Below are 141,312 nucleotides of genomic sequence, written 5' to 3' on the forward strand. Positions count from 1 at the left end.
GTAGGAGAGTCAGGCGGGTGGGTTAACATCGATGGGCATCGTCCAGAATTCACTTTGGAAACATCTACTCTTCCTGGCCAAAAACAAGATAGGATGATCAAGTAATGATAGATGATAGATGTACTTGTGTGTCTATGTGTGTGTGTGTGTGTGTGTGTATGTTTCATCTGCAAACTGGTCCTGAGGGTCATTTTCAAAGAGGGACCCATCATTTGTGCATGACATGAAAGGCGGACCAAGCCTTCTGAGATGTGTAAGCTCCCAGATGGACAGCGAGTTTACACCATGCTCGTCTTAGTCTCACCTCCTTCCCTCGTGGAAGATGCAAAGTGATGTCAGGCAGTGTGAGGTGGGGTCAACCCGGGAAGGCTTCCTGGAGGAAGGGAGTGTTGAGCCAGCTCTTTTTTAGGAGGGGTGAGGCCCAGATGGGCAGGGAGAAGGGTGGAGGTGAAAATGGCACTCCCCTTGAACACTTGGCACCTTCCACACCATGCAGAGCCATGTCAAAGCCCAGCTGTTGGCACTCTGCCCTGGCTTCCTCCCCTCCCAGGTCTAGAACCGCCTCCTGAGTCAGCTCTGGGTTTCCTGCTAGGGGGTGGGTCCCCTTCCTGCTCTGGGAAGGGAGACCCCTTCCTGCTCTGGGAAGGGAGGCTTAGCTTTAGGACTCCAGGGTCCCCTCCTTCCCTCCTCTGGGGCAGGGACAATGCACAGCCCGAAAAGGACGGAGAGTGCAAGGTTCCGTGTCTGCTCTTCTCCACCAGGGAAGCATGACCTCAGCCCCGGGGATCAACCCCGGGCTCAACCCTCTCACCATAATCTCTCCCCCAAGGGAAAGTGCAGGCCGAGGAGGGAGCCCTGGGAGTGGGACCCCGACCCAGGCTGGAGGCAGGACCAGAGAGGGCTTGGGCTTCACCAGAGGCCTCAGAGCTGGGCCTGGGAGTGAGAGGTGAGCAGGGAGCGGCTGGTGGGAGAGGCCCAGTGAGCACAGGCGCTGGCAGGGCTCCTCCACCCCAAGCCCAGGGGAGTGGTCTGAATCCCTCCCACTCAGCTGACAGGGCAGGGCCAGGAGCGCGTGTAGGGACCTGGAACTGAAACTCAGCAGAGAGTACGCACCCCAGGGACCCTTGCCCAGGTGGGACCCCAGCAAGCCCCGAACTACCCTGGAGCCAGCCCTGCCCAGGGCCGTGCTTCCCAGAAAGGGGGCCAAGGCAGAAATCATAGAGCCCTGGCAGAGGGAGAGGGCTCTGGGGCCAGCCAGAGGGACACGTTCTCTGAGTGTCTGTTAGGTTTCAGGCCCTGAGCTTGGTTCCGGGAACAAAGTAGGGACCCTAACCAGGCCTGGCTTCTAACGGGCTGTGTGGCCTTAGCCAAGTCACTCAACTTCGCTGAGCCTCAGTTGCCTCAACTGTAACAAGGTATTCCTAACCTCCCCCCACACCTGGCTTGCTGAGAAGTTTAACTGACCTAAACCTTGTGCTGTAAGGTATGTGACACCCTGCAAACAGCAGGTGCTCAATAAAGTTGCTGTGTCAGCTGGCCCAAATCTGCCTCGACCTGTCTCTAGATGGGAATCCCAGAGCTCTCTGGGTACCCCCGGCAGGAACTGCCCTACCCCTCTCTGGCGCTCAGTTCCGTCCTCTCTGAAATAGGGTCACAGTGCCTGTGCTGGCTACTTCCTAGGATCAAATGAGAAAGACCTTGAACCCATTAAAAAGGCCTTCCCTGGGGCAGAGAAGGGACAGCACAAGCAATGATTTTCAAACTACAGGTCATGACCCATTTTGAGCCCAATGTAGCTGCTGCAGCCAGGATTTTTTTTCTTTGTGGACTAGAAAAAACAATATTGAGGGCTTCCCCGGGGGCGCAGTGGTTGAAAGTCCGCCTGCCGATGCAGGGGACACGGGTTCGTGCCCCGGTCCAGGAGGATCCCACATGCCGCGGAGTGGCTGGGCCCCTGAGCCATGGCCGCTGAGCCTGCGCGTCCGGAGCCTGTGCTCCGCAACGGGAGAGGCCACAATGGCTAGAGGCCCGCGTACCGCAAAAAAAAAAAAAAAAAAAAAAGTAAAACTATATTGAGAGCATCTCACGTGGTACAGATATGTTTTAGCTCATGAAATCTGTACTCCAGTTAAATTTTGATATCACGTGTGTTTACTGAGTTAGGATGTGAAATGTCTGTTTTTCTGTGGGTGAGGAAACATTGGAAAGCTACTGGGAATCATTAAGAACACAGGTCTGGGACTGGATGGATCTGGGTTTGAATCTTGACACTGCCCCTTACTCATGGAATGACATTGGGCAAGGCAGTCTAGCTCTCCGTGCCTCAGTTTCCTCACTTGTAAAGGGGGGATAAAAATCACCCAGACCTTTTTTAAAAAGGACTGTTGGGACAATTAAACAAAGTCCTTAGAATGGCCTGGCAGGTGGCTCAGTGAATATTAGTGATTGCCATCAGCCTCAGGCAGATGATAAAGTGAGGCCTCGGAGAGGTGGCCTCTGAAAGTGGGGAAGGGGTCTTCAGCCCCCCTCCACTGGAGAAGGTCATTCCAGCCCTGCACTCCCATTTCTCAGATGAGAAGACTGAGGCCCTGAACCAGGGAGATGAGCTGGAATCTCACCTCCCGCCTCCCAGGCTAGGCCTCTTAGCTGTGAGGCTGGTCTTTTAACTGCCTCTTAGGCTCGAAAGAGCACTTAACTCTGATTTTCTGATCTGTAACATAGGGCAGTAAATGACCAACCCCACAAGGTGGACTAAATGCAACTCCACATGCAAAGTGCTTCCACAGCGCCTGACGCAGAGTCAGTCTCAGCAAGTGTTAGCTATTTTCACTCCCAATATATTGCTCAATTTTTTTAAAGGCAGGTTCTAAAACAATGTCTACAGTAAGAGTTCATTGTGTAAAAGAAAAAGAAAAAAAGAAACTGTGTGATCTGTGTGTAATTCCCAGGAATTGATCATTTCTACATGGTGGGGTGATCCATACGTCTTTGCTTTTAGTTTGTTGTATCTAAAATGTCTAGTTCCTAATTTTTCTAACAGCTAATGTGTATCTTTTTGTGAAGAAATAAAGAGGGGCTTCCCTGGTGCCACAGTGGTAAAGAATCCGCCTGCCAGTGCAGGCGACACAGGTTTGATCCCTGGTCCGGGAAGATCCCACATGCCATGGAACAACTGAACCCATGTGCCACAACTACTGAGCCTGTGCTCTAGAGCCCACGAGGCACAACTACCGAAGCCCGCATGCCTACAGCCTACGCTCCACAACAAGAGAAGCCACCGCAATGAGAAGCCTGCACAAGGCAACGAAGAGTAGCCACTGCTCGCTGCAACTAGAGAAAACCCGCGCACGGCAATGAAGACCCAACACAGCCAAAAATAAATAAATAAATAAATTAATTAATTAATTAATTTAATTTAATTTTTAAAAAGAAGTAAAGAAATTATTTTTATTAACCTATAGAATAACTACTACCCAACTCAGCTGACTCATGTGACATGCCGCCTTCCACCGAAAACCACCAGGTGTGTCATTGTGGTTTGGGGCACCAGAGCCCTGAGAAGCGGCCCGCTTCCCATTTTCTTTTTCTCATTTGTTCATTGTTTTCTTTTTCTCGTTTGTTTGTCATGACAGCTGATGACTTACTGGTGGCATTCTGTGTAACAAGCACATGGCCAAAGATTGCAGCTTTCATACATGGAGGGAGGGAGGGCAGGTGGCAGAGGCATGCAGTAGTTCAGCAGGCCATAAGTCCTGGCATCTCCTGTGTACAAACTGGGGTTGCCAGTGGAGAGGGATAAAGGTTGGGGACAGATACTTTCCAGGACTTGGATGCGAAACCATGGAGGGGACCCGTGGATGGGGGTAGTGGGCAGTGAAGCAGGAGGGGTGGGAAAAAGCAGTGCGGGTTCAGAGGCTGCTTCCCAGCTGACTGGCCCTCTTCCAGGGCCTTCCCACGAGGTCATCTTACTCTAAGCGGCAGTGTGTGTGTGTGTGTGTGTGTGTGTGTGTATGTGTATGTGCCTGTGCATGTGTTGGGGGTGCTAAAGGCAGCAGGGAGGAGGTGATATTTGGCCAAGAAAGGGATATGGAGTTTGAGGAAGAGTCCATTTTGTCCATTGAGTGTGGAGAAAGTTGGACCCAAAATGGACCCTTTAAAACAGGCATGTGCTTTGGTGAGGCTCTAGTGTGGAGGGTTACCACAGGTATCCAGAAATTACCCCCTTCCCAGCACCCTGGTGGCCCGTCCTTCCGTTATAGCACATTTGCTCTGCACTGTCATGGCCCACTGCAGTGCTGTCTCGCCCCCCGCAGGGCCATGCCCCTTGAGGCCTGGCACAGGGTCTGCTTCCATCTCAGGCTAGCCCAGCTCCGGGCACATGGCCTGGCAAGTCACAGGTGCTCATCACAGGCCAAATGAGAGCCTGACTCTGAAGATGAATGAGGTCTGGGTGGCAAGTGACTCACTCAAGCCTGAGGCTGGGGAGACCCGGCTTCTGGTTTCTCCTTGAGCTCGCCCATGACCCGAGCCTGGGCGGTTCATGGAACATGTGTCTGGCTTCCGTCCCGTCCGCTCAGTGGGGTTAGTGGAACCCACCTCCATCTCTTTCCTGCTTGGAAGAGGAAGAATTGGGAAGAGGGTTTCTACAGAGCTGAGGGGAAGAGAGAGGACATGGGACACATTCCAAATGGACACAACATGCAAAAGGAAGGCCGCCGGCACAAGCCTGGTCACTTTGGGGAAATCAGCAGCAGCTGGGAGGCCAGACAGTAAGGAGAGGCTGGCTGGGGCCTGGGATGCCAGGTTCAATGGTTTGGCTTGAATCCGTAAGCAGGAGGCGGCCAGGAACCATATCTGAGAAAATAGGACCAGACTCAGTGAAGAATGCTAAGACACTGTTGTTTGGGAGGAACAAAGAGCTCAGTTTATTGTACCAGGAAAAAGGGGTCTAAATGGCTGCCAGGACAGTCCTTGGAGGACACTCTTCCAGAGGAAATTTCTCCCCACTTCCTGAATCTCTGCAGGCAATAGAGATGTAAATGTCAACAGTGCCTCCTGCTGGAAAGCCCCAGCATTACAACATCTCTGTCCTGGAGGTAAGAAATAGCAAGGAAGGGGGATATGTTCTAGAATGTTCGAGCTGGAATAATACAGGCCAGTAACTATTACTGCTGCTGCTGTTTTTCTGGATTGCTGATTGTGTCCCAGGTGCTGTGCTAAGTACACCTCTTATATTATCTCATTTAACCTTCACAACAAACCTATGAGATAGGAATTATAATTCACCCCATTTTTCGAATGAGGAAACTGAGGCAGAAAGGATAAATTACTCTTTCTGAGGTCTCAAGTTAGTCTGTAGCAAGATTAGCTTTCTAGCCCAGGTCTCTCTGACTCAAAAACCTATGGTTTTATTATCTACATTCTCGGCATGCCTGTCAAGTCCAAGGGTGATAGAGAGATTTTCCCTTTGTATCACCTCCACTTGGCTGGTAAAACCCTGGGTTGAGAAGGATTCTGAGTGTCATGATGAATCAATGATGTCCGCCAGGGATGCTGCAAGGGATGTGGCAGAGTGTATGTCAAGTATGTTTTCATCTCTGATATAGTCTAACCTACCATGTAGAGTGATTTTTTTCAGTACTCCCAAGAAAGGGGTTAGGGCTCAATCTTATTTATTTATATATTTATTTATTTAATTTTTGACTGCATTGGGTCTTAGCTGCAGTACGCGGGATCTTCGTTGCGATATGTGGATCCTCTGCTGTGGCACGTGGGCTCCTTGTTGTGGCGTGCAGGTTTCTTTCTAGTTGCAGTGCATGGGCTCTCTAGTTGTGGCACACGGGCTCCAGAGTGCATGGGCTCTGTAGCTGCAGCACTTGGGCTCTCTAATTGTGGCCTGCGTGCTCAGTAATTGCGGCCCACGTGCTCAGTAGTTGCGGCACGCGGGCTTAGCTGCCCTGAGGCATGTGGGATCTTAGTTCCCCAGCCAGGGATCTAACCCGCATCCCCTCCATTGGAAAGCGGATTCTTAACCACTGGACCACCAGGGAAGTCCCAGGGCTCAATCTTCTGACCTCTATCTTCGCTCATTTACTCAGTGACCTAAAAGGCATCTCAAACTTATCATGTCCAAATATGAGAACTTGATGTACACCTCCGAGCCATCCTCCCACCACCTTCCCCATCTAAGCACCAGGCATCACTGGTCTCTGTTTGCTCAAGCCAGAAGCTCTGGTATCACCCTTGACCTCTCTCCTTTTCACACCCCATAACCAATCTTTCAACAAATCTCATTGGTTCTACCTTTGAAATATATCCAGAATCCAACTGCTGCTCATCACCTCCACAGCTCCCAGCACCATCATCTGCCCTGGACTGGCATAGCAGCCACCTAACCAGTCTTGCTACACACACCCACCCTTACCCTCTACACTCTAGTCTACACTGCAGATGAAATCCATAGGCCTTCCTGGTTTTCAAACTACTTTTACATAAGTTACACACACACACAGTAAAAAAGGACAGGGAATTATCTCCCCCACTCGACAGATGAGAAAAACTGAGAACAGTGATGTAATTGACCCAAAGACACACAATGGGGAAGCTGCAGACCAGGCTCCTACCACTATCCTGTACACTGCCTTGGCGCTCCCAGACGTGCCGCTCCAACTCCCAGAGCTTCCTATGGGCACATCTGAGGGTAACCCTCCCCAGAGGGTGCAGGAGGTCCAGTAAGGAGAATGTCAAGGAAGTTGGGAGAAATGGCCTTCTCTCTACCTTGGAGTGCTTCCAGAAAGCTCTCCGTCCAACACAACTTCTCACAGTCAGGGTCACTTTCTTTTAGTGTGTGGTTCCCCCTGGTGCTCACGCTTGTGAAATGCAGTTGATTTTCTAAGAAAGCTTTTGCGGGATCCAGTGCGCTTGAAGGGTGGAGGTCCTACCTGGGGCTCTTCTGAGTGCCCTCTCAGAGGAGTTCCCTCCCAGATAGCCTTCTGTTCCTTAGAGACCAGAGTGTGTGTCCAAGTGGGTGAGGGCCATGCTGCTCCTTTCAAAGCTTACCCGTCCACACCTTCTCATGGGAGTCCAAATTGGTACAACTTTTCTGAAAGCAGTCGTAAAAAAATAAAAATTAAAAAAATAAGATTTAAAAACAGGTTTTAAATGACATGCTCATTATATAATGCTAAGTGAAAAACTAGTACCAAAATGTGTATAAAAATACCTATCTATGTACACATAAATCAAAGATAGACACACAAATGACAGCAGTGAGTCTCTTTAGGGAATGAGATTGTGTTTTTAAAATTTTCTTTATAATTTTCTACACCTAGCGCATTTTACTTTTCTACAGTAAAATTTTACAAAAGAAAAAATAATGCCTGGTGTCCTGCCCCTGTTGCCTGCTGCAAGCTGGTCGGAATTCGGTGAAGAATGGGCAAGTTGAAGATTTGTCCACTAGTGGGCACATATGTGTATTCTAATGGGAACTTCTGGACACCATGCCTTATCCATGCATTTCAGAGTCCTGGCAGCGAGCAGAGAGGGAGGAAGGGGTTCCTTGGGGACCCAGAAACCTTAGGTCCCAGAAACAAAGAAACAGGGAACCCAAAAGAAAGATTATAACCAAGATTCTCAGGCAGCAAGAGAAATACAGGTTGCAGAGAGATTGTGTATACGAACATGCCCTGGATCAGAGAGGTAACTTGTATGCTCAAGGTCACACAGCAGACGTTGACAGAGTGGGTTTAGTGTTCAGGCCACCTAATTCCAATTCCTGGGTTCTTTCCCCACACCAGCAAGCCGGAACTTTCAGAAAACTCCCGTACAAATGCAAATTAGCACAACAGTAAGAAAACACTATTGGCAAAAAAAATTTAAGTTTGACGAGATCAAAGGTTGAGAAGAATGTTGGGGAGAGGAGAATCTCATGTATACTACAGATAGGAAATAAATTGGTTCAGTCCTGTGAAGAGCAATTTGCAATATCTGTTAAATTATGACATGTACACACCCTGTGACCCAGTAGATCTACATCTCTGTTATCTACCCCAGGGAACATCTGCCCAAGCTTGCATGGTGTACAAAGGTGAACGTGGAGGCTGTTTGTCATCGTGAAAAAGTAAAAACGTTCTAAATATCCATCAAATGGAGATCAGTTAAATAAAATATGGCATATCCAGACTGTGAAATACTTTGAGCAATGAAGAAAAAAAAAGGTTTCTATGTACCAATGTGGAAAGTTCTCTACGAAGTTTTGTTGAGTGAAAAATGCCAGAAGCAGGTTGTAAAATGATAGAGTAGGACAATTTATAGAAAACAATGTATATAAAAACGACGCACAAAGACACACATATATTTTCTATGGGTTCAGGAAAAATCACCCCCAAACTGATCATAGCAGTTACCTTGGGTGTGTATGGCAGGTGGGGAGCGGAGGAGAAAGGACAGAGGGTTATGTGTTAAAAGGAAAACGTATTCATCTATTGCGTGTGTAATTAAAAATTCATTATTAAAAATAAACAGATACGAGAGAAAGAAAGAATAAAAGGGAGGAGGGAGACCCCAGGAGGAGATAGCACACAGTAGGTCGGCAAGGGGGCAGATGGAAGAAGCCCGTGGGAGCCGAGGCTCCGGTGCAGAGATGTGCGGATCTGGGGCCTCAGGTGCCCACCTGGCCGCCTCCACTTTCCCAGAAGGAGGGGCGGGCCGCTGGGTCTCTGCATGCGCAGCCTCGGTCCCTGCACGCCCGCCGGCCTGCACACCTGGGAACCGCTGCTGAGTGCCTGGGGGCTTTCCCAGGCCTGTAAGGAGCGATAAAGGCAGGTTTGGAATGAGCCTGGCTGTTCTTACAGGAAAGGGACAGGGTGTTCTCGGATGAAAGCGATCCTGCCCCTTCTTCCCCACTCCCTCTGCGCCCCCGCCCGGGCCCATCGAATGGGGCAGCGCCAGACTTGGAGTCCTCTCACCTCAGGGCCAGAATGTTCCAGCGCCCCTCAGCCCGAAGCAGGAGAGGTTGAGGCCAGAAGGGAAGGAGGAGGGGCTTAGACAAAGATTAAGGGTTGAGCCAAGATGGGTAACCACGGCCTCTTTCCAGGCTGCCATGAGCTCCTTGGTTCAAATGCCAGCCCCACCTCCCTCTACCTGTGTACCCTTAGGAACGCTTACCCCCTCTTTATTTGAGATATAATCCACCTACTATAAAATTCACCCTTTTAAAGTGTACAATGTTTAATATATTCAGAAAGTCATCGCAACCATCACCAATTCCAGAACATTTTAATCACCTGAAGAAAAAACACCCATAGCCACTAGCAGCCACTCCCCCATTCTCCTGCCTCCCCCCAGCCCCTGGCAACCACTAATATACTTAATGTCTCTATAGATTTGCCTATTCTGGACATTTCATATAAATGGGATACACAGGGACTTCCCTGGAGGTCCAGTGGTTAAAGACTTAGCCTTCCAATGCAGGGGGTGTGGGTTCAATCCCTGGTTGGGGAGCTAAGATCCCACATGCCTTGTGGCCAAAAAAACAAAAAAAACATAAAATGGAAGCAATATTGTAACAAGTTCAATAAAGACTTTAAAAATGGTCCACATTTAAAAAAAACGGGATATACATGTGGAATACAACATGTGGCCTTTTGTGTCTGGCTTCTTTCACTTAGCATAATGTTTTCAAAGTTCACCCATGTTGTAGTATGTATCAATACATACTTCCTTTTATTACTGGATAGCATTCCGTTGTATGAATATACCACATTTTGTTCATCCTTTCATCAGTTGATGGAAAGTTGGGCTGCTTCCAGTTTTGGGGCTACTATGAAGAATGCTGTTCTGAACATTCATGTACAGTTTTTGAGTGGACATGTTTTCAGTTCTCTTGGGTATGTACCTAAGAGTGGAATTGCTGAGTCATATCATAACTGTATATGTAACCTTTTGAGGAACCACCAGAATGTGTTCTACAGCAGCTGTACCTTATTATATTCCCATTAGCTCAGTTTCTTAACCTTTCTGACCCTCAGTTTCCCATTGGCAAAGCATCAGTATTGATACTTACCTTTTAGACTGGCTGTAAGAGTTAGCTGAGATAAAGTAATGGAAGCAGTAGCACACAGCAGGTGCTCAATAAGTGGAATTATTATAATTAGAAAACCTATAGGATTCCGAGCCTGTTCCTTTTGATTCCCTTCAAATCTGACTGGGCATCTACTCCACATTATCCCCATTTATTTACCTACTTCTTGAATTTCCCTTCAATTAACTTTACTGTGGAGCAAAGTTCCTGCTGCCTGCGCTCTCTGTTTCTCTCTCTCTCTCTCTCTCTCTCTCTCTCTCTCTCTCTCTCTCTCTCTCTCATACACACACACACACACACACACACACACACACACACACACACACCATTTAATAAAGGACTAAGCCAAGCTAAGTGGAAAAGTAAAAATTCTCCCACCCTGCAACTTGTATGTTAGAGCTGGAATCAATTACTATGGTGGTTCTCAAAGTGTGGAACCCAGACTGGCAGCACCTGGGAACTTGTTAAAACGCAAATCCTCAGGCCCCACCTCAGAAACACTGAATCAGGGACTCTAGGGATGAGCCCCAGCAAGCTGTGGTTTAACAAACCCTCCAGGTGATTCTAATGCACACTAAAGTTCCCAAATTACAGATGACAAAACTGAGACCCAGAGAAAGGATGTAACTTGCTTAAGGCCACAGGGTGATAAAGACTGGAAGCTTTGGAATCATGTGGTCCTGGCTGCAAATTCCAGCTTCTCCATTTCCAATTGTGTGACCTTGGGCATGTCCCTTAGCCTCCCTTTACTTCAGTATCTGTCTTAGTCACTTCAGGCTGCTATAACAAAATACCACAGATTGGATGGCTTAAACAACATTTATTTCTCACAGCTCTGGAGGCTGGGAAATCCAAGATCAAGTGTCAGCCAATTCTATTCCTGCTGAGAGCGCTTTTCGTGGTTTGCAGATGGCAGAAGTCTTCTCCTCATATCCCCATATGGCCAGAGAAAAATGATCTCTCCTGTATCTCTTCTTCTTAGGCTGCTAATCCCATTCATGAGGGCTCCACCTTCATGACCTTATTACCTCCCAAAGGCACCATCTCAAAATTCCACCACTTTGGGGGTTAGGATTTCAAATATGAATTTTGGGTATAATCATCTGTAAAATGGGAACAGCATACACCTGCTCCCAGGGTGGCCACTATTCTGCATGAAAGGTAGAATGAGGGCTGGAGCTCAGGCCTCCAGATTTCCAGGCTGCTGCTTTTACCCCAAGGAAACTGGCTGCCAGCCCTGCACCATCCAATAAGAATGTTCCAGAGACCTTAAAATTTGAAATGTTGACGTGGAAAGGAAGGCTTTGTTTTATTCTGGGAGGCCTCAAAAGGAAGAGTCAGATGACTGGCGAAAATTACAAGGAGCTAGATGAACTTAAGGGAGAATTTCCCAACTGGAACTGTTCAGAAACAGAACTGACAGCCCTGAAAGGTAGTGAGGGTCCATCACTGGAGGATTCCGAGCAGCATCTGGATGCCTGTCTTTCCAGGGTAGGAAGTTGGTGTGGGTGATCTCTGAGGTCTCCTCATATGTAACCCTCTGTAGTGGCTATGGCCTGTTTGTCTCCTCTGCATCCATTCTTTGGGGAGTTGCCCATCTTCCACTCCACATGGTTGGAGGTGCTGTAAGTCAGGGTATTCCATTCATCCCTCGCACCCCAGGGCACAATACCTAGACTAGCCAGTTAGACTAGTCTATCCTCCCTGACCGCATTGATTGGTTCAGGGAATGGCATGTGACCCAAGCCAAGCCAATCAGAATCTTTTTCTGCGAGAGCCATCCCAAAGCCACATCCATTCTTGAATTTCCCAATCTGGTGAGCCTGCAGAACTCCTTTTTGGCTTAAGCCATTTTGGGGTTTTTGTCCCTACCACGGATAAAGGCTTCAGTAATACTACCATATAAAAATGGGCTTTCCTGTTCTCGTTTTGAGGCCTGCCTCCCCCCAACCCCCGACAGCATTGCATTAAAACAAGAGCAAGGAAAACAGCAGTCAAAACAACAGTAGTTTCAACCCATTTAAAATCTTTAGTCTCTTGAAAAAAAATGCCAAAACATATTCCAGTCCTAACACAGAACAAAAAGTTTTAAACTCCATTTTCTCCATCTCTCTCTTCATCTCATAGTCATGGTAGCTGTCTACTAAACTTGCTTCCTTCTTCTCCAAACACCTAAGCCCCAGTCGGCTCTTAGCTTTTTCCTCCTCACCTACCTTTTCCAATGTCCACTGATCCAACATTCCTGGCCCAGGAAGGAAAGAGGGAAGCTGTAATTCATCATACAGTAATGTTTTACACATTTTTCTCGGGGTCAATGGAAGAGGTGTGATTGTAAAATCCCATCTATGGAGGGAGGTATGACTGTGAAGTCATACTTTCAGAAGAGATACTGATGTCTTTCAATTATCAGTCATATGCCAAGTTCAGCGTAGTAAATATTTACAGAGTGATTACCATGTGCCAGCTAAGAGCCAGGAGTGGGGCTGAGTTGTCTTGGGCATCTGGAAATGTGTTGACTAAGCCCCAGACATTAAAAGTCTATTACTAAAAAAAAAAAAAAAAAAAAAAAAAAAAAAAAAAAGTCTATTACTCACTCGTCACTGAATACCTACTATGTGCCAGGCCTTGAGGATATATCCAGGAGGAGAGATATTAAAGGCAGAAAAATGATTTCTATGAAATGGTGATTAAGTACTGCCAAAGGAGACATATATAGGGATTGGGAACAAATCAGTGTCAGGGGTTAAGGAACGTTCCCTGAGAAAGTGACTCATGAGCTGAGACAGGAAGCAAGAATAGGAGTTGGCTAAAAGTCTAGAAGACTAGGGGAAAGATAAGCCTGGGAAGGGAATCCCGGAAACCGTGTTTGAAAGATGAGAGAGAGAGAGAGAAAGAACGAGAGTGAGACAGAGAGAGAGTGAGAGTGAGACAGAGAGCGAGAGTGAGACAGAGAGAGACGCCAGGAGGACTCTCTGTGTGGGTGCAGCACAGAGAACTGGAGGGAGGTTCAAAAGGTAGGTGGAGGCCCCGTTGTAAAAACCTTTGACTGCCACGTAAGAGATTATGAGTCTCACGCCATGGACCAGAGACTTCAATACGAGCCCCATGTGCCACTCAGGGCTTGGGATGTGGTTTGTTCTAAACATGGAAGAGCTCAGGTCTGGTTCTTCCACTCTGTGCTGTGTTGAAGCAGGCTCCTGCAGACTCAGGAGAGCCCATTGTGTGCACTTCTTCCCAACTTTGTGTTTAGGGCCTCAAATTGAAATTGCCCTTGGTGGAGATATCTATACGACAGAAACTGGCAAACGCTACCAAGCAGGGCCTCCCCCTGCCCCACAAGACCCAGGCATTAAACATTTACCAGCACCACTGCTTCCACCAGAGAGGAAGCGGGCACTGCAGCACTGGTGAGAGTTTAATGCTATGATCTTTGCAAATCAGGAAGGGATCAAGACTGGGACATTTTATTTTTGTCTGCCCTTAACCATCAGAAGGCTGAGTAGCAGAAGTTTTATACCCACAGGCTTTGAGGACAGCCAGACTGAGGTCCAAATCCCAGCCCTGTCACTAACTAGCTGTGTGACCTTGGGCAAGCAATGTTACCTCTCAGAGTTTCATCTGTTAAAAAAGATATTAATAGCCGGGCTGGGTCACAACTGACCAACGGTCACCAGGCCCGTCACTGAGACCCAGAGAATGAACAGAGCATTTACCCAGAGGCAGTGTGGCCTTGGAGTCAGACGGGCCTGGGTCTGAATCCAGCATCCAGCACCTGCATGAGCTCTCTGGGGTCTCAGAATGGCAGTTTCCTCATCTGAAACGAGGAAGCAATACCTCCTTTGAGAGTTGTGGAAGAACAGAAAATAACATATTTAATAAAGAAGAGCTATGATGATTTATAGAATAAAGTGACTTTTCTTATTGGAAAAGCAAGACATATTAATTAGAAACTAACTTGACTAATTTAGTTTAGGATTACTTACTTAAATTTGAAATTAAACATGAACAAAAAGAAGAAACCCTTTTAAAAATACCCTCATCACCGAGAGATAACAACCACTGACATATTGATGTATATCCTTCCAAAACGATCCACACCTATAGGCACACATTTCTTTAATGGGCCCATATTTCGGTACTTGCTTTTCTGCTGCTGAGTGTATTATAAACATCCCTGAGTCACTACATATGCCTTGGCAACATCGTTTTTAATGGCTGTAGACTATCCTGTGGGGCGGCTGGTTCCACTATTTGAAAGCGATTACTGTTCAGGTGACTGGTAACAAACACACCACAGGCTTTGGCACCAGAGGGACCAGCTTTCCCGGGAGCAAGCCCGTGAAGCTCTGGAGGTTGTCACTCCCTGCGTGAAGGATGTAGAGAATAACACGACAGACCCACCAGATTCTCGCGGCGGTTAAAGTAGATAATACGGGAAAGTGCTTGGCCTAGAACCTGGAACTTAGAACGTTCTCGGATACAGCCAATGGTGCCTGAGACTACGTTCTTAAACTGGCCCTGAACTCGACTGTCCTGTTAAAAGTCTCGTATTGGAATTCCTAACTGTGATTATTAATAATAAACAGTTTTCCTCTTCTCCCCTCCCTCCACACACGGATTTACTGATACCCCCTCACCTCCCACCCCCGGGATCGGGCAGAACAAAATGAAGTAGAGGCCCTGGGAGCTACCGGACGGTTTGAGCCCGGCAGCCGCAAGGGAAGCCCCGGGAGCTTCCCAGTCCTGGCCCCGAAGGGGCGGGCCCGCGGCCCGGCCTCCCATTGGCTGCCAGTCGCGTCACCTGCTTTGGATGGGCCTGGAGGAGGGACCTGGTCCTACCCTGGGCCACAGGAAGACCGGCATGACCGGGGCCCCGCGGTGGGCCTCGTTGCTCCTGTGCCTGATGCAGTCCACTTCAGGTAAAGGCACGGGGCCGCGGGGTGGGCGTGGGGCCGCGGGGTGCCCCATCCGGTGCGCACCCACCTTCCGACCCAGAGCTCCGGGGAGGGAGTGCCTTGGGCATCAGTCTGTGCGCCGCAACCCGTGCGAATTAGCAGAGCCCACCCAGCACCAGTTTTCTTTTTCCGAGGACTGAACAGACCCGGGTCTTTGAAATTCCTTTCCGGGAAGGAACTGATCCAGCTTCCTAATGCCAGTTCAGCCTCAGACGAACAGAAAAAAGGACAGTGGCCGTTCAAAAGTCAGCTGCATTTGTTTATAAAGTGGTTTTTAAGGTTTCCTAAAAGCCCTATCCGCTGCATTAATATCACAGACCCTGACTAGTAGGGGAAATTAAGCAGAAGCGCCCTGCCGTCGCCAGGGGTCCCCTCCCCTTCCTCCCGACTGCGGGTGTCAGAAGTTCCACCCAGGCCTGAGGGGAGGGAGTGCCAGCTTAGCCCGTGCTGTGCTGTCATTCTAACAAGCCACCTTTTCCCTGAGCTCTCACTGGTAAATAAGGTGACAGGATACAAAATACCTTGGGATAGGAACCAACCACCAAACCCCAACCAATCCAGGGAGAAGGACACCAAAATGCCCCCAGGATATGGCCCTAGTCTTAGACTAATAATTTAAGAGCTAGAAGGGCCCTTGGACATCATCTAATGCTAAGGTTAAACGCCAGCATTTGTTTGAGCAACTTCTTGGGCACCACGTTATTCTAGTTTAGCATCACAACCCAACTGTCCTAGAAGATAGGTATTATTTCCTCCCGTTTCAGAGGGGGAAACTGAGGCTCAGAGCAATTAAGGGGAATTACCCAAGAAGGAAGGCATTGGTGAGACACACAGAACAGAGAAGACAGGCTGAAGTGAGCATGGCCAACTTCGGCCGGGGGATGGGCAGCTGGTGCAGGGCGGTCCACCCACCCGGGTCAGCTCAGGGATGCCCCAGCCCCCGGAGCCTCCGCAGCAGTGTTACTGCAGCTGATGAGAGAGAGTGTACCTATGCAGGGAGGAGAGGAGGGGTTCCTCTGTACCCCTCTTTCACCCTCAAACTCAATAGTTTTGCTGTCTAGACCTAGCTATCCTTACACCCGAGGAATATTTAGTGTACGCAACACAAACTATGGTGTGAAGGTCTAGGGTGAAGCGCAGCGGGATCCAGGTTCTAATCCTGGCTCGCACACACACTGGCTGTGTAGTCTCAGGCAAATTACTCACCATCTGTATCGGAGCCTAGTGCCTTCCGTGGAAGGGAAGGACACCTACCCCACAGGGTGGTTTGTCCTGAGGACTGAATGAGGTTTTGTGTATAAAGTTTCACACCGATGCCCGGCACCCTTCGAAGGCTCATCAGGAGGTAACTACTCTAGCTGCTATTTCTCCACTGTGGCCAAGCTCAGAATTGAGGCCTGTCCTCCAATAAGACGATTGTAGACAGACTTTGGCCTTATGCCAGCCACCTGCTAGGAAGTCCAGAAGCTGGGGCAATGTCAGCATTGGCATCCTGGTGACGCAGTTCCAGCTAGAGGACACGGGGTGGGGTGGTCTGAAAGGCCAGGGGTGTGGAGCCGAGCTGAGCGCCACCAGCAGAAAGGACCCTCCCTCCCTGAGGCCGTTCTATGACCTGTATGGATTTCCATCATGACCCATGTGACACTTCAAGGCACTGCCTTCTCCACGGGACCATTAGCTCCTAAAGGGGAGGAGTGGAGCTGTAGTCCTCTCTGAACCCTCTGGCACGCAGTGATCAATAGATGTCTTTGACCAATCATGATCCATAGATGTGGGAAGAATAAGGCTGAACAGGCCCCACGAGAACCCAGGGGAGGAAGTGTGATCAAGAACTCACACTTTGCAGACGTAGAGAATGGACTTGAGGACACGGGGAGGGGGAAGGGTAAGCTGGGACAAAGTGAGAGAGTGGCGTGGAATATATACACTACCAAACGTAAGGTAGATAGCTAGTGGGAAGCAGCCGCATAGCACAGGGAGATGAGCTCGGTGCTTTGTGTCCGCCTAGGGGGCGGGAGGGAGACGCAAGAGGGAGGAGATATGGGGATATAGGTATATGTATAGCTGATTCACTTTGTTATAAAGCAGAAACTAACACACCACTGTAAAGCAATTATACTCCAATAAAGATGTTAAAAAAACCCCAAAAAACTCAGACTTTGGGGGTGGCTAGGCCTGGATTTGAATTCTGTTTCTACAACTTATTAGCTGAGGGGGCCTCAGTTTCCTCATCTGTAATGTGATGATCCTAATTAGTACCTACCTCCTAGGGATGCGGGGCGGATTGAAGGAGGAAGTGCAGGTAACGTGCTTTGCGTGGTGCCTGGCACGTAGTTAGGGCACATTAGCTGCTGTTATTATCATCTGCAGCATCACTACCACTTCTGAAAGATGTCAGGAAGTGACGTTTGAATCAAGTCTTTAAAAGATTCGATGGTGAATACCACACTGTCAAAGACACCTGGGTTCAAAGACACACAGGAGAATGAGGTGGTTTGAGAAGGGCGAGAAAGAAGACTGGCTGCAGCCTGGTGACGTATGTAGGTGAGCTGTCAGGAAGAGGTCAACGAGATGGCCCAGCCAGGCCAAGCTGGGCAGGGCTTCACATATCCTGATAAGGAGCATAGACTTTATTCTGAGGACAAGGGAAGGGCAGAAACTGGGCAGCTGTGTAATCAGATGCATATTTCAGAAGATGAGGGTTAGCAGGGAGGAGGTGCCAAGGAGGGAAGTAGGGGCCAGTGAGAGGTGGTCAGGGAAAGAATCACTGAGACAATGACATCTGAGTAAAGATGGGAAGGAAGCAGAGGAGTGAGCCAGATGGACAGCCGTGGGGAGAACAGTCTAGGCGGAGGGAACAGCTCGTGAAAAGGCCTAGAGGTGGGAGTGTGCCGGCATGCTCTAGGGACAGGAAAGGGCCAGAATGGCTGGAGAGGAGCCAGCAAGGGGAGTCATGGGTTGGATAGGGTAGGGTCTTGAGGGTGATTGTAAAGACTTTGGATTTTACCTTGAATGAAACAGAAGCCACTGGAGGTTTAAAGCAAAAGAGTGACGTGATGTGACTTTCATTTTAACCCTTGCTGCTATATGGAGAATGGATTGTGGGCACAAGGTTGGAAGCAGGGAGACCAGTTAGGAGACCTTAGGAATAATCCAAGTCATCACAGTATTCATTCATTCACTCAACAGATTTTTATTGTGTACCTACTATGTGCCAGGGACCATTGCAGGCAGGCTCTGGGGACATGGCTGAGAACAAGACAGCCTCTGCTCCTTGAGACCCTCAGGGCCGCTCCCTCCTGGAGTCCAGGAATCTATTAGATGGTCCTGTGCTGCGCTGTTTTGCCGGAACCCTCAGGTGCCAGGGTGGGCTTCCCATCGTGTCACAGATGGGCTGCTGAGGTCTAAGGAGGGGAAGGGGCTGCAGTACAGCCAGTCGGTGGCATGGCTGTGACTGGAATCCCACACCCCAGGTTCCCAGCCTACATCACATCCCCTATACTTAAGCCACCCCAGATAACTCCTGGTTCTTAAACTCGGTGAGCACCCGACTGCCCGCCCGCACTGCTCGGAATGGCTCCAGACTTCATGGCCTCTTTCTCCACCACAGGGAGGCCCCTTCTGGCCCCTCCCCAGAACGTGACGCTGCTCTCCTGGGACTTCAGTGTGTACCTGACGTGGCTCCCAGGACCTGGCAACCCCCAGAACATGACCTATTTTGTGGCCTATCAAAGGTGGAGGGGCGCCTCCGGGCTGGTGGGATGATAGGGGGAGACCGAGGAGGTGGGCAGGGGCTGGACGGGCTTGGTTCTCTGTGTCCACGGGGGACGGCCTGCAGCAGGTATTGGGAGAGGGCGTTTGATAAAGCTCTGGAGGTGGGGATGATGCTTAATGGAGAACAGCGCCCAGGTGAAAGACCTGCCGGGGGTGGGGGCAGGTCTTTGAGAAAAGTCAGAGCAGAGCTTGGATGGAGCTGTGAGGACCCAGTGAGGGAATTCTTGAGGGCCTGGATGAGGTGCTTGGCATTCCAGCAGATAAGGGAGGCAGGTGTATCTCTTGCAGAGCCGTGTTAGGCATCGCTAGATGATTACCCTTTTCCCCACGGAGCCTGCACGGAATCTTGGAGTCCTTCTCAACTTGGCAGCCCAGGCAGCCACTGCTGATGCAGAGGAGTTTGCAAATGAAAGCTGATTTGCCATCTTTGCACATAGATGGAAATCATCTGAAGTTCTTTAGTAAGAGAGTGAGCGAATGAAAGCAGATACTCAGGAGGATTAATCTAGAATTGGTGAGAAGGAGGAAGCAGAAAGGAGAAGAAACTGCCACGTACTCAGGACCCACTCTGTGCCAGGCTGAGTGCTAGGAGCCTTGCATGAGCATTTCCCTTCTTCCTCCCAGCATCACCAGGCAGACCCTGCATTTCCCCTGTTCTAGAGGCGAGGAAACAACTCAGGTGCTGTGACCTGCCCAAGGAAGCCAGTGATGGAACCAGAAGAAAAACCCAAGTCTGTCTGACCCCAAAGCTTGTGCTCTTCCTGTTCTATTACAGTCCCTCCATCTGTAGCATCCAGATGTGAGTGATGGGGGCCTGGCTTGGGAAAGGACAGACTGTGAGAGAGCTTTAAAAAGAAAGAATGGTATAGAACTGTATCAGGAGGCAGAAAATACCAATACCTAACATGGCCTGTGTGTTTGCTCTGTGTCTGCACTGTGTCCATACATGAAATGTATTTAATCTCACACCGCCCTACGAGGAAGGATTCAGTGACTCTGCTCTACAGTGGAGGTAACTGAAGCACTGAGAGTGTATTTTGCTCAAAGCCACACAGCTGGGCATAGCGGAGGTGGGATAAATTGATGAAAGAATTGAAAGCCTAACCTCTGGACCTATATGATATTTTCCTTTTCTTTTACGCTTTTGAAACACCTGCGAGGATTCCAAAACCATGATATTCTAATGGTATTTTTTCATTTATTAGCTGGAATTAATTTTACAAAGAGATGCTTCCTCTCATGTAGTGTTTGATATTCAGTGGTACTATTCATGTAGGCAAGACAGAATAAATGCTTGAATTGTTTTCCTTTAATTTACCAGTTTTCAAGATAACAAACTGGTTCCCTATCATGTCCCAAAGGTGATTGCCTTGTTTTTTTATTATCATTACGAACTCAAGTAGTTAAACATATGTGATGGTTTCAATTCATTGCAATTTATTCTACTCATTGAAGCTTGAATGGTCTCATCTTCAGTCCATGAATGTCTCTTCAGGTTGGCTCCTGAGTCCTTTGAATTTGACCCTAGTAATTCATGATATCTTTATTGCTATCTGTTGCGAAAAGATGTTCCAGACTCACTTGCACAATTCCTGACCTAAAACCTGAAATCAGCCACGTCTCCATTTGGTAAGAAATGGTTTTAAAGGACACAGTCTGTGTAGCCGTCTGATCACTACTGAACTATTGCTCTGAGATCTTTTCAGTGAACAGAATTAGGGTGATTCACGTAATAATCCCATCCCTATCCCTGGCTTCTACTGAGGTGGCTGATTAAATCCGTGAGTTGTACCCACGATCTCCTTATCAAATGATTTTCCAGCCACCACCTTGGTATTCTCTCCAGAACACGCTTTCTCCTTTTTTGCAATATGCATAGGCTGAGAATTTTCCAAATCTTCAATTTCTGGTTCCTTTTTGCTTAACAATTCCTTCTATCTCTCTCTCTCTCCTCTCTCATTTTACTATAAGGAGTAAGGAGAAACCAGGTCCCATCTTCAACACTTTGCTTAGAAATCTCCTCAGCTAAGTATCCAAGTTCATCACTTTCCACTTCTGATTTTCCATAAAACACTAGGACGTAATTCAGTCAAGTTCTTTGCCACTTTATAACAAGGATCAATTTTCTTCCAGTTTCCAGTAAGACATTCCTCCTTTCCAACTGGGATGACCCCAGAATCACCTTTAACATCTATATTCTGACGAACAGTCTTTTCAAGGCAATTTAGACTTTTTCTCACATGAACCTCAAAACTCTTTCAGCCTCTGTTACCCAGCTGCAAAGCTACTAACACAATTTTAGATATTGGTTACATTGGCACCTCACTTATGGTACCAAAATCTGTGTTCATTTACTAGGGCTGCCATAACAAAATATCACAGACTGGGGGCTTAAACAAGAGAAGTTTTTCTCTCAGAGTTCTGAAGGCTGGAAGTCCAAGATCAAGGTGTCAGCAGGTTTGCTCTCTCCTGAGGCCTCTCTCAGGAGATGGTCACCTTCTGTGTCCTCACCTGGCCTTTTCTCTGTGGGAGAACAGCCCTGGTGTCCCTTCCTCTTCTCATAAAGGCACTAGTCCTATTGGATAAGGGCCTCACCCTTAGGACCACATTTAATCTTAATTACCTCTTTAAAGGCCCCATCTCCAAATACAGTCACATGGGTGTTAGGGCTTCAACATATGAATTGGGTGGGGGATGTGTGTGCACAATTTAGTCAATAATGCTGATAAGCTGGATTTCACCAAATTTAAAATTTTGTTCTTTAAAAGAAAAAAAAAAGCCCAAAGAAAATGAAAAAGCCAGCCACTGAGAAAAATATATTCATAGTATAAACACTGACAAAGAACTTATATCCAAAATAAAGAACTCCTACATCTCAAAAATAAGAAGACAAATCACCCCCCAAATATTTGAATGGTCACTTCACAAAAGAAGATATATAAGTGGCCAATAAGCACATGAAAAGATGTTCAACATCATTAGTCATTAGAGAAGTACAAATTAAAGCTACAAGGAAATACTACTTCACACTCACTAGAATGGTTAAAGTTAAAAGGTCTGATGACACTAAGCACAGACGAACATGTGGAGTGACTCTCATGGAGATGGCCCTCCACATTCTGGGGTTTTGCAGCCACAGATTCAACCAACCATGGATCAAAAATATTTTTTTAAAAAATCCAGGGGCTTCCCTGGTGGCGCAGTGGTTGAGAGTCCACCTGCCGATGCAGGGGACACGGGTTCGTGCCCCGGTCCTGGAAGATCCCACGTGCCGCGGAGCGGCTGGGCCCGTGAGCCATGGCCGCTGGGCCTGCGCGTCCGGAGCCTGTGCTCCGCAACGGGAGAGGCCACAACAGTGAGAGGCCCGCGTAGCGCAAAAAAAAAAAAAAAAAAAAAAACCAGAAAGAAAAATAAATCCATAAAGTGCCAAAAGCTAAACTTGAATTTGCCATACACTAGCAGCTATTTACATAGCATTTGCATTGTATTTACAACTATTTACATCTCATTTACATTGTATTAAGTATCATAAGTAATCTAGAGATGATTTAAAGTACATGGGAGGATGTGCATACATTATATGCACATACGAGACCATTTTATATAAGGGACCTTAACATCCACAGGTTTCTGTATCTCCCGGGGGGCCTAGAACCAATCCCCTGTGGACACTGACTGTATATTGTTGATGGGAAATACAGTGGTACAATCACTTTGGAAAACAGCTTGACAGTTTCTTGTAAAGTTACACATTCAGTAACCGAGTTTCCCAGATTCTACTCCTAGATCTTTATCCATGAGACATGAAAACATATGTCCAAACAAAGACTTGTATACAAACTTTCATAGCAGCTTAATTCATAATTCCCTGTTATGGACTGAATTGTGTTCCCCCCCCTTAGTCACTTATATGTTAAAGCCCTAACACCCATGTGACTGTATTTGGAGATGGGGCCTTTAAAGAGGTAATTAAGATTAAATGTGGTCCTAAGGGTGAGGCCCTAATCCAATAGAACTAGTGCCTTTATGAGAAGAGGGACAGCAGGGCTGCTCACACACAGAGAAAAGCCCAGGTGAGGACACAGAGAGAAGGTAACCATCTCCTGAGAGAGGTCTCAGGAGAGAGCAAACCTGCAGACATCTTGATCTTGGACTTCCAGCCTCCAGAACTGTGAGAGAGACATTTCTGTGGTTTAAGCCCCCAAGCCTGGCATTTTGTCACTGCAGCCCTGGCAGACTAACACATCAGGTTTCTTTTCTCCCGGTGTCCTAAGAAATGTTTGCTTGACTCAAGGTCACGAAGATCCTCTTCTGTGCTTTCTTCTAGAAGTTTTCAAACTTTAGCATTTACATTTCAGTTCTCTTTTATTTTTATTTATTTATTTATTTGCGGTACGCGGGCCTCTCACTGTTGTGGCCTCTCCCGTTGCAGAGCACAGGCTCCGGACGCGCAGGCTCAGCGGCCATGGCTCACGGGCCTAGCTGCTCCACGGCATGTGGGATCTTCCCAGACCGGGGCACAAACTCGTGTCCCCTGCATCGGCAGGGGGACTCTCAACCACTGCGCCACCAGGGAAGCCCCCAGTTCTCTTTTATTTTTTGAAACTTTCTCTCTTTTCACTTTCTGTTTCTTTTAAGGCATTATCTGCTGTATTAATTTGCTCTTATCGTTCTTCTAATTTATTCTTCGTTTATGAAATGTGGTTGTTATTGTTTCTTATCTGACTCCTGTGTTCTGTTATCTCCTTTCTGAGTTTCTCTGATTCTGTTTTGTGTTGTTCTTCCATATCTTATATCATTTTAAAATGTCTTTTATAATCCATTTTGAAGTAGTAGTTTACAGTTTCAATCTGTTCATAGATATGTTCTTAGCCTGCGTTTTCTGACTCATTCAGTTGATCGCTTAGCTTATTAATTTCTATCCTTCCTTATTTTCTGTTATAAATATTTAAAGCTATACGCTTAACTACATCTCATAAATTTTTATTTGTGTTATATTTTTGATCATGCAGTTTTAGAGATTTACTAACTTCCATCATAATTCTTTCTTTGATCCATGAGTCATTTTATTTTATTTTCCAATATGTGATTTTTGAGTCTCCTGTCTTTTTGTTTGAAGTATAGTTGATTTACAATGATGTGTTAGTTTCAAGTGTACAGCACAGTGGTTCAGTTTTATATATATATATATATATATATATATATATATATATATTCCTTTTCAGATTCTTTTCCATTATAGGTTATTACAAGATATTGAATATAGTTCTCTATGCTATACAGTAGGACCTTACTGTTTATCTATTTTATATATGGTAGTGTGTATGTATTAATCCCAGACTCCTAATTTATCCCTCCCCAGTCTCCTTTCCCCTTTGGTAACCATAAATTTATTTTCTGTGCCTGTGAGTCTATTTCTGTTTTGTAAATAAGTTTGTATCATTTTTTTAAGATTCCACATATAAATGATATCATATGATATTTGTCTTTGTCTGACTTAATTCACTTAGTATGATAATCTCTAGGTCCATCCATGTTGCTGCAGATGGCATTATTTCATTCTTTTTTATGGCTGAGTAGTATTCCCGTATATATGTATACACACACGTACATACATACATACGATTCATCTGTTGATGGACATTAGGTTGCTTCCATGTCTTGGCTATTGTCAGTAGTGCTGCTATGAACACTGGGGTGCATGTATCTTTTCAAATTAGAGTTTTGGGCTTTTTCAGATATATGCCCAGGAGTGGGCTTACTGGATCATGTGGAACTCTATTTTTAGTTTTTTAAGGAACCTCCATACTGTTCTCCATAGTGATTGTACCAATTTACATTCCTACCAACAGTATAGGAGGGTCCCCTTTTCTCCACACCCTCTCCAGCATTTATTATTTGTAGACTTTTTGATGATGGCCATTCTGACTGGTGTGAGATGATACCTTGTTGTAGTTTTGATTTGCATCTCTCAATAATTAGAGATGTTGAGCGTCTTTTCATGTGCCTGTTGACCATCTGTATGTCTTCTTTGGAGAAATGTCTATTTTGGTCTTCTGCCCATTTTTGATTGTGTCATTTGTCTTTTTGATTGAGTTGTATAAGCTGTTTGTATATTTTGGAAATTAATCCCTTGTTGGTTGCATCATTTGCAAATATTTGATCCATGAGTCATTTTAAAACATTTTAAAATATTCAAACTTCCTTTAGTTCTCTTTTTGTTAATGATTTTTAACTGGATTATTTGCAGTCAGAGGAAATAGTTTGAGAGATACCTATTCTTTGAAATTTGAGAGTTGCTTTATTTTTGTTAATATTTTTGATAATATTTTGTTTAGGGTTCGTATGTGGCTCAACCAGTTTCTTGTTTGTTCTGTATATGTTCATTAGACGAACTTTGATAATTATGTTGTTCATTTTTTTAACATATGTACTAATAATTTTTCTTTATTCAACTGTTGATTACTGAGTGAGATATATTAAAAATTTCCCATCGTAATTGTGGATTTTCTTTTTCTTCCTGTAGTTTTATCTATTTTTGCTGAATATAGTTTGAAGCTATTTAATAGGCACATATAAGTTAGAATTTGTATATCTTCCTGGTAAGTGGAATCATTCACTACTGTGTAGTGGTTCTTTTCACCTTTACTAACGCTTTGGACTTTGAAGTTTCTATTTTGTCTCATATTAATATGCCTACACCAGTTCCTTTTTTTTTTTTTTTTTTTGCGTTATGTGGGCCTCTCACTGTCGTGGCCTCTCTCGTTGCAGAGCACAGGCTCCGGACGTGCTGGCTCAGCGGCCATGGCTTATGGGCCTAGCCGCTCCACGGCATGTGGGATCTTCCCGGACCAGGGCACGAACCCGTGTCCCCTGCATCGGCAGGTGGACTCTCAACCACTGCGCCACCAGGGAAGCCCCACCAGTTCCTTTTTTCGTTGATGTTTACCTAGTATAACTTCACCAAAAAACAAAACAGGGGAATTCTTCCCCCAGATCTGTTCTCTTTGCCTACCTGTATCTCAGCCTTTTCTGGTCACCTGTTGCTCAGTCTCCAAACCCAGGAAGAGTCCTCAATTCTCCTTTCCCTCACATTCCACATCCAATCCATGAGCAAGTCTCATCAGCTTTACCTCCAAAATGCATCCTACATCCAACGTTTTCTTGCCATCTCACCCGTCATTCTCTCTTGGACCACTGCTGCAGCCTCCTAGCTAGTTTATCAGAGTGATATTTTAAAAACATAAATTAGATGACCTCAGTTCCTCTCTTCAGAACCTTCTGATAGCTTCCTCTGACACTTGGAATAAAATCCGAACCCCTTGCCAAGATGGCAAGACCCTGCCTGCTCTGCCCACCCCCCTCCACCCTCACGTCCAGTCTGTCCACCCTCTCCCGGCCTTGTCCACTGGGCTTTGGCTGCCCTGGCCTTGTTTTTCTCTGGACAGATCAAGTCCCTTCCCATTGCAAGGCTTTTGCTTTTGCGTTTCCTTCCCCCAGGCCTTCTCTTGGCTCCCTTCTCAGCATCCTGGCCTCAGCTTCAGCACTGTCTTCCTGGCCTTTCCTGAGCTGCCTTCAGAGAGCAGTCACCCCTGCACTACCCTATGACCACTGCATTTACCAGCTCCTGGATTTCTCTTGTTGATGTGATGGTCTCTCATCCCCTCCCTCCACAGTGTAAGTTCCTGAGGGCAGGACCTATCTGTCATGAATTGCCGATTGCCCAAGAATAATGTCCAGCACGCAGGTCCCTCCTTTGGACCTCAGTGTTCTCAGGAGGTCATAGTCATGGACCTGTGTGTTCCCCTCTGACATCCACATAGCGCCTGGCACCGGGCCTGGTACACGGCAGGGGGTCCATAAATGCCTGAATGAATAAACGCGGGGAAAATGGTTACTAGCATGACGACCCTGTGGGGGAGCCATGACAGATGGGGACACTGAGGCTTAGGGACAGTGACCTGCGTTAAGGTCCCAGAGCTAGTGAGGGGCAGAGCCAGGGTTCCCCCCCTTGTCTATCATTCCAGAGCCCAAGCTCTTGACTGGACTGTTCTCATTCTGTCTCAGCCGATGGCTGGCTGGCTGGACAGATGGATGGATGGATGATCAGGTGGGATGGAGGGACGAGTGATTGCATGTTCTCTAAGTTTTCTCACCCCCAAGAGGCTGAATCCATGACCCACACCCTCCTGTCTCCTCCCTCAGCTCTGCAACCCCCAAACAGTGGCGGAGAGTAAAAATGTGTGCAGGAACCAAAGAGCTACAGTGTTCTCTGATGTGCCTGGAGAAACAAGACCTGTGCAATAAGTTCAAGGGGCGTGTGCGAGCGGTTTCTCCCAGAGCCAGGTCACCCTGGGTGGAGTCCAAGTCCATGGATTACTTTTTTGAAGGTAAGTGAAGGACCTGTGGGAGGCCGTCTGCTCAGGAGCCTGGCTCAGAGGCACTGCTATCCTGGCCATCTGTCTCCCACTTCCCCAAAACAGTGGGCAGCTCTCTGGGGCCACCTGCCACGGGCCCTGGCCCATGTCCAAGTAGCCTGACTTCGTGGCAGGGAGTTAGGGGAGTTCACCAGCCCCAGCAGTTCAGTTTGTACCTCCTCCTAATGAGGTTCATGATCTTCTTTTGAGCACAACCTTGGTCATGAACTACACAAAGCACTTTATATATTTATTCCTACTTTTTTAATGTTCAATCTCTCTCTTTAAGAAACAATTTTTAAAAATTCTGGTTGCAATAGTAATTTCTGTACACGGTAGAAATTTGGGGGGGAAAGGAGATGAAAATAGAGAGGAAAACATTCCCCATGCTTACAGCCTTCATAAATCACCAGTGTTAAACATTGAGTGAGGAGAGTGCTTTTCTTCCCCCAATGTATTTTATTTCTAATCCTCATAACAGACCTGTGGGGTTCATTTTCATCACCCCATTTTTTAAAAATAAATAAAGCAAGACTCACAGAAGTTAAGGAACTTGCCAGCTAGTAAGTGATGGACACGGGATGTGAAATGGCTCTTTCTGATCTGGGACAAGGTGCTCGATCAGGTCAGGAGTAAGGAGGGGAGGATAAATACTCAGACAATAGCCTCATGGAGCTGAGATCTGTAACTTATCACCCAGGCTTCTCAAAATGTTTGAGGACAAAATAGGGCTTGAAGGGGGATGAGGAAGGAATTTAATGAAGGATGGCAGGAGAAAATGGCAGAGAAGGAAGAAGAGATGATTTGGATGGGAGGAAGCTGGCTGGTTGGATGGACGAAAGGAGGAAAAGGATGGATGGGTAAGAAGAAAAGAAGTGTGGAGAGGATGGGGAAGAAGTGACGGATGAGTGGGAAGGAGGAGGCTAGATGGATGAGTAAATGCTTACCATGAAGAAGCCAGTATGGATGGAGAAGTGGAGGATAGGAACAAAAGGCAGACAGATGGATCAGTGGGTAGTGAGTACAGAAGGAAGCTGGCTGCCTGGGAAGGGAAGGAAGGGTAAAAGGGAAGGAGAGGCAAAGGAGAAAGGAAAAACAGGAAGGAAAGATGTATGGAAAGAAAAGAATGGATGGATAGGAAGGATGGAGGAGTAGAAAAGTAGGCTGATTGGCTAGATACAAGGAAGGAAGAAAGTATAAATGAACAGGAAGACAGGGTGGATAGGAAGGAAGAAATGTCAATTGGAAAGAAAGAAAGACAGGATGCTTAGGAAGAAGGAAGGATGGTTGAGAAGGATGCGTGGATGGGAAGGAAAAGAAGCATAGTTGGGAAGGATGGATGGATGGATAGAAAGGAAAAGAAAGATGGGAAGGCAGGCAGAAAGGCTGTCTGGCTAGAAGAATGATGGATGAACTACTGCAGAGGCTGGATGAATAGGAATAAGAATTAGAACAACAGAGGGAAAGATGCAGAAAGGAGGCTACTTTTTTTTTGGCCTCCTCCTCCCTGAATAATATTCTGATTCTCCTGCAGCACACCTCAAGCTTGAGTGACCCTTCCTTCCTATTTCTGCCCTCAGCTGTGGTGACCCTGGTCACTCTCTCTCTTGAGTTTTGGTAGTTTATGTATTTCATTTCCCCCTAAATTCTTCCAACTCCTTGAGGTCAAGATTTATGGAGGCCTCATCTCCCCACTCCCCTCAGCTCCCTGCCCAGGGCTTAATACATATCAGTGTCCCGTGGATATTTCCTGAACACATAAGTAGTGGCACCTTGTGGAAGCCACACATTTTCCCTGAGCACAAACACAGGACAGGGATGACCAGTGTGGCCAGAGCTCCTGCTGGCTGGTACTCAGGGAGGGCTGCATGGAAAAAGTGGCATTTCAGCTGGATCTTGAACGACGGTGTATTAATTTTCTCTTGTCACTTTATTTCAACTCACTGCCCCCACCATCTTCAAACCATCAGTCAAACCTAGATGACCTTGAACAGACTGTCATTAGAAATGGACATTAAAGACTCTGCCAGTGAGAGCTCAGAAGCAAGCGAGGAGCATCATAGAGAAAATCTAAATCTCCTTCAAGGGTTCTTAAATCATCACGAACAGACTGTTAGTAGAAGTATGGATACTAAAAGCACTGCCTCACAGAAGGAAGTGAGGAATATGTTATTGAAAATTTCAGGAAGGGGGAATGCCTCTTATATACTGGCAAAAAGATTAGCAAAATTGTGTCCTGTCAGTATGTGGAAAGCAGAACTTGTAAATGATGAATCTGGACATTTATCAAGGAGATTTGATAAATGTTGTGTTGAAGGCATGGCCTGGTTTATTCTTGGTAATCATAGCAAAATGCAAGGAGGAGAGAGAGAAATTGAGGAAAGAGCATAAACGAAAAGGAACCAGGACTTGAAGATTTGGGAAATTCTTAACCTATACAGATGGCAAAAGATACTAAAGAAATTGCTTCCAAGAGTGTGACGTAGAGAAACAGCCAAGTGTGCGGCTGTGCGATCATTTCCTAAAACCTCAGAAAGATCAAAGTGTTTAGTCCAGAAAAAGGCTCTTTGAAGAGATTTAAGGGTATGACACACAGTTCAGTTCCCCTCAGTCAAATCAAAGGGCCTCTAGAAAGCTGAAGTGTTATCCCTCAGCCAGCTCCGCTAAAGCCAAAAATAGAGAAGGGCTTATCTCAAAAAGATTTGTGGAACTGACTTCTGTCTAATGGAGTGGGTCCCCATGACATCCACAGGAGACCCATAAAATTCTTGAGAATTTTATATCAGCAGAAACACTGCCAGCTTGAACGGAAAGGGACAGAGAGGACAAGAAAAGAAAGAAGGCTACTGGTCCCCCAATTTCTACTGGAAGGAAGCAGACTGGTAAAACTACTTAGCTGCAAATACCTGCTACCTTTCATGAAAAGGAAGGATGATTCAGAGGGTGGAACCAAGAACCCAGAGAGCAGTGCTGAAAGCCAAGGAGAAGTAGTTCCCAAGCCTTAAAACCTAGTACAGTTTGTGTAGCTGGATTTCAAAACTGCTTCAGCCCAGTGACTCCTTTTTACCTCCTATTTCTCCCTGTTTGAACCAAAATGTCTATAACTATTATCCAGTGCCTATCCCACCACCTTATATCGGGAGCAGATAACTTGTACTTTATTTTCACTGGTCCACAAATGGATAGGAATTGTGTCCCAGGAGTTGTACTGAATGGATTGTACCCAAAGTCTCACCTGAACCTGATTTAGATACGTTAGATGATGAGATTTTAGAACTTGAGTTGATGCTGTAATGGGATGAGACCCTGGGGTACCTTGGGATGGGGAGAATGTATGTTGCATTGGAGAGGGACATGATTTTCAAGGAGTCAGAGGGAGGACCATGATAGACAGAATGACTCCCCCAAAGATATTCATGCTCTAATCCCTGAACTTCTGAATATGTTAGATGTTACTATTAAATGGCAAAAGGGATTTTAATTAAGTTTATGGGTGTTAAAGTAGTGAGATTATCTTGGATTATCCAAATGGGCTCAATCTAATCCCATGAACCCTTAAAAGCAGAGAGCTTTCTCCAGCTGGAGGCAGAAGAGGTGTAGAAGAAGGGAAAATCAGAGAGAGTTGAGGTGTGAGAAGGATTCAACATGGTGTTTCTGCTTTGAAGATGAAGGGGCAACGTGATTAGAAATGCAGGTGGCAGGACTTCCCTGGCAGTCCAGTAAAGACTCTGTGCTTCAACTGCAGGGGGTTCGGGTTCAATCCCTGGTCAGGGAACTAAGATCCCACATGCTGTGCAGCGCGGCCAAAATTAAAAAAAAAAAAAAAAAATGCAGGTGCCCTCAGGAGCTGAGAGAGGGTCCCAGCTAACAACAGCATAGAAATAAACCTCAGCCTCACAACCACAAGGAACTGAATTCTGCTGACAGCATGAATGAGCATGGAAGTGAATTCTCCCCCAAAATTCCAGATAAGAGCCAGGCCAGCTGACATCTTGATTTCCACCCAGAGTTGAGGACCCCATCAAGCCCACCCAGACTCTGACCTACAGAACTGAGAGATAATAAATCTGTGTTGATTTAAGCCACTAAGTTCATGGTCATATGTTACGGCAGCAGCTAAAACTAATACAAATGCACAGGATGCTGACAGACCAGTGACATGTGAAGGGCACCCAAGTGGAAGGGATGACATGAGTAAAGGGAGGTTAACTGTTTCTGGGCTGGGTGAGGAACAGGCCTGCCTGGAGGCTGGGGGATGGATGCCCTGTGACCCCCAGAAGGTCCTGATGGGTCCTGTTCTGTTTCTGCCAGTGGAGCCAGCCCCACCTGTCCTGGTATTCACCCGGACAGACGAGATCCTGAGTGTCAATGCTACGTACCAGCTGCCCCACTGCATGCCCCAACCAGATCTGAGCTATGAGGTGTATTTCTGGAAAGAGGGGACCGGGAATGAGGTGAGAAACCCCTTTCATGCCCCCAGGCTGGGTCCCCTTCCTCATTCTCCCACCAAACCCCAGTGCTCTTCACCCTCCAAGCCCTGAAAGCCTCCTCCAGGAAGCCTTCCCTGCATACCCCTCACTCCTGGCAGTCACCCCTTGACTCTGCACAGTGTGAGTGGCTGTGGCCCACCTCTGCCCCCCTCCCCCTAAGAGGCCAAGTTCAGGACATCCTTCCCCTGCACATTACAGGTAATAAACAGCAGTTTTCTACCTAATTTTTTTTTAAATTATGAAACCTTTTTTTTTTTTTAAATCTGACTGAAGTATGACAGGCTCCAAGAACCTACTTAGCCTACTTGTTAAGCCACCAGATTCATTAGAAAAAAAACCTAGAAAATACAGATAAATTCTAGGAAGAAAACCAAAAGTACACAGAGATGATCGCAAATAACTATATGGTGTATATCCAATTTCAGACTTGTTTCTGTGTATGCGTGTGCATATGTCTGTATATATTTATTTATGGCAGGGGTTGGCAAACTTTTTCTGTAATTGGCCAGATAGTAAATACTTTTGGCTTTGCAGGCCTTATCGTCTGTCACCTCTATTCAACTCCATCTGTAACACAAAAGGAGCCATAAGTAAATAGGTACATGAACAGGCATAGCTGTGTTCCAGGAAAACTCTATTTAAAACAAAAGATGGGGGCTTCCCTGGTGGTGCAGTGGTTGGGAGTCCGCCTGCCGATGCAGGGGACACCGGTTCGTGCCCCAGTCCGGGAAGATCCCACATGCCGCGGAGCGGCTGAGCCCGTGAGCCGTGGCCGCTGAGCCTGCGCGTCCGGAGCCTGTGCTCCGCGACGGGAGAGGCCGCGGCGGTGAGACGCCCGCGTACCACAAAAAAAAAAAAAAAGATGGGGCTGTAGTCTACGGACCCCCGTTCTTGTCCATTCTGTCTTTTACCGAACCAATGCTCCCACTCCTAACCTCCTGCACACTCTGGATCCCAGAGACACGTTGATAGATCTTCATCCGATGTGGTCCTCACCTTCAAGAACCTCACAGATATTCTCAACCAGCACTGTCCAGTAGAAACATAATGCAAGCCACATCGTGTCATTTAAGCGTTCCACATTAAATTAAGTAAAAAGAAACATGTGAATTTATTTTCATAGTAGGTTTTATTTCATCCAATAGAATGTTATCTTCTCAACATGTAGTTAATATAAAAATTACTGAGAAGCTTTATGTTCTTTCTTCGTGAAAGCCAGTGTGTGTTTTACACTTAGAGCACATCTCGGTTGGTACCAGCCACACTTCAAGGGCTCAAGCGCATGTGGCCAGTGGCTACTGTATTAGACAGGCAGCCCTAGAGTTTTCTGTGTCTGTAATGGCTGAGTGACCACCGCCCCCGCCCTAATTGATTGACACGCCCTGAGGGCAGGAAGCCTGAGGCCTCTGTCCCTGAAAGTGAGGGTCTGTGGGCCCTGGTGGGGTGTGCATGGGAGTGACCCTGAGTGGCAGGGCTGCTTTTGAACCCAGACCATCTCTACCTCGAAACTCCATGGAAGAGAAACCAGAGAGTGTGGGGACGTGCTCCCTGAATGCTTAAGCCTTAATGCAAGAAAAGGTGTAGGAGTCACCGCTGTGTCCTGCCAACCCCACCCTGTCCTGGCTGCATGGAGCCAGTGCCCCCCAGCAGGTCCACCCACCTCTGCTTCTCTCTCCAAACAGGCCAGTTTTCCAGCCACTCCCCATGGCCAGCCAGTCCAGATTTCTCTCCAACCAGACACCAGCGGACACCACTGCCTCAGCGCCAGAACTATATACACCTTTGGCTCCCCTAAATACAGCAAGTTCTCTGAGCCCACCTGCTTCTTCCTGGAGGCCCCAGGTGTGTGCAAAGTGGTACAGAAGTGGGGACTTCTCCCCTGGGCGTTAGGATCTTCATAATATGGTGGTTAAGAGCACAAGTCTAGAGACAGACTCACCTCGATTAAAATCCCAGCTCCACCCCACTCACTGTATCTTTGGGCAGCTTACATAACCTCTCTGAACCTTGCTTTCCACACCCTGTAGGACGGGTTTACTCTGATGAGGATTAAATAGGATAATGTACGTGAAGCCCACAGCACAGATGCCGTTGATAGACTGGAGCCCCTGCTTCTCTAGTTGTTATTATGTTTTTCTTCCTAGGATCCAACTGGGCACTCCTGGTACTGCTACCCCTTCTGCTGCCACTGCTGTTGGTCGTTGCCACGGGGCCTGTGATCTGGAATAGCTTCAGGGGGAACCCCTGGTTTCATCAGGCAAAGATGCCACAGGCCCTGGTATGGCAAATCTGGGGGTGTGCGACAGAGAGGGAGGGTTGTCGAAGAGCAGGGAAGTGGAGCTAGACTTAGAGATAGTTCAGCTAGAATATCAAGATGGCCCAGACTGTGAAACATCTATCTTCCTGTCTAAATTTTCACCATTAGTAATTCATTCCTTTGGCACCAAATTAAAATAGCAAATATGCTTCAGGAGAGATGCCCAGAGGGGAGGCGGGAGGGTGGCACCTAAAGGGGACATCTTAAAAGGGTCCCAGCACTTCATTCACAATCTAACCGAGGGTCAGTCTTGCCCAGGCAGACGCTGGAATTTCCCCACCGGTCTGCCAGCTCGCTTGCTTAGAACCTGGGGCCAGCTGGGACAGGGGAAGCCTGGAGAGGTCAGACTTGTTCAGATGAAGGCCTGGAAAGTGAGGCTGTGGTAGATGAGGCTCAGTGGGCACTCGGGTCCGGTGGGGGCTTTGAGGGGGGATTCTGAGAGTCCCTGCCACACGGGAGTGTTTCAACGTTCCTAGATATGGGGCCTGCAGGGAATTCCCACTAACTGAAGGACAACCTCTGTGTTAGATGGCTCTGCACCTTGCCCTATCCCTCTGCCCTCCCATTATGTGGTAAGTTACAGCGCTACCTCCTGTAGCTGGCACCTGAAACCTGGAGGCCTTCTCTGGCCTCTGGTGTCCGCTCTGCCCGTGCACATCACCAGCTGCATGTGGCAGAGAATTCACACCGCCACCACCCTCCATGCCTCACGCAATGGTGCTCTGAGGCCCGTGTCCCCGGCAGGGCTGAGTTCCAGCTGCCCTCGGGGTAACTTGCCTGATAACACCCCGCTATCGGCTGCTAGGCCTTGCTGACGCTTCCTGGGATCACTTCCCAAAGAAGCTACTTACATTTGAATCCTTGTCTCAGAGTCTATTTCCAGGGGAACCCAAATTAGAACGGTCACTCTTCCAGAAAGGCTGAATCTTCTGTTCTTCTCCCCCTTCCCCCGATCAGGACCTCTCTGGACACAGACACCCCGGGGCAACCTTTCAACCCAGTGGCCCAGAGTGCCTGCATGTCTTGATCCTCTGTCCCCAAAAGGAACAGACCAGAAGGGTCAGGCTGACCCCTAGAGTCAGGGCCCCAGCCACCGTCCAGGCAGGATCAGAGGACAGTGCTGAGGAGGAGGAGGCCGACGAGGAGAGCTCGGACGATGGTGTCAGCTTCCAGCCCTACACTGAACCACCCCCCTTCCTGGGGCAGGAACACCAGAGCCCGGGGCAGGCGGAGGCAGGAGGGCCTTGGACTCCTCTGGTCCAGGTCGAAGGCTCCTCTGCTTGCGATTCTTCAGACAGAAGCTGGGCCAGCACTGCGGGCTCCTCCACCTGGGACGAGGCTGGATCATCTGGTTACTTGGCCAAGAAGAGGCCAGGCCGAGGACCGGGTGGGAAGGAGTTCCAGAAGCCTCTCCCGCCACCCGAATTCTCCGAGGACTCGAGTTCCCTGGAAGAGCCCCCAGAAGACAGCCCGTCCTCCTGGGTCAGCTGGGGCTTACCGTCCCCAGGGCTGATTCTGGTTCCCAGGGAGCCCCCAGTTTCTCTTCAGACACTGACCTTCTGCTGGGACAGCAGCCCCGAGGAAGAAGAAGAGGGTGGGGGGGAATCAGAAAGTGAGGACAGCAGTGACGGCAGCTGCGGGGCTAAGAGCCTCCAGAGGATCGAGGCCAGAGGTAGGACACTGGGGCACTACTTGGCCAGGTGAGCTGAGGTCAGAGGTAGGACACTGGGGCACTACTTGGCCAGGTGAGCCGTCCCTCCCAGTCTGGTGCTCCTGAGCTTTCTGAGGACCCAGCATGCCACCAAGACTTGAAATCCTGAGAGCATCATCGCTGGGGCAGCAGCGGGTTCTTACGGCACCTCGGGGAACCCGGCTAGAGGTGTCCGCCAGGTTGAGCAGTCAGAAGCCACCCTGTCCTATGACCTGCGAGCTTTGGGCCGAGAGCCAAGAGGGGTGGAGACAGGGATGGGCGGAGGTTAGAGGTTGGTTGGGTGTCAGACCACACCACTGTCCCTGGGGTGACAGGCCAGTTGGAAAAGTCATCCCTGCACAACGTGAAACAGGCGAGGTCAGGTCACAGGGGACGTTGAAGGCTGACAGCACAAGGGCCCATCTGGATTTGGGGAGGGAAGAAATCCGGAGGCAGACCAAGTGTAGCAGGACTCAACGCCTCTCTCCAGCACCCGCTGGGCTCCCTCCTCCCCGAGGCTCGACATCCTGATTTATGGGTCCCCTAGGGTGGGCCCCTGTGAAGAAAAATCCAGTTGGCTGAGGGTGTTGGAGAGGAAGAGGAAAGGCTTGGTCCTTCAAATCCCAGTCTCTGAGTCAGGCATTGCACTGTTTCCATTATCAAAGAGGGCTGGGTCCAAATCCCAGCTCTGCCATTCCCCAGTTGTGTGGCCTTAGGGGAGGTGCCTTCCTTCTCTGTACCCGAGTCTCCTTTCCACAGCTACCACCTGGGGCACGGTGAGGGTTCCGACAGACACGTGTGATGCCTGCCACACCACTGGCACTCACCACGTGGTGGCTGGTAGGATTCTCCATCCACCCAGGCTCTGAGGGGACCGCTGGGCATCTCCCACCTGTGACCCCAAACTCAGAGTGACTGGAGTTCCCACCTTTGGTCTTCTCCTGCCTCCTGCCCTCGCTGACCCCTGCCTCCTGGTCAGGAAACAGTTCTCAGAAGCTGGAGCCCAGCCAAGGGTCCCTCTCCCTTTTCCCAGCAAAGAAAATACCAAATGGCCCACCTTCTAGGGGGTCTGATTAATTGGTGGTGGGGTAGCAACCCAGCAGGGAGTCGGACCCCTGGGCCCGTGATCCCCAACTTAGCACTTCAGACCCTTTAGGTGACCATTGTGGTTGTAAAGACATCCCATTTCCTCTTCCAGTTTTGAGAAACCACTGTCTTCTGGAAACAGGTGACTGTCCTTACCTGAGGGTAGTGATGGATGTTCTCAAACGACCGCTTTATTAACCTACACCCACCAGCGTATGGACGAGCAGAGCTGAGTCTTCACCCGTTAGACCAAGGTTTTGTCAGTTTTGTGGCCCTGCAGGGACCACAGGAATCAGAACAATCCTTGGCTCTGCCGTTTCACCTGCCAGGACTTAAGTTCCTCCATTTGTGTAAAAAGCATCTTCATAAGCATTTTATCCACGGGGCTGTGTTGTTTTGAAGCCAACGCAAGGGTAGAACATTAATGGAAGATCTGGAAAAGCTTCTCGAAGGCATCTGGTCCAGGGGTTCTCAAACTGTGTTCCCAAAAGGCCTTGGGCTTCACAGGAGGCGTCTCAATCTCGGGGGGAGCCGTGGGCTGTAGGATCCCCGCAGCGCAACCAGAGCAGCCTCCCTGGGCCCTGATTTTCGCCGGTGGCCCTCTACGTAAGATTGCGCTTAGGAGTTTCAACTGCTAAAGAAAACGTCAGCAAACCCCTTTTTAAATTGAACACCTGTCTTTCGTTTCAAACGAGGAAGCTAAAATGTTGACTTACTGTGTACGTCTCTGAGGGTGAGAATGTCGGTCTCTGGCCAGCTGGGCCAACCCCCATCCCCTTGGCCATGTAAACAGTACTGAGGTCTCGGCAAGGGTTTCCAAGGGGCACGAGGCTGGCAGGAGGCCTTCACCACTGCTGGGACTCACACACGTACATGCATTTCTGCAGGGGTTTCCCTGCAATGAGGCTTGTCTACATCCATGATTGAGCACAGAAGAGGAAGAACAAACTGGAACCATGGAGCTGGGGAGGGCTGTGGCTCACGGCCCGTTCCTAGGAGAATACCCAGACCAAGCCCAGTGTCCTTTCTGGAACCAGCCGAGCTGCTTCGTGGAAGTAAATTCCAAATAACTAAAAGCTATCCTCACTATTGTCTTAGGCTTGTGTGAAGGAACCACTTTCTCTCTGTTCTGAAACCTTGTGTGTTTTTTAAGCATTTTTTTAAAGTTTAATTTCTGACAGACGCTGAGCTTTCTATTAATTCTAAACTCCAGCTCCTTTATGGTCATTAAGTCATAAACAAAAAACTGGGCAGCTTTAGGAAAGAGCATGCTATTCAATATTATCATTTGTCAGGTGTGCTCAGCACTGAACTGTTTACAAAGCCCTTTCCTGTTCCCAGCAGGCAGGAACTGCATAGTGGGAACTCCAGGGCCACGCATGAAAGATGTCAGGGGCAGAGCGGTGTGATGCCTGGGTGAAAGCAACATTCCCGTTCTTTAGGGTAGTGAGGAGATTATATATTTTTCTAAGATATTTGTAGTTATTTCTAATTTTATTTTATGTTTATGTCATATTTAGATAATTTCCTAATGTTTGTTGGGGCCTACCCTAAACTGTTTTAAATAAAGAGCTCTATTTTTAGAGAAAAGGGCAAAATTGAATGGAAAAGCGTGTGCTCTCATTTCTCAAAGTTTCCTCACCACTCTTCTCGCCGTTAAGACTACAGGGTCTTGGGTTGGGTGCCCAGCAGCAGACCCAGAGGCGAGGATTGGGGGGTATAAAGCAGTGCGGCGATTCCAGAAAGCATCAATAGGGGAGTGGGAAGAGAGGGAGGGGAGGCAGCCAGTCCAGATGCATAATCAAACAGGTCATGGCTCTGGGCAACTAGGGTTCAGTCCTCCTAGGGAGCTTTGGGAGTTCAGTGTTGGACCCTCCAGATTTGTTCCCCTGCCAGGGACAGGAGCTGGGAGGCTTATCCAACTCCCATCAGTCCTGTGTAGAGAGCCACTCCCTCCCAGGGAGCTGCAGGTACTTGCAGTTGGAATCCATCAAGCTGAGTACATGAGAAGGGTGCTACAACGAAGCCAGAGGTGTACCTACCACCTGGCAGCTCACCCTATTGCAACAATGGTCCATGGAAGGATACAGAAAATCCTATGTGGCAGCCTTGCAACCCAAACTCATTCCAGTAGATCTCTACTGGGGAGGGTCTCCCAGGTCCCACCAATTCTCCCACAAGGTAACAGCTGAAGACGTAAAAAAAATAAAACAGCCTGTTATTTTACCAGCAAAACGGGTTTATTCAGGAACAGCAAAGAATTGCAATTTGGGACACGCAATCTATGGTGAACCACAGGCAAGTCCAGAGAACAAGGAGAGGAATGTTCCTTTATAGGAGAAAAGAGGTTAGTTGGGAGGGGCCATTATAAACACAGAGTCTATTGGAGGAAACTGGGAGTTTGAAGTGTACTGCTTTTCATTGGCTGAGTTACTACAGTCTCTTATTGGCTAGGCTGTTGCCAGGCAAAGAGAAATTCCTCCTCCTGATGGGTAGTAAAACAGTAACCCTCCTCCTGCTGGAGATGCAAAGGTATGTCTCTTTCTGTTGAGTCTGCAATTGACAGCGAGAGCTTGAGAGTTCTCCCTTCAGTCCTCCCAACTCCATCTGAAATGAGGTTTCCGTTCATTTTCACACTGCCCAGAACTGTGCTTGCGGACTGTCATCATTTACGAATGCCAGGGCAGGCTCTAGACCCAAGATGAGCTAATCCAACAAGTCCCTTTCCCTGGCATTCAGATGTTTTCTTGGCTGGCTTGGCCTGGAACAATTAAGTTCCAACCGGCTCTGACACTATTTCCCACTCCAAAGAACAGGAAAGCTCAGGGTACAAAGACGACAATGGGACCTCCACATGAGCCTCCAGGATGAGAAATGGACTGGATCCAGTCCATTCCTGAGGCCCAGCTGCAGCCCTGTCCTCGGCTTCCCTGCATCCTAGTTTTTTGTATTTTGGTTTTTTTGTTTGTTTGTTTGTTTTGGCGGTACGCGGGCCTCTCACTGTTGTGGCCTCTCCCGTTGCGGACCACAGGCTCCGGACGCGCAGGCTCAGTGGCCATGGCTCACGGGCCCAGCCGCTCCGCGGCATGTGGGATCTTCCCAGACCGGGACACTAACCCCTGTCCCCTGCATCGGTAGGCGGACTCTCAACCACTGCGCCAGCAGGGAAGCCCCCTGCATCCTAGTTTTAAGCCAACTTTCAGAGCCTTCTATTACTCATAACCAAATATCCTTGCCAATTCACATTTCATGCATATTGCGGCTTGTAGTCAGGTTGGGGCATCTGCCCCCTTGAATGGGTGTGCAGTAGGTCCTTTCCAGAAACCAGGGCAGAACTTCCTCTCCAGGTGATCCCCAAGGGCCTCCATCCTGCCCGCCTCACCTTTTGAGCTCCTCTTTGCCTGTTTGCTGCCACCTTCTGGACAGTGGTGGGATGGCAGGGCTGCCAATTGCACAGGTTCTTACGAGCGCGGTGCTCAGGGCCGCTGAGAATGGGCAGCGTTGGGGTAATGGATGCTACATCCTGAGAACTCCTTTAGGGAAGAGACTGTTTTCTTCCCGGTACCAGCATCTGGCACAGGGTGGAAACTTGATATTAAATAAGTGAACGAAGGAATGAATGAGTGAACTGGCATATGAATTGGAGTCAGTAAGGGGCTGGCTGTGGCTGACTTACATATAAAGCAGCCAGAGATCTTGCATTAGATTCTATCCCAGATCCCAGATCCTGTCACATGTGGATGACTGTCCTCCCTCAACCCAGCGTCTGCTCCAAGGGGGTATCAGTGCTGTTCAGTGAGTGAAATGGTGAGGGAGGGGGCAGAAGTGGGAGACTCATTCCTGTGTGCACAAAATTAGGCTAAAGCGATGGGAGTTTGAGGGGGTTAAAAAAAACACCAGAAGTTATACTTTATCTAAATGAGTGAGTCAGTTCCATGAATCAATTACTCAAGAGATACTGGTTGGCGCCAGGACCTATTCCAGCCCAGGGTACCCCACCCCTTGGCTTACGATGATATAGGATGCAGGCGTGTGACTGCAATTTATAAATTATCAACAGTCTGTCTTTCCCCTTACTGCCTCTTTAAGTGGGTTAGGAGAAAAAGGTGGGGATCCCAAGGCAAGAATGCCTCAGAGTACACTCTCCTGGTGGGAAAAACCATCAGCAAGGGGTGGGAGGCCCCTCTCCAGGAGCCGATCCCTCCAGGGTGAGTCCCATCCATTCTTGGGTGCTGCTAGACACATCCCACCCCACTCCAAGCCTTGGCTTCTCTGGACACTAAATGGATGTCGTGGAAGCCAGATTCCAACAGGGGCTCAGAATCCCCCACTCCAAATCCCATCTTTGAGTTCCAGGCCCTTTCATGGGATATGCCTCCTCTAAATAGCTCTAATCCAGCCTCAAAGCCTAAACTGCAGGATGCAATGCCCTTACTTCCCCCCCATCCTTGGAATTTGGCCTCAGAAACTACCACCAACTCAAACTTCTAAGGAGACATTTATGACCATAAGTGAGGTTATCTAGGGAACATCTACCACTGGTCAGAGTTTCTCACTGAATACCCCCCACAACCAAGAGCAGCCCATCCTAAAGGCAGCCACACCTTCGTAGGGAGAGCTATTTCCTTAAATCAAAAGAAATTTGCGGGACTTCCCTGGCGGTCAAGTGGTTAAGACTTCACCTTCCAATGAGGGGGTGCAGGTCTGATCCTTGGTCGGGGAGTTAGGTTCCCACATGCCTCGCAGCCAAAAAACCAAATCATAAAACAGAACCAGTATTGTAACAAATTCAATAAAGACTTTAAAAATGGTCCACGTCAAAAAATCTTTGAAAAAAAGAAAAGAAATTTGCCTCCTTAATATGTCCTCTTACTACCCACCCTGGTTTTCCTGTTTAGGGGTAGCTACACAAAAATGGGCTCGACCCTTCTCCATGCAGCAGCCCCTCCGATACTTGCAGATGGTGCTGGCGCCTCACGTCGCCCCCACCCAAGTCTCTTCTTTCCAGTCATAAATGTGAGCATAACTGAAGAAAAATATTGGACGATGCCAAGTGCACAGCAGACCAGAGCTCTAGAAGGATTTTTTAAATATTTCTTTTATATCGGGATATAGTTAATTTACAATGCTGTGTTATTTTCAGGTGTACAGCAAAGTGATTTAGCTATACACACACATATATCTATTCTTTTTCAGATTCCCCTCCCATACAGGTCACTACGGAGTATTGAATAGCATTCCCTGTGCTATACAGTAGGTCCCTGTTGATCATCTATTTTATATATAGTAGGGTGTATATGCCAGTCCCAACCTCCTAATTTATCCCTACCCCAACCTTTCCCCTTTTGTAACCATAAGTTTGTTTTCTAAGTCTGTGAGTCTGTTTTGTAAATAACATTATTTTTTTAGATTCCACATATAAGTGATAGCATATATTTGTCTTTGTCTGTCTGACTTACTTCACTTAGTATGATGATGTCTAGATCCATCCAGGTTGCTGCAAATGGCATTATTTCATTCATTTTTATAGCTGAGTAATATTCCATTGTATATATATACCACATCTTCTAGAAGGATTTTTTTGAGTGAATCTGTGGTGGGCTGGAGTTGTCACGAGCATCTTGCAGGAGGAGAAATCATCCCAGCTGGCTTTGAAGAAGAGGGACTCTGGCTGAGGGAGAAGAAATGGCGTCCCCAGAGACGGGTCCAGCCCAGATAAAGGCACTCCTTCAGTCTACTTGTCTTGTGTAGTCACCTTACTATTCCTTAGTATAAAATAATACATTTCCTGTAAGAACTTTAGAAAATGCAGATGAGCAAAGGAAGGAAAATAAAAATACCTTTAATTCTACTACCACCCAGAGATAATTCCATGAATATTTTCACATATATCCTTCAGACTTTTTTCTCTACGTGTGTATGTGTTTTAACGAGCCTGTACTGTACGTAGTTTGTTCCATGCTTCTTAGTTCCCCGACCAGTTCCCTTAGCGGTGAAAGCGCGGGGTCCTAACCACTGCTGGACCGCCAGGGAATTCCCCATGCTTCTTTTCATTTAACAAACTATGGTGACTCTTTACCAGGCCACGAAACAGTTTTCTCCAGGGTTATTTTGAAGGCTGTGTTCGCCTTGCATTGGATGGACTTACCATTATGCGTTTAGCCAAACCCCTACTGTCAGACACAGATGCTGTTCTCTTCTACTTTTATTCTTTTTACTATTAAAAATGATGTCTGGATGTTCCCAAGTTCTTTAATAATCCAGGTGTCAGGGGCTTCCCTGGTGGCGCAGTGGTTAAGAATCCGTCTGCCAATGCAGGGGACACAGGTTCAAGCCCTGGTCCAGGAAGATCTCACATGCTGCGGAGCAACTAAGCCCGTGTGCTACAACTACCGAGCCTGCGTGCCACAACTACTGAAGCCCGCGCGCCTAGAGCCCGTGCTCCAAAACAAGAGAAGCCACCACAATGAGAAGCCCGCTCACTGCAACAAAGAGTAACCCCCACTCGCCACAACTAGAGAAACCCCACACGCAGCAACGAAGACCGAATGCAGCCTAAATAAATAAATAAATAAAAATAATCCAGGTGTCTTCCTTGTCATTAATAGTCCCACAATCATAGTTCCTCATGACTATGGGGGGCCTAATTCTTTCATAGGTTCCTTCCTCCAGGTGCTTCTGAGAGTCCCCAAGGAAGACCTCATGTTCCACAGACCCAGACAAGCTGGCTTGCAGCTTGTCCTCTCGGCCAGCCAGCCCAGCTTGCTCCAGCGACTGCACCTCTCCCGACGGGCCCTTCTTGGCATTTTGTAACCTCTTTCTCTGGCCATGATCTCCCCACACCCCTTTGTCCCAAAAGTCATCAAAGGCCCCCCATCCATCATAGTCCATTCAGGAACACAGAAACCCACTGAGTCTTTCAAACCAAGAGACTTTCACAAAGGGGAACTGGTTACCCAGGTGACGGAAGAGCTGAGAATCCAATCCTGGATGGGAAGCAGCCCAGAAAGTCACCACAGCAGGAAGCTGCTCTGTCCTTTGAGCTAAAGGGGAAAATAGGAGGAGATGTTGTTATCAGAGCCCAGGCCACCTGACGGAGAAGTGGTGGCAGCTGCAGCTCCCGAGGAGACACAGCCATTGCAGGGATGCCAGTCAGAGCTGAGGAAGAAGGGGAGAAATACCCTGACTTCCCTCCTCCAGCTCCCCGGCAGTCCTCCAGTGCCTCCCATTGGCTGGACCTAACAGGAAACCATTGACAAAGGAGCCTGGGAAATGTAGTTTCCTGCAATTAATAGGAAAGGACTGGCACAATATCGTACCTTAATCCCCCCAAAGCACAGCTCAAATGTGGCCGTGCTGTCTAACTTTGCCAAAGACTCAGAGATGACAGAAAACAATTACAACACGGAAAAGAAAAACTTAAATACAGATCCCTGGATATCACGGCCTACTACATCCTAAAGCCAAGTCCTCTAGAGCCTCCCTGAGGGTCTGGCTGTCCTGCTATAGGACTCAGCCTGCTGTTGTGTGGCTGGGGCCGGCCAGACTCTCCCCAGAGGCCGAGATCTCTGATCATGTCTACCCTAACCAGAGTCCAGGCCCCTTCAGTCTTCTCTTGAGGCCCAGCAAGAAGAGGAAAATCATTTCCTAAACACCCATCCCAGTGGATCTCACGTTATCCCTGTAGATACACCTCCACATGGTAGAACAGCTTGGGCGAGCAGTTTGAGCCTTCATTGTCACAAACTGAAGGCCCATTCCTGAATGTTGCCCCCATCTCTAGCACAGCAGTAAGAGTCACTGAAATCTCTGTTCCATTTTTTCCTAACGTTTTGCAGTTCCCAGACCCCAAAGGTTCAGTGTAGGAGTGCCTGGACTTCTCACCCCCAGCAGCCTCTCTAGGAGGAGTGCCATCCCCCTTGACCCTCAAGCATCCAGCATGGCGGACCTGCTTTAATACGTGGCATAAGCAGGGGCAGCAGACACCCTATATCTCCTCCTGCCAGAACGAAGCCAAGGAGTCTAGCTCTTCCTCTGCCACCAGGAACATTCCGGAACATATTTTCTGCTCCTTCATCTGCTCCAGTTGTTTTCCTCAGGGTGAATTCCTGAGGATGGAATCAGTGAGGCAAAAGGTATTTGTAAGTTGCAGGCTTCTGATACCCAGTGCCAAGCTGCTCTCTGATAAGGCTGTATGTCGTGGATTATTTTTACGTTTTCTGCCTCTCAGTTCTCTAATAAGGACTGAAGAATCTTGGGATGAATCAGCCACCAGACCAGATAAACAAGCCAGCCTGTCACTGTTGCTGTTTTCTGCAACTAAGAAGGCAACTCCCTTGGATCCCGCCCAGAACCTGGAATTCCGAAGCAATGGGCCAGGTACCTTTGTACCCAGCTCTGCTTGGCTCAGGTCCCACCTCCCCCTCCTTTCCCCACACTCATGCCTGGGTGGAGCCAGCTGCCAGGGCGCCAAAGCTTCCCAGCCCTCCCTCTGTGCTCAGTCCAGAGTGGAGACCAAAAGAGGGCTGTGTGCCGGGTCCGATGAGGATGCTGCTGGTCATCCTGGCGGCGGGATCCCTAGTCGGTGAGTGCCAGTCACCCTGTGGTCAGACCTGACCCCCATCCAGGAGCCAATGATCAGAGTCGTCTCCCCCAGGACTGCATCCAGCCCCAGAACGACCAGTTTCAATTTCTTCTCTGCTGGGCTGACCTGGGTGCCGAGTTTCCCTGGAGAAGTAGATGCCAGCTCAGGTTACTGGGAAGGGTGAGAGGGTCCCTCAGACCCTGAGTTCTTCAGAGACTCAGCTGACCCTCAAGACTCTGGGGATACAGACACGTGTCTGAACTGGGGGTGTGGATCACCCCCCCCCCACTCCAGTGGATGGAGAATTAGCTTAAGGGAGTTAGACATCCCTGGATCCCTCAGATCTTTCTGGTAGAAACTGTACCTCTGTTCCTCTGCTTCTGGCTGGCACTGGCCTCACATGGGGAGGTGAGGGGGCGTCAGGAAGGACAAAGCTTGAGTCCAGCCATTGCCTCCTTCCACGCCCCTGAGGGGGCCTCTTCCAGCCCCTCGTGCCAGACCTGAAAGAGCATTTTCTCCCAGAGGGCCCAGGTCTGCTGCGTTAATAGGTCTTAAAAGACCAGAGCTCTTATGAAAACAGGACGAAAGGGCACAGTTTTCAAATCCAATAAAGTGGATTGTTTTGATGTATCATTATGGAGAACTTCCAGACCAATGCATGAGATCCTAGTTGTCTCTCTGCTCCCTGAGATGTTTAAAAAATTCAGGGAAATTTCTGAGGAAGTGAACGCATAGTCCTGACTGAAGAACGGAGAGGGCTGGCCTCTGCAAGGCCCCTTCTACCTTAAGTGCAGGATGGAGGCCATAAAGGGCCACAGCTGTGCCCTGCAGGTGCTGACCAGGTCCACAGCACTTCCAGCTGCCACCCGGGCTCTCCAGTCCGTCCTCCCCCTGGCATCAAACGGAACATTCACAGCACACTGGACTCATTGTGACCTAGGGAGACTTGATACATCTCCCAAGAGACCTCAGACATGTCCTTCCAGACCCTCACCCATTCCGGTTGGAAGACTTAGAGGCTCTTGGCCCTTTACGATGGGGGACACAGGGGAAGCAGCCCTTAGGAGGTTGTTAGGAGTCAGTAAGGTCACTCTAGAGCCCCAGGTGCCTTCACCCCCGGCATTCTTAGGCTGATTCCAGAACATGTTTGAACTGATTTTGTTTGTTTGTTTGTCCTTAGCTTCCCACCTAGTTGACATAGACTTGTTTTTTTCAAGCAAATGAGAAAACTTCCTTTGATCACATCTCCCAGGCTGTCAGTTTCTAGACAATACATATCTCCCCACGATTTCACAATGTAGACTTTCACCCAGGAAGTGCAGAACCGACGTGGGCTGAGGAACCGGTGACGGATTTGAGGAGGAAAAGGAATGAGTGGGCGAGAGGAGACAGAAGATCTTGTTAGCCCTCAACGCCTCCTCAAAGAGAGGGGCCAGCCAAGGTCCACCCACACGACTTCAGGAAGCCAACTTGAGTTCCCTCCTGAAACGTGGCGCCCACTTCCACCCAACCTGGGCCCTTCACCACCCGAGCATGTCCCAACCTCAGCCACTCACCTCCTGCAAACCCACATGCGCCCCCAGGACACTGACCCTAACCAGCAATCCTCCCACTGCAGACCCTAGCCAAGCCCACCCCCAGACACACCCTGGCCTTCTCTCAAATCCCACCCTCTCTCTTGCCTGCCCTTGACCTCACCACCTCGCCCAAAGCCGCCATTGAGCTCGGACTTCAAGTGCACTCCCTCCCTCAACTTAAGACCCAGCCCTGAACCCACGCCCCTCCCTCCAGAACAGACCCCAATTCTGCCCGGACTCGGGTCCAAACAAGGTACCAGCCACAACTTGAGTCTCGGCACACATCCATCACATTGGCTGGAGGCAGAAGGAACCCCCTGGTGCCCTAGGCCCCGTTCTGGGGGCTCCAGGAAGCCTGGAACACAAAGAGTTCTGCAGCTGCTGGGCCTGGTCAACCCAGAGTGAAAGAGGAATGTGGCCCTAGGTTTAACATGTGGATGCACAGCAGGGTTGGACTGTCCTAATATACTTCCCCTTCCCCACAAATGCCTCCCTTACAGAAATACTGTATGTAGACTTGGGGTGGAGGGGTGAATAACCCTCCACTCCCTCACACTCTGGACCTGCTGCTGCACACGGTCACGGGGGAGTGGAGGAAGGGAGGTACACACACATCATACCAAAGACACGTGTACCCTCAGACCTCAAGGCCTTGACTCAACCGGATCTGCACCTGTTTATTTCCCACCCCAGTCAACCTCTGAGCACGCGCAGAGCCAGCTGCCGACTCTGGCCGCCATTTTCGTGCGCTCTCTTCCTTTCCACAGACCGAGCTAGGAGGGCTGAGAGAAGAGATTTGTAAATCAAGGGCTCTCATTTACAGTGAAGATTGCTTTGGGGGCAATGCCCCCTCCCGGCTCCTCTTCTTGGGGCTCTGGCCTTTGCTGCCCCTTCCTTGCCCCACTGTATCCACCCCACAAGCAGCCTAACACTGTGATGGGCATTGCAGGCTGCATCTCTGAGCCTCAGTTTTTCTCATCCATTAAATGGGCATAATGATAGTACCTGCCTCATCAGGTTGTCAGGAAGATTTGATAAGGAGACTTAGCCCAGTGCCCGGCACTTTACGTGCATTTCAGACATGTCAGCTGCTGCTGTGGTCATTATTGTTTATCTTTAGGTAAGTCCAATTATTCCCATTTTAGAGCTGAAGAAATTGAAGTTCTAGCTGCTTAAACAGCTTCCCCAAGGTCATGCTGCCCATATGTAGCCTCAGTCAGAATCCACCTCCTACGAAATCCGTGTGGCAGGGGAAGGTGCCTTTGCCCTCCTCAGAAGGAATGTGGAGGGTGGGCAGGGATTGGTTCAAGCAGCAGAGAGGCAGGAATTCACAGACATCTTCTCCACCGTTGTCTGAAATTACTGACTCTAGGCAAGTTACTTCTTCGACAGTCAACATTTAGTTGAATACCTCTAAAATATTCCATTGGATGGGCTTCCCTGGTGGCGCAGTGGTTGAGAGTCCGCCTGCCGATGCAGGGGAGGCGGGTTCGAGCCCCGGTCCGGGAGGATCCCACATGCCGCGGAGCGGCTGGGCCCGTGAGCCACGACTACTGAGCCTGCGCGTCTGGAGCCTGTGCTCCGCAACAAGGGAGCCCGCGATGGTGAGAGGCCCGCGCACTGCGATGAAGAGTGGCCCCCGCTTGCCACGGCTAGGGGGAGCCCTCGCGCAGAAACGAAGACCCAACACAGCAAAAATAAAATAAATAAAAAAAAAAAAAAAAAAAAAAGTTCAGCATAGGATCACCGTACGACCCAGAAATCCCACTCCTAGCTGTATACCCAAGAGGACTGAAAACATGTGTCCACTTAAAAACTTGTGCACAAATGTTCACAGCAGCATTATTCAAAATAGCCAAAAAGTGGAAACAACCCAAATGTCCATCAACTGATGAGAAGATAAACAGAATGTGGTCTATCCACGCAGTGGAACATGATTCAGCCATAGAAGGAAATAAGTACCCAATTCATGCTGTAATATGCATGAGCCTTGAAAACACGATGTTCAGTGAAAGAAGCCAGACACAAAAGGCCACATACTGGAGGCCTCTTTACAGGAAATGTCCACACAGGCAAATCCACCGAGGAAGCAGATTATTGACTGCTGAGGCTGGGAGGAGGGGAGGGGTGGGAGTACTGCTCACGGATACAAGGTTTCTTTGTGGGCGATGAACACATCCTGGGACTAGATTAGCCGCAACAGTTGCACAATTTTGTGAATATATTAGGAAACCACAGAATTGTATGCTCTAAAGTGGTGCATTTCATGGAATGAGAATCATAGCTCAGTACCAAGGAAAAAAGAAGTGAAGGGGAGCGGGGCTGGTCAGTTAGCACATTCTCCGCTGCGTGAGTGCTGGCTCGCCCCTCAGGGGGCAGCTTACTACAGGGCTGGGGCAGAATCTTTGTGCCCCTCTGCTCACCCTTCTCTCACTTCCTGCAGCTCACTTCGCTGAGGACACCTCAGATCTTCTTCAGCACGTGAAATTCCAGTCCAGCAACTTCGAAAACATCCTGACGTGGGACAGCAGGCCGGAGAGTGCCCCAGACACCGTCTACAGTGTGCAGTATAAGACGTAGGCGTCCCTCCAACACAAGCCCTTTTGACTCTGCTCTGGAACCAACCCCTCCAAGAAAACCCTTCCTTCTTCCTATGTCCCCACGCCCCCCGCCCGGACTGGTGTCACACGGCGACCCTCCCCCAGACATAGCTTTGCTCCTTTATGTTTCTTCTGCAGGGGGAGGTTAGGATAATGGTTACAAGTACGGGCTCTGAGGACAGACGCCAGCTCTCTCCCTATAACTCCGGGCGGTTGGGTAACCTCACCAAGCCTCCATTTCCTCATCCATGAAGTAAAGTTAGCAATAGTACCTTCCTCATAGGGTTGTTAGGTGGGTTCCATGAGACATTCATCAGCACGTGTGCCTGGCAAACAACATGCTCCCAATCATTGCTTTACACTGGGTTAGACTGGGTCAACGAAAAGTCGTGCCCACCCCCTCCCGGGCCCCCACCCCGCCCCGTTCCCGCTCGTCTCCTCTCCCAGGCAGGAGAGGAGGGTACATGGGCTCAGGAGTCTGCAAACCTGGGTTCCATTCCTGGTCCTGCCACTTCATCCTGTGGCAAGGCACTTGCCCCCTCCGAGGCCCAGGTCCCTCATCTGTCGATGGGGCTAACAGTGCGCAGAAGGTGAACTCAGGCTGGCTGGGTTCACATCCTGGTTCCCTGCATGCATGCCTCAAACACCTGGGCAAATTTTACTTCCTTAACCCCCAGCTCCCCTACTTGAAAAGGAGGGAGAATAATGCATGAACCTCACAGCACCGTAGTGAGGATCACCCGCGTAAAGGGCCTGGGTACACGTGCTAAGTAAATATTCAATATCGTTATCATTATTAATAAACGACAGGCTTGGTTCCAAGCCTGTTCACGAAAGGTGTGCTCTGGCCCTTCCCTTGCCCACAGTTATGGAGAGACAGAGTGGCAGGCAAAGGAGGGCTGCCAGCGGATCACCCGGAAATCCTGCAACCTTACCATGGAGACAGGCAACCTTACGGATTTCTACTACGCCCGGGTCACCGCCATCGACGCGGGAGGCCAGTCCGCCACTAAGATGACCGACCGGTTCAGCTCACTGCAGCACAGTGAGTGCCAGCCCCTCATTGCAACGGGTGCGGGACGGGAAAAGGATGGCCTCTTAGGGCCCAGAAGGGCTCTGCCTCCCAGGGCCAGTTAGGGATGTGGCTTTTTAGGGAAGGCGCCCTCAACTGGACAGCACCCCCAGTGTGGTCTTTCATCTTGTTCCATCTCCATCCCCACCTCCCTAGTTCAGACCACCTTAATCTTGCCACTTGAGTGCAACCAAGGCCCCCCTAACTCGGTCCTCCTACTCCTGCCTTGACTCTTTTCCGATCCTTGGTCTTGGTCTCGGCTTCAACATCATCTCCTACGTGAGCATCCCCACCGCCAGCCTCAACAACCCCGTTTCACTAGGTCATCGTCTGCTATTCTCCGTCACCATGAACTGTTCGCTGGCTTCAGAGCTCAGATCACAGTCTGCAGTTACTGGTTTGCTGGCATTTACATCATCTGCCTGCCTTACTGAAAGGGAGCTCCATGAGGGCGTGTGTGGCAACGGAACCCCCTGTGTTCCCAGCCCTTAGCATAGCACCTGGCACGTAGGAGACGCTCAGTACGTAGTTGATGGAGGATTGAGTGGATGGATGGATGAGTTGCCAAACTCCTCACACGTTAAGTAGGTGATGTTCACTAACTGATTTAAAAGCCACAGGGTTTCTTAAGAAAATAAAAAATAAAGTTAAACAAGTTATTTTATATTGTTTCTTGGCTTGTTCAGTTAATGCATACTTATTGTAGAAAATTTGGAAAATATAGAAATACACAAAGAAAAATAAAAGTAGGCCCAACTAATCTGAACACTTAAACATAACCGCAGCTACTAGCAACTGTATCTACTCTTTTGTGATCTGGTTGGTTGGTTAGTTGTTTTTTATATGATGGTATCGTGAACATTTGCCCGTGTCATTAAATATTTCTCCACAACACGATATTTCACGGCTGCAAACATGATCCATTCTATGGAGGTACTCTAATTGACTTCCCTAATTCCTTTTTGGAGGACCCTTAACTCAGTTTTATAAACAACACTGAAACGAACATTCTTCTAGCTCAGATCTTTTTAATCCTGGAGGTCAATGGACCCTTGGGGACTTTCTATAAATTAGCTTCGGGGGAGTGAGGTTCATGAAACCCTGAAACTGAGTGCAAGATTTTTGTATATGTACACTTTGGGGGGAAAAGAACCATAGCATTCAAACCATAGCATTCAAATTCCCAAAGGGGTCTATAAACCAGTCAAGGTCGTTTGGTTATTTGGAAATTCCATCTTGAGAGAGGTTGAAGTTTAGGCCTGGCCTTTGAGGCTGAATCAGTAATATTGGGCACTGCAAACATTGTTTGGATATGTAGTTGAACCATCAGTCCCCAAAGCTGTCATTGCCAGTAGACTAGGGGGCAGGTGCTCCTGGAAGACTCAGGTAGGGATGTGTGGAGGCTGGGACAAGGGTATGATCAGCCTAGGGGTCCAGGGCCCCTCTCCCTGGGCTCTTCCCACTCACCCTTGGTCACCCCTTTGCCAGGCTTACACCCAAACACCAGTTGCTTCTCTTCTCACCTGTTCATTTAGCTGATGCTTTCAGAAGCATGGCTGGGGTTGGGGTGGGAGGGGGTGGAAAGCAGTCATTTCCCAAGGTCCAAGGCAGCCTCTCAGACACTCCTGGCTGATTCTAACTTTTCATTTCTTTTTTCTCTCTCCCTTTTTCCAGCTATCATCAAACCACCTGATGTGACTTGTATCCCCAAGGTGAGATCCATCCAGTTGATTGTCCATCCCACCTACACGCCCATCCACACGGGGAATGGCCACCGGTTAACCCTGGAGGAGATCTTCCAGGACCTGTTCTATCACTTAGATCTGCACATCAACCACACCTACCAAATGGTAAATGAAGGGTAAATATATGTGCCACCTTGGTCCTTCCCTGCCTCAGAAACCCATTTCCCTCTCTGTATTGCTTCAAGTAGAAAGGAGATGTGTTCTATAAATCAGCGTTTCCCAAAACATGTCTACAGCCTACCTCTTGTAGATGCACACACACAATAGCATGCTAAAGCCTCTGACAAGTACTGCAAAGTCAAGACTCCAGTTTCAATTCGCTTAATACAACTTCTCTCGCATGTTTTTGATCAGAGAAACTCCTTTTATTTTGCATTACATGTATTTTTTTCTTGCCTAATGCCTTCTAACATCGAGGGGAACAACTTCTATTAACATCCTCAGGTGTCCACTTTGGAAAATGCTGGAATCAATTTCTACTGCTGCAGTTCTTTCTGCTGGTTCTCCACTTTCCGTGGGAACTGGATACAGACAGTGTCCTAAGATCAGTAATACTGAAAGGTGGAAGGCAAAGGCATAAATTGTCAAATGTTATACATTTCTTTTTGTATTCAAAAAATAAAATATGTAGTGTTTCCCCGGCAGTGTGTGCCACTAATTCATAATTACATTGAATGACTATTCCTGCACTCAAGGAGCTTATAATCTAATGGGTGGGGAGAGAGTTAAAACAAGAATTCAAATTCATACAGCTATAGGTAGAGGGAAATAAGAGTGTTGTGTGGGACAGAATGGAGGCTGGGAGGGGAGAGAGGAGATGTCAGCTCAGAGAGATCTGGAAAGACCTCTAGAACAGAAAACTTTCTGGTGCTGATATCAATTTCTGAGGTGTACCAGGTAATATATGCTTATTGTATCATTTAATCTTCATCACAAAACCTATGAGGTAGTTGCTCTTATCTCCATTTTCTGAATGAGAAAACAGAGGTTCAGAGAGGTTAAGTCACTTCCTCAAGATTGTTCAGCAAATAATAGCACAGTCAAGATTCAAATCCAGCTTTGTTCCAAGCCCACATTCCTCCCCTCCCTGCTCCACTGGCCTACACTGTCCCACAGTGATCAGAGAGAGAAGCAGGAACACTTAGGATATTGTTGGAAAGCACAAAACTGCCCATTTGGGCTGAAGCGTAGGGACATGTAGAATAGTTTCTCAAAACATGGTCCCAAACCAATGGCATCAGAATCTCCTGCAGCCTTTGTTTAAAATGCAGGTTCTTGGGGACTTCCCTGGCGGTCCAGTGGTTAAGACTTCGCCTTCCAATGCAGGGGGTGCGAGTTCGATTCCTGGTTGGGGAGCTAAGATCCCACATGCCTCACGGCCAAAAAACAAACAAACAAAAAACCCATAAAATGCAGGTTCTTGGGCCCCCTTATAATCCGCTTCATCAAATTCTAGCGTTGCACCCCTGGGATCTGAATTTTAGTGAGCAACCCAGTGCTTCTTACTCACTCTGAAGTTTGAGAAACACTGATGGAGAGGAACAATGCTAACCCTAAGAAGACAGGCTGGGACCATGCCATAGAGGTCGGGAGGGCGGATGGGGGAATCTGTATTTATTTCAGTAGTCGGGGAGCGATGAGAGATTACAGAGCAGGGAGAGTCTTTATCACAACTAATTTTTGGCAAATATTTGAATTATTTGAATATTTGAATATTTTATTGTTATTGATTTATCACTTAATTCAGTCTGTGATCAGAGAACATATTCCGTATGATTTCAGTCCTTTATGGAGACTTGTTTTATGGCCCAGCATATGGGCTATCTTGGTGAATGTTCCACGTGCACTTGAAAAGAATATGTATTTTGCGGGTGTTTGGTGGAGTGCTCTATAAATATCAATGAGATAAAGGCGGCTAATAGTAGTATTCATAGCTTCTATGTCTTTCCTGATTTGGGGGAGGTCTGTTATTCTCTTAATTGCCGAGAGTATTACAATCTCCAGCTCTGATTGTGGATTTGTCTGTTTTCCCTTTTAATTCTGCGCATTTCTGAAGGTTTATTATCAGACACATACACATTTATGATTGTTATCGCCTCCTGGTGAATCGACCCTTTTATCATTAGGAAATGTCCCTTTTTATCACTACTAATACTTTTTTCTATTGAACTCTACCTTATCTGCTGTTAATATAGTTACTCTAGCCTTCTCATATTTATCATTTTCATTGTATATATTTTTACATCCATCTATTTTCAACCTACCTGTGCCTTTATATTTAAAGTGTATCTCTTGTAGACAGCATTCTGACAGTCTTTCCTTTTTTCAAATTTGAGATGTAATTCACATACCACAAACTTCACCCCTGTAAAGTGTAGGATTCAGTGGCTTTTAGTATATTGAAGAAGTTGTCCAACCGTCACCACTATTTAATTCTCTCTATTCTATTTTCAGGTTCTCTGACTCTTCTGTCATCTCCAATCTGTTGTTAAAACCATTCAGTGGGAATTTTTACTTTAGATATTGTATTTTTCAGTTCTAAATTCTCTAATTTTTATAGTTTCTAGTTTTTATAGTCTCTAGTATTTATAGTTTATGCTACTGAAAATTCCTAGTCATTCTGTCATTATGAGCACGTTTTCCTTCACTTCCTGAGCATAGTTATACTAGCCACTTTAACACTGTCTGATAATTCAAACATTTTGGTCATCTTGGGATAGGTCACCATTAACTGTCTTTTCTCCTGAATATGGATTACATTTTCTCTTTCTCTACATGTCTAAAAATTTTGGAACGCATCCTGGACATTGTGAATGATATGTTGAAAGGACTCTGGATTCTGTCATATTCCTCCAAAGAGTATTGATTTTTGTTTGTTTCTTTGTCTTAGTAGGCAGTGAATTTGGCTGAACTTCAAACTCCAAAATCTCAGTTCAGTAAAGTCCAGTTGAAACTTTAGCTGGGCTGCTTGGAGTCTACCCTGCTCATGCATACTTCAGGCACCAGCCAGGGATTTGGGCAACGTTTATACACAGAATTCAGGCTCTCTCTCTATGAACCTCTCCTACCTGTGATTTCTCCCTCACTTTCCAACTTTTGTGATTGCCCTGAACTCTGTCTTCTGGTTACTCAAACCAGTAAGATTACAGGGTTTTTAATCTAGGTTTCACCCACTCCACATGGTATAAATGGGGGCCTGCCTCCAGGCTACAGGACATTAAAAAAGAGAGAGAAACTCATTCAGTGCCATTCCCTTCCTCCTTTCTCTGGTATCTGCCTGCTTTTACTTACTTTCCGATGCCTGTAGGTAGTTTTTATTTTGGCCAGAGTTTATAGCTGTTATTTTATGGAAGGTTGGTCCAATAGAAGCGATAAATTACTGGGAGCAGGAAGAGGAGAGATCAAATGTAAAAATGAAAGAGTGATCAGGGTGGGAAGTCAGGGGGGCTATTGCAATGGTACTAGGCTGGAAACGAGAAGGGCCTGAACCAGGGGGGCGGCAGTGAACACCCGGGGAAGGAGGACTCTTGGGGCCTTGACAACTCTACTGGGGTTAATTTCAACCATATGAGTTCCACAAAACAATAAGCTGTTAAATCCATTCATGCACTTCTTCACCCACTTTCACCCCCTTCAAAAGAAAAAACAACAAATAACCCTAAACCTTGGCCGCCACGTGCCCGGAAAAGAGGAGGCATAGCTGAAACGCAAAGGACCAAAAAGAAAATTCTTAGCTTTTAAGCTCCCAAGAACATAGCTCCTGGCCCTTTAAAGAAAAGTTTATGGATTATTTCAGGGTAATCAGATACAAAGGATTTGACGGGGATTTGTCAAGAATGGTTTTAAGGTTTGAGCCTTGGACATTAGAACAAGAGAGACATTATGAACAGAATTAGGGAATCAAACACAGGTGCGGGTTTGGGGTTGGAGATGGGGCAGGACCCAGAGAGAGGAGATCAGGATGTTTGGACATGTCAAGTTAGAGGTGCCCACGGACTGCTGTCCAGCAGGACGCTGGCGGTGTGTGCCAGGAACTCCATAGCTCTTACTGAGGTCAGTTTGGGGGTTATCCGCACATTGGTGATCACCAGAGCCACGGGTCCAGAAAAGATCACTAAGTGAGAAAATATGTGGAAAGAGAAGAAAGAACGGGTGAAGAGTGAAACTTGCAGAACAACACCGAGGGGCTGAAACCAGTAAAAGAACAACCGGAGAGGTAGGAGGAGAACCAGAATGATGGAATGAGGCAGCCGAAGGAAGAGTTCAAGGTCAGAGAGGTTCGAGACATACAAGAGGGCAAGAACTGAGAAGAAGCTCTAGCGGAAGGATGGGCAGATGCAAAGGAGCAAGGGCTTACTTCAGAAGCAGAGTGTTTGCAGGAGCGACGGGCATTCAACATCACCAGAACCTAAAGGACCAAGCGGGCTCTAGGGAGGGAAGAGTGTACAAAGGGAGCAAGGACCTGTAATATGACCCGGGCCATCAAAGGATTTTCAACAGAGGAGCTTTGTAATTATGTTAATTGTTTAGAAAGATCACTGTGGCGCCAGGACAAATTTGGAAGTAGACAGGGACAAAACCAGAGACTGGTGACCAGTAAGGAGGCCACTGCAAGAGTCCAGGCCAAAGATATTGAGGCCCGGTTAAGGCAGAAGCAATGAGGAGACAAGAGAGGGATGGATATTCAAAGCGTTTTTGATATTTTATTTTTAAAAAGGGGGGAAGAGGAGAACTGGAAGAAGGAAGAATGGTGGGGCGTTGATGATGGTGGTGATGATAACAGCAGCTAGTATTTAGAGAGCGCATGCTGTGTACCAGACACCGTTCAAGGGAAAGTGCGCGAAGCTCGCATCTGATTGGATTTAGGGAGGAAGCGGAAGGTAGGGGAATGGAAACGGAGCACTGCAGGCTGACCTACCCGATTATGGTTTGGGCAGCTGGTGGTGCCATTTTACTAAGTGCAGTAACCCAGGCAGAGGCGTAGGCAGGCTCCACACAGAGGTTGGTGTGTAAGAGATGTTGTTCTGTGTTCTCTGTCAAATTCAGCACCTTGGAGGCAAGCAGAGAGAATTTGAGTTCTTTGGCCTGACCCCTGACACGGAGTTCCTTGGGACCATCGTGAGTTTAGTTCCAACCTGGTCCAAGAAGAGCATCCCCTACATGTACCGAGCGAAGACGCTGCCAGGTAAGTTCAGCTGAAGCCAGAGGGAACTGGGACTCCTGAATTCAAACCTTGACTCTGTGCTTTCCCCCCTGTAACCAAGGTGAGGCTTGACAGTGCTCTAGAAAACCGCAGAAGGATTACTAGTGTATTATTAAAGTCAATCTTTGTTTATTCGTAAACGAGTTAGCTGTTGGGTTGTCGTAGCAAATGTTTAATCTACACCCTCCAGCCTATGTCTGAATTTCCTCTCTCTGGCAAGCTGCGTGTGTATCCTGGCAAAGCAAATTCACCTTGATGTTAACTCAAGTGAGAGATCCCAGGAAATAATCTGCAGATGGGAGAGCAGAGAAGATAACAAAGATCTCTCAGTACCTTCTAAAGTCAAATAAAAATAACAATGATTATAATAGCATTTCTGCAGTGCCAACCAGGGACCAGACACTACGAAACACAGTTCTCGTGCTTCTGTGAAGCATCTTTGTTCCATTGAGGAAACTGAGGTTCAGAGTGGTTAAGTAACTTGCCCAAGATTGCACAGGTGGTGAGGAATGGAACTAGGCCTAATTCCAGAGAACATGTTCTCACCACTGCACTACCATAGAGAGAGTTTTGAGTCATTGACTCAGCGGGATGGTGTCCCATCCCACTCGACCCTAGCACATTGAAACTCGACTCTTGTCGTAAGCATCATGATGTTTTCATTAGTGCTTATTTTCATAGAGATAGAAATGTAATGCTCCAAGTTTAGAGGATGAAAAAAGCGATCGCATTGGACTGGATGGATTTGGAAAACAGTCTCCACCTTAGTCATCTTGTTTAGATTAATGATGTCAGTAGGTGATTTCTGTTCTGATGAATAGAAGCGAGGCAGCTGCTAGAGGCTGGGCCCGAGGGTATAACTGCAGCTTGGTAGAAACATCATAGGGTAGGTTCTGGTTCTCAGCTTTGATCAGAAACTCAGCTCATCGGTTTCCCCAAAAGCCCACAAGAGACTGAGTTCTCCACCTGAGTCCCAGTGCATTTGTTTTCATGGGAAGATATGCCTGGCGGAAGAACAGCCAGCACTGACCTCTTGCACGGGGCATGCCCTTCCCAGGGAAAGGGCCACATGAAGACCAGAATAGAACTTGGCAATAAGAGAACTAGAAAAAGGAAACCAACTTCACAGTCACTGAGTTGGGAGCGTGTATATGATTTGTGACTCTCCCCTGGACCTTCTAGATAACTGTCATTCATTCCTGACCCGCCCCTGCCCTCCTGCTTATTGACAACATGTGGGCCACTCCACCCATATCCTTCTGTTGGTTTGTCCTTACGTGATCTAGCTCATGATATATCATTTTTTTCTAAGACTGTAGCTGCTTTTAAATGAATCATACTTCATGGTGGCTATTTCTTGGTGACATATAGAAAGCACCTTATCCTTTATAATCAAGTATATTAATAACAATTCCTACCATTTATTAAGTACCTACTCTATTGCCAAACACTGTGTTAAATTCTTTCCATATATTATCCCATTGAACCCTTATAACAATCCTGCAAGTTGTATAGCATTATCCCCCTTTTACAGAGGAGGAGCTCTGGCTCAGACAGGTTAAGCAACTTGCCGGTGACCACACAGCTGGTCAGTGAACCTAGTTAAGTTCATCTGATCCTGAAGCCTGGGCTCTAATCACCACTTTGCAATTTTGTTTAGAGCCTATCCCCTCTACTGCACATTTATTCCTCTTACTTCCGTATCATAATGAAACGTCCTGCCCTTGACCGTGTATCCAGGGGTCTGTCTTATCCCCAGAGCCCAGAATCCCTCCTTTATCTACCTCTCAGAATGTGTTGAACCATCATCCCAGCATCTTTTTTTTTTTTTTTTTTTTTTTTCTGCGGTACGCGGGCCTCTCACTGCTGCGGCCTCTCCCGTCGTGGAGCACAGGCTCCGGACGTGCAGGCTCAGTGGCCATGGCTCACGGACCCAGCCGCTCCATGGCATGTGGGATCTTCCCGGACTGGAGCACGAACCCATGTCCCCTGCATCGGCAGGCGGACTCCCAACCACTGCACCACCAGGGAAGCCCCATCCCAGCATCTTGATGCTGGAAAGGGCTCTATGGGTTGGCCCACCCCATATCTTAATTTTACAGAGAGGAAACGGAGTCATCATTGTGTAGTGGCTGTGAGCATGAGCTTTGGAATTATACGTGTCAATCCTGGCTTCTCCACTGAGTAGCTGTGTGACCTTGTTCAAGTCATTTAACCTCTCTGAGACTCAGCTTCATTATCTGTAAGGAGCGAGCATCCACGGCCATCTGTTTGGTGGGATAACATTGGTAGAGCACCCCACACAGTGCATGGCATGTAGAAAGAGTTCAATCATCTCTGGCTACTGTTATTAATAAATGGAGGCCAGAGAGGGTCGTGCAGAAGATGAGGGTCTCATCAGTGGCTGAGCCAGACCTCTAACGCCCCACATTCCAGTGTTGCTTCCATTATTTCTTCCTACTTCCCTGTGAGTGAAATGGCAGAAATGTTCCAAGTCCCTGTCCTGTCCTGGTACAGGGAGCAACAGTTTTCCAGTTACATTAGACATGTCATGTAGAGACATTTGGGTCCTGTCTTCTCCCTGGTGGAAGTACATGTGACAGGGGAAGTGGGAAGCTGAAGTGGGAAGCTGACGAGAGAGGCCCAAGCCACAGGGGCTGGGGGAGGAGCGAGGAGTGGGCTAGAAGTAAAGGCTCCAGCAATTCCCAGGGTTCACAGTCATTGCCAAGGTCACTGGCAACTGACGATCAACTCCCCATGCTGAAGCCACACAGGGGCCAGGAACAGAAGGAGGGTGACTTGGAGAGTCAAGACCCCCAGGTAATACAAATCTCCAGTTTTAACAAAAACTCCAGCTACCTCTTCCTTACCAAGCCACTCACCAGTCCCACCTGAATTGGTGACAGGAAGTGTGTCATGCCAAGACCTGGCTGCACACACCCATCCCAAAGATGCAGGGCCATAGGGAAGAGGCTCAGCATAGAGCCCTTAGCCATCCTCTCCTTCCGTTTTCAAAAAGGTGGTGCCTCCCCAGGCTCCCTCCTGAGTGAGGTCTTCCCAGCTCAGATCTTGGTAGACAGGTGGGGAGGACAGACCCCTCCCATTGTCACATCTCCCCTCCCTTTGCCTCTTTCCCCTGCCCCCACCAGGAAGGCAGCACTGTCCTTAGACCCAGGCAAGAGGGACCCTTTTCTGAGCCCCGCACTTTACAGGGCCCCGCTCCAGCCCCCCTCTGGCCGTGGCCCTCCCCGCAAGATGAAGAGTCCTTAGGTCCACATGGGCATATCCCCATGGAACCTGTGAGCTCCGAAATTCCCTATACAGATGGCCAGAGCCTGTGTCCAGTCTCGGCAGATCTCCTCCTTGGGTCTTTTTTCCAGAGGGCAGACACTCTGTTGATGTTTAGGCCCTCGTCCCAAAGGGTGGCCAGCGGGTGGGTATTTGTAGGCGGCGTGGATGAGCTTGGCCATGAGCCCATATCCTTGGGCGTGAGGCCCCTGGCGTTGTGGGCGGGAGCCAGGCTGGGCCTGCGGGAGCTTCCCCCTGCACCTCCACCTTTCCGCACAGCACCCTGAGGCGTCCAAGAATCAAAAGTCAAGCCTTCCGGGTTGTTATGAAAAGTATATCTGTCAGGGTGGGAGCACAGAACGTATTTTATTTAACAATGTAAAAACATGATGAAATTCCGAATATTTAGACGTATGGTGTGTGGCCCTCCATTTGTGCCCTCGCCCTGGGCCCTGTAAGTACTGGGGGTAGGAGAGGCCTTCCCAAGCCTGGCCCAAGCCTGTGGCAGTACCCACAATGGTAGCCTCACCCTTCCTGTTCTGACCTCTTACTCACCTAGATCAGACGTGGACCTACTCCTTTTCCGGCGCCTTCCTGTTCTCCATGGGCTTCCTGGTCGCAGGGCTCTGCTACCTGAGCTACAGATACATCACCAAGCCGCCTCCGCCTCCCAGCTCCCTGGTGAGCAGGGGCCCCGGGGAGGATGGAGAGACCGAGGGGAGGGCACGGGCCCCGGGACCCCGGCTCTCCCTCATTTCTCCCTCCAACCTAAAGATGTGGCTGGCAACTCCCCCGGTGTGCGGAAGAGAGCTAGGGAGAAGGAAGACAAGGCATGGAATAGAAAACCCACGTGGCTTCAAGGGGGCGCACGCCCCGTCTGAACCGGCAGCCCAGGTACTGCCACCTGGATCGCAGGCCCACTGTTGCCACATCTTCACATTTTCTCCAGCGAAGTCAGAATTTCAGATTGTAATGTGAAATCTCCCATGTTTCAAATCTTGGCAACTAATTTTTTTAAACTAAACCCCTGCAAACCATACACGTCACATCGGCAGCCCAAGTCTGGCCACCAGAGCTGCATCTTCGTTAAAGCAGCCGTGCCCGCTGCAGAGCCTGCACAGTCTGGGGCTCGCAGAGACGGCTCACGCCCATCCGCCCCTCCAAGTCAAAGACCAGATGAGCCATTTCCTGTACGGTTCTCCGGGCCTCCCCTGTCCCCCATTCTTCCCCACCTTTCTCCCCGCGTGAGGCCCTTAGGGACCCAGAGCTCAGGAGCAGCTGAGCCAGCACCTGGAGAGCATTCCCCAAGGGCACCCCAAACCCGAGCCAGTTGCTTCCAGAGTGCCCGCCTCCTAGAGAAACCACAGCCTACCCGCTCTCCCTAGACAACCAGCCTCTGGAAGCGGCCCTCGGCTAACAGGCCGGGAGCCCTGTCCCTTCACAGAGGCTCCAGCACTTAGAGGAATCCCTGGGAAGGGATACAGGGCTCACACATCGTGGAAAAGCCCCCCGGTGCTCTACCCCTTCCCCTGCACCCCCAGCCCTGCGGAGAACCGCGGCACGCACGGCACCCTCGGGGAGCTTGAACACACCCTAACGGGCACACTGTTCTCCCTGCACAGGATGTCCAGCACGTACTGACCTTCCAGCCTCTGCAGTTCATCCAGGAGCACATCTTAAGCCCCGTCTTTGACCTCAGTGGCCCGAGCGGCCTGGCGCAGCCTGTCCAGTATTCCCAAGTCAAGGTCTCCGGGCCCATCGAGCCTCCAGGAGCCCCACCGCGACACAGCCTGTCTGAGGTCGCCTACCTTGGGCAGCCGGACCTCTCCATCCTCCGGCCCTCTGGCGGGCCACCTCTCCAGACACTCCCCCCACTGCCCTATGCCCCCCAGGCTGCCCCTGAGGGCGGGCCCCTGTCCTATGCACCTCAGGTAACCCCCCAAACTAAACCCCCCTCCTACACTCCCCAGGCCATCTCGGAGGCCCAGCCTCCTTCCTACACCCCTCAGGCCACTCCGGACAGCTGGCCTCCTTCCTATGGGATATGCGGGGAAGGCTCTGGCAGAGACCCCCCACCTATGACACTCTCTGGTCCCAAACACCTCGGAACCAAAGGTCAGCTCCAGAAAGAGGCACCAGCTGGAAGCTGCAGCCCAGGTGGCCTTTCTCTGCAGCAGGTGACCTCCTTAACTATGGAGGACCCCCAAGAAGTAAAATCCTTCCACCAGCATCCGGGGGTTCACACGGACAGAGAACCTGACTCTGATGTCGTACGCAGAGGAGAGCCAAGGACACGAAGCTATGTAAAGGGCCAGCTGCCCCTCCTCTCCTCTGTCCAGATCGAGGGTCACCCCGTGTCCCTCCCTTTGCAGACTCCTTCCCGCCCATGTTCCCCCACAGACAAGGGTCCGAGTCCCTGGGGCTTGCTGGAGTCCCTCGTGTGTCCCAGTGATGAGGGTCCAACAACCGAGACTGAGGCCCAGAGCCCAGGCCCTCGGGCCCCAGACCTGGAGTCGCCCATGGAGCTGGACTCTCTGTTCAGAGGCCTGGCCCTGACAGTGCAGTGGGAGACCTGAGCGGGAACAGGGTGGGCCTGGGGCTTCTTCCTGTCCCCACCCTCACCTCACATCCTTGGGCGTCACTCCTGCACCCAGCGGCGCTGCGCACTCTGCAGCCCAGCCCCGGGTGAATGCCCTTGAGGAACCAGCAGAAGGAGGATGCCGGACCCCTGCCGTGGCTGAGCTCCCTTTGGAGAAAAAGGCATGAGAAGGGCTCCAGCCAGAGAAGTTACAGAAGTGCCTCATATACAAACGAGCGAGTGCAAATGAGCACGTGCACGCCAAGTTCTGCAGGGCAGGACGGGCAGTCAGAGTGCAGGAGTTAACATGGGGAACCTCCCGGAGATCCAGGGCCCAGGATCCTAATACGCTGGCCGCAAAGTTCTCCATGAGCCTACCTCTCTTCATTCCCGGCCACTTGCATAATCTAGTTCAGCAGCGTGAGGCCTCTGCCTCCTCTGTGGTTCCCCAAAGGTGAGAAAAGGAGCCTGAAAAAGGACACCTCATAGCAGACTGGGCAGAACCAGAACAACCTGCACTTCTGCCAAGTCCAGAGGCAGCCTGATGGCAAGATTCCAGGGAGGGGTGCGGCCTGCGGCTCATCCCCAACCAGGGCTGCTGCCTGGAATTGCACCATTTCCGTTTCATTCCTCTGCTAGAGGCTTTATCCCAAGTGAAATGCAGGTGCACCAGGGAGGGAGAACACAGAAGCCTCCTCTGTCGGCAGGAGTTTCAGACCCTATCCTGGCAGCGGGGTTTGAAAGGAACATGGGGCCATGGGGCAACTGAAGGAGACACAACTACAAACTGTACCTACTTCACAACTTTGGAAACTCAGCCTTGGATTCAGCCCACCTGGGTTCAAATTCCGGACTTAGTACTTAAAAGCCATGTGACTTCAAGCAAATGAATCACTCAAAATCTCAGTTTCCTCATCTGTGTCATGGGGATAATAACACTGACCTCACAGGGTTGTGGCGAGGATGAAATTAAATAATGCCGGCAAAGTGTTTCATAGCGCCTGGCTCATGGGCAGTGCCCAATACACTGTAGTATTTCTTGTGATTTTTAAAAAATAGGACAGTACAGGAGTGACCCACTCCCCCAATTCAGCTTGATTTTGAATCAGGCGTTTTCTCATGGGCTTAAATTATCCTGATTTCCTCAGGATTGCTCCAGGCCAAGCTGAAGGAGCTGGACTGTCTAGGAGGGGGCGAGGGAAGGGATTGCAGGAAACAGGGTCCAGGGTCCTTGAGTTCATAGGTGGAAGCCGTTTTGGGCGTGGCAGCAGCATTCTCAGAGGACCTTCCTCCCCGACACCCCACCAGAGGCAGCACAGGGCTACCCTGTCCTCCTGCCCTGGCACAGGGTCCTTGTCCGAGCTTTCAGCACGCCGTCACATCCTTTGTATCATTGCATCTCACGTGACCCCTAGGATGAGGAAACCGAGGCCCAGAGAGGAGAAGGGCCTCCCCCCCACAGGCCCCCACTGAGGCCGTGACACAGCTGGAGCTCAAACCTAGCGATTTTTGTCTCCATCAAGAGAAGGAACTTTCCACACCAGTCTGGATTCTTGTAGGATGAGACTCCTGGGGCATCAGGAGGGGAGGCCCCCCATGGGGTCCCCGAGGGGCAAGCGCCCCCAACCCCATCCTGTCCCAAAGCCCTGTCTGAACATTTCTGAGAAACAGCATCAAAGTCCAGTTGCCCCGGTGAGACCCTTTCCGGAGCGTGCAATGCCCTCCCTCCTCTGTACCCAGTACGTGCCCCCTCCTCTTCACCCCTCCCCTCCCTGCGACACAGCACCCGGGAGCACTGTCCTTATCTGTTTGTAATTAATATTTAACATCTCTTCAGGGTCACTGGTTTAGACCCAATATCTCCATAGCAGAGGGAGGGACCGCCCTCTCCAACACCCCCACCCTTTCTCCTCCCGGCAGCTTCTACGTTGGCCCTAATGACTGCTCCCTTCCCCCAAACTACAAACAAGCCGGCTTCCTGTCACTCAGGGTGAACTTGGCCAAAGGTCGACTGTCTCACCTTGTTTAGTCGTGGAAAACAGCTTAACAGTTCGACTGTTCTCACCAGGTGAGAGGGCCAGGGTGTCAGAGGACTTTTTACTAAAAGCCATAAACACCTCTTCCAACTCACAAGCCACAAAGCTCTCTAAGCTCCTTGGGGCGACAGTCGTTCCTACAGTCCATGACTCTCTGGGTCCTGTGACCCTCCTCAGGCTGGCCCTGTCCCCACCAGGCTGCATACCCCCCCAGGTCTCTGGCCTCCCAGGCAGGCAGCTCAGGCTACCAGCTAGGGGACAGAGTGTCCAAGGCCCCGGAGCTGGGTTGGGACGCTGGCATTCCTGAGTGTCCTAGGCTTTGACTCCACCACCAGGACTCTCCACAGCCTTGCCCCACGCAGTCCAGAGAAAGGTGAGTCTGCGAGGTATCACCTGCCTCCAAGGCAGGCAGAACCCAGCCCAGGAGCAAACGAATAGTAGTCCAGCAGTGGCTGCACGAGGAGAAAGTCAGAGGAGGAGGAACTCGACCCCGCTGCTGGGAAGTTCCTGTCCTCGCTGGCTCGTTCTTCCATTCACCTGCCCTAATAGGCCGAATTACAGATATTTTACAAAGGAGGAAAATGTGGCTCAGAGGGGTTTCTTGCCCAAGATGGTTTCCTAAACTTGCCTCACCATGAGAATCCCCTGAGGAGCTTACTAAAAATACAGCTTCCTCAGCCCTAGCCCAGACCTGCTGAACCCATAGCGACTGGGGAATCCGGATTCTCAGTAAACTCCTTTGATTGATGATTCCTCTTAAGCAAGTGGAGGGAACCATGCTCTTATACCAATAGTTTTCCTATCTTGTGGCCTCAAATCATCCCCCTAGAGCCACCCCCATCTCCTCCCCTGTATGGGAGCTGGGGAGCTGCAACAAGGGGTGGTATTTCAACCTGGGATGCCTACAGATCCCTGGCCTCCCAAACCCCCAGCCCCAAGAACACACAGGGGTTGCCTGAATTTCCACCCAGAGAATAGGGCTATCGGGGACGAGGGCTCCTCCAGAGTCCTGGAGGGCAAGGCTGGATCCCTCTGTGCCCATCCGCAGTCTGAGTGTCAGCCTGGACAGAGGGACACAGCTCTGAGACCCCATCCCCACACCCTCAGGCCCTCAGCTGATTTTCCCTTCCCACTCTAAGGAGGAAGGGGCATAAGGAAAATGCGTTTTGACCTGCTAGTATGAGAAGAACAGTAACTGGAATTAACTGAAGTGTGAGAACAGCAGAGGGAGGGAAGGGAGACTAAAGCAGGGAGAAAGGAGGTAGTGGGAGAACGCATTGGACCAGACAGTTCTCCACTTGACCACCAGGTGGGGCCATCAGCCAAAAACAGTTTGGTTGCTGTCAGACAATGGTGTGGAGGTTCAGGGTGGTTGGCAGGTGGAATAGGGTTCAAATGATTGTCCGTAATATTCATAAGTCCAGGGAGGGCAACGAAAGGGAAAAGGAGGGGAGAAAGAATGAAATATTTAAGAAGTACTAGCCATGAGTTAAATACTATACCAGGCATTTCAGGCATTTTAACCTCATTTGAATATCATAAACATTCTGCAAGATAGGTATTCATCCGTTCATTTTTGACAAGCATACATGGGGAATTCCCTGGCGGCCCAGTGGTTAGGACTCCGCACTTCCACTGCAGGGGGCACACATGGGTTCCATCCCTGGTCAGGGCACTAAGATCCCACATGGCGTGACCAAAAAAAAAGAAAGAAAGAAAGAAAGAAAGAAAGGAAAAAAGCATATATCAAGGACCCAGTTGTATGCCAGGCACTGTTCCTGGGGCTAGGGATACAGTGAACAAGACAGGCAGGCAAGTTCCCTGTTGTCTTAGAGCTTGCATACAATTTGCAGATAAAGAAACGGCCCAGAAAGGAGGCCAAGATCCCCCCCATTAGTACAGGTGCCAGAGGTGGGGATTTTTTTTTTTTTTTAATATTTATTTACCTGGCTGCGCCAGGTCTTAGTTGCAGCACGCGGGATCTTCGTTGCAGCATTCAGGCTCTTGGTTGTGACATGCGGGATCTAGTTCTCTGACCAGGGATCGAACCCAGGCCCCCTGCATTGGGTGCGTAGATTCTTAACCACTGGACCACCAGGGAAGTCCTGAGGTTGGGATTTAAACCAAGGTTCCTATACCTCCAAGTCTGACCTCTGCTCAGCCTCATGGCCTGAGGGCTAGCTGTGCTCACATTAAGGCACATCAGGAGGAGGGAGGCCATCATTGGGTTAGGGTGCATGGAGTACATGGGAATCCCACACCCAGAAGGAGGGGCAGAGAAAGCTCTCAGCACACCTAGAGTCGTGCAGTTATTGGTGGAGCTCTCACTTAGCAAATGTTGCTGGGTGCCAGACATTGCACCACAGGCTCCACATTCCCTATTTGAATCTTTGCAATCAGACTGCAAAGCAGGCATCATTGAGCCCACTGCACAGGTGATAAAACCAAAATGGCTAAGTGACTTGCCCAAGGTCATAGAGCTAGTAGGCGGGGGCACCTCCATCAGGCTGCTTTGGGGAGAAGGGGTTATAGAACCAGTTTAAATGTCTGTCTCGTGCTGGATTGGAAGCCCACACCTCTTGGCTGTAAAACAGATTCACACTCACTCCTCACAATGAATGTATAAATGTGGGTCTTGGAAATCCCTTCCTATGTTGGGTCAGTATAAAATGGGAGAGAGGGCTTCCCTGGTGGCGCAGTGGTTACGAATCCACCTGCCAATGCAGGGGACACGGGTTCAAGCCCTGGTCCAGGAAGATCCCACATGCCACGCAACAACTAAGCCCGTGCGCCACAACTACTGAGCCTGCGCTCTTGAGTCCGTGAGCCACAACTACTGAGCCCGTGTGCCACAACTACTGCAGCCCGCGTGCCTAGAGCCCGTGCTCCGCAACAAGAGAAACGACTGCAATGAGAAGCCTGCGTACCACAACAAAGAGTAGCACCCCGCTCACCGCAACTAGAGAAAAGCCCGCGTGCAACAACAAAGACCCAATGCAGCCAAAAATAAATAAATTTATAAATTAAAAAAAAAAATGGGAGAGAGCCATCAAATGGTCTCCACCCAAAGATGCTCTTAATGCTGCATCCAGGAAGGAAGGGAGATGCGTAGGAAGGGGGTTTCAAATAGGGCAGGAGACTGAGAAGGGGGTTTCAAATAGGGCAGGAGACTGAGAATTTTTTTTTAATTATTATTATTATTTTTTTTTTTTTGCGGTACGCGGGCCTCTCACTGTTGTGGCCTCTCCCGTTGCGGAGCACAGGCTCCGGACGCGCAGGCTCAGCGGCCATGGCTCACGGGCCTAGCCGCTCCGCGGCATGTGGGATCTTCGCGGACGGGGGCACGAACCCGTGTCCCCTGCAACGGCAGGCGGACTCTCAACCACTGCGCCACCAGGGAGGCCCTATTTTAATATTTTTTATTGAAGTATATTTGATGTACAATATTACATAAGTTTCAGGTGTACAATATAGTGATTCACAACTTTAGAGGTTATAGTCCATTTATAGTTATTATAAAATATTGCATATTCCCTGTGTTATACAATAACAAATAAGCTTTGTAGCTTATTTATTTTATACACAGTAGTTTTTACCTCTTAATCCCCTACCTTTATCTTCCCCCTCCCCCCTTCTCTCTCCCCACTGGTAACCACTAGTTTGTTCTCTATATGTGTGAGTCTGTTTCTTTTTTGTTATATTCACTAGTTTGTTTTAATTTTTAGATTCCACATATAAGTGATATCATTCAGCATTTTTCTTTCTCTGTCTGACTTATTTCACTTAGCATAATGCCCTCCAAGTCCATCCAGGTTGCTGCAAATGGCAAAATTTCATTCTTTGTTACGGCTCAGTAGTATTCCATTGTATACATACACCACACCTTCTTTATCCATTCATCTGTTGATGGACACTTAGGTTGCTCCCATATCTTGGCAATTGTAAATAATGCTGCCATGAACACTGGGGTGCATGTATCTTTTCGAATTAATGTTTTCATTTTTAAAATATATTCCCAGGAGTGGAATTGCTGGGTCATATGGTAGTTCTATTGAATTTTTCAAGGAACCTCCATACAGTTTTCCATAGTGGCTGCACCAATTTGCATTCTTACCAGTAGTGCGTGAGGGTTCCATTTTAGGAGACTGAGATTCTGTCTGAAGAGCTCACTTGTGTATTCTCTCCCCAACACCCTCTCCTGAGGGGTCCCCAAGGCACTAGGAAGAATGACAGGCACAGTGCTGCTAGGCCCCCCCGAGGTCCCAGGAGGAGGCCAGGAGGGAAGCTGTGTCTCTGCACTGGGGTGCACAGCCTCCCCTAAACCTGCTCATCCCCCGAGACCTGGCTCAGGTGTATCTTCCTCATCACGTCCTGTTGTAACTGCCTGTGTCCCCGTCTAGATTAGGGCTTATTTCCTAACGTCAGGCATCTTATCTTCTCCCTTCTGCATCCTCAGTGCCCACCAGGTCTAGGTATGAATGAGCATGAGGGGAAAAAATTGAGATGGGAGCAGGGCGAGCAAAGGTGGGGAAGAAAGTTCCCACAGTGGCCACTCGGGACGCCTGAGAACTTTGGACAGTGAAGGAGGAAAAGGCTTCCCCTCCTGTCCTGCCTGTGCAACACCCCTGCACACAGCCTCGCACATACCCCACTGTGGCCGGGCGGGGCTGGTCAGCAGCTGCTGGAGGGGGCTGTGTAGAGAGATGAGAAGAAACCCACTTCCATTTTCGCCAGTGATAACTTATGAGCACTGAAGACTCATTTTTAGGTCACATCCCCTCCATGTCTTCACAAAGTCTGGGGGCCCAGCCTCACTATCTCCATTTTCAGAAGGGGAATCAGATGAGAGAAGCTGAGGGTCTTCCCCAAAGCACCTGTCACGGTGGTGGGCAGGGCGGGGGGAGGTAGAATTCAGATCAGAGCTCCCAGCAGCTGAGAAAACCTCCCCTGATCTGTTTTCCATACAACCAGGCCTGAGCTATGAGCTCCTTTCCACTGCAGTGGGGATGGAGCCGAGGGGAGGAGCTGTCTTTGGGTGGGGGTGGGGGTAGGGACAGCTCCACCTGTTGCTGCCGTCTTGGCAATGCTGGACCCAGGGAACGGCCCCTCCCTCTGTCGGCACCCCCCCCCCCATAGTTCTCATCCATTATCATCACACTGCTTCAGCGCTGCTATATTTAAGGCCCGTGCAGGCTCCAAGATCACATTCTTCTCCCGGTCCCCGCTGAGTCCAGGGCAAGAAGAAATCAAGGACCCTCTCATCCTCTGGAATCTTCTCCCCAGAGACACTAAGCGGGCACGGCTGCTTCTGTGAGTCACCTCCAGGGATCAGGGGTGGGGAGGGAGACCTCCAGATAATGAGACCCTCAGCTTTCCATTGGCAAGTGGAGTGTGTGTGTGTGTGTGTGTGTGTGTGTGTGTGTGTGTGTGTTGAGAAAGGATCCTGGGAGATTTGGAAAGCAAAAGTATACATGTGCTTAGGTATCACCCCAAGGGGAAATGAGAGGGGATTCTAGAAAAAATCTCTGCCCCATCACACTGTTCTGTGTGGCCCTGGGTCTTCTGAGCTGAGCCTTCTGTGATGTGAAAGCTACAAAACACACACACACACGCGCATACACATCACTTGGGGATGCCCTGAGAAGTGGAGGCTTTCCTGTAGGAAGCAGGCATCAGCAGGGACCGGGGTGGACCGGCAGGTCCAGCAAACCTAGAACAGTCCTGGCGGAGCCCTGCTTGGCCGGCCCAGCAGGCAGGGGATGAGCGCAAGCCCGGAGGGCCCGCACGGCAAGGCGGGGAGGACGTTCATCCAGGCTGGGCTCACTGGTACGAAACCGAGGCCAGCACTCCAGCCTCGGAAGCTGGTGGGAGCATTAAGAGCACATCCCAGGCTGGGCAGGCTGTGTCTCCGCTCCCGCCCACAGGACCCAGCTTTCTGCCATCAGGGCTCTGAGTCACTGTGGCTTGGTGCGCGTCTCTTCCACTCCTGAGGAATAGGAGAGGCCTCCTTGCCCCTTCTCACTGAGGGATGCTGTCAGGGGACCGGGCGGGGCAGGGCTGGGGGTGGGCGGCAGACAGACCGAGGCTTGGGAGGAAAGTGGAGTGGGTGGGGAAAGTCACACAGCAGGACCCCTGGCCCGCGGCTTTGCACCCTCCGGGGCGGGCACGGGGGACGATTTCCCTTTCTGGCCGACCACACCCTGCTGACCCCTCCGCAGCAGGCGCACGGCACTCTGGGGACAGGACTGGGAAGCTGCGATCTCCTCCTTGCTGCCTAATCCTTAGCCTCAGTCATCGCTTTAAAAAGAATCGATGGCTCATCCACTAAAGCCAGGGGTCTGGTTGCAGGCGGCCCTGGAGGTCAGGGATGAGCGCCAGGCCCGCCCTGCTGCGCCAATCAGGAACAGAGTATCTGAGGAAGGGAGCCAGCAGCCGATGCCAGGGAACGTTAACCCTCAGCTGCTGGGGCCGGGGCCATGTGTCCCAGGAAAGCCGGGGGCCTCCCTCCGCAGGGTGGTACCCAGTGGCTCTCTCCTTGGCTGTGAGGAGGAAGGGACAGAAAGGGCAGGCCAGTCATTCTCTGGGTGCAGGCAGACCCTCCTTCTCAGGAGGAAGCGCATGGGAAGCCCAAGGGGTGACTGTGCCGTTGTGATCAGCTGAGGTCACTGTAGGAGGCCAGAAGCCTCACGGGCAGCCCTTGGTCTCGGCGAACACTCCGCAGCAACCCAGTCTGCCTTGGGTGTCCTTTGTGGATGCCCAAAGTGAGCAAACTTTTAGGAGCCGGAAGGATCAAATCCCAATAAAATTGACCCTTGGCAGCCTGAGCCCCCTGACACCTCAGAACAGGCCCTTTTAGGCCAAGGATCTCTGATGAGGTCAGCGGGCCCACCTACCACATCATGGACTTAGAGAAATGGTCCCCCACGGGCAAGTTCACACCCAGGTCAGAACACAGTCCCGCACACACACTCCACCGTAGCCAACAGGCCCCGAGGGAGAGGCACAGACAGGGCAGAGCCGGACCTCATGGAAGCAGACAGGAGAGGGCTGAGGGGGTGGGCCCCCCTTCTTCTTCCGCCTTCATGGCCAGGGTCTACCTCAGGGCCTCCCAGGTCAGAGGCCTGGCCCCGAATTCCCACCCGGAGAAGGATGGGAAGCCACTCCAGGGCGTCCACCAGGCATCCTAGAGCTTCAGCGCCAGAGGGCCCTCAGAGGCCTGCTGGTGACACCGCACCCCCGATCTGGGAAGGAATTTAGTGCAAAGAACCCAGAGCTAGCTAGCTGGGGTCCCCCACTCTCCTCGCCTGCCTCTCCACGTCCTGGACATCAGAGTGCTCAATCCCTCACCGTCTGGGAAGCTGAGACCTGGAGAAGGGAGGGCCTTGCCCAGGTCATGCGGCGGGGGGTGGGGGATGGGGGCAGGTGCCGCTGGAAGCCGGGAGCCACTGGGGCAGCACGTGGAGTGGTGGACAAGCCAGGCTGAGAGCGCAAAGCCTGCCTCTGTCACCTGGGCGGGTCCCCCCGCATCGGGCCTGAGCTCCCCTGTCTGCCCACGGGAGAGAGAACCCCTACCGGCAAACCTCCAGAGATGCTGGCGGACCCCACGGGGAAGGGGCGGGTGGCCGCCTGGTGGAGTGACCGTGTACCTTGACTTGGCAGGTCGTCGCTCTTGCAGCCATGACTCTGCCTCAGAGCCCGGGAGGTACGGGGGAGCCCCGGGCACCCCAGGCCGTGGCGATGCACAGGCTGGAGCACCGCCACGAGGAAGAGCAGAAATCTGAGCAGCAGCACAGCCTGCGGATGGGCTCCTCCACGCGGAAGCGCACCTTCCGCAGCAGGTGGGAGCCTCGGGGACCCAGCCCAGCCCCTGCGCTTCCCCCAGGGCCCTCGGCCCGCCGGGGAGGCGCAGCTCTGCTCTCTGGAGGCCCCGGTCTGCGGGGGGAGGCGTAGCCCTGACCTCTGTGTACTTGAGTTTGAGGAGACAGGCACAGCCCTGCTTTCTGAGAGCCCGGTGTGAGGAACGAGGGTGCCTGCTAGTACCCCGAGGTAGGAGGATGGATCCCCCAGCCAGACCCCCAGCCAAACCTGCAGGAGCCATGACCTCTCTTTTCCCGGGGGCAGCGAGGAAGAGTATCGGTTCAGCGCGGCAGACTACGCCCTCGCAGCAGCCCTGGCTCTGACGGCCTCCTCAGAGACGTCGTGGTAAGTCAGGTGACCTTGCCAGAGAGCCCTGGGCCGGGAAGAGGTCGTCCTGTCCAGTCCTCTGCCTCCCCACTGGGCTCCCACACTCAGCTTAAAGAACCTGCCCGAAGTTACACATCTAGAGTAAGCGGCTAGTCAGAGGTTTAAGCCCGGGGCTGACTGACCACAAGGTCCTCTGCACCACCCTCTGGATGAGCCCTCAGGCAGTAGTGAGGGAGCGTCCCCGGGGGAGAGGCTGTTGGGGGTCTGTACTTCACCACCCGGCTTCCGTGGCGGGGAAGGAGGCGGGGCTGGGGAGAGGAGGAACAAGGAAAGCAGCCCACGTTTTGGACACGAGGCCCGAGATGGGAAGGCCTCTGAGCCTGAGAGCATCAGGAGGCCTGGGTCCTGGTCCTGGCTGGCCTGGAGCAGGTTACCCAGCCTCAGGTCCTTAACGGGGAGACTAAGACCTGTCCACCTGCTTGCAGTGAAAACAAGAGGAACGATGGCTTGTGAAAGAGCCTCGTGAACTGGATCAATCATATTCATTACGCACCTTCTAAAAGCCGGACCCACGCAGGGCATTCTGGAGGCAAGAGAGGATTAAAAGTTGCCCTTGTCCTCAAGAAGCTTTAAGTGTGGCCGGCAGTGCTGGGCGTGGGGAAGGCAAGGCCAGGGCGTCCCCACATCACCACCCCCAGGGTCTCCACCCCTGATGGCCTCCGTCACCGCAGGGAGGCCCAGCTGAGGCGCCAGACCAGCACCGTGCAGCTGGAGGAGAGAGGGCAGAAGCGGGTGGGCTTCGGCAATGAGTGGGAGAGGACGGAGGTCGCCTTCCTACGGACCCAGTGGCTGCTGCGCCAGAGGCGAGACCGGAAGGCGCTGAGATGGCAGGTGAGAGGGATGGGCTGGGGCCTCCAGGGCCCTGAAAACTGAGACCCATCACACGCCATCCAACTCAACCTACCCCCTTCTCAAGAAGAGCTGGACATCCCAGTGCCCCTACCCTCTGGCTGCGTGACCTTGGTCAAGCAATAATTCTAACTGAGCCTCGGTTTTCTCATTTGTAAAATGGGTGTATGTGGTACCAATGCTTGGTGTCGAGGTGGGAAGTAAATGAGATCAAGCTGGTAAAGTCACTTTCCCAGTGCCTAGAACACAGAAGACCCTCAGGGAATGCTACTCCTAACAAACGTCAGGGATCTGAAGCCACTTGCATACCCCCTCCCTGGGCAGGACAACAATAGCTGTAATACTTACATGGGTGTTATCAGTGCCTACGTTTTTCACATATTAACTCATTTAATCCTCACTGCAACCCCACAGGAGGGTGGGGGAATATTATTATCATCCCCATTTTACAGATAAGGAAATGGAGGACTGGCCTATGGTCTCACAGCTAGTAAGTAGCAGCGTTTGGCCTTGACCCCACGCCCTGCCCTCTGTGGCACGCTGCCTCTCAGCCGCTGGTTGGGGGGGTGCGCGGCTCTAGCCCACGTGGGCCCGACTCCAGAGCCTGGGTGTCGGGGGAAAGGTAACAGCAAAGACTGGGGAGAGGTGGTGCCCCGGCTCATAGAAGTCACAGGCCCCCTCCCACCTCCAGACAGAGAAGAAGGTCCGGGAGGCCAAGGAGCTGAGGGATCTGTGTTCCGGACGCGGGCCCTGGTTCTGGATCCCGCTGCGCTCCCACGCCGTCTGGGAGCACACCACGGTCCTACTGACCTGCACCGTCCAGGCCTCGCCTCCACCCCAGGTCACCTGGTAAGCCCCCGGGGGGCAGGAGAGAAGGGGTCCTTGCCCTGCCCCCATGCTCTGGGCCTCTGAGGGTTCCCTGAGTGTGAGTTCCTTACACCCAACACCTCCCTTCCAGGGACCCGGCCCCTCCCCTAGAAGTTCCTGCCGCCTTAGAAAAGCTGCAGACCCACAGACCCTGAGCTCTGCCCTCCCCAAACAGAGCAGCAGCTGCTGGGGAGGCTCAAGAGGGGTTATTCTTAGCTGCCTCCCAGCCAGCCTGGGGCTAGAAGTCTGGGCTGCCTGGGGAGCCAGCGCTTGTAAAAATATGGTTCTGGTGGCATGTGAAGGCAGCTGCTCTGAGCTGGACATCCCTGGGGCTGCAGGAAGATGGGGGGAGGCAGGGAGGGCGGGGGCCCTGTAGTGAGAAGGAGCTCAGGCCTCGCTCTCTCTCTGCCAACTTGGTGTGTGGTCTCAACTATGGCTCTTAACCTCTCTGGTCCTGCCTCCATATCCTGTTCTGTAAAATGGGTTGAAGACCTCCTGTCCGGCTTGCACGTGGCGAGGATTTAATGCCACGACAACGTGGAAGCCCTCAGAACTTGAAAGGTGCTGGGAAAGCAGGAGGTGCCGTTCCTGGGAGTGAACCCGTGACAGAACCACAGAGTCGAAGCCTTGCTGGTGGAGGCGGGCAGAGGCAGGAGCCTCCTGAATGGGCCTGGTGGAGGTGGGGGTGGAGAGTAGGAAAGTGATCATTCCAGTTGGCTTTTCTTTTCTTTTTTTTTTCCTTAAAGCATATATAATGCCTTGGAAGTCAGAGAGAGAAAAAGAGCTTAGGCCAAGAGCAATCAAGAAAAGTGTTCTGAGGGAGGTGGCCTTGGGGCTGGCCATTGCCAGGTGGCATTCATTCACATTCCTTGGGAACCAAGGCAGTCCGGTAGGAGGACTGCTCCCAACAGCCAGCCTGGGCTAAGTGGGGGTCAGCTGCTCAGCTGGCCTGGCCTGGCAGCTAAGCCCTGCCCTGCCCTGGCACTGAGGCCCACATCTAAGCCATGCCATGGGAGCCTCTTGGGAGGGAGTCTTGTTTCCACCCTTGCCAGCAAGGTTGCCACAACAAGGAGCTGAGCATTCTTTGTAAGTGGCAGAGGCCAAGGCCAGGCCCACCTCCAGCCAGAGGGACTCAGGTGGCCCCCGGGGCTCCTGGCTTTGGGATCTGGTTTCCCATCATCAGTCACCTCCGGCAGGGCCACACATCATCCTGGGATTGGCCTCCAGAGCTCTGCCCGGGCCCTGGTAGAGACCCAGCCCCCCGGTCAGCAGGAAGATACTGGCTGCCCAGGCTTGTCAGGCGAGTCCATTCATTCACCAATTATTGAGCACTTCCTGAATGCAGGGGCAACTTCAGGCGAGTTAGGCAAGGCCCAGGCTGGCTATGTTTATACTGCAGAAGTGGGCCCTGGCCACAATTCATTAATGTCAGAATCGCTCTCCCAGGCCAAGCCGCCTTCAAAAGTAAAATCTCACACCAAAATATGGGGAATTCCTGGCTGGCCAGTGGTTAGGACTCGGCGCTTTCACTGCCAGGGGCATAGGTTCGATCCCTGGTGGGGGAACTAAGATCCCACAAGCCGCATGGCCAAAAACTTAAAAATTAAAAAAATAAAGGGGGGAAGGGGGGAAAAAAACACACCAGAATATGTAGGGGAAAATAAACCTAGAAAAATAATAAAAATCTCACTCTTTTACGTGGGCCTCTCTGAGCCAGGCTCTGGGCTGGGTGCCTCGCCTTAGCTGTCTCACTTAATGCTGTTTTATGATTGGCTGCCATTCAGCCTCATCCTTCAAGGGCCTGCCGTACAGGCAGGAGACTGAAGCCCAGAGGAGGGCAAAATGAGACCTCAGGTCTCTGGCTGCCCAGGTTGTGCCCAGAGCTGCAGCTGCTGCTTTTTCTGGGAAAGGCAGAAAGCTGGCCAGGCTGAGTTGTCTGGAATGTTTCTGACAGCTGGCGGGTGGGGGGGCTGACCTTGGCCCCCAGGCCTGGGAGATGTGGAGAGATTGGGCATGCAGATTAGGCACCATCCTCCCCACAGGAGACTTAGTTGGGTTCCTTTCAGAAGAGGTCACAGCCTGGGGGCTGTGTAGTGGGGCGTGGGCACAGCACTGTTTGGTTGCCATGGAGACAAACGGGGGCGGGGGGGGGGTGCTGTCCAAGGAAGGTGATGTACTGAGGTTGGGGTGCCCTCTCTTGGCCAAGGCCTCCTCTTTGAACTCAACCACCACTGGGGCTGATTTTTCATGCAAAGTTCTCATGGACACAGAGGCCCAGAGAGGGGGACTGATTTGCCCAAGGTCACACAGCAAGCTAATTTTCACAGACATTCACTCGCCAACCCCAACTCCTCAGGGCTCCAGAACATACCCCAGTGGGCTGTGGACAGACACAAGGCCACCTCATTGTTCAGTGCCTGTGGCAGATAAAACCAGACCCCAGAGTTCACAGAAAACAAAAGGAAGTATCCAGGGTAGAGCGGGGCAGGGCGATCTGCAGGGCCATGCTCGGGAATCACCTGGGAAATTTAAAAAATTACTGATACCTAGTTCCCATGCCCAGAAACTCTGATTTCATTGATCTGGGCTTGAGACTGAGCATGGAGATTTTTTTAAGGCTTAAATAAGATAGATCTTTTTTTTCTTTCATGTAAATGTCTGATGTAGACAGGGCAGGGCTGCTGTGGCAACTCCACCACAGATTCCTCAGGGACGCAGCCCTGTTCCCTCACACTGCTTCAGGGCACAGGCCTTCCTGGTTCGAGATGCAGCCCTCATGGCCATATTCTTGCCGCAGAATGGAGGGAAAGATGCTGGGAAAAGGGGCAAAGGATGTCATCAGAAGCTTGTACTTACTTTCTGCTGACAAGACTTAGTTTAGTCACATGGCCACACCTAGCAGAAAGAGAGGCTAAGAAACATGTCATATTTACTTTAGAATAAGAGGGCGAATGGCTACGGGAGACCAATGAGCAGTTTCTGGAGCAAATTCTCAAAGGCTTACGTTCAGACTCTGAGCATGGAGATTGTTAAAGCTTCCTCTAGTGATTTTAACAAGAACTGAGATCAAGAACTGCTGTCCTTGGGGTTGACAAGAAGGTAGGGATGGGGAACTTTCCTTGGTACCCCCTTCAGAGAGGAAGGAAAAGCTGGGGCCTGGTCTTTGGGGGATACCACTGGTAGGGGGAGGGGCAGATACCCCTAATGACAGCTCCCTCTTCTCGCCCTCCAGAAGAGAATGAACCCTTGAGCATCTACAGCAGGGATTCCCGACCCCTGAACCATCCCCCTCCCCACCCCTCCCGGTCTGTGGAAAAATTGTCTTCCACGAAACCGGTCCCTGGTGCCAAAAAGGTTGGGGACCAGTGATATGTACAGTCTTCAAGCTTTACATATCTTATCCCATTTAATCATCACAACAACCCTACAAGGTCAGTGCAATTATTATTCCCATTTCACAGATGAGGAAAACTGAGGTTCAGAGCAGCGAAAGTGCTGCCCTGGGTCACACAGGTAAGCAGCACAAAGCCGAGGTTGGAATCCAGGTCTGAGAGGCTCGGGATCCTTCCCACACAGAATCACACTGCCTTCCACACACCACTGTGTCTCTACAGGTACAAAAATGACATGCGAATTGATCTCTGCCTCGTCCCTGCCGGAAAGTACCGAATCACCAATAACTATGGACTGCTGACACTGGAGATTAGGAGGTAGGACCATGAGCCCTAGAGACCCACGGCCCCCAGTCCTAGCACTACCACAGCCAGAGCGATGAATCCAAACCCTTCCTCGGAGCTATGAACCAAGTCAGCCTCATCTTCAGAAGTATCTGGGGTGCTTGTTAAAATACTGATTTGTGGGATGTACCCTCCTTTTGCCCTCAGAGAGTCAGATTAACTAGTTCTGAAGTGCGGCCCAGGCATTTGTATTTAACAAACACCCCCATGTGATTCTAAAGCCTTGGGATACACGGTGAAAAATTTGGACTCAGAGGCTAGCAGCAAGGACTGAATGAATGCTGAGCTAGGCATGCAGGGAGAGCTCCTTGCTGGAGGAGAGAAAACACACGTACACACACACACACACACACACACGTGCAAGGGGGAGCAGCTGGAAGGAGAGAGTTAGGCAGGCGTTTTAGGAGGTGGTGAGTCTTGAGCATGGTTTTAAAAGAAGAGGCAGGACGTATGGAGGGAGAATTGGAGCACAGTCGGCCCCGAAGTGTGCATTATGCGTACGAGCTGCCAGGGGTTGAATTCCTCCGGGTGCTAAGCCCTGCGCTCGCTGCTTTACACATAATGCCCACCACCATTCTCCACAATGCAGGGAAGCGTTGTTCTGTCCGTGTTACAGGTGAGAAAACGGAGGCTCTGAAAGATTAAGTGTCTTGCGCAGCCTGTACAGGGCAGGGCCTGGGTTTGAGTCAGTTCTCTCCATCTGGGTTCTTTCCAATACACCAAACCCTCCACCTCAAGCAACTCGGGCTTCAGAGACACAAATATGAACAGGACCCTCGAGAAGCAAAGTGAGGCTACATGGACATAAATACCTGACCATCCAAGGCTGCAAAGGGAGGCGCCCCGTGGGCTGCACAGTCGGGGAGAGCATGCAGGGCTGGGCAGCCTGGAGGGACACATGGAACCGGCCCTTGAAACGAGAGGGATTCCTGCCCCGAGCAGCCAGGGGAGGGGAGGGGGCACCGAGGGGCCTCTCTGCTTGCTGATGGGGTTGGATGTGTGACTTGTGTCCTACCATCTACCCTCTTTGCCACCATGGTGCCCTGGGATGGAGCTGGCCCAAGCCTCCACTGGGAACAAGACAAGGCTGGCCTGGCTGGTGGTGAAAACCAGGCCTGCGGTTGAGAACCCCTGGGCATCCGGCCCAGTTCTGGCTCAGACTGGCAGTGTACCTGGGGCAGCTCCAGCTCCAGGGTTCTGCTCTGGAGGTGTTGATAGGGCCAGAGGCCGTGCCTGGGGGAGGGCTCGTCCCCTCGAGGCTCGGTTGAATTCCAGTTGCTCTGGGACTCTGGACAAGTCACTTAGCTTAAGTGTTCTGATAACAATCATATTTTCAAAGCACTTTCACCTGAGGTGGTTTAGGCTGCTGTTACATCCCGAGATTTTCAAAGGAGGACCTGGAGGCCTGGAGAGGGACAGTGGCAGCCCAAAGACCCCCAGCTTCTCAGAGGCAGGCCCTGACCTAGAGCCTGAAGTCCTCCCCCAGGCCTTCCTGTTAACCCCCCCTTCCCCCCACACCCCACCTGCACGGGGACTTGAGTTTCCCGTGGAGCCCAGCCGTCCCGGGGGGAACATCTCCCTCCCTGCTTTTCAGATGCACCATTGAGGACGCAGGCACCTACACAGTGATGGTCAAGAACGCCTACGGCCAGGCCTCCTCCTTCGCCAAAGTCCTTGTCCGCAGTGAGTCCTGCCATCACCAACAGGCCAGAAAGCCCACAGCAAACCCCAGATGAGCAGATGAGGACATGAGTCTGCGCCAGACTCGGGGAGGGACCCCCAGCCCAGGGGTATTTGGTCTGGGATCAGGTGACCAGGGCAGCCACCGGGATTCCTGCTCCCCAGGGCCTTCAGAGCAAGTGAGATCCTCCGCCCTCAGACTGTACAACCTACATCCCTGTTCAAGGGGACCCCACCTGCCTGTCCCCAAAGAGCATGCTCATCCCATCGAGCTGGGCTTGGGTCCAGATCCAGCTCAGGGCCTCTGGGAGGGCGGCCTGGCTACCAGCGGTCCTCAGGGGCAAAGGTCGATTCCTACCAAGTCCCCTCCTGACCCCCACTGCCCCTTTTGGCTTCTGGTGCATATTCCCCAGTGGGCTCAGGTCCCTCCTGGAGGTTAATCACAGCAGGAGGCAGAGGAGACACCCAGGACTCCTTCAGGCCCCCGTCCACCTGCTGCCTCTGGCGCTGACCGGCCGTGTGAGCCTGGGTGCCGTCTCACTTACCTGACCTCCCCACCTGCAAAGAGGGCATCCTACCGCCTCCCTCAGATACTCCTGTGGATTAAATGAGATGGTTTAGGTAAAACTTGGCTGGATCAGGGCCGAGCCCAGCCCAGAAGGCCACACCTTTGAGCCCAAGGCTTTGCCCTCAGGGCCCTGAGAGAAGCTGCACGCGCACACACACACACACACACACACACACACACACACACACACACACACACACACACACACACACACTGAGCAGCAGACAGTCCCCAGCCTCTCATCGGACCTTCTTAAACTGTCCTTCACAGCCTCTCCACCCCTCTGCCTTGTTCCCCAAATCGCTCTTGGTAGGCAGCTGTCCCCGCTGCCAGGCCAGGCTCTCTGGGTGGAATCTGAGCCGTCCCTATAGGCAGTGCCCAGAGTCGATTGCAAGGTCAGGCATCAGGCCCTTGGGCCCTGCCTTCCTCTGTCCGCCCCTCCATGATTTCATCCACATATCCCCATCCCTCCTCCATCAAGGCCATCCCAGGGACCAGTGTCATGTCCTGGCTTCAGGCTGCTGGGGTGCTCGCTAGGTGATTATGCCTCAGTTTCCTCATTTGTATGAGAGGATAATAATGACAACAACAGACAAGGCTGCTGTGGATTAAACGAGTTAATAAGCGCACGTGGTACCCGCTATGTGAATAAAAATGTTCTCACTATCCCCTGGTGGTCCGTGTCCACACCACCTTGGACTTCACCCTGAAGCCTCCAGGAGGCTCTCTTAGCACTGCCCTGGACCCACCAGAAATCCCAGTCTGACCAGGCTCCACCTGTAGGACTGTGATTCTGGCGGTGGATTTGGGTAAAGGAAGGAAACCACCATTTATTGAGCACTGACTGTATGCCAGGTTCCTGCTGAGGGCTTTGTTCATGTGAACTCATGTATTCAGAACCCCCCCCCCGCCACCATCATCAGGGAGGAGTCAATAAGGAACTGAGGCACAGAAAGGCTAGGGAACTTTCCCCAAGCTGAAGGGGGGAGCCACTGCCAGATCAGGATTCAAACCCATGACCAAAGGCCATGCCTCCAAAATCCAGTAGGAACGTGGGCTCTGAGCCTTCTCCAACTCCATTTGCTCTGGGTTTTCAGCTTACCTGGGGAAGGATGCTGGCTTCGATTCGGAGATCTTTAAAAGTAAGGAGGCTTGGGGAGGGACGGGCCCTCAGGGAGGAGGGTGTCTGGGGCTCCTCGTCAGGGCCCCCAACAGTCCCCTTTAGAATATCGCCATCCACTGCCCACAAAGGGATGTCCACGTGTGGTTTGCCTCTAAACTGTTCATACCTGTAGACTGGTTTCTGGGGTCCCTAGGCACCCCGGAGCCGCCTCCAGCTGCTGCACTCTCAGTGGCCAAGACTGAATGAGAAAAAGGCAAATCCAAAAAGACAAACCAGTATTTGCCATTTCGGCTCATCTGGTCCCACCCAGAGAAATCTCTTCCCCACCCCCGGCCCCCAGGATCAGGCCCCCTCTTCTCTTTGTTAACACCACCTGCAAAACTGTGAATCCTGACCCAGAGGAGCGGGGACACCCCAGAAGGGTCCTCACGCGCATCTAAGCCCCAGGTTAAGCTGGCAGCCTTAGAAAACTTCTGCCCTAAATCTCTGTTCCCACCCAGGACTGATGTTTGGCTCCAACGTGGAATTCACATCGGTGCTGAAACCAGTCTTCGCCCGTGAGAAGGAATCCTTCTCCCTGTCCTGCCTATTTTCTGAAGATGTGTTAGACGCCGAGCAGAACATCCAGTGGTTCCGAGATGGTGAGGACCCTAGTCCTGGCCCCTTACCTGCAGAGGCAGAGGTGGAAGCCAGAGAGGGACCAGAGCCCTGGCTCCATCCCCACCCCTGGGACCCCCGGTGGAGAGAGGAACTCAGCTATGCCCGCCCCCTAACTGGTACAAGCTGGGCGATGGGTGCCGATGAGGTAGAGGGAAGCAGAGCACAGCCAGGTGGGTTCAGATCAAGTCACCCTGCAAAGTGTCACCGAGCACCCATGGTGCCAGGCCCTGTGCTGGGTGCCGGGGCAGGGTTAGGAACAGACATGCATAAGCTCAAGGGGCTGTCCATCCGGGAGGAAGCAGGAAGCCAGAACACAATTGCACACTGCCCGTTGAGAGCCTGTGGTTGGCCAGACACCAGCCCAGCCCTTTACATCTATGGGCTCGACATCAGCACCCTAGGGGTAGGTGATGACATTTGAAGCAACAAGAACAGAGGCTAAGGCCAGGAGCAGGTCAGCCTGAGGAGGGTCAGGGCAGGTTGTGACAATTGCCTCGGGCTTTTCAGAGTCAGGGTTGTAGGTGCAGGTACATAACTGCTACTCGTGAGCTGGAAGGTGCACGGGGGGTCATGGGCCAGGGCTGGGGAAGGCCGGTCAGCCAGGGAGGAGAGGAACAGCTGGGCTTCCTGCCCCATTCGTGACCAGGCCTGCAGCCAAAGGGCCAGGAGCACAGCCCCCTGACACCCCAGAGCTTGAGCCTGGGGAAGCTGCCCCTGCTGGGGGCTGGAGTGGAGGAGTGGGAAAGCCACGAGCCCTGAGAAACAGCTGCGACAACAGGCAAAGAGCTTTCCCAAACCTGCAGGTCTTCCGGAACAGAGGCGCTGGCAGGAGGGAGGGGCCTTCGCGTGGCACAAAGAGCAGGGTGGTGCAACAGCAGGACCGCAGGGCGAGGCCTAGAGCCCCAGAGCCCCTTCCCCCTCCCCTCACTAAGGTCCCGCCTGCCCAGTCCCCACCCGCCTCACTGGCACCCCGACTCTTTCAGTAAGTCCCCTACCCCTTTCCTGAGTCCCCACCCCCCTCAACAGGCCCCCCTCCCTCCATTAAGCTCACACCCCCTGCCCACCGAGCCCCGCCTCCTTTCTCCAGCACCCAGCGTCCCAAGGAGCCCCTGACCCTCACACAGGCCCCATCTCTCTTGGTCCCACTTCTTCACAGGACCTCCGACTCCTTACCGAGCCGCTCACCCAGCCGCTGACCACTTCCCTGAACCCTCATTACCTCACTGAAGCCCCAGCCCCTTCCCTGGGCCCGGCCCTGCCACCCCCTGCCCGCCTCAAGCCTTCTGCAGAGGAGAGTTCAGAGACCACGTTGGCAGAGTCCTGGAGGTCACCACCCCCTCCCCAACTGCCCAGCAGAGCCTCAGGCTCTAGCCAGGCCAAACTCCCCTCTGCCTAGACCCCCAGAGCATCTGTGGGTTCCCAGGTGAGGCCCAGATCCCCCACGGGCTCACCCTGGACCCCTCCCTCTGCAGGGAGGCTGCTGAAGTCCTCCAGCCGCCGGCAGATCCTCTACGCAGACCGCCAGGCGTCCCTGAAGGTGTCCTGCGCCTACAAGGAGGACGAGGGTCTCTACACGGTCCAGGTGCCCTCGCCCTTTGGGCTCCGGGAGCAGAGCGCCTATGTGTTTGTGAGAGGTGAGGGGGCGGTGGGGGACCGGGGCTCTGCCTTGACTGATTTGCTGTGGGACATTTGGGCGAATCCCTGCTCCTTGAGGCCTCGGTTTCCATGCTATATATTGGGGGTGCTGGGGTAGAGTCTCTCTAAGAATCCCTGTGCATCCCATGACCCTCCAAAGGGACACAGCCTGAGAGTCTGAGACGCGGAGCCAGCTGGAGAGGGAGGGCTGATCGTGGGCTGGGACCATTCTAGTCCTGGTTGATTTCTGTCTCCTGGCTTTGCCACTTCACTAGCTGGGTGATTTGGGGAAATTCACTTCTCCTCTATGACACTCAGTTTTCCCACCTGCAAGATGGGGGGTTGCGCCGGGACTCAGAGATTAATTATGCCAATTGTGCAGGTGTGTGGCGTAGAATGGGCCCCTAATAAACGGTACTCCTACCCCTACCCCCAGATGCTGTTGTTTGAAAGGAAGAGGCTGTTATTCAGGTCGTTCTCCTCGAGATCCAACTGAGCCCCTGGGGGGTGGTGAATGAGAAGAGGATGAGGGGTGAGAATGGGAGGAGGTCTGTCGCCAAGTGGACATTGACGGGAAGAGCCTCCCCCCACTCTCTTCCCACCCCCGCCCACCCCGGGCTTCAGATGCTGCAGCCGAGAAGCCCGGGGCTCCAGGATCCCCCCTGAATGTTCGATGCCTGAACGTGAACAGGGACTGCCTCATCCTGACGTGGACCCCGCCCAGCGACACACGTGGCAACCCCATCACCAGCTACTCCATTGAGCTGTGAGTCGGTCTCTTCAGTGGCAGAGCCCATGGGGGTAGATGGCTCTGTGAGGATAAACGTGGGGGCCACGGGAAAGAGGGACCCCCATGCCTGTCCTTGGAATAGGGCAGGAGGTAAATGTGTTATTTAGGGGCAATAGAAGGGTGTCCGCCCCTGGAGTCAGCCGCTGCCCTCTAGACCCTTTACAGCAGGAGCTGCCACTGGGAGGGGCAAACATCAGTGCTTGAAACCTGAGCACGTGTGGATGCTGTCCTCCCTGAGTGCCGGAGACAGAGTAGCACTGACGCGGGAGGGAGGGGGCACACCAGGAAAGGGGAGGCCTAGAACACCCCCCCCTCACCTGCCGCCGGCTCCAGGGCCCTAGCTGGAGGTAAGCTAAACCAGCCACTCGAATCCTTCCAACAATCCCTATCTAAGGGGGCAGGGGGACTCTCTAGTGCCCCATTCTACAGATGAGGAAACTGAGGTACATGGCCCCATCCAGCCAGTACTGAGGACAGTGGCACCCAGGGGGGCACAGAGAGCCCAGACTCCGAGGGTCACTCTGGAAGGCACTCCGACAGGGAGTGGACAGCCCTCTGGGGAAAGGCTAACTCGCCCACTCACAAGCCATGTGACCTTGGGCAAGTCATCTCACTCTCTAAACGCGGATCCCTTTGGTAGAGTGAAGGTAATCACACCTAACCGCGAGGACCGTCAGGATTAAACGCGATAACAGGTGCGGAGGGACACAGATGGCTCCAGACGCGCAGGAAAGCTCATGGGAGGCACTAGCTATTTTGATTAGCATCGCGCTTGGTGGAGGATGGTGAGAAGGCCTCCTGGGGCCCGAGGTTGGAGCCGGGCTTCTAAATGGAGAGAGATGAGCTGGGCCGGCAGCCCAGGGCAGGGGAAAGGCCCTGGAAGAGGCTCACCCTGGGAAGATGTGAGTCACGGGCAGGGGCTGCAGCCGAGGCCTCTCTCCCACAGGTGCCAGGGCGAGTCCGAACAATGGGTGCCCTGCCACCAGGCCCCCGGCGGGACCTGTCGGTGCCCAATCCAAGGCCTCGTCGAAGGCCAGAGCTATCGGTTCCGGGTGAGAGCCATCAGCAGAGCGGGCAGCAGCATCCCCTCCAAGGCTTCAGAACCGGTTGCCATGGGCGACCCTGAGGAAGCCCGGAAGAAGACAGGTGGGCACAGAGGCCCTGCAGGGACATTCCAGAGCATCAGTCAGGGCATGCTCAGGACTGCCTCACGCAGGAGACAGGCGCACAGCCCCCATGCCAAGCCCTGATCCAGGAGGGGAGACACAGCCCAGCCCTCAGGAACCCCTAATCTGATGGAGGAGACAGTGCTGTCCTTAGCAACCCCTAGCTGGAGGGGGAATGTACAGCACGTCTGATGGAAGAAACACAAACCTGTCCACACAAGATGCTAATCTGGGGTAAAACTACAGCACCCTCTTCGGATGCCCTTAATCTGAAGGAGGAAAACCGTCCTGCCTCAGAAGCCCCCAGCCTGGACGGCGGGGGGAACACAGCCCTCTCAGCTCTGAGGAGTCAGCCTGATTTGGGTTTGCTGTGCCCTAGGGATCTGACCCCATCACTTCTCTCTGTCCTGAGAGGACAGAGCATCTTTGGGGTCCAAGAGCAGCAGTGCCGCACTTTGGACCCCTGAGATCACTGGGGCCCAGATGGCCCTGCTTGAGGACACACAGTGAGGGGCCGGAAGGCCAGGACCAGGAGCGGGGGAGGAATCAGCACCCAGAGTGGGGCAGGCCCTTCCCTGTGGCCTGCTGAGCCCGCCCACCACACACACCCTGCACCCTTTAGCTCTCCCCTAACATGTTCCCTTCTCCCCACTAGAGATCCCCTTTGATACAGGAAAAACGATCACGGTCAGCACAGATGATTCTGAAGGTACGTGTGAACCTCCTGACACTTTGCCTCAAGACTCCAGCCCCCTTTGCGGTTCTGGAAACTCTGGGCCACAAACTGAACCCAGAGGCAGAAGCTGTCGTGTGCAGGGTGCGGGGAGGCGAGCGCGGGCAGGATCCAGGCTGAGGGGCCAGGCTCTCTGGTGGGCGACTGCGCCCCTCGCGGAGGAAGTAGACGTCGGGGAAAGTCCCGGCAGGACATGGGGAGACCTGGGTTCTGGCCCTGGCTCTGCCCGGCCTTGCTGGGTAACTGGAGCAAGTTCCTGCCCCTCTCTGGGCCCCAGTTCCCTCCTCAATGAAGTGAGGGGCTGAGATCTGGGGTCTCCGACAGCCCACACATCCCCCCCCCCCGATGGCTCTGATTCCAGACTTCATGACCATCCCCTCGCCCCCGACCAATGTCCACGCCAGCGAGATCCACGAGGCCTATGTGGTTCTGGGCTGGGAGAAGCCAAGACCCCGGGGCAAAGCCCCACTGACGTACTTCCTGGAGAAGGTACGGAGACCCCAAGGGCCCCAGCCCCAGGCCGGCCTGAGAAACAGACGCGCTGTGTTACCAGGACGTGGGGGGGTGTTCAGGGAGGCGCTGGGAGACCCCGACAGTGTCCCCTGGGAGGCCTGAAGAGAAGAGAATTTCCTGCCTGGAAGACTTGAGCATAGCCCTGCACAGAGGCAGGCGGGTGGATTAAATGACCTTTCGAGGTTACCTCCAGCCCTGAGAGGTCAGTTACTGATGGCAGTTCCGGAAGCTGTTCACAGAAATACACAAAATCAAGAGACACAGACAATGGCAACAGTAGATCCGCCATGTCCTGCGTACACCCGCACCCCAGGTCTGTCTGGCACCTGGTCACACATCGGGTCAAACACCCAACCTCCGCCAGGGCCAGGGTGGGAGGGAAGCCAGGATGGTGCCCACCTGCCAGGGTCATTGGCAGACAGCACATACAGGGCATGGGGGGTGGAGGTGGGTAGCACCAGGAGGCGGTTCTCCCTGGGGGCAGAGTAGGGGCAGGAGACTGGGGGGGCGGGCAGCTCATGTGAAATGGATTTCACAGTGGAGGGGAGGCATTGTGGCAGAGTAAAAAACAGCATGGTGTTAAGATCCATTTCATTCCTGACTTCTGCTGTGTGAGCTCCTTTGCTAAGTTCTCTGAGCCTCAGTTTCCTCCAGCATAGAATGGACACCCTACCCTGTGAGGGTGAAATAAAAGCAGCACATAGCCAGGGCCCGCAGCCCTGGGACTGTAAACCCTTCCCAAGGAGATGCTCTTGCCTCTGATCCCCCTAAAGGAAGACACCAGGTTTACCTTCTCATTACTCGCTGGGTCCAGCACGGTGCCTGGCACATGGCAGGTGGACGGTACAGGTTTAGTGAATCAAGGAATAAAAAGGTTCCAGGGAAGAGTCTGTGGCTCTCGTTGTCCAGATGGGCCTCTCTGCACATTCACAGGTGATCCTATTTCTCTGACATGGGAAAGCTATGGATAATGGAGGATTTGTTTTGTGAGGCTATAGCGTATAATGGTTAAGACCTTGGAGTCAGACTGCCTGGGCTCTAATCTTGTCTCTGCTACTTACTAGCTGTGTGACCTTGGGCAAGAAATTTAACCTCTCTGTGCCTCAGTTTCTTCTTCCATGAAATAGACATAATAATTGTACATCTTATAGGGTTGATGTGAGAATCAAATTAACTAAAGCACGTCAAGACTTAGAACAGAACTTGGCACGCAGTGGGTGCTCAGCCGTGTTCCTTGGTTTTTGTAGCGATTTCTTAGCCTACCTGGGTTCTAGGCTACTGACAGCCAGGTGGGCCTTGGGAGGGAGAAGCACAGAGAGAGCAGGGTCAGTGGGTCCCCCCAGGGCTTCTAGGTTTTAACTCTCACACCCAGACTCGGCAGAAGTGGCCTCTGGGTGCCTATTAACCTGCATCACCCTCAGCTCTTCACCCTCTATCTACCCAGAGACACAGGATTTATGGCTGCCTTTGGGGCCCCTGATGCTGTGTAGAATGAGCAGGTTTGGGGGTACCCACACCTGAGCTTAAATGCCAAATATGCCAGCTATTAGATGCGTGACTTTTGGCCAAGTTACCAAAACTTCCTGAACCTGAATTTCCTCATTGGTGGGGAAATTAACCCTTACTTTGCAGAGTTATTGTGAGAATTCATCCATTTACTCATGTATTCATCCCACAAACATAGACTGAGCACCTCTCATGCGTCAGTACTGTTCTCAGTGGTGGATAAAACAGACAAACTCCTGCCTCCAGAGCTGAGATTGTAGTAGGGGGTGGGGGATGGATGACAAAGAAGATGAATCCGAAAAGTATTTGGCACATTTGCTAATGGTAGGAGCTTAGGAGAAAGACAGACAGCATGGAGGGGATTTGAAGTGTTGAGGGAGGGGCTGCTGACCTTTCATATGGGGGACGGTGCTGGGGAGGCCACCCTGAGAAGGTGAGTTTTGAGTAAAGACCCAAAGGAAGTGAGGGGCAAACCAGAGATTTCTGGGGGAAGAACATTCCAAGAAAAGGGACCAGCAAGTGCAAAGGCCCAGAGGCAGGGATTGGGCCTGGCACCATCAAGGAACAGCAGGGGGACACAGAGCCTGGTGAGTGGGCAAAGGGGGGCATGGAATGTGGCCAGACAGGTGGCAGGAGTCAAGCCATGGAGAATTTCACTCTGAGGGAAATGCGGGGCTTGGGAGGGTTCTGGGCAGACACGGATGTGATCTGACTTGTGTTGTAAAAGGATGCCTCTGCCTGTCATTTGGAGAAAAGGCTGAAGGGAGTTAAAGGTAGAAACAGGCAGACCAGGCTATTGAGATAACTCAGGTGAGAGGCGATGGTGGCTTGGATCAAGGTTGTGGAGGGGAGCATGAGGGTGAAAAGCCACGGTTGGACTCTGGATAAATTTCGAAGGTAGAGCCAACTGGGTTTGTTGACAGAGCATCTTCGGGGGATGAGAAATGAGAGAAAGAGTCCAGGATGGCTCCCAGGGTTCTGGCCTGAGCAGCTGAAAGGACGGGTGCCACTAACTCGATGTGGACTGCATTGGCAGGGGGGCAAGTTCCAGGGTCAATTCTGTTGAATGTGAGATGCTCGATGGGCATCCAGGTAGAGACGTCACGGAGGCAGGTGGATCCAGAGTTCAGGTGTTGAGGGGCAGCCTGGGCCAAGGATAGAAGTTAGTGAGAGCACATGTGGGAAGGCAACCACTTAACCAAAGGCAAGTTTCTCTCCCTTGTCACAGTCAGTCATAGGTAGCGGCACCTGGGAGGCCATCAACTCAGAAACGCCTGTGAAATCCCCGAGATTCGCCCTTTTGGATCTGGAGAAAGGGAAGTCGTACGTGTTCAGAGTGCGAGCGATAAACCAGTACGGCATGAGCGATCCCTCGGAGCCCAGCGAGCCCATCGCCTTGAGGGGGAAGCCAGGTACCTGTGTGATGCAGGAGGTGGGGCCAGGCCAGGCCAGACCAGGCTGTCAGCATCCGGGGCTCAGGACCCCATGGCTGCAGGGACACAGCCGTGCCCATTTCTCTGTCCTTGACCACTTCTACCTATCACGAAGCTGAAAAGCAACATGATCACAGGCCTGTAAAACTTTAGACCATCAAGAATTATTGATACATTTCTCTGGGCAAGAGGCTCTTGAAAGTATAGACATTTTTTTCTAGATCAACAATTCACAGGTTGCAGAATCCAGCCAGGTCCAGCACAGGATCTGAGTGTGACCAAGTGGTCCCTCAGTTCTAAACGTCTCCAACCAGGGCCTGACCCCACCTTGTGCAGCCAGGAGTGAGCCCCAGGGCAGGCCTCCGGCCCTCTCCCTGGTCCCACCCCAATCCGCCTCACCAGGTGGGACCCCTCTCATCTGCAGCACAGCGTGGGCCTAGGCAGGTCATTTCTGAGCTGCGAACCTTGGCGTCCTCACCTGCCAAACCCGCTGTTCTGAAGGCCTGGTTATCGCCCCCACCTGTGGCTCCTTCCCGAGTCTCCCAGCGGCAGCTCCATCCTGGTCCTGACTTCCCGGGGTTCCCTCTCTCCTCTCAGGCCTCTGGATTCTGATAAGATCAGAAGGTTCCCTGCCATCACCAGCTAGTCCTTTAAGGAACCAGCTGTAGCTCTGCCCATCTGAGAAGAGCCTGATACGCTGTAAGGCCTGTTTGGGGAAGATTTCAAAGTCCTAGATTTGTACTGTTTCAATAATGTAGAAAAAAGATATATATATATATATACACATATATATATGTATATATATATATTCATAGTAAGTATAAATAGGTTGGTGGGCAAATGGAGTTTTTCTTTAATTCTGGTCTGGTTAACATTTAGTCTTGACTCAGGGGCCTGGCCAGTGACTGGTTTGTGATTGGATGTGGGCAGTCTCTGGACCACAAGGCAGCCTTAGGGCAAGGTTCTGGTACAGTTCGGAGAAGGAAAGGAGAGGAAAAGAAGAGAGAGGAGGGGAGGAGAGGAAAAAAGAAAAGACATTTACTTGTATTATGAAAGTGAAGTTATTGTACAAAAATGGGAAAATACAAAAGAAGCGAGAGAGAGAGAGAGAGAGGAAGGGAGGGAGGGAGGGAGGGAGGATCCCGCTGACCAAGGGTAACCACTGTGACCATCTAGGCACTTGGGCCTCTGGTCTCTGACGCATGCACGCCAATGCATCTTTCTGAAAGTCCAATCAAACCACGTGTAGAGCTTTGCATTCTACCTCTTACAATTAACATTATACCACAAACATATCCTCAGGTCTTGAAATCATGATGTTAGTGTGTGAGTACTACTCCATACGTGGATGTCCTCAGCTCAAGTTCTTGCCTACGGGTAGAATCAGGTCTCTTGGACACATGGGGCCCCTGAGTGCCCTCCTTCTACCCTCTCCCACCACCCAGCCTTCATCCACTGTCACACTGTCTTCAGCCTGAGAGGCTGAAGTTGCTGACAGGACCTTCCTGAGCCCAGGACCCCAAGTCTGTTTCTCAGTACTTCCCCTGGGCCAAATGCAGAGCCTGGCTCAGAGCAGGCACTCAGTAGTTACTGGATTTATGTTGGATTGATGCTGAGTTCAGCCTCTGCCTGTTGACTTTGAGGCACCACCAGAACACAAGGAGAGGTGTCCAGGGAAAAATGGAAGATGAGGCTCTAGAATTCAGGAGAGAGAGCAGGCCTAGAGGTAAAGCCTGGGGAGTCGCCTGCAGAGAGGTGAGGGCTGAAGACATGGGAATAGGTGGACACTTGAGATGAGAAAAGAGGAGAAAAATGGAGCAAGTCAAGGAGCAGACACTTGGAGGAGTCCCACATGTGGTGACAAAAGAAAGAGGGGGAGGGCTTCCCTGGTGGCGCAGTGGTTGAGGGTCCGCCTGCCGATGCAGGGGACACGGGTTCGTGCCCCGGTCCGGGAAGATCCCACATGCTGCGGAGCGGCTGGGCCCATGAGCCACAGCCGCTGAGCCTGCGCGTCCGGAGCCTGTGCTCTGCAGCGGGAGAGGCCACAGCAGTGAGAGTCCCGCGTACCACAAAAAAAAAAAAAAAAAAAAAGAAAGAAAGAGGGGGAGCCACAAAAGGATGTGTAAGGAGTTTGAGAAGGAAAAGGAGAACTAGGAAGGTCCTGTATCTGACATCCATCCATCCATCCGTCTATCCATCTATTCATCCACCTGTCCATCCATTAGTCTATTGATCCATTCATCCATCCATCTGTCCATCCATCCATTCTTCCATCCATCCATCCAGATCTGTCCATTTAACACATCATGGCAAACCCTACCTCAAGGAGCATAGTCTCAGGGAGCCATGAAAGTTAAAGTTTCAAGGGAAATAAAATGAAGTTTCCTAGAGATCAAAGATAAGGCTGAGGAAAATTGTCAGATCTGGTGACTTTTAAGAGAGAGAGAGCGATAGTAGGGTTAATGAATGGGGATTTTAGTGAGAAAGCGGAGGTGTTTGGAGGTAAGATGAGAGAAGACTTTCAGAACACAAGAGTCTGGAGGACACCTCTGGGACTAGGGAAGAGCTGCCCAAAGCCCCAGGGCATGTCTGCAACGCACGTGCCCCCCTTGATTGCCACGTGCGCACCTCCCCGCCTCTCCCACACGCCTCCCCCTCCCCAGCCGTGTAACTCAGCATCTTCACTCAGTCCACACTTCTGATTTTTAGCCACTCTCCCTCCTCCAACTCAAGTTCAAGCTTTCCGAGACACGCAGACCTCTGTCTCCCTGACCTGGGATCCTGTGAAAGACAGCCCAGAGCTCCTGGGTTATTACATCTACTCCCGGGAGGCAGGATCATCTGAGTGGAAAACAGTTAACAACAAACCCATCCAGGGCAGCAGGTGAGTTTGCCCCCACCCCCTTCCTGCCCTAGGGCAGGGCCGTAGTAATAATGAAGCCTCTGCCGTTCTCGGCGCGGTTGGGCATTGGGCACCGTTCTAAGTTCTTTTCATATATGAGGTCGTTTAGTTATGCTGCAATCCTCTGAACTTAGGACTATTACTTCTATTATCATTGTACAGATGAAGAAACCGAGGCACAGAGCAGTTACGGAGTTTGTCAAAGCTCACCTAGCTAGTAAGTGCACTTGGCCCAGACGGCCTCTTTTGTGGCAACACTCACTAGGAGCGTGCTGTTTGCAGGTAGTGGTGACTGCCTAGGTCTTGTCTTTCCAGGAGCTTAGAGACAGAGAGGCAGAGAGTGCAGCCAGGGCGGCTGGGGTTCAGGCTCCACACCCACCCCTCACTCGCCGGGCACCCCTGCACAGAGACTCGCCCTCTCTGAACCTTGGCCCAGACTCCTGTGCTCTTGCCTATGCCACTCCCACTCCCCTCAGAGTCTCCCTCCTCACTCGGTGGCCCCGGTCCTCGCAGGCAGAACCCTCGAGGCTTCTGGACTCATGACTTCTCTCCGTTTTGACGCTCTGTGGGGGCAGGGGCTCAGGTGGTGACACCCCCCCCTTCCCTTTCCATCAGACAACCGGCTGGGCCCTGAGCACACCTGTGGGCTCCCCTCACCCTGGGCTGCGAGCCCCAAGATTATCTCACCCAGAAAAGGGGACAGGACCTGGTGCCCCTCTGGTACACGGTGCCTCACGGTCACTCATGCTTTGTCACTGCTAAAGTTCTCCAGTTGGAGAATAATTAATTGGGTTTTGGACAAATGAGCTCGGAGTCCAGGTTATCCCTAGGATGACATCACTCCCCTGACTTGCATTCAGATGTTCGTCCCTGAAGGGGAGGACAGGGGCTGAGGGAGAGTCACGTGATGAAAGTGGCATGTCGGAAGAACGTGCCACACGTGGGGCGTGGCGTGACCCTCTGGTACATCCAGAGACCTCGTCACACGCGTGCATGTCATCGGTTACATGTGTCAGGGCTGGAAAGAGGCTAAACACTGCTGCCCAGCAGTGCTGCCTGGGGTGATGGTGTGAAGGGAGCTCAGCTGGGAGGTAGGGTCTGTTCCACCACTGTTCCATGAGCTCCTCAGAACCTGGCTCACAAGAGATGCTCAAAAAAGACCTGAATGAATGAATACTGAACAGGCAGGCGCTGCGCTGGGATTCGGGAGACCGGGCTCGGTCCAGGTTGCTCCTAACTGGCTGTGTGCTCTTGGCTCACCCCATTCCTTCTGGGGAAGCCCTTCCCTACTTGTAAAATGAAGAAACTGAATGGTTTGATCCATAAAGGCCCCTCTGACATTCCAACATTCAACTCCTCGGGGTCAACTGGCCGAGGGAAGCTCCTTGTAGAACAAGATTTGCTACAGGAAAATGTTGATAAGTGAAAAGGGAAAAAAGAGGTTCACAGTTTGGATCTTATCAAGAAGAGACAGGGGCTTCCCTGGTGGCGCAGTGGTTGAGAGTCCGCCTGCCGATGCAGAGGACACGGGTTTGTGCCCCAGTCCGGGAAGATCGCACATGCCGTGGAGCGGCTGGGCCCGTGAGCCATGGCCGCTGAGCCTGCACGTCCAGAGCCTGTGCTCTGCAGCGGGAGAGGCCACAGCAGTGAGAGGCCCGCCTACCGCAAAAAAAAAAAAAAAAAAGAAGAGACAGGCTGGGAGGACATTTTCTGTAAGCAGAGTGTCCTTGTACGTCTCTGGCTGGTAACTCAGAGGTCTTTAAAAGGACTCTGTGCTGTAGTCACAGCAACCGTACAGATCAGAAGAGCCATTTGTTGTGTTTCCAGGACGAGGCCCAAAGTCCTAGAGATGTACCGGTTGCTCAGTTTAGGGGTTGGCTACCTGGGCCTTCAACTGGTAACTTTCCCAGCGTATTCGCACCTTAATGATGGGCTCTGGAAGCTACATCCTTTAAAACCTTAAGGACCTCATCCTCCATGAGGCAGGCATCACTCTGGGGGCAGGGGCAAGGTCTTTAGGCAAGAACTGAGGCCTCAACTCCTACCACGCTGGTGGCCACTTATCCCCACAAGGTTGTTCTAGAAAGTTCAGGAATGTCTCCCTGCTGCTGGTTTGGCCCTTCCTGAAGGCTGTACATTTCTCTCCCAGGTTTACAGTTCCCGGGCTGAGGACAGGGAAGGAGTATGAGTTTTGTATCAGGTCAGTCAGCGAGGCTGGAGTTGGGGAGAGCTCAGCCGCCACCGAACCCGTCAAGGTCAAGCAGGCTCTGGGTAAGTCCACGGGGCAGGTGCAGCCTGCACACCTCTGGGGACAGACCTGGGCTGAGCAGAGAGCAGGGGGCTTATCCACCACCTCTTGGAGGGTCCAACTCCAGAGGCCATGGGGCAGAAGCCTTCTCAGGGGATCTGGTGCTGACCCCGACCACCCTTCCTTTGGGGAGGAAGTAGCAACGGCCTGAGGCCATGGGGTGAAGGCTGACCAGCTCGGAGGCCCAGGTGCCCTGCACGCAGCTGAGTCAGCATTACCAGTGGACGCTACTGGCTAAGTCCGTGCCCCAGAGCAGGGTGGGCACCCACTGGGGGAGGCTCGCTGCCTCCCTCGGGCCCCACCGCCCAGTCCGGCCGCCCCTCGGGAGCAGTGGCCCTCACCCCCTTGCCTCCCCGTAGCTACACCATCTGCTCCATATGACTTCGCCCTCCTGAACTGTGGGGAAAATTATATGGTCATTGGGTGGAAACCCCCTAAGCGGCGTGGAGGGGGCAGGATCCTGGGCTACTTCCTGGACCAACACGACTCAGAGCAACTGGACTGGCACTCGGTCAACCAGCAGCCCATCCCTACCCAGATGTGCAAGGTGAGGCCGGAATGCGGCCACCGGCCTGGTGTCCTGATTTGTGTGGGTGGAGAGTGGGGGTCAGGGTTGGAGGTCCTGAGGCTGAGAGAGGCCTCAGGTTTGGTGCCTCGACAATCCAGCTGGTTGTCAAGGGCAGACCAGTCTTACGTGAAGCTCCTGTAGACCTCCTGCTGTGAACCTCGTCCCCTGCCTCCCCAGCCCCAGCCTTCACGGTCTGTGCTTTTGCTCTTCAAGGTCAGTGACCTTCATGAAGGCCACTTCTATGAGTTCCGTGCCCGGGCAGTAAACTGGGCTGGTGTTGGAGAGCTGTCGGCACCCAGCAGCCTGTTTGAGTGCAAAAAGTGGACGATGCCTCAGCCAGGTGAGCGGCTGGGAGGCGCCAAAGCCCAGCCCCTGCCCTCCCCTCCCCTCCCCCAAACTAACAAACAAGATGACCGCTACCGCCGGGCTCCCTGTGCATTCCAGCTTGCTCTGTTGGTCCCAGACCCCTGCCCCCTGTAGCCTCTGACACAGTCTTAACTCTGCCAAGTCAAGAGCCCTGACCTTGGCCATTGACTGGCCCTGTACCCCCATCCAAACTATCCTCTAGCTCAACACCCCATCTGAGCTCCGATTCTCAACACAGACCAATCTCAAACCCCAAAGGCACACTGCTAGGTGACCAACTCGTCCCAGTTTGCCCAGGACTTTCCCAGTATTACCACCACAGTATTACCATCCCAGTATTACCAGCTGTGTCCCAATCCTGGACAAACAGGGCAGGTTGGTCCCCCTCTGCACCACTCCCGCAGCGCCATCAGCCTTCTCACACACTAGCCCTTCATCTCCCCCTTAGGAAGGAAGGATGACAACCTTCCATCATTCTGTTCAGCTCAGTTCTGTTTTCTGTACAAAACCTTTACCTGAATGGCAGATAATCACTACGTGTGATGCTTTAGACAACGACAGTTATAGACAACTGCTATTTGTTGGGGACTTACTATGTATTGACACTTTGCATAAGTTATGTCATTAATGCTCACGACAGCACTATTTTATAAGAACTAGTATTAGCCCCATTTTACCAATGAGGAGCCAGGAACATAGAGGCTAAGTAACTTGCCCAGAGTCCCCATAGCCTGAAAAAGGGTGTTCGCTGGGACATGAACCCCTGTGATCTGACTCTGGAGTCCACACCCTGAGCTTCTACATTAAACACTGAAATGGCAAAGAGATTAGAAAGATTAAATAATGCTGTCTGGGACAGGGATGGGGAGGGTCAAGGATGTTTCCCAGAGGAAGTGATACTGAGCACACTTTGAAGAGTTAACTCTAGTTCAGACACAGACCAAGCTTTGCCGTGAAGCCAAGGCCGGCCAGGTCCCCACCATGTCCAGAGCAGGCACTTCCAGGCCTGGCTGGGACTGAAAGATTGACAAGCTTGCTGACTTGCCACCCGCCCACTGCCCGACTGGCTGGCTGGCCATTTGGATATCCATCTCCTTCTCTACCCTGTCTTCCCACAGGACCCCCGTATGGCGTGCGGGCGTTTGAAGTGCGGGCCACATCCCTGATGCTGACGTGGGAGCCCCCACTGTACCAAGGGGCCGGACCGGTCACAGGCTACTGCTTGAGCGTCCAGGAGGAAGGCTCTGAGCAATGGAAGCCGGTCACTACAGACCCCATCTCTGGCACCCACCTGAGGGTGAGTCCCTGCCCCTTCATCCTCTGATGAAGGATGGGCCCGCCCTAAGCCTTCCCTGCCACAGGATATGGCAGGACTACAGAACACCAAAGCTGGAACGACCCTCAGAAATCACTGCCCTCACTTAATGGCAGCAGAGGACCAGAGAGGGGGAGTGGCTTAGCCAGGGTCACGCAGCGAGTTGGTAGTAGGTCTGGCCGGTGGTTGGTCTTAACCTGCTCCATGCTGTGCAGACTCCTCCCTAAAACCTCACTTATAATCAGCAAGGTATATTAGCATTTGGATATGCACATCCCTTGAGCTAGGAATTCTGCTTCTAGGATTGAACTGTAGAGAAATAATTAGTCAAGTGTGCAAAGACCTAAGGACAGTGATGCTTGTTGTAGCGTTGTTTATAAAGGCAAAATTTGGAAACAACTTAAATGTCCATCAGTAGGGGGTTTGCTTAAATAAATCACAGTGTATCCTTAATGTGGACTCAGTGTCAGCGAGTGTAAAGGCTACAGTAGCTGAAGGAGTGGCAATAATATAAAGAATGAGGTAGAGCTAAAAAAATTATAAATTTAAAAATTAAAAAAAAAAGAATGAGGTCGAGCTACGTGTATGTTGTGACATAAAAACATATCCACCATATGTGGCTAAGAAAAAAAAAGCACAATACAGAGCAGGATATTTATATGTTAGATAACATTTAGAACATGTATATCATGCTGTATATTAATGAACATAGAGGCATATATGCGTTTCTTCATTTAAATGAGAAGCAAACTCTAAACTCTTTGGATAAATAAGAAATCTAGCAGAATCATCGGTTTTCTTCACCTGTGGTGGTTGTTTTCACTTGTACTCGTGTAGAAGGGAAAGCACAAACAATGCTCTCCTGGCATAACAAAGGCAACTCACACATATTTGTCATGTCAGAAAGCAAAGGTGTCCATTGAAGCATTCTTAGCAGACGCAAATTACTAACAGACAATCCATCAGGACCACAGCCTTCACAGCATCCATCTCTGAAGCCAGCATGTCTCACAGGCCTTCTTTGTTTAAGGAAAGTTTGTAAGGAAAGTTCTGTGATGTGTATTAGGTTTTCTCTTCTGCAGCTCTAGGGAGAGAGGGAGTATTTTCTCCACCTCATTTTCCTGAGGCATCTTTCACCAGCAGGCAGGAGGGTGTGTGGGTTTCAAGACCACAGGTTAGCACTCTGTTAGCACCAAGAGGAAAGAAAGCAGGCTTGAGAGGCCCAAAACAACATGGAAAGAAGATACTAACAAGCAGAATGCGGCACATGTCACGTTTCTGCATGGTTTACGTGCATTTGCAAGTCTAAATGGATTTTTACAAAATTGTCAATTCTGGTCATCTCTGGGAATGGGGCTGCCTGGAGAGCCTTACCCCTTCATTTTATATTCTTTTCTGTTGCTTTACTATTTCCTCCAACAAACATGAATTTCTTTCATAATCAGAAAAAAATAAAAATATTTCCTTTTGAAACAATAACATTAAGGCTATCTAGGACCAAATGAAGACGGGCTTTCCTGGTGGCGCAGTGGTTGAGAGTCCGCCTGCCAATGCAGGGGACACGGGCTCGAGCCCTGGTCCGGGAAGATCCCACATGACGCGGAGCAACTAGGCCCGTGAGCCACAACTACTGAGCCTGCGCGTCTGGAGCCTGTGCTCCACAACAAGAGAGGCCACGACAGTGAGAGGCCCGCGCACTGCGATGAAGAGTGGCCCCTGCTCGCTGCAACTAGAGAAAGCCCTCGCACAGAAACGAAGACCCAACACAGCCAAAATAAATAAATAAATAAATAAATTTTTAAAAAGACCAAATGAAGAAGGGCAAGCTTCAGCCCATGGAATGCTCTGAGATGTGCAGTTTCCACCACCACGGGGCTCGGCTCCCTACAGTAGAGTCGGCCAGTGCTGGACAGCTGGCCTGAGAGAGCCACGCAAGATGGATGGTCCCTCTGCTCCCCAGGCAGGCTGGCCCAGGGCTGGGGAGCCTCGGTGACTTGGCACTGTTTCTGCATGTGGGTGGTTGGCCGGCATTCACTCACTCAGTCATTCACTCAACACTTCTGGACACCTACTTAGTGCCAGATCTGGAACTAGATTGTAGATGTAAAAAGCTACAGTCACAGTCCTTAGGGAACAGGCAATTACAATACTGTGTGCCGTACAATCAAGGAGGGTCCGAGGGATTCTGGGAGCTCCAAGGAGGAAGGTAAGAGGCCTCTCCTGGCCTCGTCCCATCTGGCCAAGCTGAGTGGCCAAGGGTGAGCTGTTGTTGTTAGATCAAGAGAAGGGGAGGGCGTTCCAGGCAGAGGGCTCAGCAAGGGCAAAGGCAGGGAGGCGTGAAGCGACGTGATGCGTGGGGGACTCTGAGGAGTCAGGGAGTGAAGGGGGCGCGGAGAAGAGGACAGAAGGCTGAGGATGGACGGATGAGGAAGGCTTTAGGTACCAAGCCTCGAAATCTGAACTTTACCCTGAAGGCCACTGAAAGAGTTACGTGTACTCAGACTGCCGTCTTGGAGACATTGGCAGAGGGAAAGATAGACCGGGAAGAAGGGTCTAGAGGCAGAGGCGCCATTTAGGAAACTGTTGGACTAATCCAGGAGAGAAGAAATAAAGCTGCAGTCAAAGGCGTGGCTGGGACACAGACAGGCCACGTTCAAGAAACGTTAGGGAAATAAAATGGGAACTTCGGTGATTAGATGTGTAGGGCTCAAGAAAAAGATGTCAAAGACGATGATCACCAAGCTTCTTTCTAGGGAGACAGATGGAGGAGAGGCAGGGGGCGCAGGAAGAGAAAGGGATTTCTTGTTGAGAGGCTGATGATGCGTTAAGTTCCGAGCAGGTGGAGTTCCAGGCATCACAAGCGTGGGAGGTAATCTCAGGGGAGAGGCTCACCTGAAGCTGGAACTCAGGACAGCAATGTGCCCCTAGCCTGCCCCCCACCCCCAGAGCAGCCTGGCCCTCCTGGGGGTCCCCTGCAGCCCATGGCCAGGGCTGCAGGAAGGGTGGGTCTTTGCCATCCTCGGTGCTCACTCTTGCCCCCTCCCTTCCCCCAGGTTTCTGACTTACAGCCGGGGAAGGCCTACGTGTTCCATGTACAGGCTGTGAATTCAGCGGGCCCAGGGCAGCCGTCCATGCCCACCGACCCCATACTCCTGGAGGACAAGCCAGGTAGGGGCAGGGGGAGGGTGCTTGTCTGCAGCAGGAGGACAGAACCTGCTGGGCCCTCACCCCGCCACACTTTCCTGCCCCTCATTCCTTCCTGCCTATTTCTCTCCCGTCCACACTCTCGTTTATTTCTGTGGGATCCCAAGATTTGAACATATGGTTTCCTTCCATGTGATGGGTCTTCCATCCTTTACGTGCCACATTCTTAAACTCATACAACTCTTCGTGGATATCTAAAAGAACAGCCAACTTTATTTCAGATATGCCGTGTGGCTTCGCCTGCCTTGCAGTCACGGCTCCCGAGGTCCGCTCCTACCGCATACGCCAGATGCTGCGCTGGGCCCTTACACTGTCTGGCTCTCCCAATAAGCCCCTGAGGGAGCCGTCACTGTCCCCACTTTAGAACTGATTTCATTGCAGCTCAGAGAAGTTAAATGACCAGGTCACGCAGCTAGTATCCGATGGAATCACTCAGCTCTCCTCACTATAAAGTGTGTTCTTTTCCATTCTTTTAATTATTCATTCATTCAGCAAGTATTTGGTGACACCCACACTGCACCGGGGACATGGCAGTGATGAGAAAGCAAGGTCCCTGTGCTGGTGGGGGGAGGGGCAGGACGAATGGACAGTAAACAAGTAAATGATGAAAAAGTCAGTGATAAGTGCTATAAAGGAAGTGCAACAGGGTGATAGGGCAGGGTGGGCTTTACGCTAGCCTCAGTAGTCTGAGGAGGTGACGTTTGAGCTGAGAAGGAGCCTGATTATACGAGGCCTTGGAGGCCACAGCAAGGAGTCTGGGGTTTCTTATTTTATTCAAGAGCAATGGGCAGCCACCAGAGGGGTTAAGCAGGGGAGGGCGCTGACCCGGTTTATTGTTTCTAAATGTCTGCTGCCCTCCACTGGATCCTGCCCTCAGATGCTCGGGAGATCGAGGTTGGTGTGGATGATGAGGGCTTTATCTACATGGCTTTCGAAGCCCCCGAGGCCCCCGACTCCTCGGAGTTTCAGTGGTCCAAGGACTACAAGGGCCCGCCGGACCCACAGAGGGTCAAGGTCGAGGAGGAAGTTAACAAGTAAGTGAAGGGAGGGGCAGCACGACTCGTCCACAGGTCCCAGACGTTGTCGGATGAGTCGGGCAGAAGCTCGTGGGCGAGACCATCCGGCAGGACCCCCAGATAACGAGCTTGAGAGGACTGCTTGGTCTCTCCTGAGGGGTGCTGACTGCCACCCGGGGAGAAGTGAGGGAGAGTGCCTGGAGAGGCTGAAACGGTGCCGTTCATTTGCAGACGCTTTTCTGTAAGGAATGTGTGTGCCTCCGAGGAGACGCTCAGGACTTGGTTTCTAGCCTGAGTGCCAGCGACTTGCTCTTGCAAGTTCTCTGGGTTCAGCTTCCTCCTCAGTAAAAGAGGGGTTAGGATGTCAAGGGCCCCCAGGTCTCCCTCCTCCACCCCCAGCAGCTCTGGCCTTGGCCCTGTCCAGCAGGAGGCAAAGCTGATGGCTTGAGACCTGTGGAGAGAGGCAGGCCTGGGGGACGTGGCCAGTACGAAGACTGTTCCAGAGAGCCTGGCTAGTGAGGACCACTGAAGGTGGCAGGCCAGACGTGCCCTGGGCGGGGCACCCCAAAGAGGTGTAAGGAGGCTGCCACCCCTGCTTACTGGCTTGGCCGGGGTCTGGGCTGGGGTGCAGGGCTTGCAAAGCCGACCGAGACTCCCCAGCTCCCAGGCCTCCAGGGCACACGGGCCCTCTCAGAGCCTCTGCCCTCCTGTCTCTGCAGGTCCAAGATCATCCTGAAAGAACCTGGCCTCAAGGATTTGGGCACCTACTCGGTGGTGGTCACCGATGCTGACGAAGATATCTCAGCAAGCCACACGCTGACGGAGGAAGGTGATGCCCCTGTTCCACGGCCACCTCCCCAGAGAGACGACCCAGACACGGGGTCCCAAGCACAGATACCCCAGAGGCCAGCAAGAAGCAATAAAAATGAGTAAAGCAGAGATTTCCAGGGAAGTAGGCCCTCACCCACCCATTCAGTCAGTCAGCCAGTGAATAAGTATCTGCTGAGCACCGACCATATGCCAGAGACTGTCCTAGGCACTGAATTACATCAGTGAACTCAACAGGCAGAAATCCCTGCCTGATGGAGTTCACGCTCTTCTTGTCTCTCTCTTTACTTTATCTACTTTTGATAAAAAGCAAAGGTACCAGTGAATTATTTCACTTCCTTCCGTAGCCTAAGAAAAACGACAGCATAAGTAGAATGATAAACTGCAAATGGCAGTCAGTCTGAGGAATGAGGATGGCAAAAGGGAGCAGTGGGGACTGTGGTAAACCAGAGAGGGGATGCCGGGCCTCAGCGGTCATCTGTGAGACTCACCCTCTGCTGTCTCCATAGCAACTGGGACAGCCCATTGTCCTCCCTGATGATTGCACTGGAGGCCATTTGATTTTGTTAAGAAGCAGAAGCCAGGCAGGTCCAGAGTGCAATTCCAGTTCCACAATTTCCTAGCTGCTTGACCTTGGATAAGTCATGACGCCTCTCTGGGCCTCCGTTTCCTCATCTGTAAAGGGGGATTACAACCCCTGCTGTCCTAAGTGAAACAGTGTTGTTATGCAGATATACTTAGATGATTCCATGCAAACTAAAGCCATCCACAAAAGTAATGGGGTTTGGTTTTTTTTTGGACTGGATGCTTGCCATGTGTCCAGACTCATCATGGTAAGGACTCTAGAGCTTATAAGAGGAAATGAGATATGAGCCCTGCCCCTGCCAATTCATTCATGCAACACGTATTTATTGAGCACATACTGTGGGCCAGATACCATGCAGGTCCAGAGCTCAGCTTAGCAGAAGAGACAAACCTAACACAAAGAAGCAGTTAGCAGTGAGACAGCACTCTGCTGACCTGCCCTAGACACATGCAGACTGAAGTGCTCAGTTGGGAGAGCAGACCCTCAGATACTAGGACAGTATGGCTCAGTGGGGAGAACAGACCCTCAGATGCTGGGACAGTATGGCTCAGTGGGTTAACAAGGGGCCTCAGGAGACAGACAGTAATGCTCACCCCACAGCATGGTGTGAGGACGGCTGAGATCACGCAGAGCCTGGCACACAGTAGGTGCTTCTCTGGGGAGGTGGCACTTGATCAGGTCTTGAAGGACAGGAGAATAAGCAACCTCAGGGTGGCCTGCGGCAGCCCCCGCAGCCCCCTCAGTGCCCCAGAGCCAAGGCCCACAGTGGTCATCATCAACCCCTCAGTAGCCAAGTGACCCCAAGCCGAGTCTCTCGGGACTTTCACCCAGTGTGGACGCTAGGATGGCTTCCACGGGCCCCCCCGGCCCGGGTATGTCATTCTCTTTGGTTTCTTCCTTGCTCCTCCCTGTCCCAGAGCTGAACAGGCTGAAGAAGCTGAGCCATGAGATTAGAAACCCAGGTAAGTGGTCCAAGCCAGCAGCCTTGGGCAGTCCCGCCAGGCCCACCGGGGTGTTCTGAGCAGGGCTGAGTCAGCCAAGAGCCAGAAACTAGCCGGGGGTGGGGGGGGGTCGGGGCGGGGGAAGGATGGGGATGTCTTGGGGCTGGAAGGTCAGAGACCAAGGGAGTCCTCAGTCCATGAAGGGAACAGAGCGGCCAGCAGAGAGCACATGGGATGCAAGGGAGGGCAGAGTGGCTGGTTTTTTCTTCTTGGATTGTGGGTCATCTAAACCCCTGCTTCCCTCCATTGGCCAGGAGTAGCTTTTGCAGGCCCTGGCACAGGGGTCGCAAATTTGGGTGCATATTGGAATCACCCCTGGAGCTTTTCAAAATCCCAATGCTCAGGCCACACCCCAAACAAATCAGAACCTCTGGGTCTGGAGCCAGACACTGGTGTTTTTGAAAGCCCTTGGGGATCCAGTGTCCAGCCAGGGTGAGAAGCATGACCTCAAAGCTGTGGGAAGAGGATGAATTCCCTGAGATGAATTCAATCTAGGGGGACTGAATGTGGGAAACCCTCCCCAGCCCCTCATCCCCAGTCGTGTCTGCGTCAGACTCTGAAACATTTTGCACATTAAATGCCCACAGTGTGCTCAAGGTGGGGCTGTCGGGAGGGTGGAGGGGAGAAGGGTTCCCTGCCCACCCTTTCCTGTCCTCTACCTCCCAGTGATCAAGCTGATCTCCGGCTGGAACGTTGACATCCTCGAGCAAGGAGAGGTGCGGCTTTGGCTGGAAGTAGAAAAGTTGTCTCCAGCCGCTGAGCTGCATCTAATCTTCAACGAGCAGGAAATCTTCAGCTCACCGGTAATTGGGGGCTCAGAATCCCTAAGTGAGGTTCCTGGCCCAGGAGGTGGTCTCACAGGCAGTGGTCTCCACTGGCTGCACCTCCCCCGAGCAGACTTTTCAGAAACGGCCACCAGCTTTGGCTGTCACAGTGATAGGGTGGGGGGTGAGGACACCTGGATTTTAGTACCTGGGGGGTGGGTGGTAGGGATGCTAGACACTTGCCAACGCAAGGAACACTCCCACAAAGAACTTCCCACGCCTCCCACAATTGTTCACTGTCCTGTCAAACATTTGTAAGGTGAAAAACCTACATTCATGCTTATAATTATCCAAGCCTAGACCCTAACTCTGAGATATAAACACAAAGAATTTTTTTTGCAGTGTTAACATACACAGAATAGAGAGTTTTTATTCTATTAGCCACATTACCTATGCTCTTTCATTCGTTTTCCTGTTCTTCTTGTACTCATGAAGATGTACATGAGTAAAATCTCTCATGAGAGATTCAATCATGAGAAGATCTTATTTGTGAATTTCATCTCCAGATGACCATCAAAAAATATGTGTTATAAAGAGAGGAGCTGGTTCTGACAGAGGAGGAAGAGCTCAGGGCTAGATGTCAGAAGACTCATATTCATCTCCTGTGGGTTGTGCGCCCTTGGGCAGGTCTCTTCACCTCTCTGTGCCTCAGTTTCTGCATCGGTACAATGGGGTTGGTTGCCCCAGAATCAGGAGGAGCAATTGGAAAAAAAATAGATCTGAAAGTTCTGCACAGAGATTAAGCATGACCTTGGCTCATGGTAGAGGCAGGGTAACAAAGTCTGGACTCTTGGTACACAGCGCTGATACTAGCAGGTGCCGCTATAGAGAAATCAAATTAGACGTTTCTCTCAAATCATACATACACCCTAAATGTGGAAAATAAAACGTTTGAAAGCTGCTAGAATGTGACAAAATGTAAATAAGTGCTAATTCTGGGTAGCAGGTTCCCAGGCTTTTTTATATTATCCTTTACAGTTTTATGGGGGATTTTTTTAATATTAAATTGCAAAAGAAGTAGAAAATAACCAAAAAACATGGCACAGTAGGAGGTTGGGGATTATTATTAATTGCAACTGATACAAGCACACAAGACTCTTTCCAGTGTCTGCCGGGCCCAGGGTGTTCTCAGGGGCCGGGTGTGAGAAAAGCCCAGTCTATACACAGGAGAGGGGTACCTTGGGCCCCCTCCCCAGTCTCTGAAGGCTTCTAACTCTGCATTTATTACCCCCAAGTCCAACCACACCCCGATTTGCACCCCACAGCACAAATTCCCTGGGATTGGAAAAGGGCAGAAAGACTTTCGGGTTTTGTTCTCCCCAGAACCGCAAAATCAATTTTGTCCGAGAGAAGGGCCTGGTGGAAGTTATCATCCAAAACTTGACTGAGGATGACAAAGGGTCGTATACTGCTCAGCTCCAAGACGGAAAAGCCAAGAACCAGATCACCCTGGCTCTGGTGGATGACGGTCAGCTGTGCCCTGACCCCCGCCCTGCCCCATGCACCCGGCCTCAGCTCTCAGCCTGGGTGTCTCTATCCATCCTGACGCCCTCCTCTGGACCTGCGCTACTTCTGGTTCACACGCGTTCCCCCCTCTGTGTTCACAGAGTTCGACAAACTTCTAAGGGAGGCAGATGCTAAGAGAAGAGACTGGAAGAGAAAGCAGGGTAAGAACTGCTGGGGCGAAGTTCAAACACTTCGGCCAGCAGGCCAGCAGACAGCGACGGGGAACCGCTGGGCAAGTGGATTAATAGATCCCTCCGCCCTGCTGGACCCCCCTGAGGGAGGGCCACTGCCATTTGATCTAGTGCTGTCCCTGTGCCAGAACGAAACAGCACTTGCCCAGCCCGGAGACTGCGCGCCCTAAACTTTGCACCCTAGATGCCTCCCAGATACCTCACCCCAGTCCCCTCCCTCGTGGGGGCGGAATCCCAGAATCCGAGGGGCCAGTAGTCATTAGGTGCCTCTCCCCAGCTGCCTTCCCCTAGCTCGCCACCAGGTGGCGCCCGGGCCGAGCCCGGCGCTCTGACCGCTGGGCGTGCTGTTTTGCCCTCATAGGTCCGTATTTCGAGGAGCCTTTGCAGTGGAAGGTCACCGAGGACTGCCAAGTGCTGCTGATGTGCAAGGCAAAGCCCCGCCCCCGCCTCCAGCCCTGCCCCCAGGCCCCGTGGGGCAAGACCTGTGGTTGTCCCCAAGCCCCGTGGCTGTCTTTTGCCCCACTCCCTGCAACTCCACACCCTGTGTTGGTGTGATCCCAAGCAGAGGAAGTAGCCCCAGGGATTTTGCATTTAACTAGAAAACAAAAACCCAGGGAGCAGAGTTAGTGTGAATTAGTGCGCTGAGTCAGCCCTGAGTTAGATCTCCCGGCTGCTCCCGGAGGGGTTCTGGGGGTCAGGGGTCTGGGAGCAAGTGAGGGCTCTATACGTTGAGTGGTAGTCCCTGTGTCTGTTAGTAGCCCTGCCAGACACTGTTCTCAGCACTTCAGAGCATTATTTTATTTCATCTGCCTCACAATCATCTGAGAGAGAGGTGTTACAATCCCCACTGTAGGATGAAAAACCAAGTGGGGAACTAGCTGAAGACTACATGGTAACAGGCTGAGTCCAGACCCCAGGTTTTAACCGGATGTGCCTGACTCCAAAGCGGGTGTTGTTTCTCAGCACCTGCAGCCTTTTAGATACCCGGGGGAGGGGAGGGGAGGGGAGGGCGCACTCCCAGAAGCCTATCCATTCAGCAAACCTAAGTACCTACTCTGTGTAACACACTCTGCAAGCACTGGGCATACAAGGGTGAAGAAGTGGTCTCCTTAGGCCTGTAAGATCCCACAGTCCAAAGCAAGATCGTGGCGAAAGCAGCATAGCTCCTGCTGTGATGGAGACATGCAGGAAATTGATTACTCACGATGGGGCACACTCCGGGGTGCATTAAAGGAAGGCTTCCTGGAGGAGGTGACACAGGCATTTACAAGAAAAAGTAGGGTAGGAAAGGGATCAAGAAGCAGAGGGAATAGCATTAGCACAAGTCCCGAGTCCAGAAACCATCAGAGGAGACATATGGTGTGAGGAAGGGTTTGGGTGAGATTTAGCCTGGGGGTGGGCGGGGAGTCATGTTTGTAAAAAAAAAAAAAAGGTTCTGATGATCTGAGTCTTCACTTAAAAGAGAAAGCCTGAAGGAGTCTCCTCACTCCCCACCTTCCTCAGGTGACCAACACCAAGAAAGAAACCCGCTTCCAGTGGTTCTTCCAGAAGAAAGAGTTCCCAGATGGTCAGTATGACCCGCAGACTGGAGCAGGGCTTCTCTGCATGGAAGAGGTAAGTGCAGCTCTGACTTCAGGGCTCACAGCCTCCAGGCAGTGCCAGGAGCACTGGGCAGGGAGTCAGGACCAGGGTGAGGCAAGTGAGGCACTGACCTCATGCACAAACTTTCAGGAAGCGCTGAAAGGCTCAGTACTCAAGATAAATAATATTTCATGCAGTACTTTTAAGGATCAAAATTCATGCCCCAAAAAAAAGACCATGAGGGAAAACAATACCAAAACTTTAAATAAAAACAGGCTCAGTAATACTGACTTTTCCTTTTAGTTGGATTCCAGTCCTGGCCCTGCCGCTGACTGCATGGCCCTGGGCTAGTCACTGTCCCTCTCTGACCTCAGTTTTCATCTGTTACACGAGCAGGTCAGAGGGATGCTCTCTCAGAGATTCCTTCCTGCCCCCCGCAGCCTGAGATTCAGGACAGGAAGACGGTCTCCGTGTGAGGCAGGTCTGGGCAGAGCAAAACAGGGCCTGGAGCTCACTTCTCCCACCCACGACCTCCCCATGGCCCTTGGAGGAGTGTGACCTGGTTAAGGTAGAAATGCAAGACTTATTCTTAAATATTCCATGTCTTTCTGCCTTGTCCCTGATTTCTGTGGCCCCACTGTGTGCCAAGGAGGACTGCGGCAGATGCAGGTTTGCAGACTAGGAAGGAAATAATGATTTCAGGGTCCTCTCCCAAATCCCGGCCAAGACGATGGCAAGTTGGCCTTTGTCATCACAGTGCAAACTCTTCACACAGGGCTTGGCATCGAGTAGGTGCTTTATAGCTACTGAGTCTTGTCATAATCATCCAGCCTATTGGTGCAGAACTTTCTGGCTTCCGAAGTTATCTCCCTTGATCTTCACAGCAACTATAGTACGTAGCTAGGGCAAGGATTATGCCACCATTTTACAGATGAGTAAACTGAGGCTCAGAGGGTTTAAATACCAAGATACAAAGCTTGAGAGCGGGGCCGGAAGTTTCTCCAAGCACTGTCACCGGAATTTGGCTGGGACTTCGGAGCCTTCACGGAGGGAGGGGGCAGCGGACATGGGAGAAGACTGTTGGGGTTTTCAGCCCTTTGATACCCCAGTTAAGAGATGCTTCTGCCTTGAATCCTGCCTCAAAGCACACTATGTAGAGATGGTTGGGGTGAGAGGGGCCCTTTGAGGGGACAGGGAGGCAGATATCACGCTCCCACCCCCGCAGCCCCTGGAGGAGACGCTGTGTAATGAGAGGGCACAGCGGACTTCTGACCTTGCTTTCAAAGCATGACCCAAGTTCTTGCTTTGCTGAGTGTTGACCCGGGCTTCACTTGGGGTTGACAAGCATGTGCCAGTAAGGACCCCCTTGTCCTGAGCAAAAGAAAGCACACTTCCTTCTGAGAGATGCAGAGAGGTCCCTCTATCCAGGGCCCCTGGGAAGCAGGGCAGCGCTGGTGGAGGGTGCGCCCTGCTCGGCCCAGCTCTGCTAGGAGGGCTCGCTTTGCTCTGCTCAGAGCAGCTGCCTGAGAATCACATGCGGGGCGTCTGTTTCTGCCCTCAGTTCCCCCTCTCGCCCCACCTCCAGGCCCAGACAAGCCCTGGGCTTGGGATCAAAGGGCTCTGGAGCTGGAAGGAGCCTCAGAGATCACCCATTGCAGGGGGGTAAACTGAGGCCCAGGGAGGAGAGTTAGGGGCAGGCCTAGAGCCCAGGCCTCCTGACTTGCTGTCCATCGCTCCTTCTGGAACTCATGCTGACACCGCCTTCTCACATCCTTCTTTCCAGCTTTCCAAAGAGGACAAGGGCATTTACAGAGCAGAGGTTTCCGATGAGCGAGGGGAGGACGACACCATCCTGGACCTCACAGGTGAAGGTAGGAGCCGGCGACATCAGAGACGGGCCAGGAGGGCCTCACACTGAACCAAAAGATGCAGTGTGACCTGTGGGGAAACTGTCTGGGATCCTCACTTGGGGCAACTGAGGCCCAGGGGAGTTAAGTGACCTGCCCATGGCTGCACAGCTGGTCAGTGGCAGGGCCTGGTCTGTGTGACGCTGGTGCCCATGTTCACTGCACTATCCCACAGCGAGCCCAGGCTTCCAGACCCGGAGCCTGAGTTCTCTGCTCTGCCCCCCGCCCCCACCCCCAGCGGGCCCCAGGCTCCTCACCAGGCTGGTCGTCTCAGCCTGCAGGAAGACTGTCGTGTCGGCCCATTCGTCCTCCATCTGTGTTGCCCCCCTGCCCCATCAGTCACGCAGTGCCCCAGATCCCCTCCCCACCCCTAAGCCTGTGTTCTGAGAGCTGCTCATAAGGTCCACCAGCCTTCTCCAAGGACGGCCCCACCTGGTGCATCAGCTGACCATTCCCTCTGTCTCCCTCCAGCCCTGGATGCCATCTTCACTGAGCTGGGCAGGATTGGTGGTAAGCAAGCCCCCTCCTTGCTCAGCGCTGCCGTGGTGCCACAGAGCCTCCGGGGGACCTCTAGCCATCCTTGGCTGCCGGGGGTGGGTTTAGTTTCCAGCCTCCAAGACTGGGGGAGATGCTCCTGCCTCTTCACCACACTGTGTTCCCCCCACCACACCCCAAAGCAGGGGCGAGCTGGCTGCCCCCAGATGTGCTGCCCAAAGGGCCTTGGGGAAGACTCACCCTGCTCCCATGCCTCCCCAGCCCTCTCTGCGACCCCACTGAAAATCCAGGGGACCGAGGAGGGGATCCGGCTCTTCAGCAGGGTCAAGTACTACAACGTGAGCTACATGAAAACCACCTGGTTCCACAAGTAGGTTGGCCTTGCCCTGGAGCCCTAGCCAGGCTGGAGGGGGCCCAGCACCCGCCTCAGAGCCCAGTCCCAAGGGCTTGGCAGAGACAGGGTCTCTCACCGGTCCTGCTGTCCACAGAGGGAGTCTGGGACAGGGAACAGCTGTTAGAGGCACAGAAGGGAGGCTCCCCAAGAAAGGTGGGAACCCTGGCGCTAAGATCACTTTCCCAGAATATCTATGGCAGAGAAGGATCATTGTCTTAGAGCACCATCTGGGAACTGGGGGAGAGAAGGATGCAGGAACGATGGGGAACCAGATGATCAAGTGCCCTTGTGGGTCTCTGCAGCCTTAGCAAACTCAGGCAGCCAGGCTGAGGGGAGAGGTGCAGGCAGAGGGACCTGGGGGGCTGACGACTAACTGAGGGCCAGGCCTTGAAGGCAGGATCAGGTATCAGAGACTCCGCCAGGAGCTAAGTGACCCCAGAGAGTTTGGGAGCAGAATTTTCCCAGTGCTTCTTACTTGCAAACCTCAGCCTTGTGGAGCAGACATTACTGTACCCATTCTATGGAGAAGGCTAGACGGACTTAGTCAAATTGGTCATGTGAGTGAGACCAAGGCCAGGCTGAATTTCAGAACAGTGAAGCTCCTTCTCTAGAGTTTCTGAGCCCCATGACTAAGCCCAGAGGTGTCACTTCTGTGACAAAACACTGACATGGGCCAGGTGTCTTTAGGAATGAAATTTAAGTAAAGAAGGAAAGGAGTTTATATATAGTTTATAAGAATTACGTAAGAGTGATTGTGGGAAGAAATGCTGGGAGGTTTTATGATGAGGAAAAGGATGAAGTGAGGAAGTGGCTCCCACTGGTGGGGTGTGGGGAGGTGGTCACTGACCCTGGAGCACCATTTCCTCAAAGTCCCAGCCTGCAGGACATGTCACAAATATAGACTCAGCGTGGCCACAAGGTTTGATGAATGAATGAATGATGAGGGGATGAGTGGATAGATATATATCAAATATCTCATGCATGGTCACCACTTTCAGCTCACACATCTGGGAACAAAACCCCGGGAGAGGAGTTTGGGGCAGGGGTGCCTGTAGATGGGCGGGCGGACAGCCCGTCCCGGACTGAGCTGTGTTAACCATTTCTTCGCCCTCACGTTCAGAGAGAAGCGCCTGGAGAGTGGTGATCGGGTGAGGGCTGGTACCACCCTGGATGACATCTGGCTCCACATCCTGGACCCCAAAGACTCAGACAAGGGCAAATACACCCTAGAGATAGCGGCCGGGAAGGAAGTCCGGCAGCTCTCAGCTGATCTCTCGGGGCAAGGTGAGCGCTCCGCCTGTCTGTCCTCAGTGAAACCTGTTTAGAAAACCCCATGGCCTTTTGGGGGGGCTCCCATCTCCCCACCCAATCCTAGCACTGCCCCCAAGAGAATGCTGGAACAGAGTGAAGGAACAGTCAGTGCTGAGCTCTATACCTGTGGGTTGCAGGAAGCGGGGAGATTGGGGGGAGATGCCCTGACACACCTTTTCCCCTTTTCCTTCTCGTAGCTTTTGAGGATGCCCTGGCTGAGCACCAGAGACTGAAGTAAGTTTCCTCGGCGTTTCTCAGTGTGATCAAGGCCCCTGGGGTGCACGAGCACAGGACCCTTCCTGGGAGGCCGGACAGCTCCACCTTTCCCCCGTCACCCCCTCCCCCCTACCCGGGCAGGACTGTCCTTTAACAAATAAAACACCAAGGCTTTTTCCCATTTCCGTTTTTCAGAGCCTTGGCCATCATCGAGAAGAGTAAGTCCAGCCATATTTCTGTTGTTTCCACTTCTGAGTTTGGGGCGGATTCCCAGCTGCTCACGCCTCCTGGCAGGTAGCTGGAGTCCCAGTTTCCCATGGGGTCTGTGTGGCTCTGGGCCGTCACAGAGCTGCCGGGAGACCCGGATGGTGGCAGCGTGAAGACAGGTGGATGAGGAGTCCGAGGATACCTGAGACCGTGGATGTGGATGTGCCTGGTGCGGGCCTGGTGGCAAGTAGGCACACGGCCGATGTCGGTGGGACTCCAAAGGCCGGGGCAGACAGGACCGAGGCCCTGTCTTCCAAGCGAGGCCCGGGAGGGGACGACTTCAAAGCTGAAGCTGGTTCTGGCTGTGGGGCCCTAGGGCCTCATCTAATCCAGGACACAGCCTCTGAGTTGCCCAGGGGGACCGCCAGGTCCACGCACTGGAGCTTCTCCGGGTCCCCGCAACCAGTTCTAAAGCACCCAGTTCCAGGAGGCTGGCTTTCTGGTCTCAGTGAGCCAGCCGGTCAGTGTAGGACCTTCCATGAGGAGCAGCCTCCTGGCAGCAGAGCAGAGCAGCCCCGTTCAACCTGACAGTGAGGAGGGAAACTGACCGTTTGGGGCCATTGGTAGGAGGGGGCATGAGCCCTATGTGGCGTCTTGTCCCTGAGTGTCCCCACTTGGCGGGAAGTGCAGGCCGTTCATAACTGCCATCTGGGAGGGGGCCATCTGGGGTCCAAGAGCAGTGAGGAGCCCTCGCAGCGGGCGGCCACCTCAGTGGGCGGAGCGCAGACTGCAGACCCGACTCAGCCCGTCACACCTCCTAATCACCTGCCCCCCCATCCTGGAATGCCGAGTCTCTGCACAGGACACCCCTCCAGGACCCTAACACAGGGGCCTAAGCTCACCACCTGTGCTTGCTAGGGCTGGCCGAGTTGAGAGTCAGGGGAAGTGGATTGTTTCGCCCGCCACGATGGGCCTGGGGAACGTTCCTCCCACAACAGTGTCCATCTCTGGGGCCATCCTTCCCCTCCCCCTTCAACCCTGATTCAGGCTCCTCCTCCCCTCCATCCGTTGCACAGACACCAGCCACTTCAGGCTCTTGGCACATCCCTGATCGTGGTCTAGGGTCCGTTCCCACAGCCTCGACTGCAACATGCTGGCTTTCTGCTCAGTGATTTACAGCCACAGTCTCTTCCTGCCCAGCCGCCATGGCCACCAGGTCCCCTCCCTTGACCAGAGTCAGTGTCCCGGAAGCTCCCTTCCTATTCACTCCCTGAGCTGGTTCATCACACCTGTTGTGTGCATTTTGCCAGTTTAAGGCTCAGAGCAACCTTATCACCTTCTCTCCCAGTCCTCAGGGGAGGGGCACCTCACTGTCACCTCCAGGTACCACCAGCCATGATAATAACCTCAGGTCAACGACAGAAACACATTACGTCCCTATCTTGTGTTTATAAAGGCAAGGAAGTTGCCTTGCCTTTATAACATAATACAAGTTTAAGGATGTCCACCCAAAATGATGCAGAAAGAAAAAGAAGCATTGCTTCAAAATAAACCTCAACTTTGTGGAACCTGCTGCTGGGAAGCAGCTGGCAGGAAAACATTCATCACTGGGGGTCTCATTTTTCCCTTCCAGATCGTGCCAAAGTGGTGAGGGGCCTGCCGGACGTGGCCACGATCATGGAAGATAAGGTACTGACTGTTCCCCAGCCCACAGCCGACAGTCCCACCCTGGGTTCCCTCCTGTATCCATCAAAGAGCACGAAGCAACGCAGCACCGTGGATTCCAGAGCCGAAGGGGCTGGATGCACCAGAGTTTGGCCGAGTGACCACACCTCATTGGTCACATGTAGTATAAAGGAAAGACACTGATCCTGGTGTCAGGCCCCTGGGCGGGGGGTTGGGGGCGGTGACAGGCCTGTGCTCACCCCAGTTCTACCCCATCTCTCCAGGTGGCCCTGGGTGTCACGGACTTCTCTGTGTGAACTTCAGTTTCCACAGGAGTTTGACTAGATGATACCTAAAAAGCCCTTTGAGGACTGATGTTTTTCAAGTCTAATGTTCTAGAAAATGATGGCTAACGTTTTCATGTTGCTTACTTTGTGCCAGGCACTATTCCATTATTTAACCATCAAGGCAACCACATGAAATAGTGTGTTATTACTAGTCATACTTTATAGCTGAGGAAACTGAGGCCCAGAAAGGTTAAGAGACTTACCTAAGGTCATACAGCTTAAAGGAGCCGAGCTGAGATTCACAGCCTGGCAGCCCAGCTCCAGACAGCCATTACACTAGAGTGCCTCTGCAGTGAGAATTGCTCTGTTGAGAATTTTCAAACTCAATTCTTAAATCTTTATGTCAAAGCAGTCTAGCCGGGCTTCCCTGGAGGCGCAGTGGTTGAGAGTCCACCTGCCGATGCAGGGGACACGGGTTCGTGCCCCGGTGCACGAAGATCCCACATGCCGCGGAGCGGCTGGGTCCGTGAGCCATGGCCGCTGAGCCTGTGCGTCCAGAGCCTGTGCTCCGCAACGGGAGAGGCCACAACAGTGAGAGGCCCGCGTATCGCAAAAAAAAAAAAAGCAATCTAGCCTTATTTGCATGGTAAAATCATAATGAAATATACAATAAAAAGCAATAAGGCAAAGTCCAGGCCATTCTGGGGCAGGTAATTGCTAAAGTAATAACGGCCCAACAGTCTAAATAGTTAAGTGTTCCCGTAGAAATGTTGAGAATGGAGGATGTGGGGTTAGAGTAAAACATCTCCCTTTACTGTTATTACTTTATGGGTCACAGTAAAACACACATAATGAACTTACCACAAGGAGCAGCTTATACTGGGAGCTCCCTGGGAGTGTGAAGGTTTATAACTTCACACTTTACCAAGGGTTATTCCGAGCGTGTGGACTGAGCGTTCCCTTCCTGTCCTTTCAAACAGACCCTGTGCCTGACCTGCGTCATCTCAGGAGATCCTATCCCTGAAGTCTCTTGGCTGAAGAATGACCAGCCCGTCACCTTCCTTGACCGCTACCACATGGAGGTGAAGGGGTCGGAGGTCACCATCACCATCGAGAGGGTCAACAGTGAGGACAGCGGGCGCTACGGTGTCTTCGTCAAGAACAAATATGGCTCCGAGAAGGGCCAGGTCACCATCAGCGTGTTCAAGCACGGGGAGGAGGACAAGGTGCTGAAGATGTGACGGTCGGATTCAGGCACAGCCTGAGGTCTGGTCTGCATGGACTACAAGGGTCAACCAGTGGCTCACAGCCTGGCACAAGCCACGGAGGTGGGGCGGGGGGATTGGACATTGTGGGACCCGGGACATGGGAGGGGAGTAGCTACACCAAAGTGGAGAAGCATAGACCTTGCTGGGGTTCTGGGAGGCCTCCAGGCCTCAGCACTGCACTTGGAATGGGAGACCTACAGGCAAAACTGTTTCAACTCTAAACTCTCCACGAGCCTTGCCTTTCTCATCTATCAAATGGGGATTCCTACTCCTAGGGATTGTTTATGAAAACCCTTGACACCATACACCGGTGATACTCAACAGGAGGCAGTTGCGTCCCCCAGGGGACATTTGGCGGTGTCCAAATTTTGGGTTGTCACAACTGGCGTCTAGTAGGTAGCAGCCAGGGATGCCGCTAAACACAACAGCTCCTCACCGCATAGAATTCAACCCTAAATGACAATAGTGCCGAGGTTGATATACCCCGCCCCCATAAACGGATTTATCACAATACCCCCTTTTGGATACTGTATTTTCAATTCACTTAAGTTCAACGAACATTCATGTGAAGTCTAGCCTGTGCCAGGCTGCGGATGGCATTGGGAGCACCAAGATACATGCTATGCAGGCCCCGCCCCCAAGGACACCTCAGCCCAGGAGGAGAGTCAGACCTGGGTGCAAACGACTCCAGGACAAGTCAGATGATCAGGATTATAAAACAGGTCCGCATAAAGTTCCACGGGTGGTCAGAGGAGGGAGAGAGGTGTTCATCCCAACTAGGGAAGGTGAGCTTTAAAACACCTTCATGGAACTAGCAGAATTGGTTGTTGGGCCCTGAAAAAATAAATTGGATTTGGTGATGGTTATGGGAAGAGATTTCAGGAGCAGGGGATGGTGAGAGCCAAGGTGAGGCGTAGGGGTGATGCTGCCGGGGTGGCCTTGGATGGCAGGCTGCAGAGCTGGATGACCTTCGGTACTTCCAGCTCAGGGCCTCTGCCTGGCGGGACAGACACTGGTTGGCCTTGCTTGCTGGACCTCTGTACGGAGCTGGGCATTTCACCACCCTCCAGTTTCCTTCTTTTTTAAAATCAGATTGGGAGGGGTGGGGTTTATAAGGTTAGAGATGTTTGTTGTAAAATTTTGGAAAACCTTAAAAATGTTGAAGGAGAAAATAAAACTCATCTGTACTCCCAACATCAAAACATAACACCCACCTCTGATTTCTGAAATGATTTCTGAGTTTAAAGGTAGAATGAATCACTCCTACATTTACCACCTACACGCGCATCAAGGCATGATGGGTAACTTATACCCCCAGCAGCTACAGGTGCAGTCAGGCCAGGTGTTCAGTGAGGGGGGCGAGGGGGCCAGGTGTCCTGCCGCGCCCTGGCTGGGAAGGAGTATGGAGGATTTTGCAGGTCTTGGAGGCAAATACACCCAGGCTTGAAGCCAAGCACTCACTGTGTGATCTTGGGCATTTTTTTTTTTTCCTTTGTCTGGGCCTCAATTTCCCATCTATAAAGCAAGAAGTCTAAAAGGTCATTTTTGAGGGTCCTTTCAGCTGACACTACCTCCTACCTAGGAAGACTGTGGACAGGGCAGGTCCAGGGTGGGGCAGTGGGGATGGAGGTCCGCTGTTCTCTGTCTTAGCTCCTCCCACTTAATCCCAAGTAAACCCCAAGTGCCACTCAGGTGGAAGGAAGGACCTTGCTAAAGGACATTGTGATAAAATTAAAAAATTTTATATCTGGTCTTTGCTCTTGGTTTGGGACACACAGCTCCTAAAACCCTTCAGATCTCCAGGGTGAAAAGAGCGTCTTTTGTATACTAATAAGATGGCTGGTGACTGGGGGCCCTTAGATAGCTTCAGGATGGGAGCTGGTCACCAGAAAGGCCAAGGCAGGACTAGAGGGTTGGAACTTTCTGCCCCCAGCCACCTCCACTTCCCTCTGGAGAGGGGAGAGAGACTAGAGGTTGAGTTAATCACCAATGGCCAATGATTTAAGAATCATGCCTAAGTACTGAAAGCTCCATTAAAAACTGCTAAGCAACAGGATTCCCAGGGCTTCTGGATTTGTGGACATATCAAGGTGCTGGGAGCGTGGTGCACTTAGAGAGGATCTCCCTCCACACTCCCCGACTCCTTGCCCTGTGGACCTATTCATCTGACTGTCCATTCGTATCCTTCATAATAAACCAGAAACTGTAAGTAAAATGTTTCCCTGAGTTTTGTGAGCCATTCCAGCAAATTATCGACTGAGGAGGGAGTCATGGGAACCCTCGACTTATTGCCAGTTGGTCAGAAGTACAGGTGACAGCCTTGTGGAGCCTGACTCTACCTGTGGGTGGTTAGTGTCAAAATTGAATTGAAGGGCTTCCCTGGTGGCGCAGTGGTTGAGAGTCCGCCTGCCGATGCAGGGGACACATGTTCGTGCCCCGGTCCGGGAAGGTCCCACATGCCGCCGAGCGGCTGGGCCCGTGAGCCATGGCCGCTGAGCCTGCGCGTCCGGAGCTTGTGCTCCGCAGCGGGAGAGGCCACAACAGTGAGAGGCCCGCGTACCGCAAAAATAAAAAAAAAATTGAATTGAATTGTAGGACACCCAGTTGGTATCTGGATATTTGGAGAACTGGTTGTTGGTGTTAAAATTACCCACGCATTTGGTGTCCGAAGTGTTGTGAGCCAAACCAGCTAGGGTTATGAATCAACCACCTCCCCAGGGGTCTTTCCCATCTTCATCTATTCTATATTTCCTGAGCCCAGGGTAGGTAGCGGGGGCACACCGTCATCCAACAAAGCCAGACTCCACAGCTTCACGTCTTTCACTGGCCTTGACTTTATTCTCCTCTCCTTAGCCTGTTCCCAGTGGCCTCCACTCCTGCCCCTGGCCTGGGCCACTTCCAGCATCCCCATTTCTGGACCCCTTTGATTCTTCCATATTTACAATTCCCACTTGCTCCTTGTGTTATTCTTTACTGGCTCATACTGGGAAGCATCTCAGCTGGTCCAGCCTGATCCCTGGTACCCTGCATGGGACTCAGAAAGTCAGAAACTTTGTCTCTTATCTCGTGAAACCCATCAGCGAACACATGGTCCTGGCATTCTCCAGGAACCCTCCGTGGATCTCCTGGCACGCTGGACTTCCAGGGAGCCAGGCAGGGCGTGCAGGCTGAAGGAAGGCCAGCCAGCCAGTATGTTCCCCCTTTATCATACCTGCCGCCCCTCCCCACACCTGTTCTGCCACCTTTCACATACCAACCCCAGTGCCATCCTTGGCCTAAAGAATTGAGAGCCGTAAACAGGAAGAGCATGAGGAATAAGAACCCTGATGGGAAACGCCTGGCCTGTGTAATAATTAACCTCTACCCACTTGGCCTCCGCCACTCCTCATCAGATGCTTTCAATACCTCAAAACTTCCAAATCACTAGCAGCTCGGGGTGACATATTCATGCCAAAAATAGTTTCAGAAGCATCACTTCCCAGATGTCTCTAGCTAGAGGAAGCCAGATAGTTTATTTTCAGCATTTGAGAAAAGTTTCAATTCTGAGGCGGGAGGAGTTTCAGCCAAGAAGTGCCCTGGGTTGAGAGCAAAACAAATTGCACAGCCCGTGAGGAATGCGCCCCTCCTCTCCTGGGCCTCCCAGAAACCCTTGTGCCCCTGGGCTGACTTTTATATCACCGCTTCCTGTGCTATAGCAGATCTAAAGAAAGAGAAACGCGGGGCCACACAAAAGCCTTTTCATTCCAATTATAGAAATGTTCATGGCGAAATGAGACTTTGGGTTTGCTTGAAAATACTCCAGTTTAAAAAAAGAAGAAAAAAAAAAGTAAGAGGAAGAGAAATAAATGAAATAAAGAGAAATAAATGAAAAAGTTAGCAAAACATTGATGATTCTTGAAGCTGGTGATGGGTACATGGGTACCATGCTCTCTACTTTCGTATATGTTTGGAATTTTTTTCATGATAAAAATACTTAAAGACTCCATTGCCAAGGGAGACAAACCCTTGGCAGTCTTTTCATCTGGAGTCATATGAGTTACTTATCCAGCAATTAGTCAACGACATTAGTTACAGGCGAGTGAGCACAGGGTTCCTCTCTGGCAGGCAATGTATACAGCCTGCTATTTTTCAATCACACTAATTGAAATTAATGGTACCAGAGATGTTCTACAAGAAATAATTATCAAGTCATGGCTGTAGTTTAAAAAAAACGTTATACATCCAATTGATTCGCTGACTGCATTCATTCAGCACAAGTTTCCTGAGCTTACTATGTGGCAGGAATATACAGATTTAAAGCTTGGTGCTATCATCTGAGATCCAGCTTTGCTTTACTTGATGTGTGCCTTAATTAAGTAATTTAAAGTTTCTATGTCTCGTCTGTAAAGGAGGGCTGCTGTGAGAATTAAATGAGGGGACGCTTGCCGAGTAGCTAGCGTGGTGCCTGAGAGGATCGAAATAAATGACAGATTTCCCCAGCCACCCATTCCCCGTAGTCTCAGTTGCTGGGGAAGATAGATGGACTAATCCAGCTCCCACAGAATTCAACAGTTCCTTCTGCACTTTTCTGACTGATGACAGTACAGACACTTCCAGAGACAGGAGTCCACAAGCTCACAAGGGATTTTTAAAGTAGCATCTGTTGTATTCTTCCAATGATAGAAATGATAATTGGACAAGACAGAAGAGAACCAAGAAGAAAAGTAAAAATATTCATAAACTGAACAGACTTGTGGTTGCCAGGGAGGGGAGGGAAGGATTGGGAGTTTGGGATTAGCAGACAGAAACCATTATATATAGGATGGATAAACAACAAGGTCCTGCTGTATAGCACAGGGAACTATATTCAATATCCTGTGATAAACCATAATGGAAAAGAATGTGAAAAATAATGTATACACGTATAACTGAATCACTTTTCTGTACAGCAGAAATTAACACAACATTGTAAGTCAACTATACTTCAATAAAATTTTTTAAAAATATATCCATAAGCCCTCCAACCAGAAATAAATACAATGGAAGACACTGTTTATTAACTAGCCTAACAGATATTTCCAACCCTTCCCCATTGCCACCTCCACTCTCAAGACTGGAAAACGAGATATTCACTTTCCCGGGCTCCCTTGTAGCTGGGGGCAGCCACAGGACACAGTTCTGGTCAAAGAGACATAAACAGAAATCTGCTGGGGCTCTTTGGTAGGCTTACGTTCTCAATAGAAGGGACAGACACTGCAAGCCCCAGACAACCCCCCTTCCTCCTTCCTGCCTCAAATGTGGACACGGTGCCTGAAGCTGGGCGGCCATCTTGTGATTATAAAAAGCAGATTGCAGAGATGCCAGCCCAACATCACCATGCTGCCGATGCCAGGCCTTCAGACCCCCAGACAACTTATGAGAGAAAAATAAATCCCTCTATGCCTAAGGCACCGTAAGTCAGGTTTTCCCATCCTGTGAGCTAAAAGCATTCCCAATTCACACACCACTTGTTAACATTTTTTTGGATGTATTTCCTACCAGTCTTAACAGAATTGAGAAGTCTTACATATAATTTTACATTCTGAGTTTTTTTCCTATGATATGATGTCATAAAAATTTTCTCACATCACCAAAAAGCATTCCAGTGTTTATCTATCATGTAACTTGTATCATTTCCATGTTCCCAGAAATAGTTTCCAATTTTTCACTAGTCAGTGAGACTGGGATGAACATCCTCATATATAAATCTTTGCTTGCATCTCTGAAAAATTCTCTTGTGTAGATTCTAGAAGAGGAATTACTGAGTCAAAGGACATGAATTACTAGGTCAAAAGCAGACTAGCTACATGGCAGGAGTGGAAGGGAACTAACTGATAGTACCCTGGCCTTCCCCTCAGGGACACAAATCAGAAGTTAGTCAATCATCCAACACATATTTATTGAGTAGCTATTTCACTCCAGGCACTATGCTAGATGCTGGCGATACAATGATGACTGAAACAGACATGGGCCCTGCCCACAGGGGAAATACCATTTCTCAGATGGCCACCCAGAAAGATGGTGACTGGTTTTTATTGAACCATGGCCAACTGATGAAAGGAGCGGCTCATCATAAAGCTAAAAAGCAAAAACCAAATGAGAAAAATATTCGTGATCTCTATGGAAAATATAAGGCTAATATGCTTAATATACAATTACGATCCAATCATATCATGACTGGTATGCTATCATCAAAAATGATGCAAAAAAAATATTTAGAGGCATGAAAAGATATTCAGGATAGGTTTTAAAAATCAAAAGGCAGGGCTTCCCTGGTGGCGCAGTGGTTAAGAATCCACCTGCAAACGCAGGGGATGTGGGCTCGAGCCGTGGTCTGGGAAGATCCCACATGCCGCAGAGCAACTAAGCCTGTGTGCTACAACTACCGAGCCTGCACTCTAGAGCCCATGAGCCACAACTACTGAAGCCCATGTGCCACAACTACTGAAGCCCGCCCGCCTACAGCCCGTGCTCTGCAACAAGAGAAGCCACCACAATGAGAAGCCCAAGAACTGCAACAAAGAGAGCCCCTGCTCGCCTCGACTAGAGAAAGCCTGTGGGCAGCAACGAAGACTCAAAGCAGCCAAAAATAAATAAATTAAATTAAATTAATTTTTTTAAAAATCAAAAGGCAGATTTCAAACAGTATATAAAGTATAAACTTATTTAATGAAAATTAAAATTGTATATATTTTAGAAGACTAGAAGGTAAACATCAAAATATTGACAGTGAATTCTCTAGTGGTGGGATTATAATTGATGTTTATTTTCTCATCTGCATTTTCAAAATCTGTATAAACTTGCATTATATTTTAAACAGAAGAGAGAAAAATTTTTTTTGAATGTTTTAAAAGCTACCACAGATACACACTCTGTCTCTGCCAAACTAGCCTCTCCTTATTCTCTGTTTTCCTGGTTCAAAGATTCTGTTTATTTTGCTTTTGTAATTCACTCATCAATGTTACCTAACACCCTCACTTCATGATCCTTTGAGACTTAAGCCTACCCAATGTCTTTTTAAATTTCAGATATTGAATTTTACAGTTTTGGAATTTCCATTTGGTTCTTTTTTTATAGTTTCTATTTCTCTATCAAGCTTTTCCTATCTTTTCTTTCATTATGAGCATACTTTCCTTTACAGCAAAAAGCACAGCTATAATAGCTACTTTAAAATCATTAACCAGTCACCTCAGGGTCAGTCTCTTTTGACTATCTTTTCTCTTGAAAAAGGATCACATCTTCCTTTTCTTTGTATGTCAAATAACTCTGGATTTCGTTTTGAATATTATGTTATGAAGACCCTGGACTATGTTATATTTCCACTACAGAGTGTTGATTTTTGTGCTCGTTTTGTCAGGTAATTAACTTGGTTGGACTAAAAATACAAACATTGTCTTTTGGCAAGCTGCTCAAAGGTCAGTTCACTTCTTTTATCCTTAGCTGATCTGCTTGTAGTCTGTCCTATGTATGTGTAATTTAGAGGTTGGCCAGAGATTTGTACAGAGTTTATAAAGAAGTCTTCCCTCTGACTCTCACCTTTCCAAGATTTCCGCCTCACTTTCCAGTGGCTATGATTGCCCTCAACTCTGTCCTCTGAGTTTTCAGGCCAGAAATACTGCAGGTGTTCTACTCAACACCTCAAATTGGTGCTGACTGCAGTATAATGAAAGGCATTTAAAAAATGAGAAACTCATCCTGTGCCATTCCCTTCCTCCAGGTGTTGACTCTTCTCTGGAATCTGTCTGCCTTTGTTTATTCTCCAGTGCTTCAGATAAGATTTTTAGGGTTTTTTTGTTTGGTTTTTTTTTTTTGCAGTACGCGGGCCTCTCACTGTTGTGGCCCCTCCCGTTGCGGAGCACAGGCTCCAGACACGCAGGCTCAGCGGACGTGGCTCACGGGCCTAGCCACTCCGCGGCATGTGGGATCTTCCCGGACTGGGGCACAAACCCGTGTCCCCTGCATCGGCAGGTGGACTCTCAACCACTGTGCCACCAGGGAAGCCCTAGTTTATTTTTTATTAAAAAAAATTTTTTTTATCTTTTTATTTTTTGTCCAGAGGTTAATAGCTGCAGTCTGCAGGAGGATCAGTCTAGCTGGAGCTTACTTGGGCATACTGTAAGTGGAACTCATTGTGACTTACTCTCCTGGTTTCAATATATTCAGTAGCCCCTTCTAGGTGAGGAGTCCCCATGGCCAAGAGGATGTGCTGCTCAGAGCATCCCTTCCTCCTGGGAAATGCCTCAGCGATTTCTGGCATCTGCCTCTGATCAGATTTTGGATAGGGTTGGGCACCCTTTGCCTTGGCACTCCAGAGGCTGTCCGGCAGGTTTGACCCTTAAGTGGTCGCCCACAACCGGACAGTCAGAACTCAAGTTACATTTTTTTGAATCATCTCAGTGGTAGCAAACCACTGAGCTTTGAGGATGAGTTTACTTTGAAAAGCTGTTAAAAGCCACCTGGAGGGACTTCCCTGGTGGCACAGTAGTTAAGAATCCGCCTGCCAATGCAGGGGAATGGGTTCAATCCCTGGTCCAGGAAGATCCCACATGGTATGGAGCAACTAAGCCCGTGCGCCACAACAAGAGAAGCCACTGCAATGAGAAGCCCGAGCACCGCAACGAAGAGTAGCCGCCAATCACCGCAACTAGAGAAAGCCCGAGCACAGCAACGAAGACCCAACACAGCCAAACATAAAAATAAATAAATAAAATAAAACAAAAACCACTTGGAGAAAACAGTATTGGCCTTAGACCCAGGCCAGAGGGTCTTCTCTGGGCCCCATGTTTTAGGGGGCACTGTGACCCTCTGCTGGCTGCACGGCTCTCCATGGGCCAAGGAGTCTTTGGAACCAAGGGAACATGGTAACACAGTCTGTGACATCTCCCCTTCCCAAACTATGCATGCGATACCCAGCACCCAGAACTCTCCGACCAAGTGGTCCCAACTCACTTCCAGGACCTGCACGGACCTCTTCCACAGATGTGGAAGGCAAAATAATGGCCCTTCAAACATGCCCATTTAAAATAAACGTTAATAGTTGGACAAGAAAGACGTGGTCAAAGTGTAAAGAAACAGGGCTTCCCTGGTGGCGCAGTGGTTGAGAGTCCACCTGCCGATGCAGGGGGCGCGGGTTCGTGCCCCGGTCCGGGAAGAGTCCACATGCCGCGGAGCGGCTGGGCCCGTGAGCCATGGCCACTGAGCCTGCGCGTCTGGAGCCTGTGCTCCGCAGTGGGAGAGGCCACAACAGTGAGAGGCCCGCGTACCGCAAAAAAAAAAAAATTTAAAGAAACAGATCTAAATTAGAACAGGGGAGCAATACACAGAGTGAGTAGGGAGCTGGAATGGATTAGGAATGTGGTGAAGATGACTCACGTCCCTTTTGAGAAGAGTATAGTAGTTAAGCATGTGGACATGGGCACCAGGCAGAGTCTGCATTAAACCCCAACTCCACCACCTAACCTCTCTGTGGTTCAATTTCCTCGTCCATTAAATGGGGATACTCTTGTACTTTCCTCTTTGGGTAGCTGTAAGGATTAAATTAATTATTATGTGTAAAGCACTCTGTAATGTGCCCAGCGTGTGGCAGTTGCTCAAAAAAGATTAGCAATTTTTATTAGCTTCTCCCAACTTTGAGGCTCAGAAATGTCACGGGAGGGGGAGGAATTGTATGGGAAAGACATAATCCAAAAATAAAATATGTCATGATTTTAAACAATCAGTGATGTGTATTAAAGAAGAATCCATTTGAAATTGACTCTGTGGACATTTTCCTTGAATGGCATTGAACGAGCAGAGGAGAAAATGCCATCCTAGCACAATACTTGGCTCTATTTACATACTGATAAATATGTAAACTCTGTTTCTTGGAGATCAAAAGATAACTGTGGAAAGTTGACAGAAAAGAAAAGATGTTTATGAAGCTCAAATGCACATAACGTATCCAAACTTTGTTATACAGCAGAAACGAACACAACATTGTAAAGCAATTATACTCCAATAAAGATGTTAAAAAAAAAAAATGAGAACAGGAAGAGGTTGGAGGTTGTATAACCCACAACGAGAAGTCAGTAGAAATGTCTAAAATCAATGCATTGAGAAGTAACCACACAAATCTATCTTTAGAGGTGTAGGGTGACCACCAGAAGAACTAAAAACAGAACCACTTCAAGTGGTAGATTCCAGATTGCTTGCCAAAGATGGGAAGGCAATTAACAGCATTTAGTTTACTTGGTATTTTTCCAATAACAATCTCTTGTCCCTAAAGCAGCCTCAGGGGGCAGGCTATGTGGGTTCAAATCTCAGCTCACTTATCTTGGTCCAATCACTTCACCTTTCCAGAATTCAGTTTTTTCATCTGCCAGGCGATGAAAACAAGTGCGCCTACCTACCCGGGTGATTGTGAGCCTCTCCCTTCTCAAAGGATTGGTTGGAGCTGGGTTTTGAGGCAATTCAGCTTCCAGCAGAGACTTTGCCTATTTAATTCTGAATCCGAAATTGAAGTGAATATGTTAACAGAGCAGATTACAAAAGCATGCAGCTTGCTGGCCAAAGAGCTCAGATCTCTCCAGCGGCTGTCAGCTGGGGTTGGGCCCCATGGGCAAAGGGACTGGCGGCTCAGCAAGATTTGCTCCTCCTGATTTTGACCAGATGAGCTGGCTTTCCCAGCTCTAACATCCTGTGACATCCTTAGTGGCTTCCCACTTGCTTTTGTACCAGTCTCACAGGATACTAAACATGCTTAATAAAGTTGTCTCACCCATCTGGTGCTCAGCACATGACAATATTTCCAAATCATTTGTATTCTTAGGAAATAAAAATAACACTTTGAGTACCAGATGCTATACGAGCAAATCATTTTCATACATACATACATGTACATATATACATCCATATATATTTACATATAATTCATAAATATTTTTATATATTCTGCTCAACTGATCTCTACAACTGCCCTTGGGTAGATGTAAACCAAAGGAAGATCAAGGAGGTTAGCTGATTCGCCAGAAACTTCACAGTTAGCAAATGGTTGAACCAAGATTCAAAGCCCAGGCTGCCAACTCTAAGACTCTTTTGACTGTAAACCATGATGTCTGTATGACACCTTTAACATTCTTCAAGATTTCCCCTGAAAATCTGGCATATAAATCATTCAATTCAAAGAGCTGGCCGGCCCTGGCCAATACAGCAGTCACCAAACACCTGTGGCCAGGGAACCCTTGAAATGTGGCCGGTCCAAACTGAATGTGCTGAAGTATAAAATATACACCAATTTCTAAGACTTAGTACAATGAGAAAAATATGAAATAGCTCATTAATAAGTTTTATATTGACTACATGGTGAAGTCACAATAGTCCAGATATACGGAGTTTAATACAATGTTGTTAGAATTAATTCCACCTGTTTCTTTTTGTTTTTTCAGTGTGACTATTAGAAATATTTTAATTCTATATATGGTTCACGTTATTTTATCTATCTATTGGACAGAGCCAAGCTAGACTGTTCAATTAACAGAGACATCTGTGGATCAACAGAAAAAAACACTGGTGGAGAAGTCAGGAAACCTGAGTTCAGGTCCTAGCTTTGACATCGTCTAGCTGTGTGGTCTTAAGCAAACCCCTCACCCTCTCTGAGCCTCAGTTTCTCCTCTCTAAAATGAGGGACTAGATCAGATTATTTCAATGAGCCCTTCCACCCTGACAGTCTAAGTTTGGACCAGCAAATCTCTCAGCTCTCAGCACTTACTAACATCTTTGTCTTGTGGGACTTTCTCAGCCAGGAGTTCTATCTGCCCCATCTTGGTCATAAACTCCTTGAGGATAGAACAGCAGTAAATTATCACCTCTCTGTCCCCCAGCCCCAGTCTCACTGCACTGTAGCAAGCACACAGTAGGCACTTAATCATAACTTGTTGGTTTGAAACTTATTTAAAGTCTATTATTAACAGTCCCTGCTTCCTTTTCCTTCATCTCTCCATTCCCCCTCCCCCTGCCACCCAGGATTTCCCCAAAGAGTCACATATTACAATTCCAAGGAGCGTGAAATAAGAGCGTAGTTTGGCAAAAGTTTAAGCAACTTCTTGTCACCCTATATGCGTCGGCAAAGTGTAAAGCTGAAGGGTGGGTGTCACCTTCCAGCCCAGGGCTTGGGATCCTACTGGGATCATCAGAGGTTGCAGAATACAAACAGTGGACAACTTTTTGTTCTGAGTCTGTTTTCACCCATGTTGAATAGGCCTCCCAAGTCACATTGTTAATTATGAAACTAATTTGATTAACATTAAAACGCAAGTGAATTCACTTCCTGAGCAGTTCCTCTAGTTTCTGCTTTTAAGACTATGTTCTGAATTTAGTTAGATTGTGAATTGCCTGAGAACAGGTGCAGGGCCTTGAGCATCTTGGTATTTGGTGCCCTCATGGCACTGGGCAAATTGGAGAATGTCAAAAAAAAAAATCTTTTTGGCAACAGAGAGTTAAATAGAAGCCGTCATCAACTTCAGGAACTTGGGCTGAGTGAAGTCTTCATTTAGAGCTAATGTAAACTGAACTGTGACCAATGCTAGCACCCCGGGCTAGGACATGTGGCATTTAATCCTCTTAACCATGACGCAGGTTACTATTATAATGCCCTGTTCAGTTTACCTGGGAAGTTCGTTCATTTCAAAAAAATGTGTTTTGAGCTCCTACTGTGAGTCAGACACTTCTAGGCATTGGGGTCTGTAGTCTAATGAAAGGGAGATAATAAACAAATGAACAAAAAACCAATATCAATTCCACTCCTAGATATATACCCAAAACAAGAGAAAACAAGGACCCAAACAGAAACTTGTACACTTCACAGCAGCACTATTCACAATAGCCAAATGGTAGAAACAACTCTGAAGTGTCCATCAACCAATGAATGGATAAGCAAAACGTAGTACCTACGTACAATGGAATGTTATTTATCCTTTAAAAAGAATGAAATTCTGACACATGCTGCAACCTAAATGCATCCTGAAAGCCAGACACAAAAGGACAAATGTTATATGATTCCACTTATGTGAGGAACCTAGAAATAGGCAAATTCATAGAAAGAAAAAGTGGGATAGATGGACTTCCCTGGCGGCCCAGTAGTTAAGACTCTGCGCTCCCACTGCAGGGCCCATGGGTTCAATCCCTGGTCGTGAAACTAAGATCCTGCATGCCGAATGGCGCGGCCAGAAAAGAAAAGGTGGGATAGAGGTTACCCAGGGCTGAGAGGAGGAGGGAAGGGGGAGTTATTATTTAATGGGTGTAGAGTTTCTGTGTGGGATGACGAAAAGTTCTGGAAATAGATAGTGGTGACGGTTACACAACACTGTGAATGTACAATGGCACTGCATCCTACACTTAAAAGTGGTTAAAATGGTAAATTTTACATTATGCATATTTTTACCACAATAAAAAAATCAATTAAAAAACTAACAATTTCAGATAGCAGCATGTAAATGGGGTGAGGTGGTAGAGATTAAGGGTGAAGATGGAGCTATTTTAGGGGGCATTATCAAGGCAAGTCTCTTTGAGAAGCTGACATTTGAACTGCGACTTGAAACGTGAGAAGGGGCCAGCCATGTAGAGAATGTCCCAGGGGAAGGATGCTGCAGGCAGAGACCACAGCCAGGGAGGGGCTCTCCAGCAGTTGAAGGAGCCCAGTGTAGCAGACTTGTTCAAAAATATTCATATCTACATGGCTCATTATAGCTAAAAACTTTGAACAACTCTGTTGTCCATCACCAGTAAGATGGATACACTAGATGTTATACGTTCACACAATGAAGTGCTATACAGCAATAAGTTAGGACTATACACAATGACATGGATGAATCTCACAAACATAAGTTAGAAAAGAACACATCCGGGGCTTCCCTGGTGGCGCAGTGGTTGGGAGTCCGCCTGCCGATGCGGGGGACGCAGGTTCGTGCCCTGGTCCGGGAGGATCCCAAGTGCCGCGAAGCGGCTGGGCCCGTGAGCCATGGCCTCTGGGGCTGTGCATCCGGAGGCTGTGCTCCCGGCGGGAGAGGCCACGGCAGTGGGAGGCCCGTGTACCACAAAAAAAAAAAAAAAAAGAACACATCCAGGGAATTCCCTGGAGGTCCAGTGGTTAGGACTTGGCACTTTCACTGCCGAGGGCACGGGTCCAATCCCTGGTTGGGAAACTAAGATTCTGTAAACCTCGCGGGGGCAGCCAAAAAAAGAACACATCCAGTAAGACTGTATTCATATAGAACTAAAAATAAACATAATTACATGTTTGAGGATGCATACTGTTGGAGGACAAAGAGAATGAAAAGTGTCCACTGAACTGAGAGTATCTTGAGACTGAAAAACGAAGCAGGCCCTGCATACACTCAGTGGGTCAGTGTATTATGGGCTGACTTGCTCACAGAGCGGGATCAGGCAGATGACAATCGGAAGCATTCACGGCAGCGCTCTACAGCACAGAGGGGCCACTGGGACAATTTTATAGTTAACCTAGCGAACGGGGGTACGTGCTTGGAAACGCAGAGTGCTCTCCTGTGTCAAGATTTATGAATGAGTCACTAGTCTGCTGAGCATTGGGAGGAAGTCAGCCAAGGTCTTCATCATTGTTTGGGAACTAAGAGCATAGAGGCCACCTGGACCTAACAATCATTAAACATTATCTATTAACTACAAAGCCCTCGACAGAGAAGAGATTTGCTACATAGTACAGCCCAAGGTAGGGTCAGTGGAAGGACAGGAGGAACCAAATGGGCCCAAGACTGTGTCAGTTATGCTAACATCCAGACACATAGAGATGTACTAAAAGTCTAAAGTAAAGCAAGGATAGCATTATTAGAAAAGCCAGGATAGGGCTTCCCTGGTGGCGCAATGGTTGAGTCCGCCTACCGATGCAGGGGGCGCGGGTTCATGCCCCGGTCCACGAAGATCCCACATGCCACGGAGCGGCTGGGCCTGTGAGCCATGGCCACCTGCACGTCCGGAGCCTGTGCTCCACAACGGGAGAGGCCACAACAGTGAGAGACCCGCGTACCGCAAAAAAAAAAAAAAAAAAAAAAAAAAAAAAAAAAAAAGCCAGGATAGTAGTTATCTGGAGTGGGAGGAGGGGAAATGAAGATGGAATTGTGATTGGCGGTTGGGGCTGGGTGGGCTGGGACTTGCAGGGTGTTTACAATGTGCTACTTCTTGACCTTGGGAGGGAGAATACGTAAATGTGCTCTTTATAATTAGTTAAATTATGCATATGTGTACTTTAAAAAATTTATTTATTTAGGCTGCGCCGGGTTTTAGTCACGGCAGGCGGGATCTTTTAGTTGTGGCATGCGGACTCTTAGTTGTTGAATGCATGCAGGATCTAGTTCCCCAACCAGGGATCCAACCCAGCCCCACCCACCCCCACCCCCACACCCACCCCGCATTGGGAGCCCGGAGTGTTACCCCCTGGACCACCAAGGAAGTCCCCATATGTGTACTTTTCATATAAGTAAGAGTCTGGGGAAAGATATGTAACAAATACATAACATAGTATTAAGATTCAGATACAAAGAATTACCAAAAATCAATAAGAAAAAGACAAATGTATTAGTCAAGGTCCAGTCAGGTGACAGAAAACACACAGTAATTTGAACTGGGAAAGCATAATGTAAAGTATTGTTATCTAATAATAGAGGACTTTTAGAGTAATTAATGACTAAGGTGTAAAGAGAATGCCCAAGAATGAAGCAATAGCTGATATAGGGAACAGGCCTTACCTATAGGACTGAGGCAGAGCGCCCACGGAAAGAGCAAATCTGGAAGAGATTCAGACCTCATGAGAGAAAATGTTGCTCCACTAGATGGGGAGAGGTTTGCCGAGATGCCATAGGCCAGGGCTGACAAGCAGAAAACTGCCCACTTGGGTGAGAACAAAACTCACTAGGGAACTACTTAATGCAGAAGAATAGCTGGGAAGCCACCCAGTGGGTGCCAACAGAACTCACTTAGAAGATGCCCACGTGGTGCCCCTGAAACTCACTGGGAAGCTGCCCGCAGGGGTGACTCTAAAACTCAGTAGCATGAGCACAACTGTTTGTCCCACATACCACTGGTCACTGAACATTGCCAGCCACTACGCATCACAGAAGCACGAAAAGAACACGGAAATCCTGAAGAGAAGCCCCCTTCCTCCTGCAGTTGCCCCCAAGCATGCTCTACAGACAAGACTGATTATCATGCCAGCTGGCAAAGGGGAAACATTTACAGGGGTCCATCTTAACTATCAAAAGCAGGGCAATGAATAGTGGCTTTAATGCTGAGACACAATAAATTGTTAACTGACACCACAAACAAATAACCCAGACTATCCTCAGAAGGATAGAAAAGAAACTAGTAAAATATCTATCTCCAGGGAGAAGTCTGACTGACAGCAAGGTAAAGGTGCGTGCTTTCCATGGGCAGACCCCAGGGGAACTGCCAGGAATGAGACACCCACAAAGAAATCTACCCCAGAGAGTCAGATGTCATCTGCCAGAGGTCAGATGACATCACCTATAGAAGGCTGGATTTCAGAGCATCAAACACAGAACTGAGATGGGGTGGCCAACCAGAGGAGGCATCCCCCACTCTGTGGAACTGCAGGGGGGTCCCCAGAGAGAGGATCGCAAAAAAAAATCCACAAAATCACCTCACAGGACAGTCATCCTTAGATTTCCACTACTTCAGTAGTAATCTGGCAACAACGTCAGATTAGTAGTGAAGCCACCAAAAACAATCTTTCCCTCCCCCTGCCCCAGCCCTAGAGGGACCCAAAACAGGGCCCAGGGAGTGGGGATGGAGGGAAAGGAGAAAAAGAGAAGATGCAACCATGTGTCCTCCCCACTCTGCAGGCTTCTGAGCCTGGGAAAAAGGGAAACTTTAAATTGGATGAAAGTCTGAAGGTTTTACATCAGACTGGACTGGGGCTTTTTATTACCCTGTCTGCCAAACCCACCAGTTGTTTTTTTTTTTAAGTTTTTTAACTTTTGTTTTATATACAAAGAGGTAATATTGTTTCTGCGTAAGGTAGATTCCTGGATGACCCATTCAAGGAAGTTCACTTAGTCCAACTTATTCCACCATGAGGCCAGCCCATAAAGATGGGGAATGATGAGGTCAGCCCTCCTGCACCTCCAAATGATGTTCATTCAGTTTCCCAAGGCTGATTTCTATCAGTCCTCTTTCATAATTAAATAAAGTGTTTTGTGGGGTTTTTTCCTGGAAGAATTAAGGCCTTCCTATGCACAAATATTGTTTCTGCCACTGTTGCTAAAAAACTCCTTTGTGATATTAATCCCCACTGGAGACCAACCCTCTCCATGTCAAACAACAGAGGTGCTCATTTCACTTGAAAGATTGTTTTTAAAAACCTCCAAATTCTTCCCAATTCAAGACAGTTTATATTGTCTCAGTGATCCCCAGAGTTCAGAAGCATTGAAACTTTTTTTCTATCAATAAAAGACAAATTTAGCTAAAACACGTGCCACTACAAACATTAAGCAGCCTGAATCGCTCCCCTTTGGCTAATAAACATTGCAGAAATTCCAACAGGTAAACTGATCTGAGCTCCTACTGTCTTGTCAGGAGAAGATGCATAAAAAATAATCCTGATTTACCCCTATTATTGAAAAAAGAGAAAGAAAGAAAACAAGCCTGAAAAAGATCTTCAAAAGCACTCATAAAGCTGTAAGTTTCTGCCAAGCTCTTATGGGTTTTGTGAAATCTTATCATTCACAGCACCGCAAAACAAACAATTCTAGGTACACGTCCCTGTTTCTGCCATCAATTTGCACCTGGGTTGGTGGATCCACTTTCAAGACCAACAAAGGAAAACTTCTTTAGATTCATGCTAGAAAAGACCTTACCTTGTTCCACTGAGCTCATATACTGCTGGGAAGCATTGGGGTTTCTCAGTGTAGGTTCACAAGTCAGTCTCTAAGAAGATATCTACCCCATGCAAACACCCAGTGAACCAGACTCTTTTCTTAAAGCGTTTAGTAGATATAACAGCACTAGTAATATTGATAAAATGAGTGCACCAAACCCCTCTCTATGCAATATTACTAGGAGTTAAAGCTTCAGACACACACATTAACAAAGTGACCAAAATTACTCAATGATCCCATTTTCTTCACAAGAAGCCAAAACTTAAAGAAGCAACTCCATGACCCGTGCTGCAGGTAAGTAATATATTTTCAGTCTAAACTGTCCTGGAGGCCTGTGACAATGTTTACAGCTCTGTAAAAATGGACAATAAAATCTTTAAAAGAATTTTCCGAGGTCAAACTAAAAATTTAGCACTATCTAAATGGTGCTTGATGAACTAAAATTCTAGTTAAAAAAAAAAAAAGTTATTTTAATGAACAGTGACTTTCTGAGTCACTGGTGTCTCCAAGGTACTTTTGTGGGGGGGGTTTTGTTTTGTTTTGTTCTGGGCTTAAAGAACAAACATTCATTTCCCAAAGATCTGGAGGCTGGGAAGTCCAAGGTCAAGATGCCTGCAGATGAGGTGTCTGGTGAGAGCCCACTTCCTGAGTCTTAGAGGGCTGTCTTCTGCTGTGTTGGAGTGAGGGAGCTGAAAAATATGGAACACTTCACGAATTTTCATCTCATCCTTGTGCAGGGGCCATGCTAATCTTCTCTGTTTCATTCCAGTTTTAGTACTATATGTGCTGCTGAAGTGATCACTTCAAGACACCTTTGGATCTTAATCACTCACTTGTTCTTTGATCAAATGGAAAACCACTGCAATAATTCCGTTTGGGCAAGTTGTCACTATGACCTTACTTGGTCTTGTTGCTTCTTGCTGGAGAGATTCTTCTCTACTCCTGTCTCTATAACTCAGGGGCTTTTACCGGTGATCGTGACCTGACTGTAAAATTCTAGTTTCTAAAAAAGCAGAATGCAAGGCTATTGGTTGGTCTAGAATGAGTTTGTCTCAAAACATGTTTTGTTAAATACATTGATTTCCTGAGCTGACCACTGACCAAAGTAATATTCTGCTGTCTCTGTCATTAGTAGCTTTAACCTGCTTTTCTATCTCCCAATCCAAGGCTGTCCCCAAAACTTCACTAGATGAACCTTAAGTCAAAATACCCAAGTTCTGAGGACTGCATCTATCTCAAAAAAGAACATGACATTCTAATTTATTTAAACCTCACTTTACAGATAATGTTGGCTCAGAATTAAACAAAAACTTAAATAGAAAACTCAATCAAACAAGTTATTCACATGAAGTCATAAACCAGCAACCATCCACCCATGCACCCACCCACTCATTCAGCCCACAAATATTATTGAGCACTTACAAAGTGCCCACGTGCAGTATTAATTGCTTGGAATGGCTCTGTGAGGAAAACAGACAAAATCCCTGCCCTTACGAAGCTCCCATTATAGTGAGGATGGAGGGAGGAGTGGGGGAACAGAGAAGGGTGCTGCTCGGCTGGTACCAGTACCTCTGAAGGGGGTACAGTGAAGCTGCTTCTGCAGGTGTTAAAAACACTGCCAAGTGGATTCAGCTGCTGCTACAGGAAGGAACTGCCACTGCTGGGGTGAAGATCTGTAGCTGGAGAGATGTTCACCGGAACAGGAAGCAAACTGGGAGGAGCAAGTCCCTTCCTCCTCCTCCATCCTGCAATCTCCCTCAGGCATTGTCTATGCAGAGTCTAACGGGACCAGCTGGCAAAGCAGAAATGTAGTTTGCAGAGTCCCAGCACCAGCATTGCAAAGAATGTAGGAAGGTGAGTTGGAGCTAAAATAGCTTGTAACTGGCACAATAATGAAAAGATAATTTAGGTTAGAAAATGATAAGGGCTTTGGGGGGAAGAAAAGAGCAAGGTAAAGAGGATCAGGAGAGTGTTACATTTTAAATAGGTCAATCAGGGTGGGCCTCATTGAGAAGGTGATTTTTTTTTTTTTTTTTTTTTTTTTTTTTTGCGGTACGCGGGCCTCTCACTGTTGTGGCCTCTCCCGTTGCGGAGCACAGGCTCCGGACGCGCGGGCTCAGCGGCCATGGCTCACGGGCCCAGCCGCTCCGCGTCATGTGGGATCCTCCCGGACCGGGGCACGAACCCGTGTCCCCTGCATCGGCAGGCGGACTCTCAACCACTGCGCCACCAGGGAAGCCCCGAGAAGGTGATTTTTGAGTTATAACTTAGAGTGATGAGATGCACCACTAATCTAACAATGGTCCTATCCAAGATGTCTTCCAGTCCGTCACTGCACTGCCAGTAATTGTCCAAGGCCAGCAAAATTCGCTCCTTCAGGCCTTTCTTACCCAGATTTATATTTGAGACAGAACTCCTCCTATTTCTCACATTTCCTTTCCCAATCCTATGTAAACAGATGCTTTAAACTGAATCTCAGGAACAAAGCCCTTTCCTAAAACTGAAAAGACACCTGATCTGAGGTGGACTCACCTGGCATGACTCCATATTCCAAGAACATTCTAGAGAAAGCTTCTTCTCTGAAACAGAGACTTACCAGTTACACACACACACACACACACACACACACACACACACACACACACAGAGGCATTCTTCAGCCTATAAGACTATTGATGCCAAGGCTGGGAATAAGCACATTTGTGAAAGTTGTCCAATCATCTAAGAAACCATTTTAGGGGGAATTCCCTAGTGGTCCAGTGGTTAGGATTCTGTGCTCTCACTGCCAAGGGCCTGGGTTCAACCCCTGGTCAGGGAACTAAGATCCCATGAGCCGTGTGGTGCAGCCAAAAAAAATTTAATAATAATAAGAGTAATGCTGCACCTTTGAGCTTTCAGAAACCATTTTAAACATTTGCATATTCCACTATGTAAAATATAAGGGCTTTTCAGATAAAAAGTAAAAGCCTGGGTAGAGTGACCCACAGAACCAAGTAGGCTTGAAATACAGATTAAAACCATGAGGAGACATCACAACACTCCCATCAGAATGGCTGAATTAAAAAGACTGACTAATGTTCACAAGGACTTGGAGCAACTGGAATGCTCATCTCTTGCTGGTAGGAATATAAGGTGGTGCAACCTCTTTGGAAATCTGTTTAGCAGAATTTTCTAAAGCTAACTATATGGCTACCTTCTCATTCAGCAATACCAATCCTAAGTATATACCCAAGAGAAATGGTTGCACAAAAAGACATGTACAGAATGTTCCTAGTAGCTTGACTTGTAATAGCCAATGACTGGGAAAAATTCAAATTAGTCAACAGATGAATGGGTAAATAAACTGCGGCAGAGGCATATAATGGGCTGCTACTCAACAGCAATGACAACAAAACAGCCCTCTGTACACTTGTCCATGCAGGACCCTATGGGGCCTTCCTGGGACAGACCTCCCTATGTCCTGCACCTTCCTCTTGTTTGTAGAAAAACTTTAGCCTCCTAGGCCTTCCCCAAATTCCAAAGAATAAATTTAATCAGAGAAGTGAGAAAATGCAGAAGCAAAGGGAAACAGTCAAGCAAGACAAAATAATAATAGTTTAGCCATTAAACAGAGTCAGGGACGTTTAGTTCCTCCTCAAGTGCTATAGATAATATTCTGAGCTATATCCATTGAACTGTTTTGCAGATACTGAAACCCCCACCAGATGGAAGAAGTTAACTGTATGCTGTCTGCAAGCATACAGGTGCATCTGGAAGGAATTGTCACCGTGAGACCCCAGACCAGTTGGAACCAGAAGGCTGATGGTGTTGACTCCCAGTTACCTCACTACCAACCAATCAGAAGTATGTCCACAAGCTAGTCATGCACTCCATAATCCCCCTCCCTTACCCTGTCTTTAAAAACCTTTCCCTGAAAGCCATCAAGGAGTTTGGGCCTTTTGAGCATTAGCTGCCTGGACTCCTTGCTTGGCGCCCTGCAATAAATGGTACATATTCCTTCACCACAACCGGTATCAGTAGGTCAGCTTTACTACACGCGGGCAAGCAGACTCAAGTTTGGTTCCATAACACACTCAATAACTTCGATGAATCTCAAAAACAAAAATATTGTGCAAAAGGAGCCACACACAAGAGCACATACCGTATGTGCAAGAACAGGCAAAACTGATGCTAATAGAAGTCAGAACTGTGGTTACCTCCAGTAGCGGGGTGGTATGGACTGGGAAGTTTTGAGGAAGCTAGCTGGGTTGCTGAAAGCATTCTCCACCTTGATCTGGGTGGTGGTCATGTGGATATGTACCTATGTGAAAATCCATCAAGCATTTAGGATTAGCCTGGCTATGAACTTTGTAATCTGTGTGTTATCCCTCAATAGATAAAAGAAAAAGAGAGGAAGAGAGGGAGGCAAGCATCTTTCCTTAGGGAAGCATGGTAAGAAATCAAATAGTCTATAATCGTCAGCTGACTGCTCAAAGAGAAGTATGTGCTCAACTCTATCAAATATGACGCAGCTTCATCAATCAGGAGAAACACATCAGAACAAGCCAATTATAAACAAAATTCAAGCTGCTGTAAAATCTTTGAAGGTTATTCTAGTCAGCTCCACAAACTGGACAAGTACCCTTAAAAAACCCTTTAACATACTAAAAAGTTTGTCCTGTGTTTCCTCTTATATGACAAATAGTGATGCCTTAAATCTTCCTATGGACAAATTAAAGCAAGTCCTAATCAAAAAGGCACTTAACCAAATATATACTTTAATCAAAAAAGGAAACAAATAGTTCTGATATAATTTGATCAATATTCTTTAGAATAGTAGAGGAGAGTGTGGAATTTGGCTGGCGCTCAGTGTTTGAACAAACAGTTCAAAAATTATGCTTCTCTGTCTCCACAATAAAATACAAATATCTGAAACCACCTAACCAAGTGGATGACGTAAGCCAGTTCATTAATCGCAAGACATTTTTCAGACAGCTGGTCAGCTACACAAGTCCCCCACCCCTACCCCTACTGAAGGACAGTTCAGGAGATATAAAAAAAACATTTGATTAGTAAAGAAACAACACAATGCCCAACATCAAGGGCTATGGTAAGTAGTGATAAAGCCATATCGTGTAATATTGTGTAGAACTTAAAAATCATGGAGTAGAAGTCTACTTATTGACATGGCCAATAAACACATAAAAAGATGCTCAGCTTCAATTGAAAATCAAAGAAAAGTACATTTAAACCTAAAGAAATGTATTTTACAAGATTATCTGTAGTAAAAAAAAAAAATCTAGGAACAAGCTAAATGTCCATCCACAGGGGGATTTTGTAATAAGTTATAGTGTACCTATACTGTGGAATACTACACAGAGCAAAGAGAATGAAGCAGATCTAGGTGCACTGACAAGGAAACACAACTATTGTATATAATGAATTATTTTGAAATTTTATTTTATTGAAGTAGAATTGATTTACAATGTTGTTAATTTCTGCTGTACAGCAAAGTGACTCAGTTATACATATATATATACATTCGTTTTCATATTCTTTTCCATTATGGTATCACAGGATATTGAATATAGTTCCATATGCTATACAGTAGGACCTTGTTGTTTATCTGTTCTATATATAATAGTTTGCATCTGCTAATCCCAAACTCCCAATCCATCCCTCCTCCACCCCCCTATAATGAATTACTTTTAAAGCCACAGAAGAATCTGTATAAAGAAGCTTTTCCACTTAAATTTCAATGTCTATAGATGCACAAAAAGAAAAACTCCAGAAAAAAGAATGTCAACACTTCCCTCCACCAACAGATGGCACCGACTATAGTGAAAGGTCATTTGAGACCTGCCATGGTGAACAATACAGTCCATGACTCAACTGTGTTGACATCCTTGTGCCCAAGTAATTGTTCACACGTTGTCAACCCCATAATAACCAATAAGCATAACACCCATGAGAATCTTGAAAGCACTAATAAGAGGCAAAAGTAACCAATGTAGAAATAACATTTACTTTGAAAGTGGTGAGAAAATGAGGAATGGAAAGTTACAGGTGCATCTGGAAGGAATTGTCACCGTGAGAACAGTTTTAAAGCACAAAAAAATAAAGCATGCAATAAAGGAAAAGAGCTGTGTCTATTCAACCCAAACTAAGCAGAAAAGAAAAAAAAAGAAAAGTGAGACTGATGAAATGGAAAAAGTTTCAATCTGTGGCTAAATGATCAGGATCAAATCAGCTATTGATCAACTAATTTGTCTGGAAGTAAGAAGTGGAAAGAGTTAAAGGTTAAGCCCAAATTGACATCAGCTCTTATGAACTTAAGGAGAGGGAAGGGGATGAGCCCCAGGGCTGGGAGCACCCCCTACCCCAGTTAACCCCAGGTGACAGAGGATGGCTCCTGGTGCCGGCCTCCCCCAACCAAGCAGCTCCACTGCTCTCGGTTTCCCCTCAACTGCCT

The 141,312-nt window shown here is 50.1% G+C and overlaps 3 protein-coding genes and 1 non-coding gene across 10 annotated transcripts; 3 read left to right on the forward strand and 1 right to left on the reverse strand.

Annotated features, from left to right (window-relative positions):
- Positions 1-14,891: 14,891 nt before the first annotated feature.
- On the forward strand, positions 14,892-38,420 carry IFNLR1 (interferon lambda receptor 1). 4 transcript variants are annotated; one of them, XM_060141091.1, is made up of 7 exons: positions 14,892-15,000; positions 18,647-18,770; positions 27,016-27,200; positions 31,539-31,681; positions 33,400-33,559; positions 33,862-33,995; positions 34,992-38,420. In XM_060141091.1, exons 1-7 carry the CDS (start codon positions 14,892-14,894, stop codon positions 35,736-35,738), a joined length of 1,602 nt encoding a protein of 533 aa, XP_059997074.1. In that variant the 3' UTR covers positions 35,739-38,420. The 4 variants fall into 4 exon arrangements, with proteins under 4 accessions (XP_059997074.1, XP_059997077.1, XP_059997076.1 ...); XM_060141094.1 differs by lacking the exon at positions 33,862-33,995 and having other exon boundaries at positions 14,903-15,000; positions 34,992-35,256; XM_060141092.1 differs by lacking the exons at positions 14,892-15,000; positions 18,647-18,770 and adding an exon at positions 17,498-17,580.
- A 6,866-nt stretch (positions 38,421-45,286) lies between these two features.
- IL22RA1 (interleukin 22 receptor subunit alpha 1) lies at positions 45,287-64,475 on the forward strand. 3 transcript variants are annotated; one of them, XM_060142765.1, is made up of 8 exons: positions 45,287-45,394; positions 49,415-49,547; positions 50,438-50,616; positions 52,318-52,493; positions 57,435-57,573; positions 61,439-61,560; positions 61,654-61,773; positions 62,502-64,475. In XM_060142765.1, exons 1-8 carry the CDS (start codon positions 45,352-45,354, stop codon positions 63,453-63,455), a joined length of 1,866 nt encoding a protein of 621 aa, XP_059998748.1. In that variant the 5' UTR covers positions 45,287-45,351; the 3' UTR covers positions 63,456-64,475. The 3 variants fall into 3 exon arrangements, with proteins under 3 accessions (XP_059998748.1, XP_059998747.1, XP_059998749.1); XM_060142764.1 differs by having other exon boundaries at positions 61,439-61,773; XM_060142766.1 differs by lacking the exon at positions 61,654-61,773.
- Positions 64,476-70,668: 6,193 nt separating this feature from the next.
- On the forward strand, positions 70,669-119,158 carry MYOM3 (myomesin 3). Of its 2 annotated transcripts, XM_060141095.1 has the most exons (37): positions 70,669-70,803; positions 73,153-73,331; positions 73,615-73,695; positions 74,409-74,568; positions 75,278-75,435; positions 79,068-79,163; positions 80,785-80,873; positions 82,536-82,580; positions 83,062-83,202; positions 84,694-84,855; positions 85,481-85,622; positions 86,593-86,792; positions 87,468-87,521; positions 87,907-88,034; positions 90,793-90,976; positions 93,707-93,881; positions 96,049-96,170; positions 96,567-96,754; positions 96,989-97,115; positions 98,260-98,438; positions 101,510-101,624; positions 102,538-102,694; positions 103,396-103,505; positions 105,008-105,052; positions 105,758-105,894; positions 107,239-107,383; positions 107,523-107,582; positions 107,974-108,041; positions 109,116-109,226; positions 110,977-111,064; positions 111,572-111,610; positions 111,857-111,965; positions 113,110-113,273; positions 113,498-113,534; positions 113,712-113,734; positions 115,357-115,412; positions 116,656-119,158. In XM_060141095.1, exons 2-37 carry the CDS (start codon positions 73,171-73,173, stop codon positions 116,914-116,916), a joined length of 4,317 nt encoding a protein of 1,438 aa, XP_059997078.1. In that variant the 5' UTR covers positions 70,669-70,803; positions 73,153-73,170; the 3' UTR covers positions 116,917-119,158. The 2 variants fall into 2 exon arrangements, with proteins under 2 accessions (XP_059997078.1, XP_059997079.1); XM_060141096.1 differs by lacking the exons at positions 70,669-70,803; positions 73,153-73,331; positions 73,615-73,695 and adding an exon at positions 75,039-75,076 and having other exon boundaries at positions 74,462-74,568.
- Positions 119,159-135,553: 16,395 nt separating this feature from the next.
- On the reverse strand, positions 135,554-135,663 carry LOC132516512 (U6 spliceosomal RNA). The gene has a single exon (XR_009539345.1). It is a non-coding gene; the product is annotated as a U6 spliceosomal RNA (small nuclear RNA).
- Between the last annotated feature and the right edge of the window lie 5,649 nt (positions 135,664-141,312).

The sequence above is a fragment of the Lagenorhynchus albirostris genome, chromosome 2, assembly GCF_949774975.1.
Source record: "Lagenorhynchus albirostris chromosome 2, mLagAlb1.1, whole genome shotgun sequence".
NCBI lineage: Eukaryota > Metazoa > Chordata > Mammalia > Artiodactyla > Delphinidae > Lagenorhynchus > Lagenorhynchus albirostris.

Excerpts from the sequence above, each read along its gene's own strand:
- IFNLR1 (XM_060141091.1), top strand. The coding sequence starts at position 14,892 with ATGGGCCTGGAGGAGGGACCTGGTCCTACCCTGGGCCACAGGAAGACC. Across the intron at positions 18,771-27,015 it reads TATTTTGTGGCCTATCAAAG|CTCTGCAACCCCCAAACAGT; the intron begins GTGGAGGGGCGC and ends CTCCTCCCTCAG. Across the intron at positions 33,560-33,861 it reads CTTCTTCCTGGAGGCCCCAG|GATCCAACTGGGCACTCCTG; the intron begins GTGTGTGCAAAG and ends TTTTCTTCCTAG.
- IL22RA1 (XM_060142764.1), top strand. The coding sequence starts at position 45,352 with ATGAGGATGCTGCTGGTCATCCTGGCGGCGGGATCCCTAGTCG. Across the intron at positions 50,617-52,317 it reads GTTCAGCTCACTGCAGCACA|CTATCATCAAACCACCTGAT; the intron begins GTGAGTGCCAGC and ends CCCTTTTTCCAG. Across the intron at positions 61,774-62,501 it reads CGTCTGAACCGGCAGCCCAG|GATGTCCAGCACGTACTGAC; the intron begins GTACTGCCACCT and ends CTCCCTGCACAG.
- MYOM3 (XM_060141095.1), top strand. The coding sequence starts at position 73,171 with ATGACTCTGCCTCAGAGCCCGGGAGGTACGGGGGAGCCCCGGGCACCC. Across the intron at positions 96,171-96,566 it reads CAAGGTCAAGCAGGCTCTGG|CTACACCATCTGCTCCATAT; the intron begins GTAAGTCCACGG and ends GCCTCCCCGTAG. Across the intron at positions 111,966-113,109 it reads AAAACCACCTGGTTCCACAA|AGAGAAGCGCCTGGAGAGTG; the intron begins GTAGGTTGGCCT and ends CCTCACGTTCAG.